The sequence below is a fragment of the Coturnix japonica genome, chromosome 14 (genome assembly GCF_054131305.1).
Source record: "Coturnix japonica strain WE chromosome 14, WE-NBRP24, whole genome shotgun sequence".
In the NCBI taxonomy this organism is placed as follows: Eukaryota; Metazoa; Chordata; class Aves; order Galliformes; family Phasianidae; genus Coturnix; species Coturnix japonica.
The window spans coordinates 18687925-18829804 of record NC_140676.1 but is presented as its reverse complement, the minus strand read 5'-3'; the positions used below and the strand labels follow the sequence as shown (position 1 = coordinate 18829804).

Sequence of the window (141880 nt, the reverse complement as noted above, 5' to 3'; positions counted from 1 at the left end):
CATAATAGCTGTGCCATCTCATCTCTAGGCTGTACTGGAAAGTCTGGCAGCAAATCTTTGATTTATAAGATGCTTGTTGCACCAAGACAGCCTCCTCGTGCCATAGCACAGATGAAGATTGTTGGTGTTGTAATAACACAAAAAGGCTGAGATGAAGAGGTGTCACAGCTACCTAGACTTAAAGATGTACACTGCCCTTTGTTCCTCCTACCATCCTCACTACGTCATTCCACACATGATGTCTCAGCCAGATTTTGGAAAGGATACACAGGAAAGATTGATCATATGCCATCTCAAAAATGAAAATTGAGGCAATAAAGACTGTGCCTGGCTATCTGGTCAGTGCCATCTCCTGCAGGCAATAGCTCTGGAGGGTGTGCATCCTCGAAGCTGAGCCCCATTAATCTGACTTCCCTTGAAAGATCCCACCTCTTACCCCCTCTGCACACCCACCACTCTTCCACAGGAAAAGAGTTTGCAGTCCTGAAACATTTGGATTGCCATGCCGTACTGAGGCAGCCTATATCGCAACCAAACAGAGGAGCCAGCGTGACAGCAGTCAAGCCCACATGGGGAGTTTGAGTGAAGGGAGGCTTACCTGGTTCCTGGAGGAAAGCGAAGGAAGCAAAGACGATGCTGAGCCTGCTGCAGCATGAGCTTTTATGCTGTGTTCCTGACGCACGTGATGACAGAAACATTCCATGGTCATGAAGCATCAAAACAGCTAGCGGTTGATGATTGCATAGACCTTGCTAGTAATTAATATCTTGCTTCTTTCACCTGAAATGTTTGGCTGCAAATTCATACTGCCTCCCATCAAAACAGTTCATGTGTATTCCTTTGTCCTCAGGCCAATTGACTGAGTTGGAGTTCTCCGTTTATGTTCTCGGGGATTTCAATTTTAATTTCCGTCATGCGGATGTCATTTGTTGCATTACTCCGTTCCTGGTGAGTATGGCCTCAATGGATTGCTGGCCAGGATCCCCTGGCGTGCTGCCCTCAAAGACAAGGATGTTGAGGAGAGCTGGCTGCTCTTCAAGGATGCCCTCCTGGGAGCACAAGAGGTCTCCATTCCCCTGAATAAGAAAGTGAGCAGGCGAGGTAGGAAACCGGACTGGCTCAGCAAGGACCTGCTGAGAGAACAGAGGGCGAAGAAAGGGGTGTACAAGCTCTGGAAACAAGGCTGTGTCACCTGGGAATAATAGAGGGATGCTGTCTGGACTTGCAGACGTGGGATCAGGGAAGCCAAGGCGCGGGCAGAACTGAACTTGGCAAGGGATGTGAAAAACAGTAAGAAAACCTTCTACAGGTACATTGGCCAGAAAAGACAGGCCAAAACGGGCGTACCTACTTTGGTAAATTTAAAAGGAGAACTGGCTTCGACAGATGAAGAGAAAGCTGAGGTTCTGAATGAGTTCTTCACCTCAGTCTTCACTGGTGGCCAGGATTCTAGTCTTTTTCACGTCCCTAAGCCCTGCATCCCCAAACCTCTACGTGGGGACCAAGGAGGTAAATCCCTCCCCACTGTAAGGGTAGAGCAAGTCCAAGAGTGCCTCCTTAGACTGAATGAGTACAAGTCTATGGGGCCAGATGGCGTGCATCCCAGGGTCCTGAAGGAGCTGGCTGAGGTAGTTGCCGAGCCGCTCCCCAACATATTTGAGGAGTCGTGGCTGTCAGGTGAGGTCCCAAATGATTGGAGGAAGGGTCACGTCACTCCCATTTACAAGAAGGGGAGCAGGGAGGACCCGGGGAACTACAGACCGGTGAGTCTCACCTCCATGCCTGGGAAGATCATGGAACAGATCCTTCTGGACAACATGCTTGATCACATAAAGAATGAGCATGTGATCCGAGACAGCCAGCACGGCTTCACCAGGGGAAGGTCATGCATAACTAATCTTGTGGCCTTCTATGATGGAGTGACGGCGTTGGTGGACGAAGGGAAGGCGACCGATGTCATTTACCTGGACCTGAGCAAGGACCTGGGGGTCCTGATAGATGAGAAACTTAACATGAGCCAGTAGTGCGCTCTGGCATCTTGGAAAGCAAATGGGATCCTGGGCTCCATCAGGAGAGGGATGGTCAGCAGGGATAGGGAGGTGATTGTCCCTCTCTACTCGGCTCTTGTGAGGCCCCATCTGTTGTACTGTGTCCAGGTGTGGAGCCCTCAGTACAAAAAAGACATAGAGATTTTGGAAAGGGTCCAGAGGAGGGCCACGAAGATGATCAGGGGGCTGGAGCACCTCCCCTATGAGGACAGGCTGAGGGAGTTGGGCTTGTTCAGCCTGGAGAAGAGAAGGTTGCAGGGTGACCTCATTGCAGCCTTTCAATACCTGAAGGGAACTTACACCCAGGAGGGGAGTAAACTCTTTGAAAGGGCTGACAATAGCAGGACACGGGAAAATGGTTTTAAGTTAAAAGAGGAAAGATTTAGGTTAAATGTTCGGGGAAAGTTCTTCTCTAGGAGAGTGGTTAGGCCCTGGAACAGGCTGCCCAGGGAGGTTGTGGATGCCCCGTCCTTGGCGGTGTTCAAGACCAGGTTGGACGGGGCCCTGGGCAACCTGATCTAGTAAATGTCTATGTTTGGTGGCCCTGCTAGGCAGGGGGGTTGGAACTACATGATCCTTGAGGTCCCTTCCAACCCAGGTCATTCTGTCATTCTGTGATTCTGTCATTCTGTGATATAGCCATCAGTCACTGTGAACATCATCCACGAAGGACACCAGTGGTTAGATCTCAAGTCCAAGCTCTCTGGAAAAATCTGTGCAACATTTCTCCCTGTGTGTCATCAGAGATGTGCTGTAGATGGTGGAGGAAGTTCTATCAAAACATCAAGGCTGCACATTATCTCTGACTCAAGTGAATATACTCTCCATTCTCCGCCATGCTTTCCATCTCTCTTTGCTGGCTGGCCAAAGGAACAGATTCTTCTTTGGAGAGGATGCTGATGTGTATAATTCTCTGTATGCAGAGCACAGTGTTATTTCCTGAGAAGTAGTGTTGCTTGGCAACAGACCATACAAGACAATGTCACTCACTGCCACGAAACAAGGAATGTCTCACTGCTCTGTTTCCAAAGAGGAAATCTGCATTTATTTTATTCTGAAGAGATACCCAGAATCTCCCTCCTCAGTGATATTCAAAAGCCATCTGGTCATGATCCTGGATAACTGATACTACATGAGCCTTCTTGAGGAAGTGGAAGTTGGACCAGTCAAACTCGAGAGACCCCTTTTAACCTCAAGGATGTTGTAATTCTGTGGAGGGAAAATAATTAAACAGAAGGTAGGATAGGATGTGGTAATCTGGTGCAGTGGTTGACCAGATTTGCCACTGGTCAGATTTATGTACAATTTGCTGCTTATCAGCTCCAGACCATATAGAGTTTATCCTTACATTTGGAGAGAAGAAATGGTACTGGAGAACTTAGTGATTTTTACTGAGAGAGTTTTTTTAAATACTCTCTTCAGTTCCTGATTCCTCAGGCAGTATATGAAGGGGTTTAAAATGGGTGTGACAATAGTATACACAGCTGACACAAATTTATTCATGTCATAAGAAGTGATTTTCTTGGGCCGAGCATACATGAAGAGAGTGGTTGAGAAGAAAATGATGACCACAGTTAAGTGGGAAGCACATGTGGAGAAGGCTTTCTTCTTACTTTCGGTGGTGGGGATGTGCAGGATTGTTGTGATAATTAATAGGTAGGAGACAACCGTGATGAAGAGGGGAACAAGCAGGATGAACAAGGCCAACACAAAGTCCACCGTCTCTGCCACTGACATATCAGTGCAGGCAAGGTTTAGCACTGGGCTGATATCACAGAAGAAATGGTTAATAACATGGGAACCACAAAACTCCAACTGAGAGATGAAGGAAATCTTGATCAAGGACACAGTGAACCCAGTGAACCAGGAGAGAGTTATTAGGCATACACACATTTGGTACGTCATGATGAAGAGATAGCGCAGTGGTTGACAGATGGCCACATAGCGATCGTACGCCATGGCAGAGAGAAGGACACATTCAGTGCACAAGAAAGAACTGAAGAAAAAGATTTGGGTCATGCATCCGGCAAAGGAAATGCTCCTGCCTTCCACAATTAAGTTTGCCAAGAGTTTGGGGACAGTGACGGAGATGTACCAGACCTCAATGAAAGACAGCTGACCAAGAAAGTAATACATGGGTTTGCAGAGTTCATGGTTTGCTTTGATCAGGGAAATGATGAGCACGTTCTCCACAATCGTTATCATGTACGTCAGCAGCAATACTATGAAAAGCAATACCTTCAAGTCCATAAGGCCTGGGAATCCTTGCAAGATAAAGATGTTGATTTGGGTGGAATTCTTCTCCTCCATTCAGTGAAGTGTAGAGCTACGCATTGTAGATTAAACAAAGACCAGGAAAAAAGAAAATGGATAAAGCAAAAAGGGGAATTTTGTGAATAGGAGTAGGAATAGGAATTTTGTGATTAAGCTTTAGATGCCTGCCTTGCTGTTTTCCTCTCTTAGTTAATGTAAACAAGTAGACCTACTGTCTTTGGCAGGACATTAAGAACATCCAAAACAGATGTTCAGTAGTAAGAAGGAGAATGTACATGGCTATTATCGGTGCAGGAATCTACGGAGAAGCCATCTAAAGTAAATTCAAATGCATGCAGCCCCAGATTCCACAGTTCATCTTCATTCCAGTTGTTATCTGAATTGTTGGTCAGTTTTTCACAGGCGTTAATGAGAAGCAGCTAACCCAACTGCTTAGTTTTTGGGATTCTCCCATCTCAGAATGGTGATCTTGAAGGTATTTGAACGTAAGAATCAATCATCCTCCATCATTATTTTTGCCTGTTGAAACAATTTGCAAAGTTAAATAACATTTAATAATATTTGCAAAAGTTAAACAATGACACAAACATTATTCTTTGCGGATATTGACCACAGGTTTGTATTTTGTCTCGTTTTCAACATAATTTACATTCATGAGAACTATAATTAGAATCCTGGTAGTTCATTGGGAAAAACAATTTTGTGGAAGAACAAATTTTGCTGATTAAAAAAAAAGCAACCATATGCATATGACAGAAGAAGCTTGACTTGAAATCTCAGTGGATGGTAGACCTGCTTCACAAAGATCTGTTGGACTTCGAAGTTCAAACCCGCAGCTGGAATCTGTATATATCCAGGGGCTGGGTAACTCTGTAGATCAGGATTCACTTCTACCTACTTTTCGGTCCATTAAATTAATATTTAATTATGATTTTTCTCCTCATTTACCAAATAGTAACATTTTTAGACTTTCAGCTAAAATGTAGACATTTTCACTTTTCAGATCAAGTGAATTGCTTTTAAAAGGACACAATAACAATTAGGCCATTAGGAGCTCCAGTGATTGCATTGTCATCATTTTATTTCCAGAAGGGTAGGAGCAGCCTCAGCATAATGCACATTACAATAATTTCTGTTAACTTATAAAGTCCGTTTGAACTTAACATTAACATCAAAACGTGGATAATATTCCTGTTTTCACTTCACAGTTTTGCTTGACTATCATCAATGTGGTATAAGCTTCTATATCAGAATGTAACTCAGATGTGTAACTGATACGCATGGAAATTACAAAACAGGATTTAGCATCTTTCTGTACATGCATTCAACAAATCAACCCATCTCCTCATTTGTGCCTGGTAGGAGTATACGTAAACTATTTCTCCAAAATGAAACCATGGTAACTGCGTGCAGTAACTTACCAGGCTTAGTCTATGTGAAATTTGGAAGCAGGGTGGAAGGAAGCCAAAACTTGAGACTTGTTATCTAAGAATCAATCAGCTGTTCATTGGATCCATCTTTTGATTCATCTCCAAGTCTTTGTGTTCCCTTGTTATTCTTGAAATCATACACGGAAGAGAAATTGGAAACGTCTTAAAATAGTCATGGTTCTACAATCTTTGTTGAATCTCTGACAGTCTAGACCAGGCTATGACTGCTTTTTGTATACAGGAGCACAGTTCTACACAGAGGCTTTTAAGACTTTGTCAGCAAGCTCTCAGACCATTACCTGAAGGATTTGGTCTCTGGAGAGATGGCAGCAAGAGTGACTTTTTTACTTCCCCTGTTGTGTTAATCACCACATTTGTTTTTGTAGGCAGTTCTAAGACACGAGTGGCCCAGTAGCTTTTTAATGAGCTGGGAAACAAAATGCTTGAATCAGTGGCAGGTCTTCGTTCAATACACAATGGCATTGTTCAAATTGCAGATGCTGTCAACCCAAAGCTGTCTGTTCTGTATTATCTCTCCCACATTCCCATGCTATTCCAGTTCTGCACCAGGATCTTACACAGCAAAAGTAGACTTTTATCAAAAGTTAATACCACCTTACAATCCAAAGAATCTGGAGATGCTACCAGATGCTACTCTAGCAAGAGTCCCCACCCCACTGCTCATAGCAGATTATGAATCTTTTCTGTCAACGGTTTATAGGCCGGTCCAGCCTGGTTCTGTGGAGGGATTTTGCAAAATCCGTGCCTCCTGAAAAGTGAAACAGGGGACCCCAAAAGTAATTAAAAACAGCGGCAATTATCTGAGGAGAAACAAACTAATTTACTGAATATGGTATTGGAATGCAAGATAACACACTATAATACAATATAATTAAAACTGAAGCTAATAAATCAAATATAATGAGAGTGAGACTGTCCAAAATGCTGAAGGCCTGACACTGATACTGAAGTGATGCGGGCAGTCGAGACGGGCAGCAGAAGAGTGCCAAGACGAAAAGCGCAATCAGGTGACCTTGCCAGGAGTTCTATCTTCTCTCTGACCACAAAGCCCCCTGGAGAACATAGTTCTTCTCCTCCAGGCAGGTACTTGGATCTGGAGTATTAACACTTTAACTCCCAGTGCACTACATGATATTATGATGTGGAATATCAGTAACCAAAAATCATAAAACCATGACATTTTCTTGTATATAAGGGGAAGCATTTGGAGACTAACGTCTCTCCTGAGTATTACCAACACAAAACTGCCTTTGATTCTTCCCTGGAAGCAACAGAGAGAGAGAGAGGTGGTGGTGACTGAAATCCTTACCTGTGACAGTATATGACAGGTGGCACATGATATATGAATCTCGTGGTTTTTTTAACCTCAACAGTGCTTCTGTCTCTGAGGTGTTCCTTTGTTGCAGATACTTCTATCATTCTATGATCTTAGGTGGGTCAAAACTTTGCTGGTTATCCTAAACGCACCAATTTGATGTTGCTTCTCCCCCACTTCTAGGACAGGCTCCGTGTCCTTGCTACTGATAACCTGTAGGTAACAAATGGAAAACTCTTGAATAAATTGTCAACTATCATTTCTGCGTATTGGTCTTATCTATCATAGTGCACTTCCAATTGGTGACAGTTGTCAAAGTCCTCCTGCTCACCTTCTCAACTGTGACCACCTCTTAGCATTGCTATAGGCTCAGCCAGTGCCTGAGTCACCACCACCTCCACACTGACTGCTCAACAGCACCATCCAAATATTGTTGCACCAAGTGCTTTTGTATCTGGCTTTTTGGACCCTTCTCAGGCCCTGGGCATCCCTTGCAGTGGTGGCAAGAAACTCTGAACAAGCCTATTCCCTCTGGTTTCCCTCCCAGTCCCTGTATTGGGTTTGTGTGGCAAGGTTTTGATAGCAGGGATGGATACTGTGAGAGGTGTCCACAAAAGCTTTCAATAATCAACGAAAGCCAGTTCTGAAAAATAGACCTGTCCCTCTCCAAGGCTCAGCCAATGAGCACTGTCAATTGTGTCTCCATTTTCCACTTTCCATAGACTTCTCTCATTTTTGCAACAGTCACAGCAAGAACTGGCATGGTAGTTGTAGGGAAGAAGCAAAGCGGGACTAAAATTCCAGCTGCCAAATATCAGTGCATCAGTGTTTGTCTCCACAGAGCTGCCCTTGCCCTTGTTTCCTTGGTAGCAGCAGTGAGGTTATCTTTGGAGTCCTCACAGAGTTATCTCTAGATCTGTCTGTGTCTTTGACAGGGGAACAGCAGGCCCTCAGGCCTTATGTCCTGAAAAAGGGGGATGGGGCTGGTGGGGGGGAGAGTGTTGTTGATGGTTTACAAACTGGTTTGGCCTGGTTCTGTGACTAATGGTGCAGGGGGACCCACAGAACCACGCTCTGGGTAAGGAGAAGAGGGATAATGGGGAAGGATAGGGAGATGGGAGATGGACCTAAAAACAAAATAGCAGTAACAATCTGCTAAATATTGTTGTAGTAGGTGTGCACGAACACTCGGGCTGTGACATGACAGGACCTCCCCTGCTCTGTGACTGGATTATATTACGCATAGCTTAAGGGGCATAGACAAAGTAGAGCCTGTATATAAACAAACACCATGAAGCAATAAACGCCATGTTTTACTGCTCACCAAATTGGTGTGTGTATGCAGTTATTGGTCCTGACCTGGTGATTGGTCAGTTACGCAAAGCAGAGCATGAGGAACGTGTAGCCCCGGTTCAACAAAATATGATATTGGAATGCAAGATAACACAATATAGTACAATGTAATTGGAATTGAGGCTTATAAATCAAATAAAATGTGAGAGAGAATACGAAACTGAACTCCTTAGTCTAAAGCTGAAGGTGAAATGGCTGGGGAGCATGAACTGCTGAGATGAGCAGCAAAAGCGAGGGCTGTCTCATGAGTTGCAAGCAGTTTTATCTTTTCCTCTGAATGGAAAATGGATAAGCAAAGTCCTCTGGGGTATGTAGTTCTTCTCTTCTGAGAACCAGGTACACATAAAATTGGCAGTCAATAGAACTGGAGCACTAACTCCTTACCTCCCAGTGCTCTTCATGATGTTATGATGTGAAATACCGATAACAAAAATTGTAAAAATGTAACAAGAGTGAAACCAGCCTCTCTGGCAAGATAAGCCAGATGGCAGTGTGATGCCAAGATGCTGAGAGGTGCAGGTGCAGCCTAGCTGTTCCATCTCTCAGTGCCTATGTAATCCTACAATTGTCTGATTTGGTCAGCGCATGCAATGTCTGAAGGCACAGACTCAGATGCATGAACAATTCATATTCTTTATTGCAGGTTCTAACATCCCTTATATCCATTTCCAAGTTCTCTCCTGTAACTTTCCATCCCCCCTCAACATGTCAACAGAACACTTAACAAGTCTACTTCATGTCTAGACCCTAACTGACCATGTAAGTGCTCATCCTATCAGAGCAACAAGTTGCTTTTGTGAACAACTTCTCCAGTCAGGGTCATCACCACAGGAAGATTTTGCACCCCACTTGCCTTCTGCTCTTGTCTCCTGGAGACAGCCTTTTTTCTCAGTGTCTTCTTCCACACCCTGTCAAATTTGTTTTTCAGTCTCAAATGTTCTTTTGAACCCCCACAAGTGCTAGTCCCATCTATTGGGCTTTAAGTGCTACCTATCCCTGGGAGTCAGTCACTGCTCAGGGCTTGTGATGAACCCAGCATAAGTGGCTGCAGTAAGTAGTTGTGGCTGAGAGGTGAAGGTTCTAACTGCACTGCTATGGGCAGGATTTCCTCCCACCAGATCAGGCTGCCCAGGGCCCCATCCTATTGTCCTGGATAACCTGCAGGGGTGGGGCACTCACTGTTTTTCTGTGTGGTAACACAGCATAACTTGGTTTACAGATGTGTCAGTGCCTGATGGTTGGGTAGCAACTCATAGGCACGGGAAAGCAGTGTTTTCCTGCTCTGTTTCCATTGTGAAGAGAACTGTCTGCCAACAGTGGCAGACATCGTGAGTTGTGGGAAGGCGTGTTCTGCCTTCCTGCCAACTCTTCCTTCTGTTGAATCCTCTTGTCTGTCTGTTCTGTTGCTCGCAGAGGGCATAGAGCAGGTGTGCAATGAGTCCTATGGGGTAAAGATAAGCACTCTGTATTCTGAATCCAGTGCTTGAGGTTGAAATCTCACTTTGACCTCTACTTCTGGACTCCCATTCAGTTTTCCACAGCAGATGCCGTCTTATGGTATACAGTTCTTTATGCACAGCAATCTTCCATATCGCCATTCTTCCTTCTCTGTGCTTGTAGACAATCGCCTTCCCCTGACGTGGTCCCTCCACATCTCTCTGGCTTAGTGAGCACAGGCCTTTGACCCTTCCTTGTTCCCTTCAGATTGATGGCTGCTTCCTTGTGAGGGAAGCCAGCAGTTGGTCACTGTATCCCACAGAAGATGAGTTGCAGACCCTGCAGTGTAAAGCCTGCTCATTGCATAGTCAAGAAGAGGAGGCTGTTCAGAGCCACATCTGGGTGTATGTAGCTGATTCCAACAAGACAGACTCTACCTGGGAAGCTGATTGCCATCTTGTCTGTCTTAAATTCAGTGAATACTGGGTGGCGTTCTGTGGATTCCCACTGATGTGCATTGCTTTTTGTCCTCTCACAAGGGTACCACTGTGAAGAGGCTGAGTCTCTTGAGCTTCTTCCACCTGTCCACCCTCCCTCTGCAGGTATTAGGCACATGGGCAGGATGCCCCCTGAGCCTTCTGCCCTCCACAGAAACCATTCCTTGCTCTTCCAGATTCTGCTGTTATAACAGATCGCAGAATCACAAAGTGGTAGAGCTTGGGAGGAGCCACAGCAGGTCATTGTCTTTCTCTTGCCTGAGGATGGACTCGCTGCTGTGTGAGAGGACAGGTTCTCCCTTCTCTGTTTCCAGAGATATGAGGCAAGCCTAGGGCAGTGGGCACTGCTTTTCTTATCAGAGCAGATGACCAATGGCAGCAGGAGTAAAACAAATCACAAGTCCCTAGCTATGTTACACAATGTCTTCAATGAGAAGGAAAATGTAGGGGTTCAGTACAGAGAGGAAGTAAAACACTTGCTTGACCTTGTGACACCAAGAGAACGATCCATCCATATCTGTGTTCTCCAAAGGTGGTGATTCTTTATTTCCATGATTTTTACATAGGAAAGAGTACACAATGACATGTCTTCTTTTCTACGGGAATGCAGTGGGAGACAGAGTCCCACACTTTCTAAAGACTTGGCAGATTACTACCACAGGTTTTCCTTGCGGAGCTGGTCCCTAATGATTGAAGGTGGAAAAGAAATCACAAATCCCCAGCTATGCTGCACAAAGATTTTAATGAGAAGAAAAAAATGTAGTGGCAGAGCATGGGGAGAAATTAAAACATTTGCAGGACTTAGCGAGGCTGAGAGAATGATCCGTCCCTTTGGGGTAACAGAGACATTTGAGAGATGATGGCTTAAATTTGGGTGTAGTATCAACACAGAGCAATTCCTAAGAATAGAGAGCACCCATATTCGCAGGGTTGGTTCCAAGCTCAACGGTAATGACAGCATGATATGAGCTAAGGGAAAGTCCATTGTAGACAGGAGTTAGTGCCATGAAGCCATTTCCTACTCTCATCACGATTGTGTGTGCTTTTGCAAAATGCTAAGGCAATATGACTTAGGGAACTGGGTCTGACTTAGGGAACTGGGTCTGTTTAGCCTTGAGAAAAGAAGGCTGAGAGGGGACTTGATCCAGGTTTATAAATACCTGAGGTGTGGGAGCCATAGTGGTGAGGCTGGTCTCTTTTCAGTGGTGCGTGGGGACAGGACTAGGGGTAACGGGATGAAACTACAACATAGGAAGTTACGCACAAATGTGCGGAAGAACTTCTTTACAGTGAGGGTGACGGAGCACTGGAACTGGCTGCCCAGGGAGGTGGTGGAGTCTCCTTCTCTGGAGATATTCAAGACCCGCCTGGACGCCGAGCTGTGCGACGTGGTGTAGGGAGCCTGCTTTGGCAGGGGGGTTGGACTCGATGATCTCTAGAGGTCCCTTTCAACCCCTACAATTCTGTGATTCTGTAATATAGGGAGATTAATTAGAAGGAGAAGGAGAGTGGATAGTCAGGCATTTATTTCTCAGGCTGAAGGGATGGAGCACACACTACCTTTCTGCAAGGTAACACAGCATAACGTGGTTTACAGATGTGTAAACTCCCAGTGATAGGGTAAGAAATCTCAGGCATGGGATTAAAAGGTCTTTCCCTGAAGAGGCTGTTCAGAGCCATGCCCTGAAGCAACACTGATTGGCCTCCAGGGTTAAGAGTTAACCACAGGAGAGTGTTCTCTTCTTGAGTGCCATCAGAGGCAGCCATTGCATGCTGTGGGACCCATGAGAAGATGTGCTGTGTCTTCCTACAAGCACAACTTTCCTCTAAAGTCTCCTGTCTGTCCATTCCATTGCTGAGAAGGCACAGAGCAAGTATGCAGCTGGTCTCATGGTGTAAAGGTGAGCACTCTGGACTCTGAATCCAGCGATCTGAGTTCAAATCTCAGTGAGACCTCTACTTTTGGGCTCCCACAGCTTTGCCCACAGCTGACATTCACCTAGGTCTGAAAGTGAACTTCTTCATGCATTCCAGTCATCCTTCCCTGCTCTCCTTCTTTCTCTGAGCTTTTAGCCACGCAATAGCCTTCCCCTGATGTGGTCCCCCCACACCTGTCTAGCTTAGTGAGCACAGGCCCTGAACCTTCTTTGTTGCCTTCTTATTGATGGCTGCTCCCTTGTGAGGGAAACCAGCAGTATGCCACTGTATCCCACAGCAGATGAGATGCAGACCCTGCAGTGCAAGGCCTGCTCACGGCATGGTCGAGAAGAGGAGGCTGTTCAGAGCCATGTCTGGGTGTATATATTTTATTCCAACAAGACAGACTCCTCAACATCCCTGGAAAGCCCATTCCCACCTTTGACCAACCTCAAAGAACACGAGGAATACTGTGTGTAGTGTTCTGTGGATTCCCACTGATGTGCATTGCTTTTTCCCCCTCACAGGGGCACCACTGAGAAGAGACTGTGTCTCTCGTGCTTCTTCATCCATTCCATCCTCCCTCTGCAGGTATTAAACACAATTTTTCTATGCACATCACACTCACTGTTATGTATACAGGCTGTATACGCGGAGTGATGAAGTTTGAAGCACAGCTGGAGGCGTGTGATCAACCAGATGCCCGCAGTTGTTTCCTGTAAGTAAATGGTTAGTGTTTTTACAGAAGTGACCCCATAGAGGGTACATCTAGCAGAGTAGAAACCACCTCACGATTTTGGATTGCAATCACAGATATTGTCATGGTTTTGTGGTGCTGCTGTCAATACCACAAAACCATGACAGATGTATGATCTGATTTATAGATGGTCCTGTGTAGAGCTAGGAGTTGATCCTTTTGGGTCCCTTCCAACTTGGAATATTGCTTGTGTATTTGATCCTGTGATCCTTCCCTGAGGTTTACTCACACTCACACTGGCCGGCTTTGCTCTGCACATTCATTTCCCTGGCCTGAGGCCTTGGATGTGCCCTACTGAGGAGGAACTGAGGGCAGTGTTCCATACCCTGATGGCTTTTGCTCCTCTATCTCACAAGGTTCCTGAGATAGCCATGTTCCTTGGTGAAACTGACCAAGTAGTGGTGCTTCTTCTAGCCTGGGAAGGGAGATCTTGGGCTGCACAGTGTAGAGGCTGTTGGAAGCCATCAAATCGTGGTACAGAAGTGAGATCAAAGGGATACTGGCGTCCGTCCCCGAAACTAACCCAGAATCAAATTGACCTGTTTTGCTCAGCACACTGATCCCACTGTCCAGAAGCCTGAATGTCCTGCTTTTGAGAAGGGAAGAGGGCAAGGAGCCAAACCCTGAAGGCTCTTTGTTGTGGGCCAGGGATGCAACATCCCATTCCACGCATTTCAAAGTACAAAGGCACATGGGATCAGCCTCCCACTGCACCTATCAGTCCCTTTGATGCGGAAGAGCTGGGGAAAACCCTGAAGTGCAGTCACACACTAGTCACGTAGCTGTGGAGTGCAGAGCTTCTGGACTCGTTCCTCCCACAGCCCTGCTTTCCTCATCAAGGTCATTTCAAAGTTCTGTGTGCCGTTCCTGAAACAAAGAGCATTGTACACATTCTGGTCCTGCTGCCATCCAAAGCCTTTCCTTTTCATGGCTGGTGCAGAGCTTGAGTTACTCACGCTGGAGTGGAAAGGGCCTTTTGGTGATGATCTACTCCAGCCCACTGTGTATTGCAGGCCCATCTAGATGAGGTTTCTAGGTGGGATACGTCACCCTTTGTTGATCTCACCCACTACATGGGTGTTTTCATCTAAGTCCTGGCCCTAAATGTACTCTACTCCTTCCATTTCCCCTGCTGATGCATTTACCTATTGCCCCCTTTTGTGAAGTAAGAGGCATGTGCCCACCAAATAGGAACTCATTCACCTGAGAAGGGGCTGATGTACTGGACACCACAACTAACGCGGGGCTCTCTCTGAAGACCTTTACATGCCCACAGGTGAGGATTCCTGTGCAGCTTCTCCTGCTCCCAAAGGGGCCATCTTCCTCCCCCAGCACTTCAGTTCCAGCTGCCAGGGGACATTAAAGCATTCCCTCTCCTCCTCAGAGCCACAGTGCCGTTTGATTTCTTTCCCAGGACATCCACGTGCAGGTGATGCTGAGAACTACCGGGGGAGATCTGTCTTCTCTGGTCAAAGGCATCAAGACCAGTCTGTCTGATCTAATCTCTCTCTGTCTCAAGTGAATATTCCCTCCGTTCTCCGCTATGCTTTCCATCTCTCTGAGCTGGCTGGGCAATGGAACAGATTCTTCTTTGGAGAGGATGTTGATGTGTATCATTCTCTGTATGCAGAGCACAGTGTTATTTCCTGAGAAGTAGTTTTGCTTGGCAACAGACCATACAAGACGATGTCACTTGCTGCTACAGGACAAGGAAAGTCTCCCTCCTCTGTTTCCAAAAAGGGAATCTGCACTTATTAGCTGCATGCGTGGGTAATGGAGGTAGGAGGAAAACAAGGCAAACAGTCTCCAGCTATTGTTGCATTAGGCATGCACGAACACTCGGGATGTAACCCGATAGGCCCTCCCCTGCTCGGTTATGCATATGTAGAAGGAGTTACGCATATGTAGAAAAGGTGTGGACGAAGTAGATAGTGGCTTATTTAAACCGCTGACACACACAATAAAATGCCATTTAGCTATTCACAATATTGGTGTGAACGTGTAGTTAAATGGACCCCGGCTGGACCAGGCCGGATTCGCGGAGGCTTAGCGCTTGAATCCTGACATGAAACGGACCACAGGTAACAAGCTATGCCACACAAAGTTTTTAATGGGAAGAAACAAAACGTCGTAATACAGACGGGAAGAAAATTGCTTACAGTCTTCAGAGGGGTACAGGCAATGATCCTTCCATTTAAGCTTTTGCTTCTTCCTCCCATCCAGCCTCTCTGTGCAGGTATTAAATACACAGATAGGATGCCCCTGGAGCCACCTGTCCTTCACACAAACAGTTCCCTGCTCTTCCTGCCTGTCCTGATAGAATACATCACAGAAGCACAGTGCGGTTGAGACTGGGAGGGACCACAGAAGGACATGTTATCTTTCTCTTGCCTGCGGATGGACTCGCTGCCATGGGAGAGGGCAGGTTCTCCCTCTACTGTTTCCCATGATAACAGGTATGCTGAGGGCAGTGCACACTGCTTTACTTATCAGAGCAGGTGACCAGTGGCATCAGGAAGAAAAGAAATCACAAGACCCAAGCAGTGCTACATAAAGTCTTTAATGAGAATGGAAAAACAAAGTGGCTCAGTACAGATGGGAAGAATATTGTTTGCATTCTTCAGAGAGGTAGAAGCAACGATCCATCCATATCTGGGATGTGTTCTTCAAATGGGTCGATCCATCGGCTTCAGCAGTTAAAAGTGCAGCGTGGGCGAGGCAGACACAGACCAAGGGAGCCCCCAGAAGAGATGGGAACGCCCGCGGTGCTGAGGGAACTGCCAACTGCAGCTGACAGAGAGGATCCCACGGCTGTGCTCTGAGGGAAGGAGGAGAGGATGGGGCCCGGCAGGGTCACCACCACAGGGGAGGCCTCGATAACCACAGTTGAGTCAGCGCAGCGGGCAACACATGGCTCACTGCAGCTGCTTGCCAGTGGGGTTGGCCCAGAGGCACCGCAGGGGGATGGGACACAGGGTCTGCAGCACGACATCTCTTGCTGAGGGAGGCAAAGCTGAAACACAGAGCAGGGAAAGAACACGGACCCTAATGTTGGTCAGGCTTTCTTTTCTACTGTTCTCTCACCCGCATCCCTTGCTCCGCTCTGGCTCTGTATTTAGTTCCATACTCAGAAGGAGACTGCAGCTGATTTTGCTAACAAACATAATAGCTGTGCCATTTCACCTCTAGGCTGTACTGGAAAGTCTGTCTGCAGCGTCTCGGCACCCCCACATCTGTCAGCAAATCTTTGATTTATAAGATGCTTGTTGCACCAGGACAGCTTCCTGTGTATCCTCATGCCATAACACAGATGAAGATTGTTGGTGTTGTAATAGTGCAAAAAGGCTGAGATGAAGAGGTGTCACAGCTACCTAGACTCAAGGATGTACACTGCCCTTCGTTCCTCCTACCATCCTCACTACATCATTCCACACATGATGTCTCAGCCAGTTTTTAGAAAGGATACACAGGAGAGGAAAGACTGATCATACATCATCTCAAAACATGAAAATCGAGGCAATAAAGACTGCACTGGGCTATCTGGTCAGTGCCATCTCCTGCAGGCAATGACTCTGGAGGGCGTGCATCCTCACAGCTGACCCCCGTTAATCTGACTTCCCTTGAAAGATCCCACCTCTTCCCACCTCTACACACCCACCACTCTTCCACAGGAAAAGAGTTTGCAGTCCTGAAACGTTTGGATTGCCATGCCATACTGAGGCAGCCTAAATCGCATTCAAACAGAGGAGCTAACGTGACAGCACTCAAGCCCACAGGAGGCTTACCTGGTTCCTGGAGGAAAGCGAAGGAAACAAAGACGATGCTGAGCCTGCTGCAGCATGAGCTTTTATGCTGTGTTCCTGACGCACGTGATGACAGAAACATTCCATGGTCATGAAGCATCAAAACAGCTAGCGGTTGGTGATTGCATAGACCTTGCTAGTAATTAATATCTTGCTTCTTTCACCTGAAATGTTTGGCTGCAGATTCATACTGCCTCCCATCAAAACAGTTCATGTGTATTCCTTTGTCCTCAGGCCAATTGACTGAGTTGGAGTTCTCCATTTAGGTTCTTGGGGATTTCAATTGAATTTCCGTCATGCGGATGTCATTTGTTGCATTACTCCGTTCCTGGTGAGCATGTCCACCAGTCACTGTGAACGTCATCCATGAAGGACACCAGTGGTTAGCTCTCAAGTGCATTCAGTGCAAGCTCTCCGTCTAAATCTGTGCTACATTTCTCCCTGTGCATCATCAGAGATGTGCTATAGATGGTGGAGGAAGTTCCATCAAAATATCGGGATGGCGTATTTGAAGATGGGAAAAGAGGCCCAGATCAACAGTGATGCAGCAGAGACAGTGAAGACCACAGAGATACTCCTTGTAGTCAACATGCGCTTACAGAAACTGCATTGTTTGTTGGTTTGCTACATACCAAAGTAATGGCGATCAAGGCCGATTCATAATAAGGGAGAGCAGAACTGGGAGCGAGACGCTCTCCTCTATAGAGATTGCTGTCAGGGATGTCTGTTCCCCTGCCACATATTCCCTGTCAACCGCTTAGCTTTACTCCTTGGGGGAACGATGGTATCCTCCTGCTCTTACCAACCAGATGTGCTCTGCCACTGGTCTCTGTGACATTCTGTGATGAAGTACACAAGAATTCACCTCTGAAATGCTCTCCATGCAGGCAATCTGAAAGTAACGCTATGAGACGTTTCTCCTTGTGGGCAATCAGAGACATGCAGGATACATGTCCAATTCATTCAGACAGAACATCAAGATTGTACAGTCTGAAATGCGAGAAAAGACCCACATGTCTATGGATGTTTTCAAGCTCAATGACATGGAAAAATTGCTTGGAGCTGGAGAAAATCCTCAAATCCTCCTGTAAGCTGCACTGAGGACTGTCAGTACATTTCCTGCACTCATCGCTCTAATGTTCATGCTTTCCAACAACTTGATCAGTAACATGGTCAGTAGAACTGAGCATGCCCACAGTAAGTATGCTGATGGCTCAAGGCTGAGTCTGGTGGTAAAAAGAGAAGGGGAAACATCTTTAAACCAAAAGAGGGGAGATCTAGGTTCTATGTCAGAAAGAAGTGTTCTGCTCTGAGGGTGGTAAGGTGCTGGACTGGGTTGGGTTGCGCCAAGAGCATGTGGAGGTAATGAAAGCCAAGAAGGGTAACTTCTGTCTCAATTGGATTGTGACTAGGATGTTTGTAGCCACGTTCCGTGGCATTCCAAAGGCTTCTCTATCAGGCAGAAGACTGCTTGTGCACTCATCATTCTTTTTATCTCTTCCTCACTACGGTGGGCCATGCAGTCATATTCAGTGTGAGAACGTGTAGAGAGACATGATATTCTCTTTTGTGGGGAGTCCACTCCATGCATTTCAAATGTCAAAGTGACAGAACATCAGCCGCCCAGAGCATCTGCCATCATGTCATCATGATGGGGAAGAGTTGGGAAAAACCCTGAACCACATACACACACGAGTCACACGGCCGTGGAAAGCTGTGGAAATGGTGTCATGGCCTCAGGCATGCCAGGGATAGCAGATCTCGAAGAGTCATTCCTCCCAAGTGCCACTCTCCTCATCACAGACATTACTGAAGGTCTTTGAACCATTCCTGAGACAAGTGGAATGTCTAGTGCTGCTTCCTTCAATAGTGCTGCCTTTGTGTGACTAGTGCAGATCCTGTGTGACTTGACTTGGCTTGGAAAGGATTTCTGGATATGATCCACTCCAACCCGGTGTATGATGAAACCTCACTCAGGTGAGATTTCTCAGCTGCTCACCAGCAAACAACTTCTTGGCACTCCCCGGTCTAAGCTTGTGTGTGTCCCGTCTTCCTGACAACACTACCTGATGGCTGAGAAGTAGTAAATGCGAGCCAGTGTCAGAAATGGGGATGAAAGCCAGACTGGAGAAGCAAGGAAAAGGCGATGATCATGTGGAGCGTATTCACAGTGCGCCCCATGGGATGATCAGAGGCCTGGTGCTCCAGCCCTGTGAGTATAATGTGACATTGCTACAGAGAGTCTGAGGAACCAGGGTTTTCTTAGCTGCAAGGCTAATGTTTCTGCAGCGCCTTCCAGTGCCTAAGAAGAGGACGGAGTTGGCAGGAGGATGTAATTGCCCTCTGCTTGCATCCTTTACAGATGCCTAGCCACTGCAGCTACTCCAGATACACTGGACCAGGCAGAGGTAGTGTTTACAGATCAGAGATAGAGCTCTTGTGATGCATCTCAAAGGTTCATGACAATCCTTCATGTGAGCAACCAGAGGAACTCTCAGCAAGTATGGGCTCTGCACTTGTCAGTGTCTAGTCATGGCACTCAAGGTACACACGTACTCTACCCATGAATCCCTTCCTTTCAGAAGGGAAATGCAGAAATGAAAAGCTTGTTGCATGATTGTTGCATGGCCTGTTTATAAGGAACCTGAATGCTTCCTTGTGTCCAGCTTTGGTCCCAGCAGGCCAGTGAGTGAATGTTTTGCATCATGAATGGCACAGTCTGATAATATGCATAACCACTCTCATCACAGAAAAGGACACAGATACACTGGTGGTATGATGAGCACAGCTGCTGTCAAAGCAGTTAACATGGATTTGGTTCCTGACCAACACAAAAAATTTCTTCTGCTAGGGGTCCTTTGCATCTCCTTGCAGGTCATCTGTCCTTGCCTCCCTTCAGCCTTGCTGCATGGCCAGGCTCCATGGCTTTAGTCATGTTAAATGAAGACTTACAGAGATGCTTATTGACCATAAAGACTTTCTTAAAGAAATCTGAAGCACTGAGCAAGTGCCCAAAGAAGTTTGGGTAACTGGTTCTTGGACTAACAAACTAACCTCCTGAGATGCCTTCCACTCAAGCTTCTTCCATGAAGCCACAAGTCTCATAAGCATCTGTGTTCTACTCTTTCCTCTGCAGCATGGTTTTTACATAAACCTCTTCCCCACTGTCCCTGGAGCTCAGTCATTCCTCAGTACTTGGCATATCCTCTGTTATCTCTCTCTGGCTCTAGCCCTGTTCCCATGCACTGACTCCTTGACAGTGGCACAGTCTTATCCTAAGGGTACATGTGGCAGAGCCCTCACTGCCAACATGCTGGATCTCACAGTGGAATGAATTGTTCCCATAGAAATGAGCCACACAGTAGCATTACAGACCAAGTGTTTGTCTTTTCATCTCCTCTATGCTGTGGAGAGAAACTAAAGGATTCAGAGGAAGAGTGTGCTGTGCCTTAAGCCCCGTGGCACACTGGCATGTGCAGAGCTACCACTCACTAACAATTTATTTGATTCCTTCCATGAAGTATATACATGCTCTCCTGTGAGCTCTGCTTTGCAGCCTGCACACCTCATGTCTTTATTCCTGGGGAAAGAGCATAAAGAGCTCAGCTCAGGAAATGCCCTTGCTCAGGCCAAGAGGGACAAGGAAGGTCCAATGACGTGACCTTGTGGTCGATCCACTGACACTTTTCATTCTTAAATTCACATTCTGCATTATTTTATATTGCTTTGGCAGTCAGCAAATGGCTTGCCTAAAATGATAATCTTTTTTGGACTCATCTGAATACCTCCCACAAGATCTCCTTCTCTTGGGGAAAACGTACTGCAAGGGGTGTTTTCAGGAAGAATGGACAGACATAGGCTGGGAAATGATCAGATATCTGGGTGTCTTGAGACTAGAGGAGAGATAACAAGGGGGCTCGCTGTCTTCCACTGTCTAATGCATGGTCTGGTGAGTGGACAGCAGCAGCTTCTGGTTGGAGATACTCAAGAGAAGACGAGACTGACGGCATACAGTACCAGGAAACTAAAAATCTCAGTGAGACTGGGTTTTTGTTTTGTTTTGTTTTGTTTTGTTTTGTTTTGTTTTGTTTTGTTTTGTTTTGTTTTCCTCAGGAACACATTGATTCTCCATCTACAGCTTTTTCAAAAGTCAGATGGGCAAAGCTCCAAGCAACTAACTCCTATCTTGGCAGTCAGCCCTGCACTCAGTTGGCGGCAGAATTACATTCCTGCACTCTGCCTTCCAATCTCTGCTTTACTTTGTTGTGCTTTATGGTTTGGGCTTGTGGGATTTTTGTGTGTGCTTATTTATTTGTTTGTTTTTGTTTTATTTTGCTTTGAACTTGTTGCAGTTTTAAGAAAAAGCCTGTGATTCCCTCTGAAAATCATAATTAGACTTTGAGATATCTAGTTCTAGGTGTGGTCTCCATGAGCCAAAGGGTCTGACTGTGCTCCATGACAACACAAAGAGCATGAGAGCTGGACACTGAACACCACTAGTTCTGCATTTCACTTGTGTGCCACTGACTGGGAAGCTTATCTGGGAAGAAATGATGGACTGAAGAGGAAAAGTCTGCTCCAACAGAACATTCCCAGCCAGTGCTGGAGTTCTGAATTCCACTACTTAATTCCCTTTACACCCAAGACCTTACCCCACATCCACAACCCTAGGGATTGCTCACCACTACTGCTTTCATCCTCACTGCCACTTCCTGGTGTTCGACTTGTGGCTCTAGGAAGGTCAGCTGAGAGAGCGAGTGGATAGTTGTGGAGTCCAGCACTACATCCCCCTCTCAAACTGAAGTGTTTCTATCTGGTGGGTACGTGCCTCTTACCTCACAAAAGCAGTCAATAGCTGAATGTTCAGGAGGAAAAGTAAGTAAAAAGCTAAGGGCAGGGTGGAAGGAAGGGATGCCACTCAGTGGGACCTCAATGGACTTGAAAGATGGGCCCAGGTGAACCTAATGAGGTTCAACACAATGAAGTGCAAGGTTTTGCACTTGAGCTGGAGGAATCCCAGGCATTTACACAGACTGGAAGGACCAGTCCTTGAGAGTGGCCCTGTGGAGAAGGACCTGGGGTCCTGGTGGATGAAAAACTCTGCATGACCCAGCAGTGTGCTCTTGCAGCTTGGAAAGCAAATGGTATCCTGGGATCCATCAGAAGAGGCGAGGTCAACAGGGACAGGGAGGTGATTGTCCTTCCCTGAGAGCTCTTTGTGCTAGGCAAGATCTAGAATGGGTGATGTGCTCATGTGAGCCTGCAACTCACAGGGGGTTGGAGTGGGGGCTGGACTCAATGATCTCTCGAGGTCCCTTCCAACCCCTACAGTTCTGTGATTCTTCAAGTGTCTGTAAAAGTCACTTCCAATCCATCATTGTGTAAGGTAGGCTGTGCACCAGCCACACAAAGACATTGCCTTGAAAGACAGCAGAAAAAGAACACGTAAAAGGACCAAGAAATATGAAAAGCTCTTTAGAAAAGGCCTTGATGAGGAAAGCAGCACTCTGGGAGGAATGACATTAGGAGCCTGAGGCCAGGACACCATTTCCACCTTCCGCAGCTTCATGACTCATGAGTGCCTGCAGTTCAGGGTTTTTCCCAACTCTTCCTCACTCTGATGACAGACAGGAGCTCTGGGAGGCTGATGCTATGTCCCTTTGAACTTTGAAAGGCATGGAATGGGCTGTTCTATGCCAAGCCCTCTAAGAAGAGCCTTCCAGGACTGTCACCCTGCTCTGGGCCCCTCCTCAAAAGAAGGTCATGCAGGACATTGGTCAGTGAAATGAATGTGCTGAGCAAAGCACATAAATGTTAGTGTGGTTCAGGTTCAGAGAAGGATGCCAGCATTAGTTTGATCACACTTCCACAGCAAGATTTGTTGATTTCCAGGAGCTTCTCCACTCTGCAATCTGAGCTCTGTTCTCTGGTTAAAAGAAGACAACGCATTTAAGACATAGAGGAGGTTGGCTGTGGACATTCCCTAATCAGGAACCAATTGAGAGAGAAGTGCCTAACTCTCCAAAATACTCTTCCTTGTTTTCATTACTTTCTCTTTGGGCATAAAAGTCATCAGCACGAGTAGCAAACATTTGAAGCACTCAGTGCTGCATACAGGAGACTTCCGTCGAGCTCAAAGCACTAATTCTATGCCAATGAGTGTGAAAAGAAAAGTGAAGATATAGGTCTATTATGTCATTTTAAGTGCAAAGCCTTAACATTCTGCCTGAACTTATCCCACTACCTCCTGCATGTCTCTGATTGTCCACAAGGATATAGCGTTACTTCCAGATTGCCTGCATAAAGAGCATTTCAGAGGATTCTCGTGCAATTCATCATTGAATTTTGCCAAGACAGCTATCCATGCTCTTCTTGTTGGTAAAAGCGTAAGGATATTCCCCAAGGAATGATGCTTCAGAGATAACAGGCAACATGTGACATGACTACAGATATAAAAATTAGCAACATTGTGAGAGAAGCATTTCACTCTCAGCTCTGTTCTTCCCTGTTATACATCTGAGTTCATAGCCTTTAATTTGGTAAAACACAAAGGAAAAAAACATAGCAGTTTGTATAAGTACAGAGTACAGCCATGCCTTTAGAATCTTTCCTGCAGCCTACTTCCCTTCAACATGCCTGCTGATCTGGGCTTCTACTTTCATTTGGGATTGTGCAGCCTTGATGTTTTGATGGAACTTTCTCCACCATCTACAGCACATCTCTGATGACGCACAGGGAGAAATGTAGCACAGATTTAGACGGAGAGCTTGCAACGAGTGCACTTGAGAGCTAACCACTGGTGTCCTTCATGGATGACGTTCACAGTGACTGGTGGACATGCTCACCAGAAATTGAGTAATACAACAAATGACATCCGCATGACGGAAATTCAATTGAAATCCCCAAGAACCTAAACGGAGAACTCCAACTCAGTCAATTGGCCTGAGGACAAAGGAATACACATGAACTGTTTTGATGGGAGGCAGTATGAATCTGCAGCCAAACATTTCAGGTGAAAGAAGCAAGATATTAATTACTAGCAAGGTCTATGCAATCATCAACCGCTAGCTGTTTTGATGCTTCATGACCATGGAATGTTTCTGTCATCACGTGCGTCAGGAACACAGCATAAAAGCTCATGCTGCAGCAGGCTCAGCATCGTCTTTGCTTCCTTCGCTTTCCTCCAGGAACCAGGTAAGCCTCCCTTCACTCAAACTCCCCATGTGGGCTTGAGTGCTGTCACGTTAGCTTCTCAGTTTGGTTGCGATATAGGCTGCCACAGTATGGCATGGCAATCCAAATGTTTCAGGACTGCAAACTCTTTTCCTGTGGAAGAGTGGTGGGTGTGTAGAGGTGGGAAGAGGTGGGATCTTTCAAGGGAAGTCAGATTAACGGGGCTCAGCTGTGAGGATGCACGCCCTCCAGAGTCATTGCCTGTAGGAGATGGCACTGACCAGATAGCCCAGTGCAGTCTTTATTGCCTTGATTTTCATGTTTTGAGATGATGTATGATCAGTTTTTCCTCTCCTGTGTATCCTTTCCAAAAACTGGCTGAGACATCATGTGTGGAATGATGTAGTGAGGATGGTAGGAGGAACGAAGGGCAGTGTACATCTTTAAGTCAAGGTAGCTGTGACACCTCTTCATCTCAGCCTTTTTGTGTTATTACAACACCAACAATCTTCATCTGTGTTATGGCACGAGCATACACAGGAAGCTGTCCTGGTGCAACAAGCATCATATAAATCAAAGATTTGCTGACAGTCTTTCCAGCCTAGAGGTGAGATGGCACAGCTATTATGTTTGTTAGCAAAATCAGCTGCAGTCTCTTTCTGAGTATGGAACTAAATACAGAGCCAGATTGGAACAAGAGATGCAGGTGAGAGAACAGGAGAAAAGAAAGCCAGACCAGCTTTAGGGTCCGTGTTCCCTCCCTGCTCTGTGTTTCAGCTTTGCCTCCCTCAGCAAGAGATGTCGTGCTGCAGACCCTGTGTCCCATCCCCCTGCGGTGCCTCTGGGCCAACCCCACTGGCAAGCAGCTGCAGTGAGCCATGTGTCGCCCGCTGCGCTGACTCGACTGTGGCTATCCAGGCCTCTCCTGTGGTGGTGACCCTGCCGGGCCCCATCCTCACCTCCTTCCCTCAGAGCACAGCCGTGGGATCCTCTCTGTCAGCTGCAGTTGGCAGTTCCCTCAGCACCGTAGGCGTTCCCATCTCTTCTGGGGGCTCCCTTGGTCTGGGGGGCTCAGGGCTGTGTCTGCCTCGCCCACGCTGCACTTTTAACTGCTGAAGCCGATGGATTGTCCCATTTGAAGAACACATCCCGGATATGGATGGATCGTTGCTTCTACCTCTCTGAAGACTGCAAACAATATTCTTACCATCTGTACTGAGCCACTTTGTTTTTTCCTTCTCAATAAAGACTTTGTGCAGCACTGCTTGGGTCTTGTCATTTCTTTTCTTCCTGATGCCACTGTTCACCTGCACTGATAAGTAAAGCAGTGTGCACTGCCCTCAGCATACCTGTTATCACGGGAAACAGTAGAGGGAGAACCTGCCCTCTCCCATGGCAGCGAGTACATCCGCAGGCAAGAGAAAGATAACATGTCCTGCTGTGGTCCCTCCCAGTCTCAACCACATTGTGCTTCTGTGATGTATTCTATCAGGAGAGGCAGGAAGAGCAGGGAGCTGCTTGCATTAAGGACAGTAGCTCAGCGAGCGTCCCGTCTGTGTTTTTAGTACCTGCACAGGGAGGGTGAATGGAAGGAAGAAGCAAAAGCCTTATATGGATGGATCATTGCCTGTATCCCTCTGAAGACTGTAATAAATTTTCTTCCCATCTGTATTGCAATGATTTGTTTCGTCTCATTAAAAACTTGGACGGATATATGGACGGATCGTTCCCTTTACCTCTCTGAAGACTGTAAGCAATTTCCTTCTTGTCTGTATTGTGACGTTTTGTTTCTTCACATTAAAAACTTTGTGTGGCATAACTGGAGACTGTTTGACTTGTTTTCCTCCTGCCTCCATTACTCACGCATGCAGCTACTAAATGCAGATTCCCTCTTATCTTTGGAAACAGAGGAGGGAGAAAGTCCCTATGCCATGACAGTGAGTGACATCGTCTTGTATTTTCTGTTGCCACTGTGTCTGCAACACTACCTCTCAGGAAATAACACTGTGCTCTGCATGATACACATCAACATCCTCTCCAAAGAAGAATCTGTTCCATTGCCCAGCCAGCTCAGAGAGATGGAAAGCATAGCGGAGAACGGAGGGAATATTCACTTGAGACAGAGAGAGATTAGATCAGACAGACTGGTCTTGATGCCTTTGACCAGAGAAGACAGATCTCCCCCGGTAGTTCTCAGCATCACCCGCACGTGGGTGTCCTGGGAAAGAAATCAAACGGCACTGTGGCTCTGAGGAGGAGAGGGAATGCTTTAATGTCCCCTGGCAGCTGGAACTGAAGTGCTGGGGGAGGAAGATGGCCCCTTTGGGAGCAGGAGAAGCTGCATAGGAATCCTCACCTGTGGGCATGTAAAGGTCTTCAGAGAGAGCCCCGTGTTAGTTGTGGTGTCGAGTACATCAGCCCCTTCTCAGGTGAATGAGTTCCTATTTGGTGGGCACATGCCTCTTACTTCACAAAAGCAGCCAATAGGTAAACGCATCAGCAGGAAAAATGGAAGGAGTAGAGTGCATTTAGGGCCAGGACTTAGATGAAAACACCCATGTAGTGGTTGAGATCAACAAAAGGAGATGTATCCCACCTAGAAACCTCATCTAGATGGGCCTGCAACACACAGTGGGTTGGAGTAGAAAATCTCCAAAGGCCCTTTCCACTCCAGCGTGAGTAACTCCAGCTCTGCACCAGCCATGAAAAGGAAAGGCTTTGGATGGCAGCAGGACCAGAATGTGTAAAACGCTCTTTGTTTCAGGAACAGCACACAGAACTTTGAAATGACCTTGATGAGGAAAGCAGGGCTGTGGGAGGAATGAGTCCAGAAGCTCTGCACTCCACAGCTACGTGACTAGTGTGTGACTGCACTTCAGGGTTTTCCCCAGCTCTTCCGCATCAAAGGGACTGATAGGTGCACTGGGTGGCTGATCCCATGTGCCTTTGTACTTTGAAATATGTGGAATGGGATGTTGCATCCCTGGCCCACAACAAAGAGCCTTCAGGGTTTGGCTCCTTGCCCTCTTCCCTTCTCAAAAGCAGGACATTCAGGCTTCTGGACAGTGGGATCAGCGTGAGATCTCACTTCTGTACCACGATTTGGTGGCTTCCAACAGCCTCTACACCGTGCAGCTTAAGCTCCCTTCCCAGGCTGGAAGAAGCACCACTACTTGGTCAGTTTCACCAAGGAACATGGCTATGGACGTCAATCTCAGGAACCTCCTGATATAAAAGAGCAAAGAGTCTTTAGGTTATGGAACACTGCCCTCAGTTCCTCTACAGTAGAGTGCATCCAAGGCCTCAGGCCAGGGAAATGAATGTGCAGAGCAAAGCCGGCCAGAGTGAGTGTGAGTAAACCTCGGGGAAGGATCATAGGATCATATACCCATGCAATATCCCAATTTGGAAGTGACCCAAAAGTCAACAAGTCCAACTCCTAGCTCTGCACAGGACCGTGTATAAATCAGATCATACATCTGAGATTGTAATCCAAAATCGTGAGATGGTGTCTACTCTGCTAGACGTACCCTCTACGGGGTCACTCCTGTAAAAACACTAACCATTTACTGACAGGAGACAACTGCGGGCATCTGGTTGGTCACTCGCCTCCAGCTGTGCCTGAAACTTCATTACTCCACGTATACAGCCTTTATACATAACGGTGAGTGTGATGTGCATAGAAAAATTGTGTTTAATACTTCCAGAGGGAGGTTGGACTGGAAGAAGAAGCACGAGAGAGACAGTCTCTTCTCAGTGGTGCCCCTGTGAGGGGACAAAAAGCAATGCGCATCAGTGGGAATCCACGGAACACCACACATAGTATTCCTCATGTTCTGTGAAGATGGTCGAAGGTGGGAATGGGCTTTCCAGGGATGTTGAGGAGTCTGTCTCGTTGGAATAAACTACATACACCCAGACATGGCTCTGAACAGCCTCCTCTTCTCGACCATGCCGTGAGCAGGCCTTGCACTGCAGGGTCTGCATCTCATCTGCTGTGGGATACAGTGGCATACTGCTGGTTTCCCTCACAAGGGAGCAGCCATCAATCAGAAGGCAACAAAGAAGGGTCCGGGCCTGTGTTCACTGAGCTAGACAGGTGTGGAGGGACCATGTCAGGGGAAGGCTGTTACATTTCTAAAAGCTCAGAGAAGGAAGGAGAGCAGGAAGGATGACTGGAATGCATGAAGAAGTTCACTTTCAGACCTAGGTGAATGTCAGCTGTGGGCAAAGCTGTGGGAGCCCAAAAGTAGAGGTCTCACTGAGATTTGAACTCAGATCGCTGGATTCAGAGTCCAGAGTGCTCACCTTTACACCATGAGACCAGCTGCATACTTGCTCTGTGCCTTCTCAGCAACAGAATGGACAGACAGGAGACTTTAGAGGAATGCTGTGCTTGCAGAAAGACACAGCACATCTTCTCATGGGTCCCACAGCATGCAATGGGTGCCTTTGATTGCACTCAAGAGGAGGACATGAAGACATCCTGAGGGACCTCAACAAACCAGAAAGGCGAGCTCCCGTGAACCTTCTAAGCTTTAACACAATGTCCTATCACTGTCTAGCTGAGTAAAAAGTTGATTCCCCTCCTGATTATTTAAAAAAAAAATAGTTATAAAACAGAGGTTATTCCCTTTTAAATACTGGAAGGCTGCAATGAGGTTCCCTCTCAGCCTTCTCTTCTCCAGGTTGAACAAGTCCCGCTCCATCTGACTGTCTCCACAGGAGTTGTGTTCCAGAGCTTGGATCATCTGCTTGACCCTTCTCTGGACTCTGCAACAGCTCCTGTACTGGGGGCCCCAGTCCTGGATGCAGTACTCCATATTAGACCTCACAAGGGCAGAGTAGAGCGGGACAATCACCTCCGTGTCCTGGCTGGCCAGCTCATCTGGTTGAGCCCAGGAAGCATATGGCCTTCAGAGCTGCAAGAGCACAATTCTGGTTCATGTACACATTTTCATCTTTAAGCCCCCCAGATCCTTCTCCACATTGCTTCTCTCAAGGAGGTCTTCTCCCAGACTGCATATACATCTGGTGTTACTCCAACCCAGATGCAGAATCTTGCACTTTGCTATGTTGAATCTTAGGTCGTTCACACGGGCTCTCCTTTCCAGTTTGCTGAGCTCCCTCAGGATGGCTTCACATCATCTTAATGTGCCAACCAAACCACCCAGCTTGGTGTGATTGGCAAACTTGCTATGGCTGCACTTAAGCCCATCATCAGTGTCACTGATAAAGATGTTTCTACACCGGTCTCAACACAGACCCCTAGGGAAAACTGCCCGTCACCAGCCTCCACCTGGACAGAGTACAGTGATGGACACCAGTGGTTAGCTCTCAAGTGCGTTCGGTGTAAGTTCTCTGGCTAAACCTGCGAGACGTTTCTCCCTGTGCATCATCAGAGATGTGCTGTAGATGGTGAAGGAAGTTCCATCAAAACATTAAGGTTGCACTAATCCCAAACGGAAAAGTTAGGCCCAGATTTACAGGACTGCAGCAGGGATGAAGACCTTAAAGGCACTGCTAGTACTCAACATATGCTTGCGAAAAAATACATTGCTTGGTTTTTGGTTTGTTTTCTGCAAAAGGAATGGCAACAAAGTCTGATTCATAACAAGGAAAAGTAGCACTGGGAGTGAGATGCTCCTCTCACAAGAGGTTGCTGACAGGGAATGTCTATAGGCACGTCACATGTTCCCTGTCATCTCTGAAGAATCACTCTGTGCTTGGTTGAGCATGTCATCACGCTTTTACCAACCAAATGCGTACTGCCAGCAGCTTCATTGAAAGTGATGAGTGAAATACAGCAGAGGTCATCTCTGAAATGCTCTCCATGCAGAGACGTGAAGGACGTAGTATGCTGCGTTCAGTCAGAATATCAGGATTGAACAGTCCCACATGAGAGAAAAGACCCATGTGTCTATAGATGTTTTCAAGCTCAATGGCATGGAAACATTGTTTGGAGCTAGAGGAAATCCCCCGGTAACCAGTGTTGAGGATAATAAGTATGTTTCCTATACTCATCATGCTAATGTTCATGCTCTCCCAACATCTTGATCAGCAACGTAGTCAATAGAATTGGGTGTGCCCTGGGCAGGTGTGCCGATGACTTTAAGCTGAGTCTGATGGTGAAAAGAGAAGCCCTTTTTAAACCAAATTTAAACCAAAAGAGGGGAGATTTAGGTTTGATGATAGATCTGCTGCTTCCATTGAAAGCACTGCCTTTGTGTGATTAGTGCAGATGCCTATGTGACTTGTTTTCTCTTGGACAGGACATGATCTGCTCCAACCTGGTAAATGATGAAAGCTCACCCAGGTGAGGTTTCGCAGCTGGAATGCCTGGGAACAACTGCTTAGCACTCCCCAGTCCAAGCCTGTGTGTGTCCCCTCTTCCCGACAACACTACTAACACTACTTGATGACTGAGGAGAAGTAAATGTGAGCCAGTGTCAGAAATGGGGAAGAAAGCCAGACTGGAGAAGCGAGGAAAGGTGACGATCATGTGGAGTGTGTTTCAGCATGCATTCCCTGGGATGATCAGAGGAGTTACAGGCATGGCTAGTCCAAAGTGAGGGAATCAATTTCTGTTTGGAATCACCAAATCTTGGTGTGTAAGCATGATCAAAGTAATATACATCCTTCCCTGAAAGAGACCCATACTCTCATTCTCCTGCTTTGCTCAGCATATTCATCTCACTGACCAAAGTCCTGCATGGCCTCCTTTTTAGGAGAGGCTCAGGGCAGGGTGCCAAACATGGAAGATTATTTCTTGAGGGTCAGCACTGAAACAGCCCACATCTTGCATTTCAAGTACAAACTAATATAGCATCAGCCTCCCAGAGCACTTATCTGTCATCATGATGTGGAAGAGTTGGGAAAAACCCTGAACTGCAGGCACATATGAGTCACGCAGCTGTGGAAAGCAGTGGAAATGGTGCCCTGCCCATGCCAGAAATAGCAGAGCTCCTCGAGTCATGCCTCCCAAAGTTTTGCTTTCCTCATCAGGGACATAACTAAAGGGCTTTGAACTTTTCCTGGAACTAGAAAGTCCAGTGCTGCTTCCTTCGAAAGCATTCCTTGTTTGACTTGTGCAGAGCCTGAGTGGCTGTTTTCTGCCTGGAAAACACTTCTGGATATGATTCATTGCAACCCGCTGTGCATAGAAATATTGCCTAGGTGAGGTTTCTCTAGTGGCACTCCAGAGCCCAGAGGAAATGAAACATCAAAACTTTGGCCAACATGGTTGCCAAGTGGCCATACATGCATACAACATGGTGCCACGTGGTATAAGGAACCTGAATGCTTCCTTCTGTCCTGCTTTGGTCCCAGCAGGCCAGTGAGCGAGTGATTTGCATCATGAATGGCTGATGGGAGACTGTCTGTCTTGAAGAGCCTGGAGACTGAAGGGGAAATGGCAAAGGGGTGCAGAGGAATAACTGAGCTCCAGTGCCAGTGGGAAAGAGGCTGGTGTGCAGCCCATGCTGCAGAGGCAGGTGACAAACAGTGCCATCTCTGAGAACTGCAACTTTGTGGAAGGAGCCTGAGTGCAGGGCATCTCAGGAGGTCGACTGCTAGTCCAAGAAAGAGTTACAAGCATGGCTAATCCAGAGTGAGGGCACACTGCTCAGAGTGGTCCTGTTGAAACCACAGTTTGATTAAGCAAGTGGGAAGATTCCTAAACTTCTTTGGATACTTGCTTTGTGCTTTTTTTGTGTAATTCTCATGGTCTTCAAGCAGCCCGCTAAGTCTTTGTTTAGCACTCTCCAGCCCAGGGAGGAGTTGACAGTGGATCATATGGATCTGGACTGAAGGAGACTGCAGGCCGTGCAGAGCCCTCACAGGAGCAGATTCTGGGCAAAACTGCAGCCCTTGGGGAAAGAACCCCATGGATGAGCATTTGACCTGGCAGTTGCTGCCACCCATGGGGCACACATTCTGCTGCACTCATTTCCTAAACGAGTGTACCTTGCTGTATGGAGACATCCTGTAGCAATTCTTGAACAATCGCAGACAGAACTTACCTCCACATGCCCCATTCCTCTGCATTGCACTGTGGGATGATAAAGAAAAGGGTAGGTGGGAAAAGAGGGGTGGTGTTTTCTGTTTCCTTTCATTTCTGGATGCGTTAGTCTTCTTTTAATTGTAGGCAACAGACTACATTAATCTGAGTCTGTTCTCCTCATAAGGGTAAATGCTGATGGATGGATCTAAGTAAATGGATCTTCTTGCTTTTGTCTCAACCCTTGTCAACGGTTTACGGGCTGATTTGACCCAGCTCCATGACAAGGAGGGCAGAGGGATTTTGCAAAATCTGTGCCTGCAGAAAATGGAAACAGGGGACCCCAAAACAATTAAAACCAGCAACAACAACCTGTTTAGAAACAAACTAATTTACTAAATATGGTATCAGAATGCAAGGTAGCACACTATAATACAATGTAATTAGAACTGAAGCTATTAAATCAAATATAATGAGAGAAAGTATCTGAAAGCTGTAGGCCTTACAGTAGTGCTGAGGTGGTGAATGCGGTCGGGATGAGCAGCAGCGAGGAGAGCTGAAGGAAAAAAGAGACATCAGGTGACCTTGCCAGGACCTCTCCGACTGCAAAGCCCCTGTGGTATGTAGTTCTTCTCTTCTGGGACAAATACCAGGAACTGGAGCACTGACACTTTAACTCCCAGCACACTACATGATGTTCTGATGTGGAATACCAGTATCCAAAAATCATAAAACCATGAAAACCCTTGAGCCCTTTTTTAGTGTAGTTTCACTGTGGGTTGCAGAAAGCACCAGCTTGTGAACAGGTGATCCTCATTGTTAATGCTTAGAGGAGGACATCTGACAGCAGTGGGTCCCCATGGATCTTCCCTGATAGGGCTTTGTTGGCTGACCTGTTCCCAGACCTTGCACACAGAGTGATGGAGGTTGTGTCCATCCTCTATTCTCCTCTGGAGAAGATGAGCAAAATGACATGTGGTGGAGTTAGTGGTATCTGGTGACTATTCTATACTGCCCAAGGTACTTAAAGGCGTGCTGGAAAGGAGGAGGGGGCTCTTCAGTGCCTTACTGAAGTCCCGTGTCTACCAGCCTAAGCAGTAAAGCTCCTGTGGAGAATGTGGTACCTGGCTGTATTGGGTGAAGTGAGAAAAGGAAAAGGGATACCTGGAGGGTACCTGATGAGAGAGTGAGGACTAAGAGGATGTGTGGTATACCCGTGCTGGTACATGGTTTGTCCCCTGGAGTAGTGCTACTGAAGAGAACAGAGCAGCAGAAGGAGATGCACAAATGCTCAGCCCCGGGCTAGAGACCTTGAAGAAGGCAGGTACATTCAGGCCATGTCCCATGCACATCCTACTAAAAGTGTCTTGTTTTTCATTTGTCTTATGTGCCTGGCTCATGTGTGAAGACAGGGTGTGTGGATGGCCCAGGGAAGCTACAGGCAGATGCCAAAACATGCAGGTCTCAGCAGGTCTCAGCTAGCTCTTGTTCTCCCCAAACAGGCTCTACCAGCTCAGCCTTCCCCACACCTTCCTTGGCCTGCTGCCAGCAGCTGAGCCTGGTCCCCACCCATGGCAGGTAAACCGGGGCTGCCCTGGGAGCCCTCACCCCCAACAGAGCTGGGTAGGGCGGGCACTGCTGCAGCACCAGGAGTTTTCTCCGGCTCCCTGCTGAGGCCTGTCCTAGCTGCTCGCTGAGAGCTGGAGGGTAGCGGCAATCATTCATTGTGGCTGGGGCTGTCCCCTTCCGTCTGCTCCGTCCCGCTCTCATTTGTCCCTTCCTTGCCCAGCAGCACTCCCCAAATGCTGTGGAGCAGCACTTGCAGCGCAGCACGGCACTCAGCTCTACCTGGGAAGGCCGGTTGTTCAGGGGGAAAGGGGCTTGTGCTAGCCAAGCTGACACCACAAACTTTCACACAAGCATGCACAGGGAGCACAGGTCTGAGATGGATGGAGAGCAGCACCAGTGGGAGCGTTCAACAGGCAGTTGAAGAAGGCTCCAATTCCAGACGGTAAACTTAAAATCTCTGAACCCAAGTCAAAACCTGTAAAATATTCTGAAGAGAACAGGAGTCTAATTCATGATTTAGAAGGGAGGAGAGCAAGCTGACAGGTGGGTGCACGCCCTGATGGACACATTTTTATGCCCATTAGTATTTTATGAAAATTGGCTATAGGGGAAGATAAGATTTGGCAAACCAACATTACAAATTACAATCCTAGAACCAGGAGCAGGGCACAAGTGGACCTAATGGGAAAGGGAACCTTCCAGGGTAACAATAGCAAATTGATTTCACAGAACTCCCAAGAAAAGGGGGTACCTCTGTATGTTGGTACATTTTTATTGTGGCCAGAGGCATTCCCTTGCAGAACTATTAAGACATGTGAGGTAACTAAAGTATTTTTGCAAGAGTTTATTCCAAGATGCTGAGGAACTACTTGGTCTGTCAAGGAAAATGCACCGCTGAAAGTTAAACTTTAAAGAAAAGATGAGTCAGTTACTAATTTGCTTTACAATGTAATTAGTAGCTTTTCTAAAACTTTATACTTCTCTGATTGCTGGGTCTGTACACAGTTACCAAAGGCAGGGACGGAAGTACCGTGATCTGGGATCCTGTCACTAAATTCATCTGCTCAGTACAAACATAAAAGCAGTCAAAGGGAGTCCATTTACTTAGGGGCAGGTGCCATATTTAATAGTGGCCACTATTAAGGAAAGTAATAGCATTCTCATTAGTGGGCATGAGTATCATACTGGAAGCAATACAATCAGCAAATGTTATTTGGGTAAGGGTTTTTGGTGGCTGTGGGGAGATGGGAGAGGTCAAACTCCCACCAGGTATAGTGAGAACTATGTGGAGCCAGGATCAAAATCCAAGGAGGGTTAAAAGGGTAAATAACCCACTGGTAAGGTATAATACAGAGTGCCATGGATTCGTGAGAGCCCTTATCCCAGTCTTAAAAGTAGTACAGCTGGAAAGGACTATAGTGAACATTTATGCAACTTTGGAAACAATTGAGAATTCTACAGCAGACGCCCTATGGGCAGTCCAAGAGGAGGTATCCTCTTTATCCAAAGTTGTATTGCAACACGGAGTGGGCAGGGATAACACCGACTGGGGAGTGGCTTTCTCTGGACTATGGGATAAACTTACTAGTTGCCAAATTTAGGATGGCTAAAACAGCTTTTCTTAGTCACCTTTGCTACTCTTGGTGCGCTCTACTTATGTAGTAAGGAGATGCTCTTTGCGTCTGTGCCAGGATACCAAAAGGGAATACGAGGTATGGGAGAGGCATGGGCTAAGACAAAAGGTGGAGAGTCTGGCTTATTTCAGGGCACATCAAGAAAGAATAAAATAATCTAGCAGGTGGAAGTCCTGCTAGATTGAAAAAAGGGGGGGAACTGAAGGATGATAGAAGGGCCCCACAGTAAGGGAGAGAAAGGGACTTCACAGAAACTGGGACAGGGGTAGTGAAAAGATAGTTTATGTAGAAGTCGTTAGAAGAATGGGGATTGCAGACACTGGGTCTGGAATAACAAGGGGGATGATGGCCATAAAGAAAAGGGTGGAACAGTCCGAGAACAGTGGGGTGATTAGATGTCCACAGCACTAGCAAGAACCAGTCTGGGGGGTGCCCCTCCCGCAGGGTTGAAAGTTTACAGCGAGGAAGACGATGAGCCTTCATCCCACAACCAGCCCCATGACTCACTAAGCACGCGCAAGGGGGGAGGGACTGCATGCAAATGGGGTCTCAGGAATGTAATGAACACATATCCAAATTCCTGCCAACTACTGATTATGTATTAGTTCAGCCTAAATCTGTAGCAGGCTTTCTTCTAACAATGTGCAAGTGAGGTGGAGCTGTCCACCTTGCACCGGGGTGTATGCACTTCACTCATTAAACATACTTGCTTCATAACTTATTTGTGGTTATGGAGTTTGATTCCACAAGTCAGTCCCGGATGTAGGGAGGAGGAAGGATTCATTCCCAATTCTGCTGTCTCCATCTCCTCCATCTGTGGTGATAACTACACAACCCTAGGAGCTGCTCAGCACCACTGTTGGTACCCTCACTAGCAAGCGCAGGAAAGTCATCAGACAGAGCCCCAAGTTAGTTGTGGTGTCCAACACATCAGCCCCTTCTCAGGTGGAAGTGTTCCTATTTGGTGGGCATGTGCCACTTACCTCACAAAAGTAGACAGTAGCTGAACCAGTCATCAGGAGAAATTAAGGGAGTCCAGTTATGGTCAGGACTTCAGGAGTAATGACTCCAGAGTTCTGTTTACCCCAGTTTTGAGTAACATGTGTGCTTGCAGTTCAGGGTTTTTCCCAAGACTTTCACAAGAAGATGACTGATAGGTGCATCCCTGGCCCACAGCAAAGAGCCTTCAGGGTTTGGCTGCCTGCCCTCTTACTCTCCGCAAAAGCAGCCCATTCAGGCCTCTGGCCAGTGGGGATAAATGTGCGGAGTAATGCAGGTCACTTTGACTGTGGGTCAGTCTCAGGGAAGGATGATGGTATCTCTTTGATCACACACAAAGCCATGCACAAGGAAAGGGGGAGGGGAAAACGGAGAAAGGGTATGGAGATGGGCCTAAAACCAGAACAGTGGCAACAATCTGAGGATGGAAGTTAATTCACTAAATGATATTGGAATGCAAGATAACACAACACCATACAATATATAATTGGAGTTGAGGCTAATCAATCAAATATAATGAGAGAGAGAGTGTCTGAAACCAAAGGCCTTGCTCTGAACTGAAGGCAAAACGACTGGGGAGCAACCCACACACTGCCAAGTAGTGAGAAGTGTCGTGACTTGACAGGAGCTTTATTTTTCCCTCTGAATGCAAAGTCCTCTGGGGTATGTAGTTCTTCTCTTCCAAGAGCGAGGTATTCAGAAAATCTGTGATCCCCGGAAGTGGGGCATTAACTCTTTAACTCCCAGTGCTTTACATGCTGTTCTGACGCAGATAAGAAAATACCAATAAGAAAAATCATAAAACCACGGCCGCACAACTGCTCTCTTTGTATGCTATATCATCTGTTTCTCCCAGTTTTGCTTCAGCTGAAAACCTGATGAGATTTTTATACCCTACCCCATCATCCAGATCATCAGCAACGACGTTAAAGAGGATGGGACCCACAGTTGAATCCTGAGATAAATCACCAGTGACTGGCCTCCAACTAGATTTTGAGCTACCGATAACTCACACTCAGGTGGCGAACCATTCAGGCAGTTTTCAATCCACCTCAATGTCTGACAACTCAAGCCATACTTCATAGAATCACAGAGTCATAGAATAGCTTGGGTTGGAAGGGACCCTGAGGATAATCCAACCCCCTGCCACTGGCAGGGACACCAGCCTTCAGATCTGGTGCTAGATTGAAAGCAGGAATCAGGTAAATAGGGGCCTTTCATGAAGATTAAGTATCCTAGCCTTTGGGGAATGTCAGAAGAAAAGGACCAGTGGGGCATGTCGACATTGCTATAGTTACAATACAGCTGGGTCTATAGTTAAGACAATACGGTAGGGTATACATAAGGAAAAGGTAGCCAAAGAAACTGGTTTTGACTGATGGAGTAGAGGAGCTGGGTCAAAGCAACCTGAGGAAGACTTCTGACTTCATCCCAACAACCTCCAGAGCGAGACCCATACTACGGACTGCGCATGCGTCAGTAGGAGTGACAGCATGTAAATGAGTTCCCGGAAAAACAATGAATATGTTAATGATTTCGTGGAAATTTGAGGAATATGTATACGCTTGCTCTATAACTTTCTAACGCTTCTGTCCATTGATGTGCACGATAGGAGGAGTGATCCCCCATGTGCCCAGCGCTGAATAAACACGAACCTGCTTTATAACCTAATTCCGGTTATAGAGTCTGATTCCGCATGTCAAGACCACATTGCCCAGGGCTCTATCCAACCTTGTCTTGAACGCCTCCAGAGATGGGACTTCCACAGCCTCTCTGGGCAGCCTTGCCTGAGCACATCACCACACCCTCTGTGAAGAACTTTTGCCAGAAATCTAATCTAAACCTTCCCTCCTTGAGCTTAAAGCCATTTCCCTGTGTCCTGTCACTACCTAGCTGAGTAAAAAGTTGATTCCCCTCCTGTCTATAATCTCCTTTTAAATACTGGAAGGCTGCAATGAGGTCCCCTCTCAGCCTTCTCTTCTCCAGGTTGAACAAGTCCAGCTCCATCTGACTGTCTCCATAGGGGAGGTGCTCTAGACCTTGGATTCTCTTCGTGGCCCTTCTCTGGACTCTCCAACAGCTCCTGTAATGTGGGCCCCAGACCTGGATGCAGTACTCCAGATTGGGACACGCAAGGGCAGAGTAGAGCGGGATAGTCACCTCCCTGTCCTGGCTGGCCACCTCATCTGATGGAGCCCAGGATACAACTGGTCTTCTGAGCTGCAAGAGCACACTTATGGCTCATGAACATATTTTCATCCACCAGGGCACCCAGGTCCTTCAACACAACACTCTGTCCAAACACTGCCCTATCCACTGCGTAGTCCACCCCTCAAATCCGTATCTCTCCAATTTAGAGATAAGGATGTGGTGGGGGACCATGACAAAGACTTTGCAGAAATCCGTGTAGATGACATCAGTTGCCTTCCCTTTTTCCATCAGAGGCATCACTCCACCACAACGCCATTACCTTAGGCATGACACTACTCACACAACCAGTCATTCAACTGACTAGCTCTTCTCCTTCTGTCCACATCCCAGACTCCCATGGAAGGAATGAGGAGAGCACCACCTATGCTCCTGATCACTTCAACACCTACCCAAGGGAAGCGATGTCCTTTCTTGGTATTTTTTTAATCTCCCGGTCACAAACCTTGTGTGGCCCAAATGAAAAACCAGGATAGGATAATAATTCCAGCAGCCCAGGGACATCCTGCTATTCAGTCGAATAGCAATAGGGCTGCCTGGTTTCTCTCCCAAGGAAACAACATGATGAAATTTTAGAAGGGACAAGTCCTCCGACCCATAAGGCATACAGAGATAAGCTTAGCCAAAACACAGGACGAGGGGAAATGGCCTCAAGTTGTGCCAAGGTAAGTTTAAGTTGGACGTTAGGAAACACTTCTTTACAGAAAGGGTACTTAAACACTGGACTAAGCTCCACAGGGAGGTGGTTGAGTCACCAGCTGTGACTGTGGATGTGTTTAAGAGCCGTTTGGATGTGGTCCTCAGAGATATGATTTAGCGGAGAGTTGTTAGAGTTAGGGTCCTATGGTTAGGCTGTGGTTGGACTTGATGATCTTCAAGGTCTTTTCCAACCTGGGTAATTCTATGATTCTATGAAAAAGCTGGAGAAGTGAAGCCTGATGAAAACAGACATCAGAGAACTGTGATCACCTGGATACAGGTGTATGTTCCTTTGGTGCGAGACCTTTCTTTCATTCTTCTGAATTCCAGCATATTATGCAGCAGTGGAATGAGGTCAGGGATCAGCATGCAGATGTGTCAGTAGCCAAGGCACAGGAAAGAATTCAGAGGCGTGAGAGTGGTAGGCCTTCCTGATTGGCCTCCAGGGATAAGAGTTAACCACAGGAGAGTGTTCCCTTGAGTGCCAACAGAGGCAGCCATTGCATGCTGTGGGACCCATGAGAAGATGTGCTGTGTCTTCCTGCAAGCTCAGCGTTCTGCTAAAGTCTCCTGTCTGTCCATTCCGTTGCTGAGAAGGCACAGAGCAAGTATGCAGCTGGTCTCATGGTGTAAAGGTGAGCACTCTGGACTCTGAATCCAGCGATCTGAGTTCAAATCTCAGTGAGACCTCTACTTTTGGGCTCCCACAGCTTTGCCCACAGCTGACATTCACCTAGGTCTGAAAGTGAACTTCTTCATGCATTCCAGTCATCCTTCCTGCTCTCCTTCCTTCTCTGAGCTTTTAGCCATGCAATAGTCTTCCCCCGGCATTGTCCCCCCACACCTGTCTAGCTTAGTGAGCACAGGCCCGGACCCTTCTTTGTTACTTTCTGATTGATGGCTGCTCCCTTGTGAGGGAAACCAGCAGTATGCCACTGTATCCCACAGCAGATGAGATGCAGACCCTGCAGTGCAAGGCCTGCTCACGGCATGGTCGAGAAGAGGAGGCTGTTCAGAGCCATGTCTGGGTGTATGTAGTTTATTCCAACGAGACAGACTCCTCAACATCCCTGGAAAGCCCATTCCCACCTTCGACCATTTTCACAGAACATGAGGAATACTGTGTGTGGTGTTCCGTGGATTCCCACTGATGCGCATTGCTTTTTGTCCCCTCACAGGGGCACCACTGAGAAGAGACTGTCTCTCTTGTGCTTCTTCTTCCAGTCCAACCTCCCTCTGGAAGTATTAAACACAATTTTTCTATGCACATCACACTCACCGTTATGTATAAAGGCTGTATACGTGGAGTAATGAAGTTTCAGGCACAGCTGGAGGCGAGTGACCAACCAGATGCCCGCAGTTGTCTCCTGTCAGTAAATGGTTAGTGTTTTTACAGGAGTGACCCCGTAGAGGGTACGTCTAGCAGAGTAGACACCATCTCACGATTTTGGATTTCAATCTCAGATGTATGATCTGATTTATACACGGTCCTGTGCAGAGCTAGGAGTTGGACTTGTTGACTTTTGGGTCACTTCCAAATTGGGATATTGCATGGGTATATGATCCTATGATCCTTCCCCGAGGTTTACTCACACTCACTCTGGCCGGCTTTGCTCTGCACATTCATTTCCTTGGCCTGAGGCCTTGGATGCACTCTACTGTAGAGGAACTGAGGGCAGTGTTCCATATCCTAAAGACTCTTTACTCTTTTATATCATGAGGTTCCTGAGATAGACGTCCATAGCCATGTTCCTTGGTGAAACTGACCAAGTAGTAATGCTTATTCCAGACTTGGAAGGGAGATCTTGGGCTGCACGGTGTAGAGGCTGTTGGAAGCCATCAAATCGTGGTACAGAAGTGAGATCAAAGGGATACCGGTGTCCGTCCTTCAAACCGACCCACACTCAAATTGACCTGTTTTGCTCAGCACACTGATCCCACTGTCCAGAGGCCTGAATGGCCTGCTTTTGAGAAGGGAAGAGGACAAGGAGCCAAACCCTGAAGGCTCTTTGTTGTGGGTCAGGGATGCAACATCCCATTCCACGCATTTCAAAGTACAAAGGCACATGGGATCAGCCACCCAGTGCACCTATCAGTCCCTTTGATGCGGAAGAGCTGGGGAAAACCCTGAAGTGCAGTCACACACTAGTCACGTAGCTGTGGAGTGCAGAGCTTCTGGACTCGTTCCTCCCACTGCCCTGCTTTCCTCATCAAGGTCATTTCAAAGTTCTGTGTGCTGTTCCTGAAACAAAGAGCATTGTACACATTCTGGTCCTGCTGCCATCCAAAGCCTTTCCTTTTCATGGCTGGTGCAGAGCTGGAGTTACTCACGCTGGAGTGGAAAGGGCCTTTTGGTGATGATCTACTCCAGCCCACTGTGTATTGCAGGCCCATCTAGATGAGGTTTCTAGGTGGGATACGTCACCCTTTGTTGATCTCACCCACTACATGGGTGTTTTCATCTAAGTCCTGGCCCTAAATGCACTCTATTCCTTCCATTTCCCCTGCTGATGCGTTTACCTATTGGCCGCTTTTGTGAAGTAAGAGGCATGTGCCCACCAAATAGGAACTCATTCACCTGACAAGAGGCTGATGTACTGGACACCACAACTAACGCGGGGCTCTCTCTGAAGACCTTTACATGCCCACAAGTGAGGATTCCTGTGCAGCTTCTCCTGCTCCCAAAGGGGCCATCTTCCTCCCCCAGCACTTCAGTTCCAGCTGCCAGGGGACATTAAAGCATTCCCTCTCCTCCTCAGAGCCACAGTGCCGTTTGATTTCTTTCCCAGGACACCCACGTGCGGGTGATGCTGAGAACTACCGGGGGAGATCTGTCTTCTCTGGTCAAAGGCATCAAGACCAGTCTGTCTGATCTAATCTCTCTCTGTCTCAAGTGAATATTCCCTCCGTTCTCCGCCATGCTTTCCATCTCTCTGAGCTGGCTGGGCAATGGAACGGATTCTTCTTTGGAGAGGATGCTGATGTGTATCATGCAGAGCACAGTGTTATTTCCTGAGAGGTAGTGTTGCAGACACAGTGGCAGCAGACCATACAAAACGATGTCACTCGCTGCCACAGTAAAAGGACTTTCTCCCTCCTCTGTTTCCAATAATAAGGGGGAATCTGCATTTAGTAGCTGCATGCGTGAGTAATGGAGGCAGGAGGAAAACAAGGCAAACAGTCTCCAGTTATGCCACACAAAGTTTTGAATGAGAAGAAACAAATCGTTGCAATACAGATGGGAAGAAAATCTATTACAGTCTTCAGAGCAGTAAAGGCAACGATCCGTCCATTTAAGGCTTTTGCTTCTTCCTTCCATCCACCCTCCCTGTGCAGGTATTAAATACACAGACGGGATGCTCGCCGAGCCATCTCTCCTTGATGGACTTGCTGCCATGGGAGAGGGCAGGTTCTCCCTACTTTTTCCCGTGATAGCAGATATGCTGAGGGCAGTGCACACTGCTTTACTTATCAGAGCAGGTGACCAGTGGCTTCAGGAAGAAAAGAAATGACAAGACCCAAGCAGTGCTGCACAAAGTCTTTATTGAGAAGGAAAAAACAAAGTGGCTCAGTACAGATGGTAAGAATTTTGTTTGCAGTCTTCAGAGAGGTAGAAGCAACGATCCATCCATGTCTGGGATGTGTTCTTCAAATGGGACAATCCATCAGCTTCAGCAGTTAAAAGTGCAGCGTGGGCGAGGCAGACACAGCCCTGAGCCCCCCAGACCAAGGGAGCCCCCAGAAGAGATGGGAACGCCCGCGGTGCTGAGGGAACTGCCAACTGCAGCTGACAGAGAGGATCCCACGGCTGTGCTCTGAGGGAAGGAGGAGAGGATGGGGCCCGGCAGGGTCACCACCACAGGGGAGGCCTCGATAACCACAGTCGAGTCAGCGCAGCGGGCGACACATGGCTCACTGCAGCTGCTTGCCAGTGGGGTTGGCCCAGAGGCACCGCAGGGGGATGGGACACAGGGTCTGCAGCACGACATCTCTTGCTGAGGGAGGCAAAGCTGAAACACAGAGCAAGGAGGGAACACGGACCCTAAAGTTGGTCAGGCTTTCTTTTCTACTGTTCTCTCACCCGCATCCCTTGCTCCACTCTGGCTCTGTATTTAGTTCCATACTCAGAAGGAGACTGCAGCTGATTTTGCTAACAAACATAATAGCTGTGCCATCTCACCTCTAGGTTGTATTGGAAAGTCTGGCAGCAAATCTTTGATTTATAAGATGCTTGTTGCACCAAGACAGCCTCCTGCGTATCCTCGTGCCATAGCACAGATGAAGATTGTTGGTGTTGTAATAACACAAAAAGGCTGAGATGAAGAGGTGTCACAGCTGCCTAGACTTAAAGATGTACACTGCCCTTTGTTCCTCCTACCATCCTCACTACGTCATTCCACACATGATGTCTCAGCCAGTTTTTGGAAAGGATACACAGGAGAGGAAAGACTGATCGTACGCCATATCAAAACATGAAAATTGAGGCAATAAAGACTGAGCCTGTCTATCTGGTCAGTGCCATCTCCTGCAGGCAATGACTCTGGAGGGCGTGCATCCTCACAGCTGACCCCCGTTAATCTGACTTCCCTTGAAAGATCCCACCTCTTCCCACCTCTACACACCCACCACTCTTCCACAGGAAAAGAGTTTGCAGTCCTGAAATGTTTGGATTGCCATGCCATACTGAGGCAGCCTAAATCGCATTCAAACAGAGGAGCTAACGTGACAGCACTCAAGCCCACATGGGGAGTCTGAGTGAAGGGAGGCTTACCTGGTTCCTGGAGGAAAGCGAAGGAAGCAAAGATGATGCTGAGCCTGCTGCAGCATGAGCTTTTATGCTGTGTTCCTGACGCACGTGATGACAGAAACATTCCATGGTCATGAAGCATCAAAACAGCTAGCGGTTGGTGATTGCATAGACCTTGCTAGTAATTAATATCTTGCTTCTTTCACCTGAAATGTTTGGCTGCAAATTCATACTGCCTCCCATCAAAACAGTTCATGTGTATTCCTTTGTCCTCAGGCCAATTGACTGAGTTGGAGTTCTCCGTTTAGGTTCTCGGGGATTTCAATTTGAATTTCCGTCATGCGGATGTCATTTGTTGCATTACTCCGTTCCTGGTGAGCATGTCCACCAGCCACTGGGAACGTCATCCATGAAGGACACCAGTGGTTAGCTCTGAAGTGCGTTCAGTGCAAACTCTCCATCTAAATCTGTGCAACATTTCTCCCTGTGCATCATCAGAGATGTGCTGTAGATGGTGGAGAAAGTTCTATCAAAACATCAAGGCTGCATAATTAAAATGAAAGAAGAAGCAGGGATGTTGAAGGGAAAGATTCTAAAGGCACTGCCTGAACTCTGCACTTATTCAAACTGCTATGTTTGTTTTCATTTGTGTTTTACCAAATTAAAGGCAATGAACACAGATGTATAACAGGGAAGGACAGAGCTGAGAGTGAAATACTTCTCTCACTAGGTTGCTAACTGTGATATCTGTAGTCATGTCACATGTTGCCTGTTATCTCTGAATCATCATTGCTTGGGGAATTTCCTCACGCTTTTACCAACAAGAAGAGTATGGGCAGCTGTCTTGGCAAAATTCAATGATGAATTGCACGAGAATTAACCTCTGAAATTCTCTCCGTGCAGGCAATCTGGAAGTAACGCTATGTCCTTGTGGGCAATCAGAGACATGCAGGAGGTAGTGGGATAAGTTCAGGCAGATTGTCAAGACTTTGCACTTAAAATGACGTAATAGACCTATATCTTCACTTTTCTTTTCACACTCATTGGCACAGAATTAGTGCTTTGTGCTCAAGGGAAGTCTCCTGTATGCAGCACTGAGTGCTTCAAATGTTTGCTACTCGTGCTGATGACTTTTATGCCCAAAGAGAAAGTAATGAAAACAAGGAAGAGTATTTTGGAGAGTCAGACACTTCTCTCTCGATTGGTTCCTGATTAGAATGTCCACAGCCATCCTCACTGGTGTATCAAATGTGTTGTCCTGCTTCTTTTAACCAGGGAACAGAGCTCAGATTGCACAGTGGAGAAGCTCCCGGAAATCAGCAAATCTTGCTGTGGAAGTGTGATCAAAGTAATGCTGGCATCCTTCTCTGAACCTGAACCACACTAACATTTTCCTGCTTTGCTCAGCACATTCATCTCGCTGACCAATGTCCTGCATGACCTTCTTTTGAGGAGGGGCCCAGAGCAGGGTGACAGTCCTGGAAGGCTCTTCTTAGAGGGCTTGGCATAGAACAGCCCATTCCATGCATTTCAAAGTTCAAAGGGACATAGCATCAGCCTCCCAGAGCTCCTGTCTGTCATCAGAGTGAGGAAGAGTTGGGAAAAACCCTGAACTGCAGGCTCTCATGAGTCATGAAGCTGTGGAAAGCAGTGGAAATGGTGTCCTGGCCTCAGGCTCCTAATGTCATTCTTCCCAGAATGCTGCTTTCCTCATCAAGGCCTTTTCTAAAGAGCTGTTCATATTTCTTGGTACTTTTACGTGTTCTTTTTCTGCTGTCCTTCAAGGCAATGTCTTTGTGTGGCTGGTGCACAGCCTACCTTTCACTGTGCTGGATTGGAATTGACTTTTACAGATGATCCACTCCAACCCCCTGTGTGTTGTAGGCTCACCTAGATGAGGTTTCTGTGTGGCACACATCACCCATTCTAGATCTTGCCTAGCACAAAGAGCTCTCAGGGAAGGACAATCACCTCCCTGTCCCTGTTGGCCACGTCTCTTCTGATGGAGTCAAGGACTGGTCCTTCCAGTCTGTATAAATGCCTGGGATTCCTCCAGCCCAAGTGCAAAACCTCGAACTTCATTGTGTTGAATTCATTAGGTTTACTTGGGCCCATCTTTCAAGTCTGTTGAGGCCCCACTGAATGGCATCGCTTCCTTCCACCCTGCCCTTAGAAACAGAAACACTTCAGTTTGAGAGGAGGATGTAGTGCTGGACTCCACAACTATCCACTCGCTCTCTCAGCTGACCTTCCTAGAGCCACAAGTCGAACACCAGGAAGTGGCAGTGAGGATGAAAGCAGTAGTGGTGAGCAATCCCTAGGGTTGTGGATGTGGGGTAAGGTCTTGGGTGTAAAGGGAATTAAGTAGTGGAATTCAGAACTCCAGCACTGGCTGGGAATGTTCTGTTGGAGCAGACTTTTCCTCTTCAGTCCATCATTTCTTCCCAGATAAGCTTCCCAGTCAGTGGCACACAAGTGAAATGCAGAACTAGTGGTGTTCAGTGTCCAGCTCTCATGCTCTTTGTGTTGTCATGGAGCACAGTCAGACCCTTTGGCTCATGGAGACCACACCTAGAACTAGATATCTCAAAGTCTAATTATGATTTTCAGAGGGAATCATAGGCTTTTTCTTAAAACTGCAACAAGTTCAAAGCAAAATAAAACAAAAACAAACAAATAAATAAGCACACACAAAAATCCCATAAGCCCAAACCATAAAGCACAACAAAGTAAAGCAGAGATTGGAAGGCAGAGTGCAGGAATGTAATTCAGCCTCCAGCTGAGTGCAGGGCTGACTGCCAAGATAGGGGTTAGTTGCTTGGAGCTTTGCCCATCTGACTTTTGAAAAAGCTGTAGATTGAGAATCAATGTGCCCTTGAGGAAAAAAAAAAACAAAACAAAAAACCTAAACTAAATAAAACTAAACAAAATAAAAGAAGCTGTGGTAGAAGTGCTGCTCTGCTACACAGAGGCTCGAATCCCGGGGGCTGGACTCGACGATCTCTAAGGTCCCTTCCAACCCGCACAAGACTATGATACTATGATACTATGAAAAAACAGTCTCACTGAGATTTTTAGTTTCCTGGTACTGTATGTCTTCAGTCTCGTCTTCTCTTGAGTATCTCCAACCAGAAGCTGCTGCTGTCCACTCACCAGACCATGCATTAGACAGTGGAAGACAGTGAGCCCCCTTGTTATCTCTCCTCTAGTCTCAAGACACCCAGATATCTGATCATTTCCCAGCCTATGTCTGTCCATTCTTCCTGAAAACACCCCTTGCAGTACGTTTTCCCCAAGAGAAGGAGATCCTGTGGGAGGTATTCAGGTGAGTCCAAAAAAGATTATCATTTTAGGCAAGCCATTTGCTGACTGCCAAAGCAATATAAAATAATGCTGAATGTGAGTTTAAGAATGAAAAGTGTCAGTGATGACAATGACGACCACAAGGTCACGTCATTGGACCTTCCTTGTCCCTCTTGGCCTGAGCAAGGGCATTTCCTGAGCTGAGCTCTTTATGCTCTTTCCCCAGGAATAAAGACATGAGGTGTGCAGGCTGCAAAGCAGAGCTCACAGGAGAGCATGTATATACTTCATGGAAGGAATCAAATAAATTGTTAGTGAGTGGTAGCTCTGCACATGCCAGTGTGCCATGGGGCTTGAGGCACAGCGTACTCTTCCTCTGAATCCTTTCGTTTCTCTCCACAGCATAGAGGAGATGAAAAGACAAACACTTGGTCTGTAGTGCTACTGTGTGGCTCATTTCTATGGGAACAATTCATTCCACTGTGAGATCCAGCATGTTGGCAGTGAGGGCTCTGCCACATGTACCCTTAGGATAAGACTGTGCCACTGTCAAGGAGTCAGTGCATGGGAACAGGGCTAGAGCCAGAGAGAGATAACAGAGGATATGCCAAGTACTGAGGAATGACTGAGCTCCAGGGACAGTGGGGAAGAGGTTTATGTAAAAACCGTGCTGCAGAGGAAAGAGTAGAACACAGATGCTTATGAGACTTGTGGCTTCATGGAAGGAGCTTGAGTGGAAGGCATCTCAGGAGGTTAGTTTGTTAGTCCAAGAACCAGTTACCCAAACTTCTTTGGGCACTTGCTCAGTGCTTCAGATTTCTTTAAGAAAGTCTTTATGGTCAATAAGCATCTCTGTAAGTCTTCATTTAACATGGCTAAAGCCATGGAGCCTGGCCATGCAGCAAGGCTGAAGGGAGGCAAGGACAGATGACCTGCAAGGAGATGCAAAGGACCCCTAGCAGAAGAAATTTTTTGTGTTGGTCAGGAACCAAATCCATGTTAACTGCTTTGACAGCAGCTGTGCTCATCATACCACCAGTGTATCTGTGTCCTTTTCTGTGATGAGAGTGGTTATGCATATTATCAGACTGTGCCATTCATGATGCAAAACATTCACTCACTGGCCTGCTGGGACCAAAGCTGGACACAAGGAAGCATTCAGGTTCCTTATAAACAGGCCATGCAACAATCATGCAACAAGCTTTTCATTTCTGCATTTCCCTTCTGAAAGGAAGGGATTCATGGGTAGAGTACGTGTGTACCTTGAGTGCCATGACTAGACACTGACAAGTGCAGAGCCCATACTTGCTGAGAGTTCCTCTGGTTGCTCACATGAAGGATTGTCATGAACCTTTGAGATGCATCACAAGAGCTCTATCTCTGATCTGTAAACACTACCTCTGCCTGGTCCAGTGTATCTGGAGTAGCTGCAGTGGCTAGGCATCTGTAAAGGATGCAAGCAGAGGGCAATTACATCCTCCTGCCAACTCCGTCCTCTTCTTAGGCACTGGAAGGCGCTGCAGAAACATTAGCCTTGCAGCTAAGAAAACCCTGGTTCCTCAGACTCTCTGTAGCAATGTCACATTATACTCACAGGGCTGGAGCACCAGGCCTCTGATCATCCCATGGGGCGCACTGTGAATACGCTCCACATGATCATCGCCTTTTCCTTGCTTCTCCAGTCTGGCTTTCATCCCCATTTCTGACACTGGCTCGCATTTACTACTTCTCAGCCATCAGGTAGTGTTGTCAGGAAGACGGGACACACACAAGCTTAGACCGGGGAGTGCCAAGAAGTTGTTTGCTGGTGAGCAGCTGAGAAATCTCACCTGAGTGAGGTTTCATCATACACCGGGTTGGAGTGGATCATATCCAGAAATCCTTTCCAAGCCAAGTCAAGTCACACAGGATCTGCACTAGTCACACAAAGGCAGCACTATTGAAGGAAGCAGCACTAGACATTCCACTTGTCTCAGGAATGGTTCAAAGACCTTCAGTAATGTCTGTGATGAGGAGAGTGGCACTTGGGAGGAATGACTCTTCGAGATCTGCTATCCCTGGCATGCCTGAGGCCATGACACCATTTCCACAGCTTTCCACGGCCGTGTGACTCGTGTGTGTATGTGGTTCAGGGTTTTTCCCAACTCTTCCCCATCATGATGACATGATGGCAGATGCTCTGGGCGGCTGATGTTCTGTCACTTTGACATTTGAAATGCATGGAGTGGACTCCCCACAAAAGAGAATATCATGTCTCTCTACACGTTCTCACACTGAATATGACTGCATGGCCCACCGTAGTGAGGAAGAGATAAAAAGAATGATGAGTGCACAAGCAGTCTTCTGCCTGATAGAGAAGCCTTTGGAATGCCACGGAACGTGGCTACAAACATCCTAGTCACAATCCAATTGAGACAGAAGTTACCCTTCTTGGCTTTCATTACCTCCACATGCTCTTGGCGCAACCCAACCCAGTCCAGCACCTTACCACCCTCAGAGCAGAACACTTCTTTCTGACATAGAACCTAGATCTCCCCTCTTTTGGTTTAAAGATGTTTCCCCTTCTCTTTTTACCACCAGACTCAGCCTTGAGCCATCAGCATACTTACTGTGGGCATGCTCAGTTCTACTGACCATGTTACTGATCAAGTTGTTGGAAAGCATGAACATTAGAGCGATGAGTGCAGGAAATGTACTGACAGTCCTCAGTGCAGCTTACAGGAGGATTTGAGGATTTTCTCCAGCTCCAAGCAATTTTTCCATGTCATTGAGCTTGAAAACATCCATAGACATGTGGGTCTTTTCTCGCATTTCAGACTGTACAATCTTGATGTTCTGTCTGAATGAATTGGACATGTATCCTGCATGTCTCTGATTGCCCACAAGGAGAAACGTCTCATAGCGTTACTTTCAGATTGCCTGCATGGAGAGCATTTCAGAGGTGAATTCTTGTGTACTTCATCACAGAATGTCACAGAGACCAGTGGCAGAGCACATCTGGTTGGTAAGAGCAGGAGGATACCATCGTTCCCCCAAGGAGTGAAGCTAAGCAGTTGACAGGGAATATGTGGCAGGGGAACAGACATCCCTGACAGCAATCTCTATAGAGGAGAGCGTCTCGCTCCCAGTTCTGCTCTCCCTTATTATGAATCGGCCTTGATCGCCATTACTTTGGTATGTAGCAAACCAACAAACAATGCAGTTTCTGTAAGCGCATGTTGACTACAAGGAGTATCTCTGTGGTCTTCACTGTCTCTGCTGCATCACTGTTGATCTGGGCCTCTTTTACCATCTTCAAATACGCCATCCCGATATTTTGATGGAACTTCCTCCACCATCTATAGCACATCTCTGATGATGCACAGGGAGAAATGTAGCACAGATTTAGACGGAGAGCTTGCACTGAATGCACTTGAGAGCTAACCACTGGTGTCCTTCATGGATGACGTTCCCAGTGACTGGTGGACATGCACACCAGGAACGGAGTAATGCAACAAATGACATCCGCATGACGGAAATTCAAATTGAAATCCCCGAGAACCTAAACGGAGAACTCCAACTCAGTCAATTGGCCTGAGGACAAAGGAATACACATGAACTGTTTTGATGGGAGGCAGTATGAATTTGCAGCCAAACATTTCAGGTGAAAGAAGCAAGATATTAATTACTAGCAAGGTCTATGCAATCACCAACTGCTAGCTGTTTTGATGCTTCATGACCATGGAATGTTTCTGTCATCACGTGCGTCAGGAACACAGCATAAAAGCTCATGCTGCAGCAGGCTCAGCATCATCTTTGCTTCCTTCGCTTTCCTCCAGGAATCAGGTAAGCCTCCCTTCACTCAGACTCCCCATGTGGGCTTGAGTGCTGTCACGTTAGCTCCTCTGTTTGAATGCGATTTAGGCTGCCTCAGTATGGCATGGCAATCCAAACATTTCAGGACTGCAAACTCTTTTCCTGTGGAAGAGTGGTGGGTGTGTAGAGGTGGGAAGAGGTGGGATCTTTCAAGGGAAGTCAGATTAACGGGGGTCAGCTGTGAGGATGCACGCCCTCCAGAGTCATTGCCTGCAGGAGATGGCACTGACCAGATAGACAGGCTCAGTCTTTATTGCCTCAATTTTCATGTTTTGATATGGCGTACGATCAGTCTTTCCTCTCCTGTGTATCCTTTCCAAAAACTGGCTGAGACATCATGTGTGGAATGACGTAGTGAGGATGGTAGGAGGAACAAAGGGCAGTGTACATCTTTAAGTCTAGGCAGCTGTGACACCTCTTCATCTCAGCCTTTTTGTGTTATTACAACACCAACAATCTTCATCTGTGCTATGGCACGAGGATACGCAGGAGGCTGTCTTGGTGCAACAAGCATCTTATAAATCAAAGATTTGCTGCCAGACTTTCCAATACAACCTAGAGGTGAGATGGCACAGCTATTATGTTTGTTAGCAAAATCAGCTGCAGTCTCCTTCTGAGTATGGAACTAAATACAGAGCCAGAGCGGAGCAAGGGATGCGGGTGAGAGAACAGTAGAAAAGAAAGCCTGACCAACTTTAGGGTCCGTGTTCCCTCCTTGCTCTGTGTTTCAGCTTTGCCTCCCTCAGCAAGAGATGTCGTGCTGCAGACCCTGTGTCCCATCCCCCTGCGGTGCCTCTGGGCCAACCCCACTGGCAAGCAGCTGCAGTGAGCCATGTGTCGCCCGCTGCGCTGACTCGACAGTGGTTATCGAGGCCTCCCCTGTGGTGGTGACCCTGCCGGGCCCCATCCTCTCCTCCTTCCCTCAGAGCACAGCCGTGGGATCCTCTCTGTCAGCTGCAGTTGGCAGTTCCCTCAGCACCGCGGGCGTTCCCATCTCTTCTGGGGGCTCCCTTGGTCTGGGGGGCTCAGGGCTGTGTCTGCCTCGCCCACGCTGCACTTTTAACTGCTGAAGCTGATGGATTGTCCCATTTGAAGAACACATCCCGGATATGGATGGATCGTTGCTTCTACCTCTCTGAAGACTGCAAACAAAATTCTTACCATCTGTACTGAGCCACTTTGTTTTTTCCTTCTCAATAAAGACTTTGTGCAGCACTGCTTGGGTCTTGTCATTTCTTTTCTTCCTGAAGCCACTGGTCACCTGCTCTGATAAGTAAAGCAGTGTGCACTGCCCTCAGCATACCTGCTATCACGGGAAAAAGTAGGGAGAACCTGCCCTCTCCCATGGCAGCAAGTCCATCAAGGAGAGATGGCTCGGCGAGCATCCCGTCTGTGTATTTAATACCTGCACAGGGAGGGTGGATGGAAGGAAGAAGCAAAAGCCTTAAATGGACAGATCGTTGCCTTTACTGCTCTGAAGACTGTAATAGATTTTCTTCCCATCTGTATTGCAACGATTTGTTTCTTCTCATTCAAAACTTTGTGTGGCATAACTGGAGACTGTTTGCCTTGTTTTCCTCCTGCCTCCATTACTCACGCATGCAGCTACTAAATGCAGATTCCCCCTTATTATTGGAAACAGAGGAGGGAGAAAGTCCTTTTACTGTGGCAGCGAGTGACATCGTTTTGTATGGTCTGCTGCCACTGTGTCTGCAACACTACCTCTCAGGAAATAACACTGTGCTCTGCATGATACACATCAGCATCCTCTCCAAAGAAGAATCCGTTCCATTGCCCAGCCAGCTCAGAGAGATGGAAAGCATAGCGGAGAACGGAGGGAATATTCACTTGAGACAGAGAGAGATTAGATCAGACAGACTGGTCTTGATGCCTTTGACCAGAGAAGACAGATCTCCCCCGGTAGTTCTCAGCATCACCCGCACGTGGGTGTCCTGGGAAAGAAATCAAACGGCACTGTGGCTCTGAGGAGGAGAGGGAATGCTTTAATGTCCCCTGGCAGCTGGAACTGAAGTGCTGGGGGAGGAAGATGGCCCCTTTGGGAGCAGGAGAAGCTGCACAGGAATCCTCACCTGTGGGCATGTAAAGGTCTTCAGAGAGAGCCCCGCGTTAGTTGTGGTGTCCAGTACATCAGCCTCTTGTCAGGTGAATGAGTTCCTATTTGGTGGGCACATGCCTCTTACTTCACAAAAGCGGCCAATAGGTAAACGCATCAGCAGGGGAAATGGAAGGAATAGAGTGCATTTAGGGCCAGGACTTAGATGAAAACACCCATGTAGTGGGTGAGATCAACAAAGGGTGACGTATCCCACCTAGAAACCTCATCTAGATGGGCCTGCAACACACAGTGGGTTGGAGTAGATCATCTCCAAAGGCCCTTTCCACTCCAGCGTGAGTAACTCCAGCTCTGCACCAGCCATGAAAAGGAAAGGCTTTGGATGGCAGCAGGACCAGAATGTGTACAATGCTCTTTGTTTCAGGAACAGCACACAGAACTTTGAAATGACCTTGATGAGGAAAGCAGGGCAGTGGGAGGAACGAGTCCAGAAGCTCTGCACTCCACAGCTACGTGACTAGTGTGTGACTGCACTTCAGGGTTTTCCCCAGCTCTTCCGCATCAAAGGGACTGATAGGTGCACTGGGTGGCTGATCCCATGTGCCTTTGTACTTTGAAATGCGTGGAATGGGATGTTGCATCCCTGGCCCACAACAAAGAGCCTTCAGGGTTTGGCTCCTTGTCCTCTTCCCTTCTCAAAAGCAGGACATTCAGGCCTCTGGACAGTGGGATCAGTGTGCTGAGCAAAACAGGTCAATTTGAGTGTGGGTCGGTTTCGAGGACGGACACCGGTATCCCTTTGATCTCACTTCTGTACCACGATTTGATGGCTTCCAACAGCCTCTACATCGCGCAGCCCAAGATCTCCCTTCCAAGTCTGGAATAAGCATTACTACTTGGTCAGTTTCACCAAGGAACATGGCTATGGACGTCTATCTCAGGAACCTCATGATATAAAAGAGTAAAGAGTCTTTAGGATATGGAACACTGCCCTCAGTTCCTCTACAGTAGAGTGCATCCAAGGCCTCAGGCCAAGGAAATGAATGTGCAGAGCAAAGCCGGCCAGTCTGAGTGTGAGTAAACCTCGGGGAAGGATCATAGGATCATATACCCATGCAATATCCCAATTTGGAAGTGACCCAAAAGTCAACAAGTCCAACTCCTAGCTCTGCACAGGACCGTGTATAAATCAGATCATACATCTGAGATTGAAATCCAAAATCGTGAGATGGTGTCTACTCTGCTAGACGTACCCTCTACGGGGTCACTCCTGTAAAAACACTAACCATTTACTGACAGGAGACAACTGCGGGCATCTGGTTGGTCACTCGCCTCCAGCTGTGCCTGAAACTTCATTACTCCACGTATACAGCCTTTATACATAACGGTGAGTGTGATGTGCATAGAAAAATTGTGTTTAATACTTCCAGAGGGAGGTTGGACTGGAAGAAGAAGCACAAGAGAGACAGTCTCTTCTCAGTGGTGCCCCTGTGAGGGGACAAAAAGCAATGCGCATCAGTGGGAATCCACGGAACACCACACACAGTATTCCTCATGTTCTGTGAAAATGGTCGAAGGTGGGAATGGGCTTTCCAGGGATGTTGAGGAGTCTGTCTCGTTGGAATAAACTACATACACCCAGACATGGCTCTGAACAGCCTCCTCTTCTCGACCATGCCGTGAGCAGGCCTTGCACTGCAGGGTCTGCATCTCATCTGCTGTGGGATACAGTGGCATACTGCTGGTTTCCCTCACAAGGGAGCAGCCATCAATCAGAAAGTAACAAAGAAGGGTCCGGGCCTGTGCTCACTAAGCTAGACAGGTGTGGGGGGACAATGCCGGGGGAAGACTATTGCATGGCTAAAAGCTCAGAGAAGGAAGGAGAGCAGGAAGGATGACTGGAATGCATGAAGAAGTTCACTTTCAGACCTAGGTGAATGTCAGCTGTGGGCAAAGCTGTGGGAGCCCAAAAGTAGAGGTCTCACTGAGATTTGAACTCAGATCGCTGGATTCAGAGTCCAGAGTGCTCACCTTTACACCATGAGACCAGCTGCATACTTGCTCTGTGCCTTCTCAGCAACGGAATGGACAGACAGGAGACTTTAGCAGAACGCTGAGCTTGCAGGAAGACACAGCACATCTTCTCATGGGTCCCACAGCATGCAATGGCTGCCTCTGTTGGCACTCAAGGGAACACTCTCCTGTGGTTAACTCTTATCCCTGGAGGCCAATCAGGAAGGCCTACCACTCTCACGCCTCTGAATTCTTTCCTGTGCCTTGGCTACTGACACATCTGCATGCTGATCCCTGACCTCATTCCACTGCTGCATAATATGCTGGAATTCAGAAGAATGAAAGAAAGGTCTCGCACCAAAGGAACATACACCTGTATCCAGGTGATCACAGTTCTCTGATGTCTGTTTTCATCAGGCTTCACTTCTCCAGCTTTTTCATAGAATCATAGAATTACCCAGGTTGGAAAAGACCTTGAAGATCATCAAGTCCAACCACAGCCTAACCATAGGACCCTAACTCTAACAACTCTCCGCTAAATCATATCTCTGAGGACCACATCCAAACGGCTCTTAAACACATCCACAGTCACAGCTGGTGACTCAACCACCTCCCTGTGGAGCTTAGTCCAGTGTTTAAGTACCCTTTCTGTAAAGAAGTGTTTCCTAACGTCCAACTTAAACTTACCTTGGCACAACTTGAGGCCATTTCCCCTCGTCCTGTGTTTTGGCTAAGCTTATCTCTGTATGCCTTATGGGTCGGAGGACTTGTCCCTTCTAAAATTTCATCATGTTGTTTCCTTGGGAGAGAAACCAGGCAGCCCTATTGCTATTCGACTGAATAGCAGGATGTCCCTGGGCTGCTGGAATTATTATCCTATCCTGGTTTTTCATTTGGGCCACACAAGGTTTGTGACCGGGAGATTAAAAAAATACCAAGAAAGGACATCGCTTCCCTTGGGTAGGTGTTGAAGTGATCAGGAGCATAGGTGGTGCTCTCCTCATTCCTTCCATGGGAGTCTGGGATGTGGACAGAAGGAGAAGAGCTAGTCAGTTGAATGACTGGTTGTGTGAGTAGTGTCATGCCTAAGGTAATGGCGTTGTGGTGGAGTGATGCCTCTGATGGAAAAAGGGAAGGCAACTGATGTCATCTACACGGATTTCTGCAAAGTCTTTGTCATGGTCCCCCACCACATCCTTATCTCTAAATTGGAGAGATACGGATTTGAGGGGTGGACTACGCAGTGGATAGGGCAGTGTTTGGACAGAGTGTTGTGTTGAAGGACCTGGGTGCCCTGGTGGATGAAAATATGTTCATGAGCCATAAGTGTGCTCTTGCAGCTCAGAAGACCAGTTGTATCCTGGGCTCCATCAGATGAGGTGGCCAGCCAGGACAGGGAGGTGACTATCCCGCTCTACTCTGCCCTTGCGTGTCCCAATCTGGAGTACTGCATCCAGGTCTGGGGCCCACATTACAGGAGCTGTTGGAGAGTCCAGAGAAGGGCCACGAAGAGAATCCAAGGTCTAGAGCACCTCCCCTATGGAGACAGTCAGATGGAGCTGGACTTGTTCAACCTGGAGAAGAGAAGGCTGAGAGGGGACCTCATTGCAGCCTTCCAGTATTTAAAAGGAGATTATAGACAGGAGGGGAATCAACTTTTTACTCAGCTAGGTAGTGACAGGACACAGGGAAATGGCTTTAAGCTCAAGGAGGGAAGGTTTAGATTAGATTTCTGGCAAAAGTTCTTCACAGAGGGTGTGGTGATGTGCTCAGGCAAGGCTGCCCAGAGAGGCTGTGGAAGTCCCATCTCTGGAGGCGTTCAAGACAAGGTTGGATAGAGCCCTGGGCAATGTGGTCTTGACATGCGGAATCAGACTCTATAACCGGAATTAGGTTATAAAGCAGGTTCGTGTTTATTCAGCGCTGGGCACATGGGGGATCACTCCTCCTATCGTGCACATCAATGGACAGAAGCGTTAGAAAGTTATAGAGCAAGCGTATACATATTCCTCAAATTTCCACGAAATCATTAACATATTCATTGTTTTTCCGGGAACTCATTTACATGCTGTCACTCCTACTGACGCATGCGCAGTCCGTAGTATGGGTCTCGCTCTGGAGGTTGTTGGGATGAAGTCAGAAGTCTTCCTCAGGTTGCTTTGACCCAGCTCCTCTACTCCATCAGTCAAAACCAGTTTCTTTGGCTACCTTTTCCTTATGTATACCCTACCGTATTGTCTTAACTATAGACCCAGCTGTATTGTAACTATAGCAATGTCGACATGCCCCACTGGTCCTTTTCTTCTGACATTCCCCAAAGGCTAGGATACTTAATCTTCATGAAAGGCCCCTATTTACCTGATTCCTGCTTTCAATCTAGCACCAGATCTGAAGGCTGGTGTCCCTGCCAGTGGCAGGGGGTTGGATTATCCTCAGGGTCCCTTCCAACCCAAGCTATTCTATGACTCTGTGATTCTATGAAGTATGGCTTGAGTTGTCAGACATTGAGGTGGATTGAAAACTGCCTGAATGGTTCGCCACCTGAGTGTGAGTTATCGGTAGCTCAAAATCTAGTTGGAGGCCAGTCACTGGTGATTTATCTCAGGATTCAACTGTGGGTCCCATCCTCTTTAACGTCGTTGCTGATGATCTGGATGATGGGGTAGGGTATAAAAATCTCATCAGGTTTTCAGCTGAAGCAAAACTGGGAGAAACAGATGATATAGCATACAAAGAGAGCAGTTGTGCGGCCGTGGTTTTATGATTTTTCTTATTGGTATTTTCTTATCTGCGTCAGAACAGCATGTAAAGCACTGGGAGTTAAAGAGTTAATGCCCCACTTCCGGGGATCACAGATTTTCTGAATACCTCGCTCTTGGAAGAGAAGAACTACATACCCCAGAGGACTTTGCATTCAGAGGGAAAAATAAAGCTCCTGTCAAGTCACGACACTTCTCACTACTTGGCAGTGTGTGGGTTGCTCCCCAGTCGTTTTGCCTTCAGTTCAGAGCAAGGCCTTTGGTTTCAGACACTCTCTCTCTCATTATATTTGATTGATTAGCCTCAACTCCAATTATATATTGTATGGTGTTGTGTTATCTTGCATTCCAATATCATTTAGTGAATTAACTTCCATCCTCAGATTGTTGCCACTGTTCTGGTTTTAGGCCCATCTCCATACCCTTTCTCCGTTTTCCCCTCCCCCTTTCCTTGTGCATGGCTTTGTGTGTGATCAAAGAGATACCATCATCCTTCCCTGAGACTGACCCACAGTCAAAGTGACCTGCATTACTCCGCACATTTATCCCCACTGGCCAGAGGCCTGAATGGGCTGCTTTTGCGGAGAGTAAGAGGGCAGGCAGCCAAACCCTGAAGGCTCTTTGCTGTGGGCCAGGGATGCACCTATCAGTCATCTTCTTGTGAAAGTCTTGGGAAAAACCCTGAACTGCAAGCACACATGTTACTCAAAACTGGGGTAAACAGAACTCTGGAGTCATTACTCCTGAAGTCCTGACCATAACTGGACTCCCTTAATTTCTCCTGATGACTGGTTCAGCTACTGTCTACTTTTGTGAGGTAAGTGGCACATGCCCACCAAATAGGAACACTTCCACCTGAGAAGGGGCTGATGTGTTGGACACCACAACTAACTTGGGGCTCTGTCTGATGACTTTCCTGCGCTTGCTAGTGAGGGTACCAACAGTGGTGCTGAGCAGCTCCTAGGGTTGTGTAGTTATCACCACAGATGGAGGAGATGGAGACAGCAGAATTGGGAATGAATCCTTCCTCCTCCCTACATCCGGGACTGACTTGTGGAATCAAACTCCATAACCACAAATAAGTTATGAAGCAAGTATGTTTAATGAGTGAAGTGCATACACCCCGGTGCAAGGTGGACAGCTCCACCTCACTTGCACATTGTTAGAAGAAAGCCTGCTACAGATTTAGGCTGAACTAATACATAATCAGTAGTTGGCAGGAATTTGGATATGTGTTCATTACATTCCTGAGACCCCATTTGCATGCAGTCCCTCCCCCCTTGCGCGTGCTTAGTGAGTCATGGGGCTGGTTGTGGGATGAAGGCTCATCGTCTTCCTCGCTGTAAACTTTCAACCCTGCGGGAGGGGCACCCCCCAGACTGGTTCTTGCTAGTGCTGTGGACATCTAATCACCCCACTGTTCTCGGACTGTTCCACCCTTTTCTTTATGGCCATCATCCCCCTTGTTATTCCAGACCCAGTGTCTGCAATCCCCATTCTTCTAACGACTTCTACATAAACTATCTTTTCACTACCCCTGTCCCAGTTTCTGTGAAGTCCCTTTCTCTCCCTTACTGTGGGGCCCTTCTATCATCCTTCAGTTCCCCCCCTTTTTTCAATCTAGCAGGACTTCCACCTGCTAGATTATTTTATTCTTTCTTGATGTGCCCTGAAATAAGCCAGACTCTCCACCTTTTGTCTTAGCCCATGCCTCTCCCATACCTCGTATTCCCTTTTGGTATCCTGGCACAGACGCAAAGAGCATCTCCTTACTACATAAGTAGAGCGCACCAAGAGTAGCAAAGGTGACTAAGAAAAGCTGTTTTAGCCATCCTAAATTTGGCAACTAGTAAGTTTATCCCATAGTCCAGAGAAAGCCACTCCCCAGTCGGTGTTATCCCTGCCCACTCCGTGTTGCAATACAACTTTGGATAAAGAGGATACCTCCTCTTGGACTGCCCATAGGGCGTCTGCTGTAGAATTCTCAATTGTTTCCAAAGTTGCATAAATGTTCACTATAGTCCTTTCCAGCTGTACTACTTTTAAGACTGGGATAAGGGCTCTCACGAATCCATGGCACTCTGTATTATACCTTACCAGTGGGTTATTTACCCTTTTAACCCTCCTTGGATTTTGATCCTGGCTCCACATAGTTCTCACTATACCTGGTGGGAGTTTGACCTCTCCCATCTCCCCACAGCCACCAAAAACCCTTACCCAAATAACATTTGCTGATTGTATTGCTTCCAGTATGATACTCATGCCCACTAATGAGAATGCTATTACTTTCCTTAATAGTGGCCACTATTAAATATGGCACCTGCCCCTAAGTAAATGGACTCCCTTTGACTGCTTTTATGTTTGTACTGAGCAGATGAATTTAGTGACAGGATCCCAGATCACGGTACTTCCGTCCCTGCCTTTGGTAACTGTGTACAGACCCAGCAATCAGAGAAGTATAAAGTTTTAGAAAAGCTACTAATTACATTGTAAAGCAAATTAGTAACTGACTCATCTTTTCTTTAAAGTTTAACTTTCAGCGGTGCATTTTCCTTGACAGACCAAGTAGTTCCTCAGCATCTTGGAATAAACTCTTGCAAAAATACTTTAGTTACCTCACATGTCTTAATAGTTCTGCAAGGGAATGCCTCTGGCCACAATAAAAATGTACCAACATACAGAGGTACCCCCTTTTCTTGGGAGTTCTGTGAAATCAATTTGCTATTGTTACCCTGGAAGGTTCCCTTTCCCATTAGGTCCACTTGTGCCCTGCTCCTGGTTCTAGGATTGTAATTTGTAATGTTGGTTTGCCAAATCTTATCTTCCCCTATAGCCAATTTTCATAAAATACTAATGGGCATAAAAATGTGTCCATCAGGGCGTGCACCCACCTGTCAGCTTGCTCTCCTCCCTTCTAAATCATGAATTAGACTCCTGTTCTCTTCAGAATATTTTACAGGTTTTGACTTGGGTTCAGAGATTTTAAGTTTACCGTCTGGAATTGGAGCCTTCTTCAACTGCCTGTTGAACGCTCCCACTGGTGCTGCTCTCCATCCATCTCAGACCTGCGCTCCCTGTGCATGCTTGTGTGAAAGTTTGTGGTGTCAGCTTGGCTAGCACAAGCCCCTTTCCCCCTGAACAACCGGCCTTCCCAGGTAGAGCTGAGTGCCGTGCTGCGCTGCAAGTGCTGCTCCACAGCATTTGGGGAGTGCTGCTGGGCAAGGAAGGGACAAATGAGAGCGGGACGGAGCAGACGGAAGGGGACAGCCCCAGCCACAATGAATGATTGCCGCTACCCTCCAGCTCTCAGCGAGCAGCTAGGACAGGCCTCAGCAGGGAGCCGGAGAAAACTCCTGGTGCTGCAGCAGTGCCCGCCCTACCCAGCTCTGTTGGGGGTGAGGGCTCCCAGGGCAGCCCCGGTTTACCTGCCATGGGTGGGGACCAGGCTCAGCTGCTGGCAGCAGGCCAAGGAAGGTGTGGGGAAGGCTGAGCTGGTAGAGCCTGTTTGGGGAGAACAAGAGCTAGCTGAGACCTGCTGAGACCTGCATGTTTTGGCATCTGCCTGTAGCTTCCCTGGGCCATCCACACACCCTGTCTTCACACATGAGCCAGGCACATAAGACAAATGAAAAACAAGACACTTTTAGTAGGATGTGCATGGGACATGGCCTGAATGTACCTGCCTTCTTCAAGGTCTCTAGCCCGGGGCTGAGCATTTGTGCATCTCCTTCTGCTGCTCTGTTCTCTTCAGTAGCACTACTCCAGGGGACAAACCATGTACCAGCACGGGTATACCACACATCCTCTTAGTCCTCACTCTCTCATCAGGTACCCTCCAGGTATCCCTTTTCCTTTTCTCACTTCACCCAATACAGCCAGGTACCACATTCTCCACAGGAGCTTTACTGCTTAGGCTGGTAGACACGGGACTTCAGTAAGGCACTGAAGAGCCCCCTCCTCCTTTCCAGCACGCCTTTAAGTACCTTGGGCAGTATAGAATAGTCACCAGATACCACTAACTCCACCACATGTCATTTTGCTCATCTTCTCCAGAGGAGAATAGAGGATGGACACAACCTCCATCACTCTGTGTGCAAGGTCTGGGAACAGGTCAGCCAACAAAGCCCTATCAGGGAAGATCCATGGGGACCCACTGCTGTCAGATGTCCTCCTCTAAGCATTAACAATGAGGATCACCTGTTCACAAGCTGGTGCTTTCTGCAACCCACAGTGAAACTACACTAAAAAAGGGCTCAAGGGTTTTCATGGTTTTATGATTTTTGGATACTGGTATTCCACATCAGAACATCATGTAGTGTGCTGGGAGTTAAAGTGTCAGTGCTCCAGTTCCTGGTATTTGTCCCAGAAGAGAAGAACTACATACCACAGGGGCTTTGCAGTCGGAGAGGTCCTGGCAAGGTCACCTGATGTCTCTTTTTTCCTTCAGCTCTCCTCGCTGCTGCTCATCCCGACCGCATTCACCACCTCAGCACTACTGTAAGGCCTACAGCTTTCAGATACTTTCTCTCATTATATTTGATTTAATAGCTTCAGTTCTAATTACATTGTATTATAGTGTGCTACCTTGCATTCTGATACCATATTTAGTAAATTAGTTTGTTTCTAAACAGGTTGTTGTTGCTGGTTTTAATTGTTTTGGGGTCCCCTGTTTCCATTTTCTGCAGGCACAGATTTTGCAAAATCCCTCTGCCCTCCTTGTCATGGAGCTGGGTCAAATCAGCCCGTAAACCGTTGACAAGGGTTGAGACAAAAGCAAGAAGATCCATTTACTTAGATCCATCCATCAGCATTTACCCTTATGAGGAGAACAGACTCAGATTAATGTAGTCTGTTGCCTACAATTAAAAGAAGACTAACGCATCCAGAAATGAAAGGAAACAGAAAACACCACCCCTCTTTTCCCACCTACCCTTTTCTTTATCATCCCACAGTGCAATGCAGAGGAATGGGGCATGTGGAGGTAAGTTCTGTCTGCGATTGTTCAAGAATTGCTACAGGATGTCTCCATACAGCAAGGTACACTCGTTTAGGAAATGAGTGCAGCAGAATGTGTGCCCCATGGGTGGCAGCAACTGCCAGGTCAAATGCTCATCCATGGGGTTCTTTCCCCAAGGGCTGCAGTTTTGCCCAGAATCTGCTCCTGTGAGGGCTCTGCACGGCCTGCAGTCTCCTTCAGTCCAGATCCATATGATCCACTGTCAACTCCTCCCTGGGCTGGAGAGTGCTAAACAAAGACTTAGCGGGCTGCTTGAAGACCATGAGAATTACACAAAAAAAGCACAAAGCAAGTATCCAAAGAAGTTTAGGAATCTTCCCACTTGCTTAATCAAACTGTGGTTTCAACAGGACCACTCTGAGCAGTGTGCCCTCACTCTGGATTAGCCATGCTTGTAACTCTTTCTTGGACTAGCAGTCGACCTCCTGAGATGCCCTGCACTCAGGCTCCTTCCACAAAGTTGCAGTTCTCAGAGATGGCACTGTTTGTCACCTGCCTCTGCAGCATGGGCTGCACACCAGCCTCTTTCCCACTGGCACTGGAGCTCAGTTATTCCTCTGCACCCCTTTGCCATTTCCCCTTCAGTCTCCAGGCTCTTCAAGACAGACAGTCTCCCATCAGCCATTCATGATGCAAATCACTCGCTCACTGGCCTGCTGGGACCAAAGCAGGACAGAAGGAAGCATTCAGGTTCCTTATACCACGTGGCACCATGTTGTATGCATGTATGGCCACTTGGCAACCATGTTGGCCAAAGTTTTGATGTTTCATTTCCTCTGGGCTCTGGAGTGCCACTAGAGAAACCTCACCTAGGCAATATTTCTATGCACAGCGGGTTGCAATGAATCATATCCAGAAGTGTTTTCCAGGCAGAAAACAGCCACTCAGGCTCTGCACAAGTCAAACAAGGAATGCTTTCGAAGGAAGCAGCACTGGACTTTCTAGTTCCAGGAAAAGTTCAAAGCCCTTTAGTTATGTCCCTGATGAGGAAAGCAAAACTTTGGGAGGCATGACTCGAGGAGCTCTGCTATTTCTGGCATGGGCAGGGCACCATTTCCACTGCTTTCCACAGCTGCGTGACTCATATGTGCCTGCAGTTCAGGGTTTTTCCCAACTCTTCCACATCATGATGACAGATAAGTGCTCTGGGAGGCTGATGCTATATTAGTTTGTACTTGAAATGCAAGATGTGGGCTGTTTCAGTGCTGACCCTCAAGAAATAATCTTCCATGTTTGGCACCCTGCCCTGAGCCTCTCCTAAAAAGGAGGCCATGCAGGACTTTGGTCAGTGAGATGAATATGCTGAGCAAAGCAGGAGAATGAGAGTATGGGTCTCTTTCAGGGAAGGATGTATATTACTTTGATCATGCTTACACACCAAGATTTGGTGATTCCAAACAGAAATTGATTCCCTCACTTTGGACTAGCCATGCCTGTAACTCCTCTGATCATCCCAGGGAATGCATGCTGAAACACACTCCACATGATCGTCACCTTTCCTCGCTTCTCCAGTCTGGCTTTCTTCCCCATTTCTGACACTGGCTCACATTTACTTCTCCTCAGTCATCAAGTAGTGTTAGTAGTGTTGTCGGGAAGAGGGGACACACACAGGCTTGGACTGGGGAGTGCTAAGCAGTTGTTCCCAGGCATTCCAGCTGCGAAACCTCACCTGGGTGAGCTTTCATCATTTACCGGGTTGGAGCAGATCATGTCCTGTCCAAGAGAAAACAAGTCACATAGGCATCTGCACTAATCACACAAAGGCAGTGCTTTCAATGGAAGCAGCAGATCTATCATCAAACCTAAATCTCCCCTCTTTTGGTTTAAATTTGGTTTAAAAAGGGCTTCTCTTTTCACCATCAGACTCAGCTTAAAGTCATCGGCACACCTGCCCAGGGCACACCCAATTCTATTGACTACGTTGCTGATCAAGATGTTGGGAGAGCATGAACATTAGCATGATGAGTATAGGAAACATACTTATTATCCTCAACACTGGTTACCGGGGGATTTCCTCTAGCTCCAAACAATGTTTCCATGCCATTGAGCTTGAAAACATCTATAGACACATGGGTCTTTTCTCTCATGTGGGACTGTTCAATCCTGATATTCTGACTGAACGCAGCATACTACGTCCTTCACGTCTCTGCATGGAGAGCATTTCAGAGATGACCTCTGCTGTATTTCACTCATCACTTTCAATGAAGCTGCTGGCAGTACGCATTTGGTTGGTAAAAGCGTGATGACATGCTCAACCAAGCACAGAGTGATTCTTCAGAGATGACAGGGAACATGTGACGTGCCTATAGACATTCCCTGTCAGCAACCTCTTGTGAGAGGAGCATCTCACTCCCAGTGCTACTTTTCCTTGTTATGAATCAGACTTTGTTGCCATTCCTTTTGCAGAAAACAAACCAAAAACCAAGCAATGTATTTTTTCGCAAGCATATGTTGAGTACTAGCAGTGCCTTTAAGGTCTTCATCCCTGCTGCAGTCCTGTAAATCTGGGCCTAACTTTTCCGTTTGGGATTAGTGCAACCTTAATGTTTTGATGGAACTTCCTTCACCATCTACAGCACATCTCTGATGATGCACAGGGAGAAACGTCTCGCAGGTTTAGCCAGAGAACTTACACCGAACGCACTTGAGAGCTAACCACTGGTGTCCATCACTGTACTCTGTCCAGGTGGAGGCTGGTGACGGGCAGTTTTCCCTAGGGGTCTGTGTTGAGACCGGTGTAGAAACATCTTTATCAGTGACACTGATGATGGGCTTAAGTGCAGCCATAGCAAGTTTGCCAATCACACCAAGCTGGGTGGTTTGGTTGGCACATTAAGATGATGTGAAGCCATCCTGAGGGAGCTCAGCAAACTGGAAAGGAGAGCCCGTGTGAACGACCTAAGATTCAACATAGCAAAGTGCAAGATTCTGCATCTGGGTTGGAGTAACACCAGATGTATATGCAGTCTGGGAGAAGACCTCCTTGAGAGAAGCAATGTGGAGAAGGATCTGGGGGGCTTAAAGATGAAAATGTGTACATGAACCAGAATTGTGCTCTTGCAGCTCTGAAGGCCATATGCTTCCTGGGCTCAACCAGATGAGCTGGCCAGCCAGGACACGGAGGTGATTGTCCCGCTCTACTCTGCCCTTGTGAGGTCTAATATGGAGTACTGCATCCAGGACTGGGGCCCCCAGTACAGGAGCTGTTGCAGAGTCCAGAGAAGGGTCAAGCAGATGATCCAAGCTCTGGAACACAACTCCTGTGGAGACAGTCAGATGGAGCGGGACTTGTTCAACCTGGAGAAGAGAAGGCTGAGAGGGAACCTCATTGCAGCCTTCCAGTATTTAAAAGGGAATAACCTCTGTTTTATAACTATTTTTTTTTTAAATAATCAGGAGGGGAATCAACTTTTTACTCAGCTAGACAGTGATAGGACATTGTGTTAAAGCTTAGAAGGTTCACGGGAGCTCGCCTTTCTGGTTTGTTGAGGTCCCTCAGGATGTCTTCATGTCCTCCTCTTGAGTGCCATCAAAGGCACCCATTGCATGCTGTGGGACCCATGAGAAGATGTGCTGTGTCTTTCTGCAAGCACAGCATTCCTCTAAAGTCTCCTGTCTGTCCATTCTGTTGCTGAGAAGGCACAGAGCAAGTATGCAGCTGGTCTCATGGTGTAAAGGTGAGCACTCTGGACTCTGAATCCAGCGATCTGAGTTCAAATCTCAGTGAGACCTCTACTTTTGGGCTCCCACAGCTTTGCCCACAGCTGACATTCACCTAGGTCTGAAAGTGAACTTCTTCATGCATTCCAGTCATCCTTCCTGCTCTCCTTCCTTCTCTGAGCTTTTAGAAATGTAACAGCCTTCCCCTGACATGGTCCCTCCACACCTGTCTAGCTCAGTGAACACAGGCCCGGACCCTTCTTTGTTGCCTTCTGATTGATGGCTGCTCCCTTGTGAGGGAAACCAGCAGTATGCCACTGTATCCCACAGCAGATGAGATGCAGACCCTGCAGTGCAAGGCCTGCTCACGGCATGGTCGAGAAGAGGAGGCTGTTCAGAGCCATGTCTGGGTGTATGTAGTTTATTCCAACGAGACAGACTCCTCAACATCCCTGGAAAGCCCATTCCCACCTTCGACCATCTTCACAGAACATGAGGAATACTATGTGTGGTGTTCCGTGGATTCCCACTGATGCGCATTGCTTTTTGTCCCCTCACAGGGGCACCACTGAGAAGAGACTGTCTCTCTTGTGCTTCTTCTTCCAGTCCAACCTCCCTCTGGAAGTATTAAACACAATTTTTCTATGCACATCACACTCACCGTTATGTATAAAGGCTGTATACGTGGAGTAATGAAGTTTCAGGCACAGCTGGAGGCGAGTGACCAACCAGATGCCCGCAGTTGTCTCCTGTCAGTAAATGGTTAGTGTTTTTACAGGAGTGACCCCGTAGAGGGTACGTCTAGCAGAGTAGACACCATCTCACGATTTTGGATTACAATCTCAGATGTATGATCTGATTTATACACGGTCCTGTGCAGAGCTAGGAGTTGGACTTGTTGACTTTTGGGTCACTTCCAAATTGGGATATTGCATGGGTATATGATCCTATGATCCTTCCCCGAGGTTTACTCACACTCACTCTGGCCGGCTTTGCTCTGCACATTCATTTCCCCGGCCTGAGGCCTTGGATGCACTCTACTGTAGAGGAACTGAGGGCAGTGTTCCATAACCTAAAGACTCTTTGCTCTTTTATATCAGGAGGTTCCTGAGATTGACGTCCATAGCCATGTTCCTTGGTGAAACTGACCAAGTAGTGGTGCTTCTTCCAGCCTGGGAAGGGAGCTTAAGCTGCACGGTGTAGAGGCTGTTGGAAGCCACCAAATCGTGGTACAGAAGTGAGATCTCACGCTGATCCCACTGTCCAGAGGCCTGAATGGCCTGCTTTTGAGAAGGGAAGAGGGCAAGGAGCCAAACCCTGAAGGCTCTTTGTTGTGGGCCAGGGATGCAACATCCCATTCCACGCATTTCAAAGTACAAAGGCACATGGGATCAGCCACCCAGTGCACCTATCAGTCACCATGATGCGGAAGAGCTGGGGAAAACCCTGAAGTGCAGTCACACACTAGTCACGTAGCTGTGGAGTGCAGAGCTTCTGGACTCGTTCCTCCCACTGCCCTGATTTCCTCATCAAGGTCATTTCAAAGTTCTGTGTGCCGTTCCTGAAACAAATAGCATTTTACACATTCTGGTCCTGCTGCCATCCAAAGCCTTTCCTTTTCATGGCTGGTGCAGAGCTTGAGTTACTCACGCTGGAGTGGAAAGGGCCTTTTCGTGATGATCTACTCCAACCCACTGTGTGTTGCAGGCCCATCTAGATGAGGTTTCTAGGTGGGATACGTCACCCTTTGTTGATCTCACCCACTACATGGGTGTTTTCATCTAAGTCCTGGCCCTAAATGCACTCTATTCCTTCCATTTCCCCTGCTGATGCGTTTACCTATTGGCCGCTTTTGTGAAGTAAGAGGCATGTGCCCACCAAATAGGAACTCATTCACCTGAGAAGGGGCTGATGTACTCGACACCACAACTAACGCAGGGCTCTCTCTGAAGACCTTTACATGCCCACAAGTGAGGATTCCTGTGCAGCTTCTCCTGCTCCCAAAGGGGCCATCTTCCTCCCCCAGCACTTCAGTTCCAGCTGCCAGGGGACATTAAAGCATTCCCTCTCCTCCTCAGAGCCACAGTGCCGTTTGATTTCTTTCCCAGGACACCCACGTGCGGGTGATGCTGAGAACTACCGGGGGAGATCTGTCTTCTCTGGTCAAAGGCATCAAGACCAGTCTGTCTGATCTAATCTCTCTCTGTCTCAAGTGAATATTCCCTCCGTTCTCCGCCATGCTTTCCATCTCTCTGAGCTGGCTGGGCAATGGAACAGATTCTTCTTTGGAGAGGATGCTGATGTGTATCATGCAGAGCACAGTGTTATTTCCTGAGAAGTAGTGTTGCAGACACAGTGGCAGCAGACCATACAAAACGATGTCACTCGCTGCCACAGTAAAAGGACTTTCTCCCTCCTCTGTTTCCAATAATAAGGGGGAATCTGCATTAATGAGCTGCATGCGTAAGTAATGGAGGCAGGAGGAAAACAAGGCAAACAGTCTCCAGTTATGCCACACAAAGTTTTGAATGAGAAGAAACAAATCGTTGCAATACAGATGGGAAGAAAATCTATTACAGTCTTCAGAGCAGTAAAGGCAACGATCCGTCCATTTAAGGCTTTTGCTTCTTCCTTCCATCCACCCTCCCTGTGCAGGTATTAAATACACAGACGGGATGCTCGCCGAGCCATCTCTCCTTGATGGACTTGCTGCCATGGGAGGGGGCAGGTTCTCCCTACTTTTTCCCGTGATAGCAGGTATGCTGAGGGCAGTGCACACTGCTTTACTTATCAGAGCAGGTGACCAGTGGCTTCAGGAAGAAAAGAAATGACAAGACCCAAGAAGTGCTGCACAAAGTCTTTATTGAGAAGGAAAAAACAAAGTGGCTCAGTACAGATGGTAAGAATTTTGTTTGCAGTCTTCAGAGAGGTAGAAGCAACGATCCATCCATGTCTGGGATGTGTTCTTCAAATGGGACAATCCATCAGCTTCAGCAGTTAAAAGTGCAGCGTGGGCGAGGCAGACACAGCCCTGAGCCCCCCAGACCAAGGGAGCCCCCAGAAGAGATGGGAACGCCCGCGGTGCTGAGGGAACTGCCAACTGCAGCTGACAGAGAGGATCCCACGGCTGTGCTCTGAGGGAAGGAGGAGAGGATGGGGCCCGGCAGGGTCACCACCACAGGGGAGGCCTCGATAACCACAGTCGAGTCAGCGCAGCGGGCGACACATGGCTCACTGCAGCTGCTTGCCAGTGGGGTTGGCCCAGAGGCACCGCAGGGGGATGGGACACAGGGTCTGCAGCACGACATCTCTTGCTGAGGGAGGCAAAGCTGAAACACAGAGCAAGGAGGGAACACGGACCCTAAAGTTGGTCAGGCTTTCTTTTCTACTGTTCTCTCACCCGCATCCCTTGCTCCGCTCTGGCTCTGTATTTAGTTCCATACTCAGAAGGAGACTGCAGCTGATTTTGCTAACAAACATAATAGCTGTGCCATCTCACCTCTAGGTTGTACTGGAAAGTCTGGCAGCAAATCTTTGATTTATAAGATGCTTGTTGCACCAAGACAGCCTCCTGCGTATCCTCGTGCCATAGCACAGATGAAGATTGTTGGTGTTGTAATAACACAAAAAGGCTGAGATGAAGAGGTGTCACAGCTGCCTAGACTTAAAGATGTACACTGCCCTTTGTTCCTCCTACCATCCTCACTACGTCATTCCACACATGATGTCTCAGCCAGTTTTTGGAAAGGATACACAGGAGAGGAAAGACTGATCGTACGCCATATCAAAACATGAAAATTGAGGCAATAAAGACTGAGCCTGTCTATCTGGTCAGTGCCATCTCCTGCAGGCAATGACTCTGGAGGGCGTGCATCCTCACAGCTGACCCCCGTTAATCTGACTTCCCTTGAAAGATCCCACCTCTTCCCACCTCTACACACCCACCACTCTTCCACAGGAAAAGAGTTTGCAGTCCTGAAATGTTTGGATTGCCATGCCATACTGAGGCAGCCTAAATCGCATTCAAACAGAGGAGCTAACGTGACAGCACTCAAGCCCACATGGGGAGTCTGAGTGAAGGGAGGCTTACCTGGTTCCTGGAGGAAAGCGAAGGAAGCAAAGACGATGCTGAGCCTGCTGCAGCATGAGCTTTTATGCTGTGTTCCTGACGCACGTGATGACAGAAACATTCCATGGTCATGAAGCATCAAAACAGCTAGCGGTTGGTGATTGCATAGACCTTGCTAGTAATTAATATCTTGCTTCTTTCACCTGAAATGTTTGGCTGCAAATTCATACTGCCTCCCATCAAAACAGTTCATGTGTATTCCTTTGTCCTCAGGCCAATTGACTGAGTTGGAGTTCTCCGTTTAGGTTCTCGGGGATTTCAATTTGAATTTCCGTCATGCGGATGTCATTTGTTGCATTACTCCGTTCCTGGTGTGCATGTCCACCAGTCACTGGGAACGTCATCCATGAAGGACACCAGTGGTTAGCTCTCAAGTGCATTCAGTGCAAGCTCTCCGTCTAAATCTGTGCTACATTTCTCCCTGTGCATCATCAGAGATGTGCTATAGATGGTGGAGGAAGTTCCATCAAAATATCGGGATGGCGTATTTGAAGATGGTAAAAGAGGCCCAGATCAACAGTGATGCAGCAGAGACAGTGAAGACCACAGAGATACTCCTTGTAGTCAACATGCGCTTACAGAAACTGCATTGTTTGTTGGTTTGCTACATACCAAAGTAATGGCGATCAAGGCCGATTCATAATAAGGGAGAGCAGAACTGGGAGCGAGACGCTCTCCTCTATAGAGATTGCTGTCAGGGATGTCTGTTCCCCTGCCACATATTCCCTGTCAACTGCTTAGCTTCACTCCTTGGGGGAACGATGGTATCCTCCTGCTCTTACCAACCAGATGTGCTCTGCCACTGGTCTCTGTGACATTCTGTGATGAAGTACACAAGAATTCACCTCTGAAATGCTCTCCATGCAGGCAATCTGAAAGTAACGCTATGAGACGTTTCTCCTTGTGGGCAATCAGAGACATGCAGGATACATGTCCAATTCATTCAGACAGAACATCAAGATTGTACAGTCTGAAATGCGAGAAAAGACCCACATGTCTATGGATGTTTTCAAGCTCAATGACATGGAAAAATTGCTTGGAACTGGAGAAAATCCTCAAATCCTCCTGTAAGCTGCACTGAGGACTGTCAGTACATTTCCTGCACTCATCGCTCTAATGTTCATGCTTTCCAACAACTTGATCAGTAACATGGTCAGTAGAACTGAGCATGCCCACAGTAAGTATGCTGATGGCTCAAGGCTGAGTCTGGTGGTAAAAAGAGAAGGGGAAACATCTTTAAACCAAAAGAGGGGAGATCTAGGTTCTATGTCAGAAAGAAGTGTTCTGCTCTGAGGGTGGTAAGGTGCTGGACCGGGTTGGGTTGCGCCAAGAGCATGTGGAGGTAATGAAAGCCAAGAAGGGTAACTTCTGTCTCAAGTGGATTGTGACTAGGATGTTTGTAGCCACGTTCCGTGGCATTCCAAAGGCTTCTCTATCAGGCAGAAGACTGCTTGTGCACTCATCATTCTTTTTATCTCTTCCTCACTACGGTGGGCCATGCAGTCATATTCAGTGTGAGAACGTGTAGAGAGACATGATATTCTCTTTTGTGGGGAGTCCACCCCATGCATTTCAAATGTCAAAGTGACAGAACATCAGCCGCCCAGAGCATCTGCCATCATGTCATCATGATGGGGAAGAGTTGGGAAAAACCCTGAGCCACATACACACACGAGTCACACGGCCGTGGAAAGCTGTGGAAATGGTGTCATGGCCTCAGGCATGCCAGGGATAGCAGATCTCGAAGAGTCATTCCTCCCAAGTGCCACTCTCCTCATCACAGACATTACTGAAGGTCTTTGAACCATTCCTGAGACAAGTGGAATGTCTAGTGCTGCTTCCTTCAATAGTGCTGCCTTTGTGTGACTAGTGCAGATCCTGTGTGACTTGACTTGGCTTGGAAAGGATTTCTGGATATGATCCACTCCAACCCGGTGTATGATGAAACCTCACTCAGGTGAGATTTCTCAGCTGCTCACCAGCAAACAACTTCTTGGCACTCCCCGGTCTAAGCTTGTGTGTGTCCCGTCTTCCTGACAACACTACCTGATGGCTGAGAAGTAGTAAATGCGAGCCAGTGTCAGAAATGGGGATGAAAGCCAGACTGGAGAAGCAAGGAAAAGGCGATGATCATGTGGAGCGTATTCACAGTGCGCCCCATGGGATGATCAGAGGCCTGGTGCTCCAGCCCTGTGAGTATAATGTGACATTGCTACAGAGAGTCTGAGGAACCAGGGTTTTCTTAGCTGCAAGGCTAATGTTTCTGCAGCGCCTTCCAGTGCCTAAGAAGAGGACGGAGTTGGCAGGAGGATGTAATTGCCCTCTGCTTGCATCCTTTACAGATGCCTAGCCACTGCAGCTACTCCAGATACATTGGACCAGGCAGAGGTAGTGTTTACAGATCAGAGATAGAGCTCTTGTGATGCATCTCAAAGGTTCATGACAATCCTTCATGTGAGCAACCAGAGGAACTCTCAGCAAGTATGGGCTCTGCACTTGTCAGTGTCTAGTCATGGCACTCAAGGTACACACGTACTCTACCCATGAATCCCTTCCTTTCAGAAGGGAAATGCAGAAATGAAAAGCTTGTTGCATGATTGTTGCATGGCCTGTTTATAAGGAACCTGAATGCTTCCTTGTGTCCAGCTTTGGTCCCAGCAGGCCAGTGAGTGAATGTTTTGCATCATGAATGGCACAGTCTGATAATATGCATAACCACTCTCATCACAGAAAAGGACACAGATACACTGGTGGAATGATGAGCACAGCTGCTGTCAAAGCAGTTAACATGGATTTGGTTCCTGACCAACACAAAAAATTTCTTCTGCTAGGGGTCCTTTGCATCTCCTTGCAGGTCATCTGTCCTTGCCTCCCTTCAGCCTTGCTGCATGGCCAGGCTCCATGGCTTTAGCCATGTTAAATGAAGACTTACAGAGATGCTTATTGACCATAAAGACTTTCTTAAAGAAATCTGAAGCACTGAGCAAGTGCCCAAAGAAGTTTGGGTAACTGGTTCTTGGACTAACAAACTAACCTCCTGAGATGCCTTCCACTCAAGCTCCTTCCATGAAGCCACAAGTCTCATAAGCATCTGTGTTCTACTCTTTCCTCTGCAGCACGGTTTTTACATAAACCTCTTCCCCACTGTCCCTGGAGCTCAGTCATTCCTCAGTACTTGGCATATCCTCTGTTATCTCTCTCTGGCTCTAGCCCTGTTCCCATGCACTGACTCCTTGACAGTGGCACAGTCTTATCCTAAGGGTACATGTGGCAGAGCCCTCACTGCCAACATGCTGGATCTCACAGTGGAATGAATTGTTCCCATAGAAATGAGCCACACAGTAGCACTACAGACCAAGTGTTTGTCTTTTCATCTCCTCTATGCTGTGGAGAGAAACGAAAGGATTCAGAGGAAGAGTACGCTGTGCCTCAAGCCCCATGGCACACTGGCATGTGCAGAGCTACCACTCACTAACAATTTATTTGATTCCTTCCATGAAGTATATACATGCTCTCCTGTGAGCTCTGCTTTGCAGCCTGCACACCTCATGTCTTTATTCCTGGGGAAAGAGCATAAAGAGCTCAGCTCAGGAAATGCCCTTGCTCAGGCCAAGAGGGACAAGGAAGGTCCAATGACGTGACCTTGTGGTCGTCATTGTCATCACTGACACTTTTCATTCTTAAACTCACATTCAGCATTATTTTATATTGCTTTGGCAGTCAGCAAATGGCTTGCCTAAAATGATAATCTTTTTTGGACTCACCTGAATACCTCCCACAGGATCTCCTTCTCTTGGGGAAAACGTACTGCAAGGGGTGTTTTCAGGAAGAATGGACAGACATAGGCTGGGAAATGATCAGATATCTGGGTGTCTTGAGACTAGAGGAGAGATAACAAGGGGGCTCACTGTCTTCCACTGTCTAATGCATGGTCTGGTGAGTGGACAGCAGCAGCTTCTGGTTGGAGATACTCAAGAGAAGACGAGACTGAAGACATACAGTACCAGGAAACTAAAAATCTCAGTGAGACTGTTTTTTCATAGTATCATAGTCTTGTGCGGGTTGGAAGGGACCTTAGAGATCGTCGAGTCCAGCCCCCGGGATTCGAGCCTCTGTGTAGCAGAGCAGCACTTCTACCACAGCTTCTTTTATTTTGTTTAGTTTTATTTAGTTTAGGTTTTTTGTTTTGTTTTTTTTTTTCCTCAAGGGCACATTGATTCTCAATCTACAGCTTTTTCAAAAGTCAGATGGGCAAAGCTCCAAGCAGCTAACCCCTATCTTGGCAGTCAGCCCTGCACTCAGCTGGAGGCTGAATTACATTCCTGCACTCTGCCTTCCAATCTCTGCTTTACTTTGTTGTGCTTTATGGTTTGGGCTTATGGGATTTTTGTGTGTGCTTATTTATTTGTTTGTTTTTGTTTTATTTTGCTTTGAACTTGTTGCAGTTTTAAGAAAAAGCCTATGATTCCCTCTGAAAATCATAATTAGACTTTGAGATATCTAGTTCTAGGTGTGGTCTCCATGAGCCAAAGGGTCTGACTGTGCTCCATGACAACACAAAGAGCATGAGAGCTGGACACTGAACACCACTAGTTCTGCATTTCACTTGTGTGCCACTGACTGGGAAGCTTATCTGGGAAGAAATGATGGACTGAAGAGGAAAAGTCTGCTCCAACAGAACATTCCCAGCCAGTGCTGGAGTTCTGAATTCCACTACTTAATTCCCTTTATTTACACCCAAGACCTTACCCCACATCCACAACCCTAGGGATTGCTCACCACTACTGCTTTCATCCTCACTGCCACTTCCTGGTGTTCGACTTGTGGCTCTAGGAAGGTCAGCTGAGAGAGCGAGTGGATAGTTGTGGAGTCCAGCACTACATCCTCCTCTCAAACTGAAGTGTTTCTGTTTCTAAGGGCAGGGTGGAAGGAAGCGATGCCATTCAGTGGGGCCTCAACAGACTTGAAAGATGGGCCCAAGTAAACCTAATGAATTCAACACAATGAAGTTCGAGGTTTTGCACTTGGGCTGGAGGAATCCCAGGCATTTATACAGACTGGAAGGACCAGTCCTTGACTCCATCAGAAGAGACGTGGCCAACAGGGACAGGGAGGTGACTGTCCTTCCCTGAGAGCTCTTTGTGCTAGGCAAGATCTAGAATGGGTGATGTGTGCCACACAGAAACCTCATCTAGGTGAGCCTACAACACACAGGGGGTTGGAGTGGATCATCTGTAAAAGTCAATTCCAATCCAGCACAGTGAAAGGTAGGCTGTGCACCAGCCACACAAAGACATTGCCTTGAAGGACAGCAGAAAAAGAACACGTAAAAGTACCAAGAAATATGAACAGCTCTTTAGAAAAGGCCTTGATGAGGAAAGCAGCATTCTGGGAAGAATGACATTAGGAGCCTGAGGCCAGGACACCATTTCCACTGCTTTCCACAGCTTCATGACTCATGAGAGCCTGCAGTTCAGGGTTTTTCCCAACTCTTCCTCACTCTGATGACAGACAGGAGCTCTGGGAGGCTGATGCTATGTCCCTTTGAACTTTGAAATGCATGGAATGGGCTGTTCTATGCCAAGCCCTCTAAGAAGAGCCTTCCAGGACTGTCACCCTGCTCTGGGCCCCTCCTCAAAAGAAGGTCATGCAGGACATTGGTCAGCGAGATGAATGTGCTGAGCAAAGCAGGAAAATGTTAGTGTGGTTCAGGTTCAGAGAAGGATGCCAGCATTACTTTGATCACACTTCCACAGCAAGATTTGCTGATTTCCGGGAGCTTCTCCACTGTGCAATCTGAGCTCTGTTCCCTGGTTAAAAGAAGCAGGACAACACATTTGATACACCAGTGAGGATGGCTGTGGACATTCTAATCAGGAACCAATCGAGAGGGAAGTGTCTGACTCTCCAAAATACTCTTCCTTGTTTTCATTACTTTCTCTTTGGGCATAAAAGTCATCAGCACGAGTAGCAAACATTTGAAGCACTCAGTGCTGCATACAGGAGACTTCCCTCGAGCTCAAAGCACTAATTCTATGCCAATGAGTGTGAAAAGAAAAGTGAAGATATAGGTCTATTACGTCATTTTAAGTGCAAAGCCTTAACATTCTGCCTGAACTTATCCCACTACCTCCTGCATGTCTCTGATTGTCCACAAGGACATAGCGTTACTTCCAGATTGCCTGCACGGAGAGAATTTCAGAGGTTAATTCTCATGAAATTCATCATTGAATTTTGCCAAGACAGCTGCCCATGCTCTTCTCGTTGGTAAAAGTGTGAGGAAATTCCCCAAGGAATGATGCTTAAGAGATACCAGGCAACATGTGACATGACTACAGATATCACAGTTAGCAACCTCGTGAGAGAAGTATTTCACTCTCAGCTCTGTCCTTCCCTGTTATACATCTGTGTTCATTGCCTTTAATTTGGTAAAACACAAATGAAAACAAACATAGCAGTTTGAATAAGTGCAGAGTACAGGCAGTGCCTTTAGAATCTTTCCCTTCAACATCCCTGCTTCTTCTTTCATTTTAATTGTGCAGCCTTGATGTTTTGATGGAACTTTCTCCACCATCTACAGCACATCTCTGATGACGCACAGGGAGAAATGTTGCACAGATTTAGATGGAGAGCTTGCACTGAACGCACTTCAGAGCTAACCACTGGTGTCCTTCATGGATGACGTTCCCAGTGGCTGGTGGACATGCTCACCAGGAACGGAGTAATGCAACAAATGACATCCGCATGACGGAAATTCAAATTGAAATCCCCGAGAACCTAAACGGAGAACTCCAACTCAGTCAATTGGCCTGAGGACAAAGGAATACACATGAACGGTTTTGATGGGAGGCAGTATGATTCTGCAGCCAAACATTTCAGGTGAAAGAAGCAAGATATTAATTACTAGCAAGGTCTATGCAATCATCAACCGCTAGCTGTTTTGATGCTTCATGACCATGGAATGTTTCTGTCATCACGTGCGTCAGGAACACAGCATAAAAGCTCATGCTGCAGCAGGCTCAGCATCGTCTTTGCTTCCTTCGCTTTCCTCTAGGAACCAGGTAAGCCTCCCTTCACTCGAACTCCCCCTGTGGGCTTGAGTGCTGTCACGTTGGTTCCTCAGTTTGGTTGCGATATAGGCTGCCTCAGTATGGCATGGCAATCCAAACATTTCAGGACTGCAAACTCTTTTCCTGTGGAAGAGTGGTGGGTGTGTAGAGGGGGTAAGAGGTGGGATGTTTCATGAGAAGTCAGATTAACAGGTATCAGCTGTGAGGATGCACGCCCTCCAGAGTTACTGCCTGCAGGAGATGGCATAGAGCAGATAGACAGGCGCAGTCTTTATTGCCTCAATTTTCGTTTTTTGAGATGGCTTATGATCAGTCTTTCCTCTCCTGTGTATCCTTTCCAAAAACTGGCTGAGACATCATGTGTGGAATGACGTAGTGAGGATGGTAGGAGGAACAAAGGGCAGTGTACATCTTTAAGTCAAGGTAGCTGTGACACCTCTTCATCTCAGCCTTTTTGTGTTATTACAACACCAACAATCTTCATCTGTGCTATGGCATGAGGATACGCAGGAGGCTGTCTTGGTGCAACAAGCATCTTATAAATCAAAGATTTGCTGCCAGACTTTCCAGTACAACCTAGAGGTGAGATGGCACAGCTATTATGTTTGTTAGCAAAATCAGCTGCAGTCTCTTTCTGAGCATGGAACTAAATACAGAGCCAGAGTGGAACAAGGGATGCAGGTGAGAGAACAGGAGAAAAGAAGGCCAGACGAACTTTAGGGTCTGTGTTCCCTCCCTGCTCTGTGTTTCAGCTTTGCCTCCCTCAGCAAGAGATGTCGTGCTGCAGACCCTGTGTCCCATCCCCCTGCGGTGCCTCTGGGCCAACCCCACTGGCAAGCAGCTGCAGTGAGCCATGTGTCGCCCGCTGCGCTGACTCGACTGTGGTTATCGAGGCCTCCCCTGTGGTGGTGACCCTGCCGGGCCCCATCCTCACCTCCTTCCCTCAGAGCACAGCCGTGGGATCCTCTCTGTCAGCTGCAGTTGGCAGTTCCCTCAGCACCGCGGGCGTTCCCATCTCTTCTGGGGGCTCACTTGGTCTGGGGGGCTCAGGGCTGTGTCTGCCTCGCCCACGCTGCACTTTTAACTGCTGAAGCTGATGGATTGTCCCATTTGAAGAACACATCCCGGATATGGATGGATCGTTGCTTCTACCTCTCTGAAGACTGCAAACAATATTCTTACCATCTGTACTGAGCCACTTTGTATTTTCCTTCTCAATAAAGACTTTGTGCAGCACCGCTTGGGTCTTGTCATTTCTTTTCTTCCTGATGCCACTGGTCACCTGCTCTGATAAGTAAAGCAGTGTGCACTGCCCTCAGCATACCTGTTATCACGGGAAACAGTAGAGGGAGAACCTGCCCTCTCCCATGGCAGCGAGTCCATCCGCAGGCAAGAGAAAGATAATATGTCCTGCTGTGGTTCCTCCTAGTCTCAACCACACTGTGCTTCTGTTATGTATTCTATCAGGAGAGGCAGGAAGAGCATGGAGTGGCTTGCATGAAGGACGGATGGCTCAGCGAGCATCCCGTCTGTGTATTTAATACCTGCACAGGGAGGGTGGATGGAAGGAAGAAGCAAAAGCCATAAATGGACGGATCGTTGCCTTTACTGCTCTGAAGACTTTAAGCAATTTTCTTCCCATCTGTATTGCAACGATTTGTTTCTTCTCATTCAAAACTTTGTGTGGCATAACTGGAGACTGTTTGCCTTGTTTTCCTCCTTCCTCCATTACTCACGCATGCAGCTAATTAATGCAGATTCCCTCTTATCAATGGATACAGAGGAGGGAGAAAGTCCTTTTACTGTGGCAGCGAGTGACATCGTTTTGTATGGTCTGCTGCCACTGTGTCTGCAACACTACTTCTCAGGAAATAACACTGTGCTCTGCATGATACACATCAGCATCCTCTCCAAAGAAGAATCTGTTCCATTGCCCAGCCAGCTCAGAGAGATGGAAAGCATGGCGGAGAACGGAGGGAATATTCACTTGAGACAGAGAGAGATTAGATCAGACAGACTGGTCTTGATGCCTTTGACCAGAGAAGACAGATCTCCCCCGGTAGTTCTCTGCATCACCTGCACGTGGGTGTCCTGGGAAAGAAATCAAACGGCACTGTGGCTCTGAGGAGGAGAGGGAATGCTTTAATATCCCCTGGCAGCTGGAACTGAAGTGCTGGGGGAGGAAGATGGCACCTTTGGGAGCAGGAGAAGCTGCATAGGAATCCTCACCTGTGGGCATGTAAAGGTCTTCAGAGAGAGCCCCGCGTTAGTTGTGGTGTCTAGTACATCAGCCTCTTCTCAGGTAAATGAGTTCCTATTTGGTGGGCACATGCCTCTTACTTCACAAAAGCGGCCAATAGGTAAATGCATCAGCAGGGGAAATGGAAGGAATAGAGTGCATTTAGGGCCAGGACTTAGATGAAAACAGCCATGTAATGGATGAGATCAACAAAGGGTGACGTATCCCACCTAGAAACCTCATCTAGATGGGCCTGCAATACACAGTGGGCTGGAGTAGATCATCACGAAAAAGCCCTTTCCACTCCAGCGTGAGTAACTCAAGCTCTGCACCAGCCATGAAAAGGAAAGGCTTTGGATGGCAGCAGGACCAGAATGTCACGGAGTTCTCTCTAGAGCTCACTCCGGGACAGTGGGCACAAACCCGGGGCAGCAGGAACAAAAGCCCCCCCCCCCTTTTCTCTAGCGGCAATGCGGCGCGGCCCGGCGCGGCCCGGCCACGTGCGTTTAGGGAGATGGGGAAGGGAAGGGAGATTGCGATTAGGTCTAACAAAAAAATGAGGGAGGAAAAAGGTGATCTGAGAACGAATGGCAGTTTAATAACCTAATAACACTAAACAACAACAAGAGAGTTTCAACAAAGAGAGTACCAAGTCCCCAATCTCACCGATGGAGCTGTGGAAGGCAGGAAGCTCTGACCACACTGTCTCCTCGCAGGGAGCCGGACCAGCAACGCCGTCCCCTTCCTCACTTCCCTTCCGGTGCCCCACCCCACATGCTCATTAAGGCAGTTCACAGAAAAAAAACTTGTCCCCTTTACTCCCATTATTAGCATGGTGTTCTGATGTGGAATACCAACACCAACCAAATTGCAAAACCATAACATTCCACCCCTTATTACACATCATCACATCATGCCTAACTTTTATCAACATATAAACAGAACAGTAGTTAACATGCATTACATATGTACATACAGATATATATATATATATATACACACATGGAATCACAGGCTGCACTCCCCCAGCATCAAATTTCCCTGTGGCACACACTGAACATCCCCATCCTTCTGCATCACCCACCAGGTGCACCCAGGTCCCTGTGCAAAGACAGTTCCACGAGGGGCCTCCCCTTTCCAGAGGCTGGAAGGACCCAAACCGCTTTTCCCAGCATATTCTTTACATGCACCACAGGAACCTTGTCTCCCTCTACGGTACGCAGGGAGTTGGACTGTGTACGGCCGTCTCGGTTGGCTGATCCTCGGGTGTTTACCAGCCAGGTGGCTTCTGCTAGATGTTTCTCCCAGTTCTTAAATGTTCCACCACCCATCGCTTTCAGCGTGGTTTTCAGCAAACCGTTGTGGCGCTCGATCTTACCAGCGGCTGGTGCGTGATAGGGGATGTGATAGATCCACTCTATGGCAACGCCCATCTTGCCATTTCACCCCTAGAAACTGGATTTCTTGGGCAGGGCCCTTCACTTTGTCTCGCTTAATAGCGAAACCAGCAGACAGGAGGATTTGGATTATCCGTTCTCCTTTTTTTAAAAACCTCCGTCGCTGTATCACCCCACACAACGATATCATCTATATACTGCAGGTGCTCTGGAGCACCGCCCTGTTCCAACGTGGCTTGGATCAGCCCATGGCAGATGGTCGGGCTGTGTTTCCACCCCTGGGGCAAACGATTCCAAGTGTACTGAACACCCCTCCAAGTAAAGGCAAACTGTGGCCTACACTCTGTGGCCAAAGGGACAGAGAAGAATGCATTGGCAATATCAATGGTGGCATACCATTTTGCCTCTTTCGATTCCAGTTCATACTGGAGTTCCAACATGTCTGGCACTGCAGCACTCAATGGGGGTGTGACCTCATTAAGGCCACGATAGTCCACTGTTAGCCTCCATTCTCCACTGGCTTTGCGCACTGGCCATATGGGGCTATTGAAGGGTGAATGGGTCTTACTAATTACTCCCTGACTTTCTAGTTGTTGAATGAGCTTATGGATAGGGAGCAAGGAATCCCTATTAGTACGGTACTGTCGTCTGTGTACTGTTCTCGTGGCAATTGGCACCCGTTGTTCTTCCACCCGCAGTAACCCCACAGCAGACGGGTCCTCTGATAGGCCAGGCAAATCAGACAGCTGCTTAATATTGTCTGTTTCTATAGCAGCTATTCCAAAAGCCCATCTGTATCCTTTGGGGTCCTTGAAATGTCCCCTTCTTAGGTAATCTATTCCAAGTATGCAAGAAGCCCCCTGGCCAGTCACTATACGATGTTTCTGCCAGTCTCTACCAGTGAGGCTTATCTCGGCCTCCAATACAGACAGTTCCTGCGAACCCCCAGTCACCCCATGTATATGTATCCGTTCTGTCCCTTCGAAACCTGAGGGTATCAGAGTGCACTGTGCACCGGTATCCACCAGTGCTTTATATTTTTGTGGTTCTGATGTGCCAGGCCACCGAATCCACACAGTCCAATACACTCTATTATCCCTCTCCCACCCCTGGCTGAGGGCAGGGCCCCTCTATTGGTTGTCTGAGGCGGTAGAGGCAACCTCAGTAGTGGCTGACCTCTTTTGTAATTTTCTTACCCGTGCTCGCAGTACAAAATTGGGTTCGTCATGCCACTTCTTCATATCCTCTCCATGGTCACACAGGTAGTTCCACATGGCACCACATGACATAGGCTCACTGCGGTCCTTCACTCGGACAGGTGTGCATTTGCGTCTGACAGCTGAGACTGCCACAGGTTCACTGTGGTTCCTTGCCGCAGACCAGCTCTTCTGCATGTTGTCCTGTCTTCTCTCCATTTGGTCCATTCTATCCACCATTTTACAGATGGCTGCGATGGTGGTACGGTGTGGCAGTAGTGAGTATTCGATATTTTGCAGTGAAAGGATGAGCTCAAAAATTTCAGGTCTCCTATCCAGCTCATCATACCTGTTAGAGTTCGTTAATAGTACACTGGAATACTTCCCTGGTGCTGACCGTATGAGTTTCTTGCATATTTCCGGAGTACCGCTCACCTTTTCTGGGTCATGGCCATCCTCTGGGTCCCCAGGGACAAACGTGGGATCGAACAGCATTTCTGCCACAGCCATTTCTCTCAGGTACTGGATACCTTCCTCAGCTGTTTTTTTCCAGTACAGGCTCCAAATCACTTTTGAGAAGACAGGTTGCCTTTACAGCTGATAGAATCCTCTCCCAGAGATTGGCGACTCCATCGAGACATCTGCTGATCCCTCTATCAATAGATGAGTCTCGAGCAATGTTTCCTAATTGACGAGCCTCATCACAGCTTAGGGACATGCAGGAGGCCCCATTGTCCCAACACCGGAGCAGCCAAGTGACAAGGCGTTCACCTGGGAGTCGGGCAAACTCCTTTCTTGCACTTTGGATTTCAGTAATTTTCAGAGGTTTACGAGTAGAGGAAGCAGTGACTTTTCCCTCATCATCACTATCTTCTCCGCGTCTGTTAGTCTTCTGGGTTGCCTTTCTCGGTGGTTTTGGGGAGGGTACCTCACCAGGATCTTCCTCTACTTCCTCTATCCGTTCCAGACGTGAGGGCACACGTTCCCATCTCTGGCCTTCATCGTCACTATCTTCTCCATGTCTGTTACTCTTCTGAGTTGCCTTCCTTGGTGGTTTTGGGGAGGGTCCCACGCCCGGATCTTCCTCTACTTCCTCCATCTGTTCCAGACGTGAGGACACACGTTCCCATCTCTGGCCTTCCACTGGGGCGACTGACACTGATGCTGGTGTTTCCTGTGGTCGGCTGGGATTAACTTGTTGCCTTCCCCTTAGGATTTGGATCTCATTCTCGAGACTCTCTATCTTTTTCATAAGCCATTCGTTCTGAGATCCCCCTGATCTCCCACACTCACTCAGGGGTTCTATTAATTTCCCAAGGTCCCTCTGGTGTTCAGAGGTGAGATTACCTGATACTGGGGGTTCCGATGCTTCTGGCCCTTTTCCTGAGTCTCTCTGCACTATTCTTTGCAAGTCTCTCTGCAATTTATAGTAAACTACTACAATTAGAGAGACTAACAACACAGTATTCCAATTGACACCCCAGTCATACTTAAGGAATTCAGAGCATTCGTGAGCCAGTTCAAGCGCAGTGACTGTGACGTTCGTTAGTCTGGAAGGGAGCCAGGCAGATATCTCTATCCCTGCCAGCCATCGGCTTAATAAATCTACCCCTACCCCCAACATCAGGAAGTCCCTAAGCCAGGACCACAGGAACCTAGGGACTATCAGTCCTACATACAGGGCTGCTGAAAAAAACCACCTAATTACTGCCCAAAACATTGCCCTGAGCGTTGCCCGCATTCTCCACCAAAAATGTCACGGAGTTCTCTCTAGAGCTCACTCCGGGACAGTGGGCACAAACCCGGGGCAGCAGGAACAAAAGCCCCCCCCCCCTTTTCTCTAGCGGCAATGCGGCACGGCCCGGCGAGGCCCGGCCACGTGCGTTTAGGGAGACGGGGAAGGGAAGGGAGACTGCGATTAGGTCTAACAAAAAAATGAGGGAGGAAAAAGGTGATCTGAGAACGAATGGCAGTTTAATAACCTAATAACACTAAACAACAACAAGAGAGTTTCAACAAAGAGAGTACCAAGTCCCCAATCTCACCGATGGAGCTGTGGAAGGCAGGAAGCTCTGACCACACTGTCTCCTCGCAAGGAGCCGGTCCAGCAACGCCGTCCCCTTCCTCACTTCCCTTCCGGTGCCCACCCCACATGCTCATTAAGGCAGTTCACAGAAAAAAAACTTGTCCCCTTTACTCCCATTATTAGCATGGTGTTCTGATGTGGAATACCAACACCAACCAAATTCCAAAACCATAACAATGTGTAAAACGCTCTTTGTTTCAGGAACAGCACACAGAACTTTGAAATGACCTTGATGAGGAAAGCAGGGCTGTGGGAGGAACTAGTCCAGAAGCTCTGCACTCCACAGCTACGTGACTAGTGTGTGACTGCACTTCAGGGTATTCCCCAGCTCTTCCGCAACAAAGGGACTGATAGGTGCACTAGGAGGTTGATTCCATGTGCCTTTGAACTTTGAAATATGTGGAATGGGATGTTGCATCCCTGGCCCACAACAAAGAGCCTTCAGGGTTTGGCTCCTTGCCCTCTTCCCTTCTCAAAAGCAGGACATTCAGGCCTCTGGACAGTGGGATCAGTGTGCTGAGCAAAACAGGTCAATTTGATTCTGGGTCAGTTTCGGGGACGGACGCCAGTATCCCTTTGATCTCACTTCTGTACCACGTTTTGATGGCTTCCAACAGCCTCTACACTGCGCAGCCCAAGATCTCCCTTCCCAGGCTAGAAGAAGCACCACTACTTGGTCAGTTTCACCAAGGAACATGGCTATCTCAGGAACCTTGTGAGATAGAGGAGCAAAAGCCATCAGGGTATGGAACACTGCCCTCAGTTCCTCCTCAGTAGGGCACATCCAAGGCCTCAGGCCAGGGAAATGAATGTGCAGAGCAAAGCCGGCCAGTGTGAGTGTGAGTAAACCTCAGGGAAGGATCACAGGATCAAATACACAAGCAATATTCCAAGTTGGAAGGGACCCAAAAGGATCAACTCCTAGCTCTACACAGGACCATCTATAAATCAGATCATACATCTGTCATGGTTTTGTGGTATTGACAGCAGCACCACAAAACCATGACAACATCTGTGATTGCAATCCAAAATCGTGAGATGGTTTCTACTCTGCTAGATGTACCCTCTATGGGGTCACTTCTGTAAAAACACTAACCATTTACTTACAGGAAACAACTGCGGGCATCTGGTTGATCACACGCCTCCAGCTGTGCTTGAAACTTCATCACTCCGCGTATACAGCCTGTATACATAACAGTGAGTGTGATGTGCATAGAAAAATTGTGTTTAATACCTGCAGAGGGAGGATGGAATGGATGAAGAAGCACGAGAGACACAGTCTCTTCTCAGTGGTGCCCCTGTGAGGGGGAAAAAGCAATGCACATCAGTGGGAATCCACAGAACACTACACACAGTATTCCTCGTGTTCTTTGAGGTTGGTCAAAGATGGGAATGGGCTTTCCAGGGATGTTGAGGAGTCTGTCTTGTTGGAATAAAATATATACACCCAGACATGGCTCTGAACAGCCTCCTCTTCTCGACCATGCCGTGAGCAGGCCTTGCACTGCAGGGTCTGCATCTCATCTGCTGTGGGATACAGTGGCATACTGCTGGTTTCCCTCACAAGGGAGCAGCCATCAATAAGAAGACAACAAAGAAGGTTCAGGGCCTGTGCTCACTAAGCTAGACAGGTGTGGGGGGACCACATCAGGGGAAGGCTATTGCGTGGCTAAAAGCTCAGAGAAAGAAGGAGAGCAGGGAAGGATGACTGGAATGCATGAAGAAGTTCACTTTCAGACCTAGGTGAATGTCAGCTGTGGGCAAAGCTGTGGGAGCCCAAAAGTAGAGGTCTCACTGAGATTTGAACTCAGATCGCTGGATTCAGAGTCCAGAGTGCTCACCTTTACACCATGAGACCAGCTGCATACTTGCTCTGTGCCTTCTCAGCAATGGAATGGACAGACAGGAGACTTTAGAGGAAAGTTGTGCTTGTAGGAAGACACAGCACATCTTCTCATGGGTCCCACAGCATGCAATGGCTGCCTCTGATGGCACTCAAGAAGAGAACACTCTCCTGTGGTTAACTCTTAACCCTGGAGGCCAATCAGTGTTGCTTCAGGGCATGGCTCTGAACAGCCTCTTCAGGGAAAGACCTTTTAATCCCATGCCTGAGATTTCTTACCCTATCACTGGGAGTTTACACATCTGTAAACCACGTTATGCTGTGTTACCTTGCAGAAAGGTAGTGTGTGCTCCATCCCTTCAGCCTGAGAAATAAATGCCTGACTATCCACTCTCCTTCTCCTTCTAATTAATCTCCCTATATTACAGAATCACAGAATTGTAGGGGTTGAAAGGGACCTCTAGAGATCATCGAGTCCAACCCCCCTGCCAAAGCAGGCTCCCTACACCACGTCGCACAGCTCGGCGTCCAGGCGGGTCTTGAATATCTCCAGAGAAGGAGACTCCACCACCTCCCTGGGCAGCCAGTTCCAGTGCTCCGTCACCCTCACTGTAAAGAAGTTCTTCCGCACATTTGTGCGTAACTTCCTATGTTGTAGTTTCATCCCGTTACCCCTAGTCCTGTCCCCACGCACCACTGAAAAGAGACCAGCCTCACCACTATGGCTCCCACACCTCAGGTATTTATAAACCTGGATCAAGTCCCCTCTCAGCCTTCTTTTCTCAAGGCTAAACAGACCCAGTTCCCTAAGTCAGACCCAGTTCCCTAAGTCATATTGCCTTAGCATTTTGCAAAAGCACACACAATCGTGATGAGAGTAGGAAATGGCTTCATGGCACTAACTCCTGTCTACAATGGACTTTCCCTTAGCTCATATCATGCTGTCATTACCGTTGAGCTTGGAACCAACCCTGCGAATATGGGTGCTCTCTATTCTTAGGAATTGCTCTGTGTTGATACTACACCCAAATTTAAGCCATCATCTCTCAAATGTCTCTGTTACCCCAAAGGGACGGATCATTCTCTCAGCCTCGCTAAGTCCTGCAAATGTTTTAATTTCTCCCCATGCTCTGCCACTACATTTTTTTCTTCTCATTAAAATCTTTGTGCAGCATAGCTGGGGATTTGTGATTTCTTTTCCACCTTCAATCATTAGGGACCAGCTCCGCAAGGAAAACCTGTGGTAGTAATCTGCCAAGTCTTTAGAAAGTGTGGGACTCTGTCTCCCACTGCATTCCCGTAGAAAAGAAGACATGTCATTGTGTACTCTTTCCTATGTAAAAATCATGGAAATAAAGAATCACCACCTTTGGAGAACACAGATATGGATGGATCGTTCTCTTGGTGTCACAAGGTCAAGCAAGTGTTTTACTTCCTCTCTGTACTGAACCCCTACATTTTCCTTCTCATTGAAGACATTGTGTAACATAGCTAGGGACTTGTGATTTGTTTTACTCCTGCTGCCATTGGTCATCTGCTCTGATAAGAAAAGCAGTGCCCACTGCCCTAGGCTTGCCTCATATCTCTGGAAACAGAGAAGGGAGAACCTGTCCTCTCACACAGCAGCGAGTCCATCCTCAGGCAAGAGAAAGACAATGACCTGCTGTGGCTCCTCCCAAGCTCTACCACTTTGTGATTCTGCGATCTGTTATAACAGCAGAATCTGGAAGAGCAAGGAATGGTTTCTGTGGAGGGCAGAAGGCTCAGGGGGCATCCTGCCCATGTGCCTAATACCTGCAGAGGGAGGGTGGACAGGTGGAAGAAGCTCAAGAGACTCAGCCTCTTCACAGTGGTACCCTTGTGAGAGGACAAAAAGCAATGCACATCAGTGGGAATCCACAGAACGCCACCCAGTATTCACTGAATTTAAGACAGACAAGATGGCAATCAGCTTCCCAGGTAGAGTCTGTCTTGTTGGAATCAGCTACATACACCCAGATGTGGCTCTGAACAGCCTCCTCTTCTTGACTATGCAATGAGCAGGCTTTACACTGCAGGGTCTGCAACTCATCTTCTGTGGGATACAGTGACCAACTGCTGGCTTCCCTCACAAGGAAGCAGCCATCAATCTGAAGGGAACAAGGAAGGGTCAAAGGCCTGTGCTCACTAAGCCAGAGAGATGTGGAGGGACCACGTCAGGGGAAGGCGATTGTCTACAAGCACAGAGAAGGAAGAATGGCGATATGGAAGATTGCTGTGCATAAAGAACTGTATACCATAAGACGGCATCTGCTGTGGAAAACTGAATGGGAGTCCAGAAGTAGAGGTCAAAGTGAGATTTCAACCTCAAGCACTGGATTCAGAATACAGAGTGCTTATCTTTACCCCATAGGACTCATTGCACACCTGCTCTATGCCCTCTGCGAGCAACAGAACAGACAGACAAGAGGATTCAACAGAAGGAAGAGTTGGCAGGAAGGCAGAACACGCCTTCCCACAACTCACGATGTCTGCCACTGTTGGCAGACAGTTCTCTTCACAATGGAAACAGAGCAGGAAAACACTGCTTTCCCGTGCCTATGAGTTGCTACCCAACCATCAGGCACTGACACATCTGTAAACCAAGTTATGCTGTGTTACCACACAGAAAAACAGTGAGTGCCCCACCCCTGCAGGTTATCCAGGACAATAGGATGGGGCCCTGGGCAGCCTGATCTGGTGGGAGGAAATCCTGCCCATAGCAGTGCAGTTAGAACCTTCACCTCTCAGCCACAACTACTTACTGCAGCCACTTATGCTGGGTTCATCACAAGCCCTGAGCAGTGACTGACTCCCAGGGATAGGTAGCACTTAAAGCCCAATAGATGGGACTAGCACTTGTGGGGGTTCAAAAGAACATTTGAGACTGAAAAACAAATTTGACAGGGTGTGGAAGAAGACACTGAGAAAAAAGGCTGTCTCCAGGAGACAAGAGCAGAAGGCAAGTGGGGTGCAAAATCTTCCTGTGGTGATGACCCTGACTGGAGAAGTTGTTCACAAAAGCAACTTGTTGCTCTGATAGGATGAGCACTTACATGGTCAGTTAGGGTCTAGACATGAAGTAGACTTGTTAAGTGTTCTGTTGACATGTTGAGGGGGGATGGAAAGTTACAGGAGAGAACTTGGAAATGGATATAAGGGATGTTAGAACCTGCAATAAAGAATATGAATTGTTCATGCATCTGAGTCTGTGCCTTCAGACATTGCATGCGCTGACCAAATCAGACAATTGTAGGATTACATAGGCACTGAGAGATGGAACAGCTAGGCTGCACCTGCACCTCTCAGCATCTTGGCATCACACTGCCATCTGGCTTATCTTGCCAGAGAGGCTGGTTTCACTCTTGTTACATTTTTACAATTTTTGTTATCGGTATTTCACATCATAACATCATGAAGAGCACTGGGAGGTAAGGAGTTAGTGCTCCAGTTCTATTGACTGCCAATTTTATGTGTACCTGGTTCTCAGAAGAGAAGAACTACATACCCCAGAGGACTTTGCTTATCCATTTTCCATTCAGAGGAAAAGATAAAACTGCTTGCAACTCATGAGACAGCCCTCGCTTTTGCTGCTCATCTCAGCAGTTCATGCTCCCCAGCCATTTCACCTTCAGCTTTAGACTAAGGAGTTCAGTTTCGTATTCTCTCTCACATTTTATTTGATTTATAAGCCTCAATTCCAATTACATTGTACTATATTGTGTTATCTTGCATTCCAATATCATATTTTGTTGAACCGGGGCTACACGTTCCTCATGCTCTGCTTTGCGTAACTGACCAATCACCAGGTCAGGACCAATAACTGCATACACACACCAATTTGGTGAGCAGTAAAACATGGCGTTTATTGCTTCATGGTGTTTGTTTATATACAGGCTCTACTTTGTCTATGCCCCTTAAGCTATGCGTAATATAATCCAGTCACAGAGCAGGGGAGGTCCTGTCATGTCACAGCCCGAGTGTTCGTGCACACCTACTACAACAATATTTAGCAGATTGTTACTGCTATTTTGTTTTTAGGTCCATCTCCCATCTCCCTATCCTTCCCCATTATCCCTCTTCTCCTTACCCAGAGCGTGGTTCTGTGGGTCCCCCTGCACCATTAGTCACAGAACCAGGCCAAACCAGTTTGTAAACCATCAACAACACTCTCCCCCCCACCAGCCCCATCCCCCTTTTTCAGGACATAAGGCCTGAGGGCCTGCTGTTCCCCTGTCAAAGACACAGACAGATCTAGAGATAACTCTGTGAGGACTCCAAAGATAACCTCACTGCTGCTACCAAGGAAACAAGGGCAAGGGCAGCTCTGTGGAGACAAACACTGATGCACTGATATTTGGCAGCTGGAATTTTAGTCCCGCTTTGCTTCTTCCCTACAACTACCATGCCAGTTCTTGCTGTGACTGTTGCAAAAATGAGAGAAGTCTATGGAAAGTGGAAAATGGAGACACAATTGACAGTGCTCATTGGCTGAGCCTTGGAGAGGGACAGGTCTATTTTTCAGAACTGGCTTTCGTTGATTATTGAAAGCTTTTGTGGACACCTCTCACAGTATCCATCCCTGCTATCAAAGCCTTGCCACACAAACCCAATACAGGGACTGGGAGGGAAACCAGAGGGAATAGGCTTGTTCAGAGTTTCTTGCCACCACTGCAAGGGATGCCCAGGGCCTGAGAAGGGTCCAAAAAGCCAGATACAAAAGCACTTGGTGCAACAATATTTGGATGGTGCTGTTGAGCAGTCAGTGTGGAGGTGGTGGTGACTCAGGCACTGGCTGAGCCTATAGCAATGCTAAGAGGTGGTCACAGTTGAGAAGGTGAGCAGGAGGACTGTGACAACTGTCACCAATTGGAAGTGCACTATGATAGATAAGACCAATATGCAGAAATGATAGTTGACAATTTATTCAAGAGTTTTCCATTTGTTACCTACAGGTTATCAGTAGCAAGGACACGGAGCCTGTCCTAGAAGTGGGGGAGAAGCAACATCAAATTGGTGCGTTTAGGATAACCAGCAAAGTTTTGACCCACCTAAGATCATAGAATGATAGAAGTATCTGCAACAAAGGAACACCTCAGAGACAGAAGCACTGTTGAGGTTAAAAAAACCACGAGATTCATATATCATGTGCCACCTGTCATATACTGTCACAGGTAAGGATTTCAGTCACCACCACCTCTCTCTCTCTCTGTTGCTTCCAGGGAAGAATCAAAGGCAGTTTTGTGTTGGTAATACTCAGGAGAGACGTTAGTCTCCAAATGCTTCCCCTTATATACAAGAAAATGTCATGGTTTTATGATTTTTGGTTACTGATATTCCACATCATAATATCATGTAGTGCACTGGGAGTTAAAGTGTTAATACTCCAGATCCAAGTACCTGCCTGGAGGAGAAGAACTATGTTCTCCAGGGGGCTTTGTGGTCAGAGAGAAGATAGAACTCCTGGCAAGGTCACCTGATTGCGCTTTTCGTCTTGGCACTCTTCTGCTGCCCGTCTCGACTGCCCACATCACTTCAGTATCAGTGTCAGGCCTTCAGCATTTTGGACAGTCTCACTCTCATTATATTTGATTTATTAGCTTCAGTTTTAATTATATTGTATTATAGTGTGTTATCTTGCATTCCAATACCATATTCAGTAAATTAGTTTGTTTCTCCTCAGATAATTGCCGCTGTTTTTAATTACTTTTGGGGTCCCCTGTTTCACTTTTCAGGAGGCACGGATTTTGCAAAATCCCTCCACAGAACCAGGCTGGACCGGCCTATAAACCGTTGACAGAAAAGATTCATAATCTGCTATGAGCAGTGGGGTGGGGACTCTTGCTAGAGTAGCATCTGGTAGCATCTCCAGATTCTTTGGATTGTAAGGTGGTATTAACTTTTGATAAAAGTCTACTTTTGCTGTGTAAGATCCTGGTGCAGAACTGGAATAGCATGGGAATGTGGGAGAGATAATACAGAACAGACAGCTTTGGGTTGACAGCATCTGCAATTTGAACAATGCCATTGTGTATTGAACGAAGACCTGCCACTGATTCAAGCATTTTGTTTCCCAGCTCATTAAAAAGCTACTGGGCCACTCGTGTCTTAGAACTGCCTACAAAAACAAATGTGGTGATTAACACAACAGGGGAAGTAAAAAAGTCACTCTTGCTGCCATCTCTCCAGAGACCAAATCCTTCAGGTAATGGTCTGAGAGCTTGCTGACAAAGTCTTAAAAGCCTCTGTGTAGAACTGTGCTCCTGTATACAAAAAGCAGTCATAGCCTGGTCTAGACTGTCAGAGATTCAACAAAGATTGTAGAACCATGACTATTTTAAGACGTTTCCAATTTCTCTTCCGTGTATGATTTCAAGAATAACAAGGGAACACAAAGACTTGGAGATGAATCAAAAGATGGATCCAATGAACAGCTGATTGATTCTTAGATAACAAGTCTCAAGTTTTGGCTTCCTTCCACCCTGCTTCCAAATTTCACATAGACTAAGCCTGGTAAGTTACTGCACGCAGTTACCATGGTTTCATTTTGGAGAAATAGTTTACGTATACTCCTACCAGGCACAAATGAGGAGATGGGTTGATTTGTTGAATGCATGTACAGAAAGATGCTAAATCCTGTTTTGTAATTTCCATGCGTATCAGTTACACATCTGAGTTACATTCTGATATAGAAGCTTATACCACATTGATGATAGTCAAGCAAAACTGTGAAGTGAAAACAGGAATATTATCCACGTTTTGATGTTAATGTTAAGTTCAAACGGACTTTATAAGTTAACAGAAATTATTGTAATGTGCATTATGCTGAGGCTGCTCCTACCCTTCTGGAAATAAAATGATGACAATGCAATCACTGGAGCTCCTAATGGCCTAATTGTTATTGTGTCCTTTTAAAAGCAATTCACTTGATCTGAAAAGTGAAAATGTCTACATTTTAGCTGAAAGTCTAAAAATGTTACTATTTGGTAAATGAGGAGAAAAATCATAATTAAATATTAATTTAATGGACCGAAAAGTAGGTAGAAGTGAATCCTGATCTACAGAGTTACCCAGCCCCTGGATATATACAGATTCCAGCTGCGGGTTTGAACTTCGAAGTCCAACAGATCTTTGTGAAGCAGGTCTACCATCCACTGAGATTTCAAGTCAAGCTTCTTCTGTCATATGCATATGGTTGCTTTTTTTTTAATCAGCAAAATTTGTTCTTCCACAAAATTGCTTTTCCCAATGAACTACCAGGATTCTAATTATAGTTCTCATGAAAGTAAATTATGATGAAAACGAGACAAAATACAAACCTGTGGTCAATATCCGCAAAGAATAATGTTTGTGTCATTGTTCAACTTTTGCAAATATTATTAAATGTTATTTAACTTTGCAAATTGTTTCAACAGGCAAAAATAATGATGGAGGATGATCGATTCTTACGTTCAAATACCTTCAAGATCACCATTCTGAGATGGGAGAATCCCAAAAACTAAGCAGTTGGGTTAGCTGCTTCTCATTAACGCCTGTGAAAAACTGACCAACAATTCAGATAACAACTGGAATGAAGATGAACTGTGGAATCTGGGGCTGCATGCATTTGAATTTACTTTAGATGGCTTCTCCGTAGATTCCTGCACCGATAATAGCCATGTACATTCTCCTTCTTACTACTGAACATCTGTTTTGGATGTTCTTAATGTCCTGCCAAAGACAGTAGGTCTACTTGTTTACATTAACTAAGAGAGGAAAACAGCAAGGCAGGCATCTAAAGCTTAATCACAAAATTCCTATTCCTACTCCTATTCGCAAAATTCCCCTTTTTGCTTTATCCATTTTCTTTTTTCCTGGTCTTTGTTTAATCTACAATGCTTAGCTCTACACTTCACTGAATGGAGGAGAAGAATTCCACCCAAATCAACATCTTTATCTTGCAAGGATTCCCAGGCCTTATGGACTTGAAGGTATTGCTTTTCATAGTATTGCTGCTGACGTACATGATAACGATTGTGGAGAACGTGCTCATCATTTCCCTGATCAAAGCAAACCATGAACTCTGCAAACCCATGTATTACTTTCTTGGTCAGCTGTCTTTCATTGAGGTCTGGTACATCTCCGTCACTGTCCCCAAACTCTTGGCAAACTTAATTGTGGAAGGCAGGAGCATTTCCTTTGCCGGATGCATGACCCAAATCTTTTTCTTCAGTTCTTTCTTGTGCACTGAATGTGTCCTTCTCTCTGCCATGGCGTACGATCGCTATGTGGCCATCTGTCAACCACTGCGCTATCTCTTCATCATGACGTACCAAATGTGTGTACGCCTAATAACTCTCTCCTGGTTCACTGGGTTCACTGTGTCCTTGATCAAGATTTCCTTCATCTCTCAGTTGGAGTTTTGTGGTTCCCATGTTATTAACCATTTCTTCTGTGATATCAGCCCAGTGCTAAACCTTGCCTGCACTGATATGTCAGTGGCAGAGACGGTGGACTTTGTGTTGGCCTTGTTCATCCTGCTCGTTCCCCTCTTCGTCATGGTTGTCTCCTACCTATTAATTATCACAACAATCCTGCACATCCCCACCACCAAAAGTAAGAAGAAAGCCTTCTCCACATGTGCTTCCCACTTAACTGTGGTCATCATTTTCTTCTCAACCACTCTCTTCATGTATGCTCGGCCCAAGAAAATCACTTCTTATGACATGAATAAATTTGTGTCAGCTGTGTATACTATTGTCACACCCATTTTAAACCCCTTCATATACTGCCTGAGGAATCAGGAACTGAAGAGAGTATTTAAAAAAACTCTCTCAGTAAAAATCACTAAGTTCTCCAGTACCATTTCTTCTCTCCAAATGTAAGGATAAACTCTATATGGTCTGGAGCTGATAAGCAGCACATTGTGCATAAATCTGACCAGTGGCAAGTCTGGTCAACCACTGCACCAGATTACCACATCCTATCCTACCTTCTGTTTAATTATTTTCCCTCCACAGAATTACAACATCCTTGAGGTTAAAAGGGGTCTCTCGAGTTTGACTGGTCCAACTTCCGCTTCCTCAAGAAGGCTCATGTAGTATCAGTTATCCAGGATCATGACCAGATGGCTTTTGAATATCACTGAGGAGGGAGATTCTGGGTATCTCTTCAGCAATCCGTCATTGCTCTGTCACCCACACAGTAATGAAGTGTTTCCTGACAGACCCTTCTTTGTTTCAGTTGATGCCTGTTGCCTAACCTCCTGTCTCTGGGCATTGCTAGAAAAAGCCTGGTACCAACTTCTTTGCACAATGTTCTGCCTTGAGATAGGTTGTCTATTTCCTGGTATATGTTTTTCCTTTTGATCTGTGCATATACATATGTAAGTAGTGTGGTAGTGAACATAAGGCCACTGTTTATGACAAGAGGCATGAAAAACAGACTCTGGACTGAAGGACTTGTAGGGGACAAAAACTGGAGCTACCAGTGGGAAAATGAGTCACTGGAGAGACTGTGAGTCCAATCTCCAGCTACCAAATACATGGGAATGTCTCTGCAAGTCAGAGAAAAGATCAGTGGCTTGGGAGACCATAACTGCAGAGACCCAAGGTCTAGACTGCTTACAAAGGGTATTTTCTCTTAGTAAAGATAGGCATTCACACTGTCTGTGTTATGTGGAAGCTTGTAAACAGAGTGTCCTTCTGTCCATGATGATCTGTTTGTGGCTCTGTGTGTATGTGTGTGTGTGTATATGCAGGCACCCACTGGGAATTCATGGTCATGTTCACTACCAGCAAGGAAGGGAGGCGCAGATAAACAGCAATCATTCCACTCACCTGCCCAGGTCTGCAGGAACTGCCTAGTTCTCTTAGTGCACTGGAATGAGCTACTCCTAACACACACTGGACCACAGCTCTCAGAATCTCTTGAAATACAACAAAGTTGAAGTTGGCTTTGTCAGACACAACAGATAAAGCAACAGCCTTTGACTACAGTGCAACAATACTGTCATTAGAAGTGCAATAGTCACAAGCTCTGTTAGGTGACATAACATCAGATAATTTTGTTCTAAGTACTCCTACTTAGAAAGTGACTTTTTTTCCAAACATTTTAGTGTGCCCATGACATAGCATCAGCAAAAAGCAAACTGAATGTGAATTTCAGGTAGGTGCAAACTGTTCCACAAAAAAAGCCTAGCTCATTCTAAACCTACATTTTCTATCTCTGTTCTTATCCACTCCATTCCTACTACAGCCTAATAAATTCTTAGATACTCATTATGAATCTCACTCACATTTTTTTAATTTTTTTTTAACGAATTCTCAAACACTCTTCGTTTCTCCATGTTACACACAGGGACACAGGACACAGATGCTGGATGACATATAGTAGAAAACTGAAAATCACCTTCCTCTTTTGTATTGAAATGAGTATTATAAAAAAAGCATTCACATTTTTTTGGTTGTACTCAGTGTTTGCATACAAGATGAAACCCGAAAGAAATCCAATATAATCAGTGGCAGTTTAATCCTCTGGGCACCTGAGTATCACACAGTCATTCACTCACTCTGCCCACAGGAGGACTGGGGAGAGAACTGGAAAAAGAGAAACTCGTGGGTTGAAATGAAGACAGTTTAATAGCACTGAAAATGATGGGTAAATAATAATAACAAAAGAATATACAGAAGAAGTGATACACAATGCAATTTTTCTATCCCCACAGCGGGGTGGTGGAGTGGAGTGTTTCAGCAGTGGTAATGTTAACAGTGGGTCACTTCTGCTGATGCACTTTTACAAGGAGGACAGCATACAGGCTCTTGATTGTCGTTGTCAAGAATGAATAGCTAATAGTGGTGACTATGAAAAACATTCATAGCTGAGAATTTACTCTATCAAATAGTGTTAACATGCTCGTTCTATTTGTTGCACTTGTCACAAGAAGAAGCAGGAGGCTTCTTTACTTTCAGAGCAACCTACCTGTCTTTCAGTGGGCAACAGCCATTTTGCACACCAAGTTGGAAAGAGAGATAACTGTCGTGTTTGGACCACAAAGAAAGCATATATAGCCTGGTGTTACGTTTGGAATTGCTTTCATTGTTGTCTAAACATGTGCTGTACATGCTCACCTCTGTTTTTACATTTACATTTAAAAACGGATTCATTAGTAAGGCTCCCCTTACACTCAATGAAAGGATGACTCAAAAGGGTTGACTTGAGTCAAATGTAGACAACATCTTTCCCAGTCTAGGCAAGCAACATGCTTGCTTACTTGGGATATCCAGTGTTTGGATGGAAGGAGATTCATCCAGCTTCCTAAATAAAGCTATCAGGTAATAGTTCAATTCCTTATTTTATCCAGAACAACTACACGGGCTGTCTGCTATTGCTTGGGTTCTGCAAGAGATACACATACTTCTCTGGAGGTTAGAGATCAGATTGGTTACAACAGGACATCTAAAATGACAGAAGAAACATCAAGATCTTGACTATCTTCCAGTGTAGATCTCAGCAATAAACTCTTAATTTCTATGTGAGATAATGAGTATTCTTCAGTTTCTTGTAAAACAGAATCTTTTTGATCTCTTCTCTTGTAAATATGTCAAGTGCAGTAACCACGTTTTGAGTCTTGTCCTTGCCACTTTCCACCAGAAAAAAGTTTTCTCCCTAACTTCTTGTTCAAAATAGATCTCACCTCCTGATTCCAAAGAGTGTAGATCAAGTGGTTAAGAGCTGGGGTGATGGCACTGTACATGATAGACCCTTGTATGTCCCTTTTAGTGGAAGTGGATGAAGATGGAGATGTATGATTAGGAACAATGGTATGTACAATAGTGTCACAACAGTAAGATGATAGGCACAGGTGGAGAAGGGTTTCCATCTGCATTCCTGGGACCTGACCCAGAGGTCAGAGAATAGGAAGATGATGATGTAGAGATAGGAGAGGACAATGAGAATGAATGGGCCTACAGCAATTGACAACACTGAGGAAAGTCATGTTGAGGCTGGTACTGCTGCAGGCCAAGTGGCTTGACATTGCAGAAAAAGTGATGAACATGGCTGTGCCCATGGAAACTCCATTGAGAAATCATGACTGAATGCACTGTGGCGTGTGCAAAACCAATAGACCAGCTGGCCATAGCTAGTAGCAGACAGGTCCTTGGGCTTATGACAAGGGTGTAGCACAGTGGGTTGCAAATGGCTATGTAGCAATCATAGGCCATGGTGGCCAGGAGCACAGCTTCAGTACTGCCCAGGAACTGGAAGAAGTATTGCTGGGCCAAGTATCTGCCAAAAGAAATGGGCTGACACCCAAAGAGAAAAACAGTCAGCATCTTGGAAACAGTAACTGTAGAGTAGAAAACGTCCAGGAAGGAAAGGTTCCCCAGGAAGAAATATGCTGGTGAACCTGAAGGCAAAAGGTCAGAGAGCTAGGACAAATGGACACACACCAATATGGTTAAATATAGCAGCGTCCATTTACTGCCCGAAAAGCCGTACTTTTATAGCAGACAGACAAGGGCGTTCAAAAATCACACACACTAATTGGAGGAAAGCTACTGCAATAACAACCCTAAAGCCCCCCTTCGAAGCCGCGAGCCATTCATTCTTTTCCTAGAGGTGTCCTTGATTCTCATGCTGTTTAACCTGCTCCATAGCTGCTGCTCTGTGAAGTTCTTATCTTGATCCATGGCTGCTGCACTGTAAAATTCTTCTTGTATTACAACAGAAATACATTGGTGTGTGGAAAGATATCGCTGTGGTCACAATGACACTATTTTCCAGAACACTAGTCAAGTAGAATAACAGGAAGGAGATGAAGAGAAAGTACTGTAGCCCTTGGATGTCAGTGAGGCCCCAAAAGAATGAACTTGCTCACCTCTATGTGGTTCAGCATTGCTAAAACAAGAAAGATCAAAGGCAAAATTCAAGGTTTTACAGTGTGAGGAATACTGGTATTACAATATTCCTTTTTTTTTTTTTTTTTTTTTTTTTTTTTTCCTGTCCTCTTTTAATACAAAAAATGCAGAAAAGAGGAGAACATAGCACATGCAATCCAGTATAAAATCAAGTGGAAACATGAGAAATTAAAAACAAAAGTAACTATATTTTGTTATTTCTGTCTAGAACAAAGAATGAAAAAGTTGCAGAAAGTAAGTATTAAAGTGTATTAAAGCCTTCCATCTGTGCAGAGTGGAAGAATATGTAAGATATGAAACACTGCTTCTCATTTTTGATATGAAACACTGCTTACTCATTTTTGGCCACACTTCTAGTTGTGACCATTCAATCATTCCCTTATCCACCCTTCAAACTCAGGTCTCTCCAATTTAGAGATAAGAATGTGAGGTGGGACAGTATAAAAGGCCCTGCAGAAGTCCAGGTAGACAAGATCAGTTCCCCTCTCTTTGTCCACCAGTACTGTCACTCCATAGAAAGCCCCCAGGTTGACAGGCACAGTGTCAGGTGCAGTTGTGCTACCTGATACAGATCACCTCATCTTGCATTCGTTTTTCCATAGCTTCCAGGAGAGAAGCTCAATGAGTGTTCTTTCCTCCCTTTTTTTAAAGTGGTTGTGATGGGGACTTCACCATACAGACATGACTGTTTGAATATGATGGAGTGTCTACATCAGACCGGAGCCTGAGCTGCATGTCATCTTGCCCCGTAGACTTATACACATTCAGCTTCGTCAGGTAGTCTTGAACTTCCTCCTTCCTTACAGCGGGAGGGAGTTTGTACCCCTGACCCTCACCTAGAGGTTAAAGGATGCAAGAGACATGGGAAGCCTGACTGCCAGTGAAGACTGAAGAAAATAATTCACTGAGTACCTAAGCCTTTTCCATGTCCACTGTTGTCATTTTTCCCTTCCCATTTATCAAAGAGGGTACAGTCACCTGGGCCTTGCTCTTCTGACCAGTGTTATTTTTCATACCCTTAGCAAGTTTGGTTCCAGCAGTGTCTTGGCTGTTCTGATTCCATCTCTACATGTCTAGATGGCCTAAATGGCATCCCTCTCTTCTTCCCAGGCCACATGTCCCTGCTTCCACAGTCTATGCACAGTTCTTGTTCAGCCATGCTGGTTTCCTGCTTCCTCTGCTTGATCTCCTTATGCTGGCAGATGGAGATCTCTGAACATGCTCTCAGAAATGTGTCCTTAAAGAGCTGACAGCACTGTTCCATTCCTTTGCGGTCAGGAAGTATTCACTAGTATTCAATCCAAATTTCTCATGCTTTGACTTGTACACATCACCACTCATTGTATTACTGTGCTCCCCAGAGAAGCATTTACCTCCACTTTGTCTACACCCATGCCACACAGAGTAGTCTCAGTAAGCAACAGGATTTCCTGTGAATCTCCTTTCCAAAGGATGAACAAACCCAGTCTCCCAGACTCTCCTTTGTCCTCACATGTCAGATAGATCACTCCTCAACCATGCTGTCACCGTGATCTTCCAGTGCACCCACTCCACTAAGCAATGTCCTTCCAGTACTGAGTAGTTCGAATTTGACTGATCCAAGTGGGATCTCAGAAGCAGAATGATCCCTCCTCCACCAGCTGTTGCCTGTGCTCTAGTCAATGCAGCCTCAGATGCACTTGGCCTTTTTCACATGAAGGGTGCGCTACTGACACACATCTGTTTGACACCTAGCTCCTGATAGGAACAGTTACAGATGTAACCTGACTATAATGAGAAGATATTACCATAAAATGACTGCTATCAACTGTCAGTTGAAAATGTTTTCAGATCGAGAACTCTGCCTTGTTACCAGGCCTGGGAACTTTGTCTTTGCTTGGAATGTGGCTCGGGAACCAGTGATATGCTAGAGGAGTGCAGGTGGCACCTTTGAAGAGAAGCTGGACAATTCAGAATTGGAGAAATTCTAAAGATACCATCAGTAAGGTCAAAACAAGAAAAAGAAGAATAACTTCACACCTGAGGTGGTGAAGAAGTCTGGAAGGAAAAAAAAAAAAAAAAAAAAAAAAAGGCAATCAGCATGAGAAATAAAATTTTGTTTTAAGAAAATGAAAAAAAGTAAGACACATAGATATTGGATGTCTCAAGAGAAAGATGGAAAGGAACAGCATCTACTGCAAATTTGATATGGCGTTGTCCTACAGCCTCTTACATCTCAATTATATTTTTTTTAAAAATAGAGCTTCTTTCTCTGAGAAACTTGACATGCTGCATGCTACTACTTTTAAACAGGTTCACTGGCACTCCTAACTTCAACAACTTGACTTTTGGAGCAGATACTCCTGGAAGCTATACTAAGGACCATGGAAGAGGGCAAGGTGGTATAGGATAGATAACTAGCATGGCTTCAACAAAGGCAGGTACTGCCTGACCAACCCTGTTGCTTTTTTAGCATAACTGTGTCTGTGGAAAAGTGAAGAGCCACTGATTTAATCTAGCTGACCTTCAGTAAAGCCTTTGACATGGTGTCCCATAACATCCTTCTCTCCAAAGTGGGAAGATAAGAATTTAGCAGATGGACTGTTTGATGGATAAGGAACACATTGCAAGACCATACCCAGAGAGCAGAAGATAAGGAAGACCTCAGGGCATCCTTCTGGTGTTTAAAGAGAGGTTACCAAAAACAAACAAAAAAAAATGGACACTGACTTGTTACACAGTCTCATAGTGGTAGAATCATAAAATCACTGAATGGTTTGGATTGGAAAGGTCCCTTAAGATCATCTAGTTGCAACTCCCCTGCTATAGGCAGGGACACCTCCCACCAGACCAGAATGCTGGCAGCCCCATCCAGCCTGACCTTGAATGCCTTGAGAGAGGGGGCATCCACAACCTCTTTGGGCAACCTGTTCCAGTGTCCCAGCACCGTCACAGTAAATAATTTCTTCCTAAAGTCTAATCTAAGTCTACTCTCTTCTGCTTTAAAGCTCTTTCCCATCATCCTGGTGCTACACGCCCTAATAAGAAGTTCCTTCCCAGCTTTCCTGTTGGCCCTCTGCAGGTCCTGGAAGGCTGCTATAAGATCCTCCTGGAGCCTTCTCTTCTCTGGACTGAAGAGACAAAGCTCTCTCAGCCTGTCCTCCAGCACTCTGATAATCTTTGTGGCCTTCCTCTGGACCCACTCCAGCAGTTCAGTGTTCTTCTTGTGTTGCAGGCACCAGAACTCAACACAGTACTCCATCTGGGTCTCACAAGAGCAGAGTAAAGGGGCAGAATCACCTCCCTCAACCTGCTTGTCGTGCTTCTCTTGATGCAACCCAAAATACAGTTGATGGAGTCCCTGGAGGCATTCAAGATACATTCAGATGTTGTAATGAGGAACATGGTTTAGTGGAGAAGTATTGGTGGTAGGTGAATGTTTGGGCTGGATCATATTGGAGGTTTTTTTCCAACCTTGGTAATTCTATGATTCTATGATCAGTGCCCTCTGTCCTTTCTTCTTATTCAACTAATTTCCTAAATAATTTCCATTTAAGATATTCTCTATTCAGACTGTGTGTGTTTGTGAGACTCACTGATAAGCTTCAAGCTGTAACTGTAGGATCAGATACTGGAGAGACAGAGGATTGTCTGAAGTCAGCAGCTGACCTTTGTCCCAAAAGGAACATAGCTGAATCTTGGTATACTTGGTGCCCATCAGGACCACCAGGGCCTTTTCTGACAGGTTGCTTTCCATCAGAGCAGCCCCCAGCATATCCTGATGCTTGGGGTTGTTCTTTGCCTGCTGTTCTCCTTACTGAAGTTCAATATTCCTGTAGGCTTTTCATCCCTCATACATCTGGAAATGGGATTTCAAGTCTAGCTTCTCCCTCACCTTCACAGAGATCAATATCATGCTGACTGACCTTCCACAAGTCCTCCTCCTTACCCTTTTTGAACCTAGGAGTTACATGATCCTCCTCCACAATCTGAGCATTTCTTCCAACCACCGCAACAGATCAAGGATTTTCCAGAGCAACTGATGTCATCTACCTAAACTTGTACAAACCATTTGACACTGTTCTATGTGACATCCTTGACTCTAAAAGAGACATGTGGATTTGCCAAATGGACTACTTATTCAGTGGATCAGGATGGTTGCACTCAAAGTTTTGTGAACAATTCAATGTCCACAGGAAGAGCACTGATGACTGGTGCTCCGTAGGTGGTCAGTATTGAGACTGAACTATTCAACTTTGTCAACTACCTTTGTCAGCAACGTGGACACTGGAATTGAGCACACCCCCAGCAAGTTGCCTACACAGCCTCATGAAGTTCAATGAGGCCAAGTGGAAGGTTCTATACACAGGACAGGGCAATTCCAAACACGAATGCAACCTGGCAAAGACTGGATTCAGAACAACGCTCAGGAGAGGATCCAGCACTCCTGGAGGATAAAAAGCTTGACATGAACTGGCAACATGCACTTGAAATCCAAAAGTCAAACATATCCTGGGCTTCATCGAAAGAAGTGTAGCTAGCAATCTGAGGAGAAGACTCTCCCCCTCTACTCTGATCTTATGAGATGCCAACTGGAGTACTGCTTCCTGGTCAGGGAACTGCAGCATAAGAAAGATCTGTTGAAGTAAGTTCAGAGGAGGACAACAAAGATCATCAGAGAACCAGAGCACTTCTCCTATGAAGAAAGGCCAAGAAATTTGGGATTGTTTAACTTAGAGAAAAGAAGGCCCCAAAAAGCCCAAAGAGTGACTTTTCAGAACTTACAGGGGGTCAACAGAAATGATGAAGACAGACTCTATCAGGGAGAGTAGCAATCAGGATAGATTTGGATTAGACATAAGAAAGAAATACTTTACTATAAAGGCTTGTGAGGCACTGGAACAAACTATCCAGAGAAGCTGTGGTTTCTGCATCCCCAGAAGCATTCAAGGCCATCTTCAATAGAGGCTCTGTGTAAACTGGTCTCATGGAAGGTGTCCCTGCCCAGGGCACCGGACTCAGAACTACATCATCCTTAAGGTTCTTTCCAACCCAATACATTCTAGCAATCGATGAAGAGTGGCCATGCAAGTACATGTGCCAGCACTCTTAGCACTCATGGGCTCATTCTGGCAGGGTTCATGGACTTATATAAATCCAGGTAGTTTAAGTGCTCCCTGGCCTGATCCTTTTCCACCAAATATCTCTCTTCTTTCCTCCAGAATCTGCCCCTGGTCTTTGGAGCCTGGGATTCCCAGAGACTGGTCTTGCTAGTATAGACCAAGTCAAAGAAGACCTTGGCTGTCTCAACATTTTCCATGTCCTGTGTCACCCGGAACTATTCAGCAGTGGATCCACATTTTCCCTAGCTGCCCTTTCATCCTTTCTGCATGTAGCAAGAATTGTTGCCTTCTGTATCTCTTGCTGATTCAATTCTGGTTGGATTTTGGCTTTTCAGACTGCATTTCTGCATGCTCAGACAGAGCACGAGTATTTGAAAGATAACCATTTCTAATCATCCCATGAACTTTCATCATGTAAACTGCTAGCCAGATGCTCTAGGAAATTAACTTTGTGGCCAGTCATGGAAGCCATACCCACACACATGCATGCACACACATATCACAAACTGGGGGAAGAGACAAGCAGAGGCTAAGAACCCTTGGAGCTCAGGAGATAATGTAGGAGAGGTTCCTCACAACCTTTGCAAAGGAAGCTGAGTTATCTCAAAAGCAAAAGAAACCAGAAGATATATTTGCTTTAGCTCCCTGTCTCAGGTAACAGCTACAATCAGTAGCCTGTTTGTTGCTACCTTAGAGAAATGCAGACCTAGAACAGGACAAAATTAACTTCAAGTATATCTTACTGCAACAAATGCATGAACATTTCAATATTCACATGTGACCAGTTAGCTGCAGATATGTGAATTCAGGATGCTGAGGCAAAGGAGAGAGAAAATTACACAGGCTGATCAAAACTTCAGGATAAAAATTATTGAGTATTATTTCACAGTTTAGAAATGGAAAAGAATGCTTAATCAGATAACACAGGAGATTTCAGAGCCTACAGTGTTTGAAGCTTGTTCTTTAGCAGGTATTTCAATAGCTTTTAATCTCCTTACAGCATTCCCATAAATACATACATCTGTGTCATGTCACTTACTGTCTTGCTATCAAATTCCAACACTCAGTTCACAGAGTTTCCTTCCCTTGCAAACAACATATAATTTATGACTGTTTCAGCATTTTCTTCTTTGGGGTTTGTCTTGGCTCTTTCAAACTGCATAGAAATATCTTAACTATTATGTACTCTTTATGTATGCATGGTAGGGGGTACAGAGAGGTCAGGGAAAGCTGTCTTTAAATCCATATCACTTGCTTCAGAAGAGTAAAACAAATTTTTTTCTGAGTAAAAGGGGGAAAAAAATAAAGGTTAATATACACTTTGCTTCACGAAGTTGATTAATTGCAGATAAAATAATTAGGTGTGACGTTGCTGGCTGCAGTGGCTTACAAGATCTGCAAGAGAAGAAGCAGAAAATGGGGGGAGACACTCTGGATTCTTGAACCTGCTTCTCAAAGAGCTCATGTGGTTTGGGTCCAAATACAGTGGGTACAGTTCATGGATTCCTCTCTTATCTGAGAAAGTTCAAGGAGGGGACATCCTCCTGCCACCATTCCCAGACAGACTCCCACACAACAGTGAGATTCAGAGTGACTCAGTTAGGGAAAGGAAACGTAGAACTATGAAGCCATTTTCATTAAAACATATGAAAAATAATTATGCTGAATCCTTCAGAAATCACTTTGTTTGAAAATATTTTGTGTGCTTGACAGTTTTGACTATTAAACTCTAGAACTGACAATATCTGAGACCTCTGAAGAATTAAAGTGCGTCATGAAAGCCACAAACTGCTGACAAAAAGATTCACTATTGGAATGTGGATTAAACAGGTGACGCACATTTGATATTGGTGAGAGTTAGCAACTATGTTTGATAATATGAGTATATATTGGAAAGCTTTTTTTTCCCCTAATGTGTCTGGTGCCTATAAAACTGGTCTGAGATATCTGGAAAGATTGTGTTTGAGAAATACAGATGGAATAGAAGTGGTTCTACAATTTAATAATATGTTCAGCAATCGGGTAATTGCTATGTAGACTTGGAAGTTTCCCCAGTGTATTGTTGAGCAAACTGCCTAAAGCACATTTTAACATCCATTTTCTCAGTGTTTTCCATAACTCAGAAACTCATACGGCCCCTTTTTTCTACCTTCTGGGAATACAAGCTTGGCAATATTACTTAGATATCCTAATCAGGTAAGTTTTCTTGGCTCTTCATGTTAATCACATAAGACACCATCAGCACTACAGAAACAAGCCAGGAGAAACACCACAACAGGGAGCTCTGAGATGAGTACGGTGCAGGACAACCAAATGCCAACACTACGCTGCTAAGTACACACACTTTGCTGAAGTTACAGCCTACTCTGCATTCACTAGCAACCAAGCTACACAAAGCCCATCTCAAAGCATGAGTGATACATCCACCAGTGATACTGGAGTCCATAGAGAGAACCCTCAGAATACTGAAGCTAAGCTATGGAGACTGTAAAAGCTTCATAGCAGTTTTCCATTACAGAGAAAGAGAAAAGCCTATTGTATTTTGTAGAGGTCACACATGCAACCAGGCAAATCCTGGAAAACATATAAACAGAACCAAGTGAAAACGGACCAGCTGTCTGTTGCATTAGGCGTGCACGAACACTCGGGATGTAACGCGATAGGCTCTCCCCTGCTCGGTTATGCATATGTAGAAGGAGTTATGCATATGTAGAAGGGGTGTAGACGAATTAGATAGCGGCTTATTTAAACCGCTGACACACACAATAAAACGCCATTTAGCTATTCACCATATTGGTGTGAACGTGTAATTAAATGGGCCCTGGCTGGACCAGGCCGGATTCGCAGAGGCTTAGCGCCTGAATCCTGACGTGAAACAAACCACAGGTAACAAGTGGTGCCCCGTGTGAGGACGTTAGGATTCAAGGTGTTGGAAATCCTTCTGCATGCCCGTCGGATAAAGAGAGTCTGTGAGGTTGGTGGCAGGCTACCGGCGGTAGGACCGCAGTTGCGGGGCCGAACGAACTTCATCTCGGATCAACTATGGAGCAAGTCGTAAAGGTATTGCTTCAATTTTGTAAAGACCATGGTGGCAAGCGTGTTCCTTCTAAGAAGGACATCGCGGCCGTCATTAGTTGCCTAGAAAAGGAGAGGGAGCTTTCCTCTCCTCGGGAGATTTTGGACCAAAATAAGTGGGACTCTTTAACTTTTTCACTCTGTGAACGTGCAATGAATGAGCAGAAAGATGCTGAGCTCAAAACGTGGGGGTTGGTGCTTGGGGCGCTGAAAGTGGCTTGGAAAGAAGGGAAGACTGATGCTCAGGTTGGGGCTGCTGTGGGAATTGGGTCGGGAGGCCTTTTCTCTTGCAGATGTGAGGATTTGAAAGACAAAGACAAGGTGGAGCGCGCCATCCACGCCATCCCGACCGCAGCCATCACTCCGGCTGAACAACAACCAGATGGCCCTGTCCAGCAGCATTCCACACATTCCACATCCTTATCTCTTGACCAGCAGAAGCCTTCCTCTGAGGCCCCATCACAGTATCCAAAGCAACCTGCATTCCTTCGCCCATCCTTGGGGGTGGGGAAGGGGAGTGAGCAGGGGCGGGAGGCTGGGTCCCTTCCTCGAGATGGAATGGGTTGTGGGTGTGGCTCCGCCCCGGGGGGCAGGGTGGATAGGCACAACCAAGATAGAAGCCAATCCACATCAGCGGGGGTGGAGGCGGAGGCGTTCCTAGTCATCATAACTTTTCCCCAAGAGGGTGGGCTACTGGTCCGCCTTTACCTGGGGGGAGGGAGAAGGGAGAAGAAGAGCGACCAAGTCACGGATTGGTCAAAGATAAGGGAGGCATTCCTTTTTGATGTTAACTGGGGGTCTGGTCAGGGGGCCCTGGGCTCGAGTGGAGTCTCTGAAGCTGAAACAAGACCAGCTGACGAGAGAGCCACGGCAGTCGGAGTCGGTTAAACTGCAGACAACTTTGAGAAGTCTTTATTCATCTATGCTTTTGTTTGTTGTGGTTGTGGATTGTGATTGATATCAGTCCTTGGATGTGTTAAAACTACATAATTTGGTTATGGCTTGAAGATTGGTGGTTTAAGTAACTTGTAACGTATCTTGGAATTTGGAAAGTTTTGTGTGTGCACCTCTTGGGGAAATGAGGAAGTGATCTTTTGACGTTTGTGCTTCTCCAAGAAGTTTATTGCTTTTGAAAAACCTAGAAGTGTTTGCAGGCCTTTTTTCAGGTCATCCTGGATTTCTGGTACTTCCTTCACAGTGATAATCATTCCTTTCTTTCACCTCTTTTTGTCAAACTGATTATGATTTGCATGTAACTCCTCCATAGTGTTTCCAAATGAAATGAGCCAAGGGACCTATCTAATATCTGTTAGTTGTGGTCACAAAAGAAATCTATCATAAAGACCTTCGCACTGATGTTTTTCAGTGTCAGCTCCAGCCCAGTGGTATCAGTGAAAACTATATTACTTGAGAGAAAAAAAGAAGGAGTAGAGATGGCACTTCCAGCAGGAAGGCTTGCTAAAATGACATATGTATTGAACTTTTAAATCAAGGATGTGATGATGGGCAACAACCAGTAGCCCTCACTTCATTTCAGTTAACAAGGAAAGAGTGAAAAGTCGTGGAAAAAATATGATAATATTAAAGAATTTGGAATCAGGTTAATGGGAAGGCCCATTCCTGCTGGCAACTTGGAGGAGAGGAAGAATGCTTAGGATAAACTGTATTGGTTATTGTCACTGTCGTCGTGATTGTTAGATGTTTATGGTATGTGAAAGTATAAATGCAAATGGTAAATGGAAATGTTAATGCTATAGGGATGTGTAAACATTAATGCTATATGGAAGTGGAATTATTAATGTTATGTGCAACTGTAATTGAGGGTACAAATAGTGGAATTGTGAAAAACAAAAAACAGGAAAAAGGTTACAGAAGAACACTGAGTTAAAATATTGAATGTGATCTGCTCTAGCCAGAGAAGTTTAAGTGCCAGCAAGAGAACACAAACCCCCGCGCTGCCCCTCCTCACTGCCTACCCCCCCCCACCCTCCCCACTGCCTACCCCCCCCCCACCCTCCACCGCTTGTGAAAGTAAACAAATCGTTACTTCTGAATGGGGACAAAAGCAAAACATTCTGAGTGTTTGTGCCCCTAGTTTAGTGTTAATCACTACCCCTGCTGGGATCTGAATTACAAAGTAAGTGATAATTTGGTGTGGGTAGTAGAGACCCGAGATAGGGATAAGAATGCAGCACCAATTGCATTCAGAGTAACACAGACAGCTCAGCTGATTGAGCTTTGGGCATACATGAACCCATGGTCTCTTGCCACTCACTCCAAAACGCCTCAGGTTTGGCGGGTCTTGCCAGTGCTCTTTATAGTATCTGCTCACACCCATGCCAGGTGCACAAGCTAGAAATCCCGTGATCATGCCAAGATGGTCTGTCTGGCAGGAATTGTTACAATCTTTCGGTTTTCTCCCTCTTTGTCTGCAGAACTGTTTGCACCTCTGAAGGTCTCTTGCTAGTCCGAGCAAGAATGTCTTCATTTTCTCCCAGTAATATACTCATTTAGGGAACTAGGGTAGGGGACTAGGACAAATCTGTTGATGGAGCTTGGAAATTGTATGGAGGGGGAATTGTGGTGGTGGAGTTGGGAGGAACGGTGACAGCTGTACTAGAGCAGGTCCTGAAGATCCAAGAATGAGTTTTGCCCCTAGTGGGCTGAACGCAGTGTGCACACAGCAGTGCAAAGATATTTGTTTTCTGGCAGATACAGGTGCATCTCACTCTGTACTGCATCAAGAATTACTACCCATAGATGATTTTTGTAACTATAGTAGGATTAGGTCAACAAGAAAAGCTTACCAATTAAATAAATAAATAAATAAATAAATAAAAAGAAGGAAGTTAAGGGTAAAGCAAGTAACAATAGAAATAAGTATAGCTGTAAATAACTTTCTCTGAGTAGTCTGTATTGTAGAGAGATCTAATATAGTGGTTTGTTAGCAAGAATTAAAACAGGAGAGAATCTGAGATGGGTGAGAAAGGCAAAGTGCACTTTGAAGCAGGGGATGCCCTGCAGGCACTGCCTATCACATTCACCACTATTGTATTCCTTCTGTCTCCTTTTGGTGGTTTATCACCTCATAGTTGTTGATAAGTAATAATACATTAGCTTTGAAATTTCCATTTATAGAATTGTCTAAATTGAAAGCTGGAATCAGTGTGTATATGTCAACTCAAAAAATTATGACCTTACATGTAACCTTATGTTTAGTGCATTGTTAGTCAAGGTTTTGATTGAGTGATGATGATTATGTTAACATTTAAGTCCCCTGCAGCTCAGCGACACTGGGCCACTGCCATCGTGGTCCTTGGTGTGCCGCGACATATCAAGACAGACAATGGCTCGTGCTTCATCTCGCAATCTACCCAAGAATGGCTTGAGCATTGGGGAATATCTCATTTGACAGGAATCCCTGGGAATTCCCAGGGGCAAGCAATTGTGGAAAGGGCCAACCATCTCCTGAAGGACAAGATACGTGTCCTTGGGGAGGGGGAGGGTCACAGAGGTAGGATCTTGGTAGCCCAGCAGGCGGCACAGCACATTATGCAATCAATCATTTTGAACAAAGAGGTTATGCCGCAGTAAAGGATAGAGAATCAGGAAAAAATTTTATGGGTCTCGTCGAGAAAAATAAAACCTGATGCAGTGATCACCCAAAAGGGCGGTCTGGGAGAAACGGAAAACTAATCGAAAGCCAAGAACTTTTCTTTCAGGCATATTGTTTTACAGAATAGAGCTGCAATAGATTTCCTGCTGCTGGCTCAAGGGCACAGGTGCAAGGACTTTGAAGGGTTGCTTACAACGTATGACGGAAAGAGTGCTTAACGAGAGAATGGAGTCCTAGCGGATATACAAGAAGCTTTGCGCAGAGGGATGAACTATATAATATAACCAAAGATGCCTTGCACATACTGTTTAGAACACCACTAACATTGTTAGACATTGCACCACTTATCTCTGCATGTTTTGTAACCTGTATACCTCACTTTATAGTTAATATGTAACAAAGTTTAAATTGTATAAGGACTAACACTTTTATATATTAGGATTAGGATCGGTGCTTGCGTTGTAACGGGGCATGGTTTTGTTAAGCATGGGGGGAGATGTTGCATTAGGCGTGCACGAACACTCGGGATGTAGGCCCTCCCCTGCTCGGTTATGCATATGTAGAAGGAGTTATGCATATGTAGAAGGGGTGTAGACAAAGTAGATAGCAGCTTATTTAAACCGCTAACACACACAATAAAACGCCATTTAGCTATTCACCATATTGGTGTGAATGTGTAGTTAAATGGGCCCCGGCTGGACCAGGCCGGATTCGCGGAGGCTTAGCGCCTGAATCCTGACGTGAAACGGACACCACAGGTAACAGCTGTCTAAGGATTTCTGGCAATGGTTTGTTCCACAGTGGATTGATATGAGGCATTAATGAATCTGGCCATTAAAAAAACGTTGCTGGTACTGCAACATGAATGAAGTGGAAAAGAACATAAAACTCCCACTAAGATCTATGAAACCATTACAGATAATGCAAGGTCTGTTCACCTTTTCTCAAAAACTGCTTATAGATACTGTATATAACAGACTAATATTGAGTTATATGGAATTCCCATGCAAAAAGCTGCCAGCCTGTAGAGAGTGTTTTTTACAGCTAGTTAACTGAGAAGGGTTGTAAACACGGTGCAGTTAAACAAGCAGCCATACCACCTGCAAGGACAGCAAGAACAACAGGATGCCCTGTGATGGTGAGAAACTAGCCATGGTTTTGTGAACTCAGCAAGGGAGTAACTTTCAGGATGATAACAAGTTGCAAAGATACTTGGGGATGGTATGTAATTGGGAACCAATGATGAGCTCCGCTTTTGCAATATGTATGAGCTAATTATCCGCATTATAAAGGTACACGCAGCCAAGGAATAAATGAGATTAGCTGATCATATGTCAATGACAGGTGTGGTCGTTTGCTTTTCTCCGGCCGTCCTACAACACCAGCCAAGCAAGCAAAAGGCTGTAAATATCTGTCAATTGCTTCAGAGGAAAGAACTCTCCACCACCACCCTACAAAAAAACAGGATCATTTAATAGTCTAGAATTATAAAGTTAAGATTTCATTTAAAAACAGATATTAAACCATACGTCACCTACACAAATCTTTTCCATTCCCTTCTCAACTTCGAGTCATGCAAAAAGGGTGTGTCAGATGGAGACACGATGGAGCTCATTTAATGGACATTTTATGGAAGACCAAACTATGCAATCTAGAGGTGCAAATATGTTAGATCTAATAATTGTTTTATTTACATTCCTTCTAGAATCAGACAAGTAAATGGCTTTAATTCAATGCCTGTACTAATGGTACATGAGCAAAGTCCTCTGTCCTGCAGCACACCCTGAAAAAAAGCCCAACAAGAAATAATCCAGGACTTTGTATCATTCTAATTTTTAATATCTTTGCAAGTTTCAAGGTAATTATGTATTAGTATAATGAAAAAATTCAGGTATGCACTGACTGAGGACATAGTACTATAAACGTCTTCAAATGACCAAAATTCACAGGTCACTAAAAAATGCAGTCTTCAGTTCCTCACCACTGCTGCTTTCTTTCCACTAAAAGCAGCAATTCTGTGGCCACATGGCAAGTCAGCTCAGTTTGCTAATCCAGCTGAGAAGAAACCACTCATTTCCACCCAGTAAAATCCATCAGTAAAATACTGCCACTCACCATAGGGTTTCACATGAAAAAGAAAACTACATTATATGCGAATTTGAGGTGAGAGGGCATGAGAAAAGACAAAAACATCAGTGTGTCCTTGGTTGACAATGCTCTAGAAGACTGCTAAACAGAACACAGCTCCATCACCTCTGCAAACAGCTGCTCTCAGTCCTAAAATATGAGTATTCACACTCATTTGTTAAGAAGGTATAAATACGTGCACATAAAATGTAAGAAAGATTAAGTAAATATAAAGTCAGATTGTTAAAAATACACATTTTAAACTGTGAGCACTACTTCCAAGTTCTGTCTCTACATTATTCTGGAAGTTCTGATGTTCAGCTGGCCCACCCAGCTTTGACATTTGCTACAATTTCTGAATCAAGTTTTCTAACAGCACAGCTCTGTGGGCTATCTTGTAGCAGATACTTCAAACAATCATTTTAATGTTACGTAAAAGCAGGTATCAAAGTGTTTTTCAACACAGGGGATGAGAATGGTAAAGAATATGAAAACTGCCTGGATCAAATTTTAACGCAAACTGCATTTATGCATTACACAAAAAGCTTCTTCTGACATGACATCTCTCAATATGACCCCAAATTTTCAAGTAAAATGCATCCTTTCTGTTGCTGCATGTTGACAAAGTTCCTCAGTCTCATTTGAAAGAAAGGATTAATTTAACGCATGCTGATGCCCTATGGTTTGGCATTGCAGTTCATTTATTTCTGCCTCCATTTGACTTCTGACATATGAAATTTGTTCAAAAAACTTGCCAAGCATTCTGCGAAACTGCTCCTTTTATTTTTAAATAAGTAGTTCCTAAAAATAATAGGATTGTTAAAATCCCTCCCTTCATGCGGTCTTTCCAGAGCCACTAAAATAGCAGCTCTCATAAAACAATACAAAAGCTCATCAATCTGGTGAAAATTGAAAAAAACTTGCCTACTTCAGAAAAACAAAGGTTGAACTCAATCATCAACTTGCAGCTAACCCCCTACTTTTACTTAATGCAGAATAAATCAAATGCAGCAGTGTTAACTTAGAGTGTAGAGAGGAACATCAGACTTGGAAAACCACATTCAAATGCTGACCTCTTTGCTAAAGCCAACAGAGGGTATAAATATGTCAGTACTGAGATAACACCTCCCCCTGCAAAACTGTCCAGCAGCTGGTGCATGTGTTTGGCTGCTATCAGTAAGACCAGTCTGAAGTCATTATATAAACAAGGCAATTTGTTATCATGAACCTAGATCAGGTGTGTCACACAACGCTATTGGGGTCTTAAAGATCCCTACTCTTACAAACCTACAATTAGATTAGGTCTCAGTATTGCTTTTTCCAAGAAAAATAATTTCTACCTCTTATGTTTTTCAGAGAAAATGCTGACAATGTGCTCAAGCACAAATATCCTAAATGCACTCTTAAAAAGCCCCTCTAAATCAGGCAGTATGATTTAAAAGAAAAAACAAAAAACAATAACAATAAAGTCTACAAACCAGCAAACATGAATACTCAGTACACAGACAGAATCTCTTCCAGAAATGCCTATCATTAACAACATCCTGGCTGGGAGGTAGATGGGTTATAACCCTTGGGAGCCACTTTGCTTCCCTTGCATCTATTTAGTAGCTAAACTTATGTAAGAGGAAGCTGCATACATGGCTCTACTTTCTCAAGAGAAAGGGGGAAAAGCAGACATGTATGTAATATTACCACCCAGATTATCTAAATTCTAAGAGAAATGCAGAAGAACACAACCTGGAAACTCAAGACACACAAAAGCAAAGACCATGTGGGTCCTTCAGTACTCAGGAATACTTTGGTGTCTCTAATGTGACTCCTCCAGTGCTCCAGATTTGTCTTCTTAACCATGGATGTCAACCACCCCCCAAAAAAATCAAGTTCAGATCCAGATTTCCAGCCAAGCCCATAAAATGTCCTGGAACAAGGAGCACAGCAAAGATGCAGGCAGGTCCACACAGAGCCAGATCAGGTCCACCAGGACTTATTAGTTCAGACACCACCAAAAGCAGCTGTACTGCAATACTGGTTCTAGAAACAGCAGAGATGTATTAGCATGGCATAGCACTTCAAATAATAAACTAAGTTAGTGCTGAGAAGAATCTACTGTGGGCCAAATCTAGAGCCTGAATAGCCACAGCATAGTTAATCTGCAACTGGAAAAAGTGCCCAGAGAGCTGATTTTATTTTAAGCACAGCTCTACCTCTACATGTATGCCCAATTTTTACATCCTCACCAAGTTTTACACCCTGATCAGCTCACTCTGTATGACCAACCCTTTAATCTACCCTTTTCCTGATTGTTTATTGCTTTCTCTTGATGATTCACATCCACAGAATCAGAGAGTGGCTGAGGTTGGAAAGGATCATTAAGATCATCCAGTTCCAACCCGCTGCTACAGGCAAGGACACTCCCACAAAAAACTCTACCATGCTGATGCCCCTCAGCAGGAGGATTTACTTATCATCATTTTGACAGCTGAGGCAGCATATGTGGAACAGGTGATCCTAGCTAACAAAGCAGGTTTCTCACCACAGCCTTCAGAGCAGCAAAGGAAGGATTCAAGGATTGCATAGCAGAAATTAGCATGGAGCATCTCAGATGCTTCCAAACCAGTTCACAGCTACGGGAAATGAAGGGAAAACATTTTCTTTCAAATGGATTAACTCCAAGAAGTAATTTGTTCTTTACTATAAGGGTGGTGAGGCAGTGGCACAGGTTGCCCTGATAGGTGGTGGATGCCCCATGCCTGCAGACACCCGAGATCGGGCTGGATGGGGCTCTGAGCACCTGATGGAGCTGCAGGTGTTCCTGCTCACTGCAGGGCAGTTGGACCAGATGGGCTTTAAGCATTCCTTCCAACACAAACGGTTCTGTGAAGTGAGACACATCCTATACCTACAGGAAGTCCAGGATGACATTGTTGATTGAAACATAGAATCCATGATGTGTTAACTTTATAGGGATGTACTTATAAATAATATAAATAGATAATAGATTACATATATATATAAAGCTTTAGTATCATACCCAGGTTCGGTTGCTGCTGAGAGCTGGGCCCGCTCCCAGGGCCAGGCCGGGCCGCGGGGCCGGGCGGAGCCGCCGCCATGATGGGGGGGCTGGGACAGGGTCTGCAGTAGCAGGGGCTGTTCCGTACCACGTGACGTAAGGCGGGCGTCATAACGCTTCGTGGAGGGCAGACGTTGTTCGGCGGTTGTGGAGCCCGCGCTGGATGGCGCTGTGCGGTCGTCGGTGGGCGGTGAGTAGTTGCGTTTTAACTATGGGTACAGCTGCTCTCACGTTTCGGTTGCCATTTTCCTCAGCGGTGCTGAGCAGCTGCAGGGCTGTGCTGCAGCGTGAAGCCCAGTGGGGCCCAACCCAGAACCGTCAAGTCCTTGTACCAAGAGTGGGAAGGGAAGGGCCCTTTGGGGGCTGTCTTGGCCAGCTCCCCTGATGAAGTTGTTCAAGGGCCCTGACCCCTGAGGGACACAACTTGTCATTCAAATCCTTTTCAATGTAGAGAAAAGTGTTCCATCTTTTGTGCCCTATTGCTCTTTCTCCCCTGGTTCCTCATTGGCTGAGTATTTTAGGTTCGCAATCTTCCTGATGCTCAACTAAACATGTGAATACTGAATAAGCATTAATTTTTGCTAGCTAAGTATATCTCACCGATGAGTTAAGTTTGCACAGGTGCTCATTCAGTACTTGGTTGTTGTTTCTGGACATCTGCTCATCCTTGCCTAGAGATAAGCTTGGAAGGAGGTTAGAGGGGAGCGTCTTGATGCCTGCCTGTTCCATCCCAGCCTACCCACAGAGCAAGGCTACGCAGCCTTGTGTAAAGGCCCTGACTTCTGTGATGTTTGTTAAGTCTGTTTTACTTTTGCTGAGGGTCTTTTATCCAAACAGAATAGCCGTACAATATTTTTGCAAGCAATAATGAATCCCATCATTCAGCGACTGTATTTCTAAACTGTGCTACTAACAGAGATGGTATTTCTACTTGTAAACATCAGCCGTTTTTAAGGAGAAGTTACGAAATCCAAATACGTGGTACTCTACTTCTTCAGCTCCATCTCCCCTTTTCAATATCTAATAGAGAAACAGCATTCCGTTCTTACATCACTGATGCACTTAAATCACAAAGGGACAAGTTTGGTCGGGCAGGGCCTACGCTTTGTGAAGTCATGCTGGTTATCCTGTACTGTCTTCCTCCCTTCCGTGTGCCTTAGCACAGCATTGAGGTGCAGACGTGTAAGTTCCTTGAGTCACTGTATGATAACGATTGAGTCACAGCCTGAAACACGGACAGAACACCAGGGAAAAGGACCCGGTCCACCTCTGATAGGCCCCATTTCAGGGCAGACTGGAGATGGGTTACTTGTGGATTTTTTTTCCCCTATGAGCGTAGATCTTTGGAGATGGTAGGGCAATCATTTTAAATATTCCTTCCTGTTGTGTTAGTACCTTAGTCATAACTCGTCGTAGATGACCATGATATCAGGTTGATCTTCCTGATGGTTACAGGAACTTGATGGTACACGAGGAACTTCACCTGACAGCCATGACTTCTCCAGACTCTTTCCAGTCCCTTGAGTAGTCAACTCCTTGATCCTCAAGTGCCTGAAATATATGGCCAAAAATGCAATCCCTCAATGACATGTACTCCTAGACTCCTATTTCCGAGATAAACGGGCATAATGCAGTTAATAATCAAACACCATCACGTACAGGAAAAGGGAGCACGGCGGAGGACGGGAGCACGGCAGAGGATGGGACCGGTGGCGGAGGATGGGAGCACAGCGCGGTGAGGATGGAGGTAGCCCGTTGAGGGGACGGGAACAGGAGGTGGGAGCGCGGCGGGGGACGCTCTCTTTGACTAAGGGAGAGGTGGGAGCGCGGCGGGGAACCCGCGACGGACGACGCGCGGTATGACTAAGGGGGAGGTGGGAGCGCGACGGGGGACGCTCGCCTTGACTAAGGGTGGGGTGGGAGCGCGGCGAGGGACCCGCGGCGGGGGATGCTCGCCTTGATTAAGGGGGAGGTGGAAGCGCGGCGGGGGACGCTCGTCTTGGCTAAACCGGAGGTGGGAGCGCGACGGGGGACGCGACATAGGACGCGCGATATAACTAAGGGGAAGGTGGGAGCGCGACGGGGGATGCTCGCCTTGATTAAGGGGGAGGTGGGATCGCGGCGGGCGACCCGCGATAGAGGACGCGCGATATGACTAAGGGGGAGGTGGGAGCACGGCGTGGGACGCTAGCCTTGACTAAGTGGGAGGTGGGAGCGCGACGGGGTACCCGCGACGGGGGACGCGCGCCTTGACTAAAGGGGAGGTGGGAGCGCGGCGGGGGACGCTCATCATGGCTAAACCGGAGGTGGGAGCGCGGCGGGGGACCCGTGACGGGGGACGCGGGATATAACTAAGGGGGAGGTGGGAGCGCGGCGTGGGACCCGCGACATAGGACGCGCGATAGAACTAAGGGGGAGGTGGGAGCGCGGCGAGGGACCCGTGACGGGGAACGCTCGCCTTGACTAAGAGGGAGGTGGGAGCACGGCGGGGGACGCTCGCCTTGACTAAGAGGGAGGTGGGAGCGCGACGCGGGATGCTCGCCTTGACTAAGGGGGAGATGGGAGCGCGGCGTGCGACCCGGGACGGGGGACTCTCGCCTTGACTAAGAGGGAGGTGGGAATACGGCGGGGGACCCGCGACGGGAGACGCTCGCCTTGACTAAGAGGGAGGTGGGAGCGCGGCGAGGGACCCGGGACGGGGAACGCGCGACTTGATTAAGGGGGAGGTGGGAGCGCGACGGGGGACGCTCGCCTTGATGAAGGGGGAGGAGGGAACGAGGCGTGGGACCCGCGACGGCGGACGCGCGCCCTGATTAAGGGGGAGGTGAGATGGCTGCGGGGGACCCGCGACAGAGGACGCGCGATATCACTAAGAGGGAGGTGGGAGCGCGGCGGGGGACCCGCGACGGGGGACTCTCGCTTTGACTAAGGGGGAGGTGGGAGCGAGCCGGGGGACGCTCGACTTGACTAAGGTGGATTTGGGAACACGGCGGGGGACCCGCAGCGGGGGACTCTCGCCTTGATTAAGGGGGAGGTGGGAACACGGCGGGGGACCCGCGGCGGGGGACTCTCGCCTTGACTAAGGGGGAGGTGGGAGCGCGACGGGGGACCCGGGACAGGGAACGCGCGCCTTGATTAAGGGGGAGGTGGGAGCGCGACGGGGGACGCTCTCCTTGACTAAGGGGGAGGTGGGGGCGCGGCGAGGGACCCGGTACGGGGAACGCTCGCCTTGACTAAGAGGGAGGTGAGACCGCGATGGGGGACGCTCGCCTTGATTAAGGGGGAGGTGGGATCGCGGCGGGGGACCCGCGACAGAGGACGCGCGATATCACTAAGAGGGAGGTGGGAGCGCGGCGTGGGACTCCGCGCCGGCGGAGGTTAGTTTTAGTGCGCCGGCGGAGGTTAGATTTAGTGCGCCGGCGGAGGTTAGATTTAGTGCGCCGGCGGAGGTTAGATTTAGTGCGCCGGCGGAGGTTAGATTTAGTGCGCCAGCCGAGGTTAGATTTAGTGCGCCAGCCGAGGTTAGTTTTAGTGCGCCAGCCGAGGTTAGTTTTAGTGCGCCAGCCGAGGTTAGATTTAGTGCGCCAGCCGAGGTTAGATTTAGTGCGCCAGCCGAGGTTAGGTTTTAGAGGGACGCGCGCCTTGGCTAGGGGGTAGATGGGAGCTCGCCGGGGGACGCGCGCCTTTGCTAATGGGGAAGTTGGAGCGCGCCGGGGGACTTTACTGCCGTATATGGATACAAACTTTTCATCTTCGTTCTGTTTCTTTTTTTGATTAATAAATACTTGTTAAACTTATTTTGTTTCTCCTTTGTGGTTCTTTATGTTATTCCGCTCACAAGTTTTTTGTTGTTGTAATGGTATAAACACTGAGGTCAACTTTTTTAGTAGCAAGTTTTTAGCTGGGATCTCAGTTATAATTAGTATTTTTTGATTTTTTTTTCTTCATCGTAATCTTTTATTTTTTGTTTCTCTGTTATGATGGGGTTGGGTATTTACAGGGTTACGATGTACTTCCACTTTAGTTTGGTTCAATATATCTTTATGTTTTACTGGTTTAAGTAGGGTGGTCATGCATAAACCAAGTACGACTTGGTGGCCACTTTCTGCTTCCCTTTGGAAGGCATTTGCTCACGTCCCAGAAAGCATGGCTCATCACATTTAACTGTTTCTCCATAAGATGGATTCAACCGCTTTGTCCTTTTTTCTTTCTCTCAGATTCTGTTGGCAGGTACAACACTACAAGGTGTGGGGTTCCCATTTGCCCAGCTGTGGTCACCAGGAAGTCTTTGAGCCCTGCTCTACCAGAGCTGTAGCAGCATGTTATCAGTATGATTTTCATTCAGGATCCAAAAGATGTCATTATACATACCTCTAGAAAGTACATTCATAGAGATGAACACTAAATCTGATTTCGTAGATATGAATCCAGATCTCTTCATAGAGTTTCTTCCCAAACTTCTCTGCCTTCTCTTCTAGGTTTGGAATTACTAGAGGTATTTGGTTGGGTTTTTTTTTTTGTTTGCTTGTTTTGTTTCTTGTTGGTTTTTGTTGTTGTTGTTGTTGTTTTGTTTTGTTTGTTTCTTTTCTGTTTGGTTTTTTTTTTGTTTGTTTTCCCACCGTGTATCTGCATTGTATGCAAATAGACTGTTCAACTACTGGCTGGGAATTTGGCTACTGGTGCACGTTCTGTGGCCATTTGCCCAGAACGGACAGCCTGGACAGAACTGTTGCTCCAGCACCAAGTGAGTGGACAGTCATGATGCAGAAATCCTTGACAAAATATCATATTTTTCTGACAACATAATTTTTATAGGATGGAACAAAGGGTGTTTTCCAACTGGGGGAGGTGGGAGGGGGCGGGGCAGTAATCAAGTGTACTGAACTTATTGTTTCAGGTTTTCAATTGATTCTGAGCCAGTGGTTTCAGCTCTCATGGCATTAAAGCTTTCATTAGGCAACAGTTTTTTATTTGTCTTCTGAATTCCCATGGAGGACGATTCGTAATAGTGATTAGGTATTTGGTGACTTTACCTTGTTGCATTGTGTTAATCACAAGGTTAAAAACTTGCTACATTTTGAGGTTACTTTGAAATCAGGCTGAAAATCTTGGTCTTCTCAGCTGAGTTATACATTGGCTTATTAAATGTTGTGTCTTCATTCAAATGAGTAAAAGTATTAATTTGTGAGTGCTGCAGGGAGATTAGAATGCTAATATACATAAAAAATGGATTTCAGCCAAGTACTTAGTCAAGGGAAAGTCTAGAATGCTAAGAATCCTTGTTACTTGAAACAACATCAGTGGTATTTTGTAACCTTCAAAATGGAGATCGTTAGAAAAAATAATTGCGAAGGTATATGTGTCATCCACTGCTTTATTTAGACAAAGAACCTATGTGAGACGCTATACCGAAAATTCTGTGCAGATCAACAAGTGTTGTCTTTGACATAGCCCTTATCAAGAACTTGGTACCAGAAATGAAGAGTTGGCAATAAAGTATCCGCTTTACTGGATTTGGGAGGCAACCAAACTGATTACAAAAACTGAAAATTGATTTTAAATGGGAAAGAGTAGGATTAATCCTAAAGCGAGCTGAATTTTTTTCCATCTCTTTAAAAATGGCTAGTGGAGACTGACCTGCCTACAGTTCAAAACAGACTTTTTCTCATCTGTCTGCTGGAGGGAACAATGCAGGCGTGTTTCATTTCCTTAGGAAATGGCCAAGAGCCAGAGAAAGATTAAAAATGTAAGCAAGAATCAGTGCAGTGGTTGTTCCTGTAAGAGTTAGACAGTTGGCCTGCAATATCAGTAAATCCTCCCACAGAAGATATGTTCCTGTACTACAGGATTTGTGTATGGTGCAGAAAGGATGGACTTGGCTGTTACTCCTGCACAGGTGCACATGGAATGCATTTGGTATGTGAAAGAGTAAGTAAAAGCAACTGACATACTTGAAGAAATGTTTTATGAGCAGAAGAACTAATGAGCAAAAATAAATCCTAAGAGGAGCAAATTACTTCTTCCGGGTTTCTCTCTTGGTTCTTCAGCTCCCCGCCATAACAGTCCCAACTTCCCTGCCCTGTCCTCTGTCGTGTGTAGGGCCCTTTGGCCACTGCTGGGCAGACAGTATGATAGCTGAGCTCCACGTGTCCCATCTCAGCGGGGACAAATGATCTCAGGAGCTCCATCCTCCAGGAGATCTTCCTTGTTCTGTAGACAGTGAAGATGTAATCAAGGCTGCCTAACCTAAGGATCTAACTGAGGTTCAATTTAAGGAAGCTGGTGAGCCGCTCTGCTTGCAGTGCTTCTGTCCTTCTCCACAAACAACACTGTCTTTATCTCTAAGACTAGGCATCTGCATTTGGTGGACGAGGTCTGCCTTTAGGGAATTCCAGTGATCTACCTCTGCTGTCCTTGGGAGGGAAACCTTGCTCTAGGAGAGCTTCTTCTCCAGTTGTCCAAATTTGTTGTTCAAATTAGGAACCTAAGATAAGATTCCTATTCGAACCTTATGCTTCCTAATCTGATTGAAACTGCCCATAAGGCTTAGGAGAACTGAAGAGGAGGAATGCCCGGTTGCAGAATTATGGGGAGCCAGGCAGAAAAATTAGGGGAATGTGTTTATTTAATATAGTTATTTATCCACTTTAGTATTACCACAGGTAATGAAAAATACAGCAAAAAAATACAGCCCAAAACTTATGTCTGCTTCAAAGAAGTTGAATTCAAGAAACATAGAAAAGCTCGTTGTAAGATTTCATTTCAGGTATGGGAAATAATTCTGCTGCACGTGTTGGAAGGGAATTGAACAGACTGAAAATATTTGGAACATGAACTTCTATAGAAAAGCTCTGCAGGAACATTTGAACCATTTGATGGTTTCTTAATATTCCCGAGTCCTCTGAATCTACCTGGGCTGTTGATTGATGTGATTCTTCAGTCTTTCTCCCAAATATGTTTTAAATGTTTGTGTAATACTCAGGTTCAGCAGGGATCTGTTTAATGATTTAACTCCACTAACTCAAGACTTTGGCAAAGGAGAGGAAAAAAGAGAGAGCAGTACGTCCAGTGAGTGAGAAAGAACAGATGAACTGCAAGGAACACTGGAAATTTCCTTCCCTGGAGAGTGCATCAGCTGCTGTGCCCAGCACAAATCCGTACTCATCAGCCGTGAGGCATCTCTGGTCAGAAGCTGGATCCAACTTCCAAATGCCAAAGAAAATGGGTGGGGGTGAACGGAGCTCTTTGCTTTCAATAAAAAGCTTATTATTAAAATTATTAAAGCTTAGTCATTGTAGTTTTGATGGGGTCAAACAAAGGGTATGTGTGGGAGGGCAGGGGAAGAGAGAGCCTAAGTGGCAAACGGTGGGGAGAATCTTGGTTCCTGATTTAGAAGGAGTGAACAAGCGCAAGTCTCTGGGTAAGGCCTCTGGGACATAACAATGATAGTCAGTCTTTCAAATGTTGGTGCAAATATCAATCAATTAATGACAAAGGATGGTTCGTGTTCTCTCATTCATGCTTCCCTGTCAGCAAAGTATGTTTTCAGAAACTATCCTGGTAAATAAGACGTGGCTCTCCTCTGGCAGAGCCCCCATCTGCCTCTGTCAGTGGCATCCCTATAATGACAGCACTACACTGATATTAATGCTTCCCATGCTAGGGATTTGCCCATCTCCAGCTGCTAAAAAGAGTTGTTGCAGGATGGGAATTACAGAGTAACAGAGTGAAGGGGAAAAAAAAAAAAAAAAAGAAGAAGAAGAAGAAGAAAGACCGCATTTAATTTCAGTCCTCAGAAATGCAATTTTCTATGGAAGTAGAACCCCTGCTGTCTGCCTGACTTGCATCCTGATCCTGTGTGTGCCCAGCTGAACTAGTGTATGTTATACAGTCCCATTTTGACTCCACAGAGGAGGGCAGGAGGAGCAAAATTGATGCTTTCAGTCTGTAAGGCATTTTAAAGTTAATCAGGTCCTCTGGGTCTGATCTAATTTGTGTAAGATTGCTGTTGATGATTAGAAGAGCTATTTCAGATTTTGGTCAATAGCCTGTTACGTGGACCCAGTGGAAAGATTCCAGTAGCAGTCTGTTAGTTTTTCCCTGTCACATTCAGGTTACAGACCCTTCACAGATGTTGTAAATAGACATCAATACTAAAAGGGAATATTACACAACTTAAAATCGTAAGTGCCAACACAGACGTTTTGTTAAAAACGTCTATCACATAAAAGCAAACATTTAAGGCCATTATATTTCACAGAATCACATTTATCAATTATCAAGGTTGGAAAAGACCTAGAAGATCATCTAGTCCAACCATTACCAATACTTCCCAGCTAAATCATATTCCTCAACAATTTATAACAATTTATAACAGTTGTTTTCATTTTTAATATGTAAAATACATTTTTCTTCTCTTATTATTGACTTGAATATTTTTTCTTAGAATTTAATACTAATTTTTTTCCAACATTATTTATGTTCTTGACCATGTAAATGATGATGTGGACTTCGAACGAGAAGAAATAAATCTCGGTGGTTGGAAATCTAATAGATACTTGTGCAATGAATGAACCAACTGAGAATCCAACACAGCCTTCTCCAAAAAATATAGTTATCAGATATTATAGAGACAAGTACAAAGCTGGATGTCCACTCAATTATGTCCAGTTATTTCATTCTGTTCTGCATTTAATTTATCAGGTGAAAAGGATAACTGAAATATAATTCTCCTGTTCTGGGCCTTTCTGTTGTATTACAGTTGATGCAGCTGTTGTCATGGCAGGAAGGGTAAGGTCCCATCCATGCCCCATTTGCCCCTGCTTGCAACTCCTGTCTCTCTCATTGACTTGGAGCTAAAGCAGAGGAGCTAAGTAGTGAGGCAGGATATGTGAATTCATTCAGTTGTCACAACTGGGAAGGCTTTGCTGAGCTCAGAACAAGTGTATTGGTCTGATGCAAAGAAAGAAAAACTATTTCCTTTATTTTCTCTGTTCTGAAAACCACTTAAACATATTCTCAGTTTGAAGTCCACACATCTTTTCATCGAAACAATGAGATGAAGCAGTTTCTTGGTGTAAGACCCCATATATTTTGGCACAGTTAAAGAATAGTTGGGATACTGGTGGTCGTGTGGCACGGTTCTGCTGCACCCTTTACAGATGGAACCGGCCTGGGGAATGGATGAACCAACTCAGGCTCACACAGAAGTGTCCTGAAAAACATGAATACTGGTTTCTGGTTCAACTCAAGCACAAAGCAGGCTTAACAAAGGGATTAAAAGATGCTCTGCAGTTTAGAACTGGGTAAACCAGGTCCATAGGCTCACAGAGATGTTGGTTAGAAGAGATGTCTGGAGACTGCATGGTCGCTTGGTCCAAACCTCCTTTGAAGTGCCATTGGCACTGCAGCAGCATTTAGTCTCAAGTAATAGTGAAATCTCTGAACCATCAGTGTCAAGGCAGATTCTTGCAGAGCAAGTAGCCCCTGTGTGCGTGACCTGTAAGGGGTCCTGCACTGGGAAATACAATGCCTGCAATATGTCCGTTCCTCTGTTTACTGCTCATCTTATTTTTCGTGTGTATCTCAGTTCAGCATGCATCGTTTGCTGTGCTCTGCTTTAGCTTCAGAGATCGCTTCTCAGCCAGCCTGTGTGCTCTCAGTTCCCTTATTTCCTTTGCTTGGCTCTGTCAGCACAGCTACTGTTGCAGTCAGCATCAGGAGTTCTGGTAACATTGTTTATCTCTGTCCTTTATGAGCTTGGAAGTGCATGAATTCAGGCATTGCTTTCTCTCTCTTTCTAACCAAATGCTCAATTAAAATAAATAGAATTAAAGAAGTAGAATAAAGTTTCTAGTTTTCAGAATGAAAAAAGGAGTGTAACTTCAGAGGTACGGTGCAGTCTGTGTCAAAGATTGGGAGGACGGTAAGAAAAAGAGAGTAATAAAGATTTAAAACTAGCAAGGTGGACATGTGTGGACTAGGCAATCTGCGGAGGTCCCTATCAACCCCTGTGATTCTAGCATTCCTTCATATTCTGGTTTATTTTGATTACCCTTCCATCTAGTGGTGTTTAGTGGTATCATTTCTCTTTCTATGTTTGGAGGATTTCACTTTTTGGTTGTAGTTTCTGTGTTTCCACACATGCTTATCTCTTTTTACTTTTCACAGCTTAACAAGCAGATGCAAAGCTGTGCTAGTGCTAGTCTCCCCATAAATTCAACCATCCTTCAGGCATTTCCACAAAGATATCTGAAAAGCTGTCAGAGAAATCACAAACATATGCAGGTAGACATTGCCTTTTAAAGATACCTAGCCTGATCACTGTAGTCATTTTTCCATCCGGAAGGGAAGTGTAGACTAGTGCTTGTTTTTAGCTGCCTACCCACTGCATTTCCCTTATTACAATGTTTTTGCTGGCAAAACATGAGTTTTCATAGAATCATAGAACCACTTGAGTTGGAAGGGACCCCATGAATCACCAAGTTCCAACCCCACTGCCACAGGCAGAGCCACCAACCTCCAGATCTGGTACTAGAACAGGTTATCCAGGGCCCCATCCAACCTGGTCTTGAACACCTACAGGGATGGAGCATCCACAGCCTTCCGGAACGGCCGCTTCTAGCCCCTCACCACTCTCTCTGTAAAGAATTTTCCCCTGACATCCAGCCTAACCCTTCCCTCCTTGAGCTTAAAATGTTGTTTCTGCTTTGAGATAGCATTCACCGAAAGAAATTCAATGAATTCTTGGTCATGATTAAATGAATATTAAATAAATTTCATTTGGCCGCTGTCTGTTTCCTAGAGAGTACATGTATGAACATAAGAAATGACAGTGCCAAGAGGCATTTATTCATTAGCCTCTTTCTGCCTGACCCTGAAGACTAAGTAGTCTGAACCTTGACTAACAAACCATAGTATTAAATGCAAGGTAGAAAGTTGATATTAAAAAGCAGGACCTGGATCAATCTCACTTCTTTGTGATAACAGTTAAGAAAACAGTCAAACGATAGGGAAAAAATAAAAATAAAAAAAAGAACAGTAGAGTAGCATCTTCAGAGACTGAAATGGCTGGCATTCAGGTAGGCTGTCTGGCACTGAATGCAGGTCATAGTGAGTTCTAGACTTAAACTTAAATAAACTTAGACTTAAATACTGAGTTCTAGACATGTATAGTGCAGTGGGAGCACTGACTACACAGAATGGTGATCATCCTAGAAATCTTTCACTCCAAAATAATCAAACTACATGCTGACAAGATACTAATTCCAACCAAAGCGTGAAGAAAAAGAATAGCTGTTTATGTACATTCAAGGTGGAAACAGTTGGACTCCGAACCTTGTGAAATGGAAGTCTGTTGAACTGTATTTCAACATTCCTGACCTTTCAGGTAAGAAACAATACTGGTCCGAAAACTGCGGTAGTTGGCCCAGGAATGAGACACGCTTTCCACAGTTTGAGTTGTCAGAAGTTAAGTATCAGGGTTTTGAATTAATACGACTTTAATAGGAAATTTCATATTAAACATGTGGAAAGAAATGTTCAGTCTCAAAAAGACATGCCATTGTAAGTATTCCAGATTTAAGTTACTAGATGGGTGTCTTCACGTAGCCTACACTGCTATAGTGCCTACTAATCTCTCTGTAGTGCCTGCAGGTGGTAAGTAACATCAGAGAGGAAGTGCTGACTTCTGAACTAACATCTAAATTCCTATTCTTACCAGTGGAAAGAAACAGACAATGTCGGTAAATGAATTTGCTCATACAGAGTAGACTTAGAAAACATGCTGAATGAATTAACAGTCCAAAGCGCTCTCTTCTCTCTGTAGACTAGAAATGGAGACAAAAACCGATGGCGTGAATAAAGCGTGATTGTGAAGCCAGGGATACTTTTCTCTGGTATATTAGAGAAGCCTAGTAAAGAGGCATACTCAGACTTTTGAGTTGAATGTCTCATTGCAACTCTACACATTCCATTTGAAAATTCACAGATAACAAATGTATTTATGTTGACTGAAGCAGACATTGGTGGCACGGCGGTAGATTGAACTTTCCCACCAATAGTCCATTATGTTTTCTTGCCATGTAACAGATGGCAGCAGAGGGGCACTCTGACAGAATGGTGTCTGACATGGTGTCTTAGTTTTAGCTGGGATGGATTTTTCTTCAGAGTCCCTGGAATGATGTTATGTTTTGGTTCTAGGAAAAAAAATGGTGTTAATAACACGCCAATTCTAAGTAGTGTTGTACTGAGCCAAGGCCGTCCTCAATGAAGGGACTAAGGAGCTGGAAGGGAATGGAGTTAGGACAGCTGACTTAAACAGGCCAAAGGGGTATTCCATACTATACGACATCACGTGGTTTTGAAAAGAGTGAAAGTTCATCTGGCTCTTGTGCTGCTCAGCGGCTCAAGAAAGACAGGGAACTACTCAAGAGCGTACAGCAGAAGGCTACAAAGATTATTAGGGGCCTATAGCATCTCCCTTATGAGGAAAGGCTGAGTTTGGACTGGAGAAGAGAAGACTGAGAGGGATCTTATGAACATTGACTGATAGTCATAGTTACTATCAACATAGTCACATATCAAGAGCCATAGATATGCATACACATGCACATGTGCATTAACTTATTGTTACCAGCACAAGAACAGGCTGATGGCCACTGTCCCAGAGATTTAGAAGACAAACATTATGTGTTATCAGAAGTATTAAAGTATACATATCAATTGTAAATCTCAGAGATATGAAACAAATATTAGATACATACTGATGTCTGTGCCCTCAAACATAACAAAACTAACCAAGGCCAACATATGCTCAACAGCTGAGTTGATGGAAGGCTGAAAAAGATAATTTCCTGAAGTCGGAGCATATACATTCATAACGCTGAGATTACACTAATCTTGATTTGTTTTATTTAAATTTTCCTGGGTTGTTTTTTTTTCCCCCATGCCTGAAGTGAGACAGGATATAAATGCCAAAGACCACACTGCACCACGTGTTTTCAGGAAGTCCCTGCTGAAATCACAGGGCAGTCCTGCTTTCAAAGTGACTGTGAGTTGCCCTAGCATGTGCTTGGATTGCAGCATTTGCTGATGGATCTCGTAAAACTCTCTTTGGTACTTGTTTGAACGAAGACAGAAAGAGGCTTCCAGCTGTCCCACCATGACCTGTACAAGAGTGATGGAAGAGCAGTGCAGGATCGGTTGCTGCATTTGAAACTTTTCTAGAAGGAAAGCCTCCCATATGGCGAAAAGGTTCTCTGTAAATAACAATAACAGCTTGGCTTCCGGTCCTGAAAATGCATCCTGTGATGCATGGTAGGCTGTTGTACACTGCCAAGCTTCACAAGGCTCAAGAAGACAGGAATCCAGCCCTGCAAGCACCAGCTGCAGTGTCAAGGTCAAGCCCAGAGGCATCACCTGCACTTGTTCCAGACATCCTGTTTCCTCCTTGACTGCGATGTGCGCAGGATCTCCTGTGATGGAAATGTTATATCAAACATTGCTGCACATTTGCAAAACCGAGTTGTCAAGCTCACATTTTCAAAGCACCAATCTATCCTAATTCAGGCACGTGGTAAGCAAGCTCATTTTCAGAGGTACTGAGTACTTTACATCAGTTTACATCTGGAATGGATGTTCCAGATGCCTTCTTTGCTTTGCTTTGCTTTTTCTTTCTTTGCTTTTCCTTTTCTTTTTTCTTTTCATTTCCCCTCTCCTCTCCTATCACACCTCTGCTCTCCTCTCCTCTCTCCTTCTTTTTTCTTCTCCTCTCTCATCTCCTCTATTTATGACCATCTTGCACAGTCTCTGGATGCATATTGGCTCTGAAATCTATAGTGCTTTTTTTTTTTTTTTTTTTTTTTTTCCTCAGAAACTTCCACTTAAAAATGTTTTTCTCAAGTACTTCAAAATGCCCCAAAACTGAAATTCTTGGATGGGACTGAATAATGTTTTAAAATGACATCGGTTTGGAATGAAAATAATGCAATGATTTATACAGATTAAATATTTTAAGCTTTCTGTTGTTACTCACGCACATTTGTGGTATACTGTCTTTATAAACCAATGACATACGATATCATTATAAATAAAAGATATACTAATTGGGGATTTCTGTCAGGAGCTGATGGTACTAAAATCGTGTTTGCTTAAGGATTAAATATTTTCCCTTCGGGCTTGCCAATGATTTTAAACCTTCCTGATACCTGCCAGGGAAAAAAGAAGAAGATAAAAGGCCTCAGTTGAAAACACTGGACAGCTCTGAAGTGCTGTGGTGATATCGTTGCAAGTACTCCAATCTCAATTTTACACACGTGGCTATTCTCATTTGGGTCCATATGACTCATCACTACAGAAAGCTGAATGCATGCAATATGGGACTGCATCCTACCAGAGGACAATCATCTTACGTGCTTCAGAGCCATTTGAGATGCATTCAAACCTCACCTGCATGCCGTCCATTCATTCAGTTTTGCTTGGGCTGCTTCCAATAATCCAAATGTCTACACTGAAAAGGCAAAACAACAGATAAATACCCAAACTGAAAAGGCTAATAAAATTGTATAAGGAAACATGAATCATGCTTCATTGCACATTAAAATGAGCTCATTTAAATGACAAATGGTATATTCTTAGCATACTTGAACAGAGCATAAACCGCTGATGAAGTATCTGCGTTCTGACCCACCAAAACAAATCACAGTCCTTCCTCATTATGTGACCAAAAGTACTCTCTCTCTGATGTGTCTAAAACACAACATTTATCACCCACAGTTCAGGTAACGGGATCATCTTATCACACATGCGATGGGATCATCTTGTCGCACTCCCGGTCTCATTCTGTGACAGGAATAATTGCCATTTTGGTCACATGAAACACACGTGCTGGCATATACAAACAAAAACATCCAGGCGTGCAGTCCTTTTGTCTACCAGAATCAGTTTGCTTGCCTCAGAAAATGTTCTCCCTGTATGTAAATATTCTTGAATTCAAGAATATTTAAGAGCTTGTTCATTCCAACACTGAAATCCTGGTGACCTCAGAGGGTTTTTGTGCAACTCAAGGGAACACACAAAGCCCTAGCATAGAGATGGCATGGCCAGAAAGAACATGCACAGTAACGTAAACATTATAAATCTACAAAGCTCTAAAAACTATGTTTGAATTTGTAACTGAAGTACCAAATCGTTTTTTTTCCGTTTCGGTAAAAAGCTGAAAATTAATTGTTTGAAATATTCCTCCAGGCCAGTATTTATCTTAAACAAACATGAGATTCACACTGTCAAACTTCAGACATCTGCCTTCAGGCTGATCATTTAGTTTCCTTTTCTAGATAACGGAAGGGAACAAAATAGCATTCAGATGTGGTGCTTTGTAAGTTCATCTCTGCTTTAGCCCGCCTGTCTAGGGCTAGATATCCAAATGGCAGATACTTCAGATCAGCAGGTAAGCACTAAATCATAGAATGGCTTAGGTTGGAAGGGAACTTTAAAATCATTCAGCCTCAACCTTCCTGCTGCAGACAGGGCTGCCCCCCAGTAGCTCAGGATGCCCAGGGCCACATCCAACCTGGCCTTGAATGCCTCCAGGGATGGGGTACCCACAGCTTCAATGCGCAACCTCTGTCAGTGCCTCGCTATCTTCTGAGTAGAGATTTCTTTTCCTAACGTGTTACTAATTTTCCCCATATTGTTTGTTTGTTTTTAAGAGTTTAACACCGTTTATTTTCAGAGAATGACTTTAATTTAGGTAAGGAGGGAGCTCTCAGTCAGCTCATTACCCTCCAGGCTGGAGTTTTACATGCACGGACCAAGCCCTGAATCTGTATCTCTGAAAATGTCAAGTACTTTCCAACAAACAAACAACACACACACACACACACACACACACAAAAATAAAATTAGAAAATGATTTTCCTTATGTCAGCATCATAATCCACACACATCTTAAGGCACACGGTTTGCATGTTTGGTGAAGGAAAGTACTGATTAGACTTGAGGAGATAAGAATTTAACCTTTCTTGTGTAAAAGCACTATTGACTGTGATCTACAAGAAAAATCAAACTCACATAGCTGTATAAACAAGTCTCCGGTTTCAGTGAATGGCAGAAATACAACGAATGGAAGGAATGAAAAGATAGCTGACTATCCACATGAAATTGCTTTTGAGGATATCAAATGACAGTGATGTGAGTGAACAGGGCACATTTGCAACTCTTGCTCATGCTAATAGGGTTGCCCTGATAGGTGGTGGATGCCCCATGCCTGCAGACACCCGAGATCGGGCTGGATGTGGCTCTGAGCACCTGATGGAGCTGCAGGTGTTCCTGCTCACTGCAGGGCAGTTGGACCAGATGGGCTTTAAGCATTCCTTCCAACACAAACGGTTCTGTGAAGTGAGACACATCCTATACCTACAGGAAGTCCAGGATGACATTGTTGATTGAAACATAGAATCCATGATGTGTTAACTTTATAGGGATGTACTTATAAATAATATAAATAGATAATAGATTACATATATATATAAAGCTTTAGTATCATACCCAGGTTCGGTTGCTGCTGAGAGCTGGGCCCGCTCCCAGGGCCAGGCCGGGCCGCGGGGCCGGGCGGAGCCGCCGCCATGATGGGGGGGCTGGGACAGGGTCTGCAGTAGCAGGGGCTGTTCCGTACCACGTGACGTAAGGCGGGCGTCATAACGCTTCGTGGAGGGCAGACGTTGTTCGGCGGTTGTGGAGCCCGCGCTGGATGGCGCTGTGCGGTCGTCGGTGGGCGGTGAGTAGTTGCGTTTTAACTATGGGTACAGCTGCTCTCACGTTTCGGTTGCCATTTTCCTCAGCGGTGCTGAGCAGCTGCAGGGCTGTGCTGCAGCGTGAAGCCCAGTGGGGCCCAACCCAGAACCGTCAAGTCCTTGTACCAAGAGTGGGAAGGGAAGGGCCCTTTGGGGGCTGTCTTGGCCAGCTCCCCTGATGAAGTTGTTCAAGGGCCCTGACCCCTGAGGGACACAACTTGTCATTCAAATCCTTTTCAATGTAGAGAAAAGTGTTCCATCTTTTGTGCCCTATTGCTCTTTCTCCCCTGGTTCCTCATTGGCTGAGTATTTTAGGTTCGCAATCTTCCTGATGCTCAACTAAACATGTGAATACTGAATAAGCATTAATTTTTGCTAGCTAAGTATATCTCACCGATGAGTTAAGTTTGCACAGGTGCTCATTCAGTACTTGGTTGTTGTTTCTGGACATCTGCTCATCCTTGCCTAGAGATAAGCTTGGAAGGAGGTTAGAGGGGAGCGTCTTGATGCCTGCCTGTTCCATCCCAGCCTACCCACAGAGCAAGGCTACGCAGCCTTGTGTAAAGGCCCTGACTTCTGTGATGTTTGTTAAGTCTGTTTTACTTTTGCTGAGGGTCTTTTATCCAAACAGAATAGCCGTACAATATTTTTGCAAGCAATAATGAATCCCATCATTCAGCGACTGTATTTCTAAACTGTGCTACTAACAGAGATGGTATTTCTACTTGTAAACATCAGCCGTTTTTAAGGAGAAGTTACGAAATCCAAATACGTGGTACTCTACTTCTTCAGCTCCATCTCCCCTTTTCAATATCTAATAGAGAAACAGCATTCCGTTCTTACATCACTGATGCACTTAAATCACAAAGGGACAAGTTTGGTCGGGCAGGGCCTACGCTTTGTGAAGTCATGCTGGTTATCCTGTACTGTCTTCCTCCCTTCCGTGTGCCTTAGCACAGCATTGAGGTGCAGACGTGTAAGTTCCTTGAGTCACTGTATGATAACGATTGAGTCACAGCCTGAAACACGGACAGAACACCAGGGAAAAGGACCCGGTCCACCTCTGATAGGCCCCATTTCAGGGCAGACTGGAGATGGGTTACTTGTGGATTTTTTTTCCCCTATGAGCGTAGATCTTTGGAGATGGTAGGGCAATCATTTTAAATATTCCTTCCTGTTGTGTTAGTACCTTAGTCATAACTCGTCGTAGATGACCATGATATCAGGTTGATCTTCCTGATGGTTACAGGAACTTGATGGCACACGAGGAACTTCACCTGACAGCCATGACTTCTCCAGACTCTTTCCAGTCCCTTGAGTAGTCAACTCCTTGATCCTCAAGTGCCTGAAATATATGGCCAAAAATGCAATCCCTCAATGACATGTACTCCTAGACTCCTATTTCCGAGATAAACGGGCATAATGCAGTTAATAATCAAACACCATCACGTACAGGAAAAGGGAGCACGGCGGAGGACGGGAGCACGGCAGAGGATGGGACCGGTGGCGGAGGATGGGAGCACAGCGCGGTGAGGATGGAGGTAGCCCGTTGAGGGGACGGGAACAGGAGGTGGGAGCGCGGCGGGGGACGCTCTCTTTGACTAAGGGAGAGGTGGGAGCGCGGCGGGGAACCCGCGACGGACGACGCGCGGTATGACTAAGGGGGAGGTGGGAGCGCGACGGGGGACGCTCGCCTTGACTAAGGGTGGGGTGGGAGCGCGGCGAGGGACCCGCGGCGGGGGATGCTCGCCTTGATTAAGGGGGAGGTGGAAGCGCGGCGGGGGACGCTCGTCTTGGCTAAACCGGAGGTGGGAGCGCGACGGGGGACGCGACATAGGACGCGCGATATAACTAAGGGGAAGGTGGGAGCGCGACGGGGGATGCTCGCCTTGATTAAGGGGGAGGTGGGATCGCGGCGGGCGACCCGCGATAGAGGACGCGCGATATGACTAAGGGGGAGGTGGGAGCACGGCGTGGGACGCTAGCCTTGACTAAGTGGGAGGTGGGAGCGCGACGGGGTACCCGCGACGGGGGACGCGCGCCTTGACTAAAGGGGAGGTGGGAGCGCGGCGGGGGACGCTCATCATGGCTAAACCGGAGGTGGGAGCGCGGCGGGGGACCCGTGACGGGGGACGCGGGATATAACTAAGGGGGAGGTGGGAGCGCGGCGTGGGACCCGCGACATAGGACGCGCGATAGGACTAAGGGGGAGGTGGGAGCGCGGCGAGGGACCCGTGACGGGGAACGCTCGCCTTGACTAAGAGGGAGGTGGGAGCACGGCGGGGGACGCTCGCCTTGACTAAGAGGGAGGTGGGAGCGCGACGCGGGATGCTCGCCTTGACTAAGGGGGAGATGGGAGCGCGGCGTGCGACCCGGGACGGGGGACTCTCGCCTTGACTAAGAGGGAGGTGGGAATACGGCGGGGGACCCGCGACGGGAGACGCTCGCCTTGACTAAGAGGGAGGTGGGAGCGCGGCGAGGGACCCGGGACGGGGAACGCGCGACTTGATTAAGGGGGAGGTGGGAGCGCGACGGGGGACGCTCGCCTTGATGAAGGGGGAGGAGGGAGCGAGGCGTGGGACCCGCGACGGCGGACGCGCGCCCTGATTAAGGGGGAGGTGAGATGGCGGCGGGGGACCCGCGACAGAGGACGCGCGATATCACTAAGAGGGAGGTGGGAGCGCGGCTTGGGACCCGCGACGGGGGACTCTCGCTTTGACTAAGGGGGAGGTGGGAGCGCGCCGGGGGACTCCGCGCCGGCGGAGGTTAGATTTAGTGCGCCGGCGGAGGTTAGATTTAGTGCGCCAGCCGAGGTTAGATTTAGTGCGCCAGCCGAGGTTAGATTTAGTGCGCCAGCCGAGGTTAGATTTAGTGCGCCGGCGGAGGTTAGTTTTAGTGCGCCAGCCGAGGTTAGTTTTAGTGCGCCAGCCGAGGTTAGTTTTAGTGCGCCAGCCGAGGTTAGTTTTAGTGCGCCAGCCGAGGTTAGATTTAGTGCGCCAGCCGAGGTTAGATTTAGTGCGCCGGCGGAGGTTAGATTTAGTGCGCCAGCCGAGGTTAGATTTAGTGCGCCGGCGGAGGTTAGTTTTAGTGCGCCAGCCGAGGTTAGATTTAGTGCGCCAGCCGAGGTTAGATTTAGTGCGCCGGCGGAGGTTAGGTTTTAGTGCGCCCGCGGAGGTTAGGTTTTAGTGCGCCAGCCGAGGTTAGTTTTAGTGCGCCAGCCGAGGTTAGTTTTAGTGCGCCAGCCGAGGTTAGATTTAGTGCGCCAGCCGAGGTTAGTTTTAGTGCGCCAGCCGAGGTTAGGTTTTAGAGGGACGCGCGCCTTGGCTAGGGGGTAGATGGGAGCTCGCCGGGGGACGCGCGCCTTTGCTAATGGGGAAGTTGGAGCGCGCCGGGGGACTTTACTGCCGTATATGGATACAAACTTTTCATCTTCGTTCTGTTTCTTTTTTTGATTAATAAATACTTGTTAAACTTATTTTGTTTCTCCTTTGTGGTTCTTTATGTTATTCCGCTCACAAGTTTTTTGTTGTTGTAATGGTATAAACACTGAGGTCAACTTTTTTAGTAGCAAGTTTTTAGCTGGGATCTCGGTTATAATTAGTATTTTTTGATTTTTTTTTCTTCATCGTAATCTTTTATTTTTTGTTTCTCTGTTATGATGGGGTTGGGTATTTACAGGGTTACGATGTACTTCCACTTTAGTTTGGTTCAATATATCTTTATGTTTTACTGGTTTAAGTAGGGTGGTCATGCATAAACCAAGTACGACTTGGTGGCCACTTTCTGCTTCCCTTTGGAAGGCATTTGCTCACGTCCCAGAAAGCATGGCTCATCACATTTAACTGTTTCTCCATAAGATGGATTCAACCGCTTTGTCCTTTTTTCTTTCTCTCAGATTCTGTTGGCAGGTACAACACTACAAGGTGTGGGGTTCCCATTTGCCCAGCTGTGGTCACCAGGAAGTCTTTGAGCCCTGCTCTACCAGAGCTGTAGCAGCATGTTATCAGTATGATTTTCATTCAGGATCCAAAAGATGTCATTATACATACCTCTAGAAAGTACATTCATAGAGATGAACACTAAATCTGATTTCGTAGATATGAATCCAGATCTCTTCATAGAGTTTCTTCCCAAACTTCTCTGCCTTCTCTTCTAGGTTTGGAATTACTAGAGGTATTTGGTTGGGTTTTTTTTTTTGTTTGCTTGTTTTGTTTCTTGTTGGTTTTTGTTGTTGTTGTTGTTGTTTTGTTTTGTTTGTTTCTTTTCTGTTTGGTTTTTTTTTGTTTGTTTTCCCACCGTGTATCTGCATTGTATGCAAATAGACTGTTCAACTACTGGCTGGGAATTTGGCTACTGGTGCACGTTCTGTGGCCATTTGCCCAGAACGGACAGCCTGGACAGAACTGTTGCTCCAGCACCAAGTGAGTGGACAGTCATGATGCAGAAATCCTTGACAAAATACCATATTTTTCTGACAACATAATTTTTATAGGATGGAACAAAGGGTGTTTTCCAACTGGGGGAGGTGGGAGGGGCGGGGCAGTAATCAAGTGTACTGAACTTATTGTTTCAGGTTTTCAATTGATTCTGAGCCAGTGGTTTCAGCTCTCATGGCATTAAAGCTTTCATTAGGCAACAGTTTTTTATTTGTCTTCTGAATTCCCATGGAGGACGATTCGTAATAGTGATTAGGTATTTGGTGACTTTACCTTGTTGCATTGTGTTAATCACAAGGTTAAAAACTTGCTACATTTTGAGGTTACTTTGAAATCAGGCTGAAAATCTTGGTCTTCTCAGCTGAGTTATACATTGGCTTATTAAATGTTGTGTCTTCATTCAAATGAGTAAAAGTATTAATTTGTGAGTGCTGCAGGGAGATTAGAATGCTAATATACATAAAAAATGGATTTCAGCCAAGTACTTAGTCAAGGGAAAGTCTAGAATGCTAAGAATCCTTGTTACTTGAAACAACATCAGTGGTATTTTGTAACCTTCAAAATGGAGATCGTTAGAAAAAATAATTGCGAAGGTGTATGTGTCATCCACTGCTTTATTTAGACAAAGAACCTATGTGAGACGCTATACCGAAAATTCTGTGCAGATCAACAAGTGTTGTCTTTGACATAGCCCTTATCAAGAACTTGGTACCAGAAATGAAGAGTTGGCAATAAAGTATCCGCTTTACTGGATTTGGGAGGCAACCAAACTGATTACAAAAACTGAAAATTGATTTTAAATGGGAAAGAGTAGGATTAATCCTAAAGCGAGCTGAATTTTTTTCCATCTCTTTAAAAATGGCTAGTGGAGACTGACCTGCCTACAGTTCAAAACAGACTTTTTCTCATCTGTCTGCTGGAGGGAACAATGCAGGCGTGTTTCATTTCCTTAGGAAATGGCCAAGAGCCAGAGAAAGATTAAAAATGTAAGCAAGAATCAGTGCAGTGGTTGTTCCTGTAAGAGTTAGACAGTTGGCCTGCAATATCAGTAAATCCTCCCACAGAAGATATGTTCCTGTACTACAGGATTTGTGTATGGTGCAGAAAGGATGGACTTGGCTGTTACTCCTGCACAGGTGCACATGGAATGCATTTGGTATGTGAAAGAGTAAGTAAAAGCAACTGACATACTTGAAGAAATGTTTTATGAGCAGAAGAACTAATGAGCAAAAATAAATCCTAAGAGGAGCAAATTACTTCTTCCGGGTTTCTCTCTTGGTTCTTCAGCTCCCCGCCATAACAGTCCCAACTTCCCTGCCCTGTCCTCTGTCGTGTGTAGGGCCCTTTGGCCACTGCTGGGCAGACAGTATGATAGCTGAGCTCCACGTGTCCCATCTCAGCGGGGACAAATGATCTCAGGAGCTCCATCCTCCAGGAGATCTTCCTTGTTCTGTAGACAGTGAAGATGTAATCAAGGCTGCCTAACCTAAGGATCTAACTGAGGTTCAATTTAAGGAAGCTGGTGAGCCGCTCTGCTTGCAGTGCTTCTGTCCTTCTCCACAAACAACACTGTCTTTATCTCTAAGACTAGGCATCTGCATTTGGTGGACGAGGTCTGCCTTTAGGGAATTCCAGTGATCTACCTCTGCTGTCCTTGGGAGGGAAACCTTGCTCTAGGAGAGCTTCTTCTCCAGTTGTCCAAATTTGTTGTTCAAATTAGGAACCTAAGATAAGATTCCTATTCGAACCTTATGCTTCCTAATCTGATTGAAACTGCCCATAAGGCTTAGGAGAACTGAAGAGGAGGAATGCCCGGTTGCAGAATTATGGGGAGCCAGGCAGAAAAATTAGGGGAATGTGTTTATTTAATATAGTTATTTATCCACTTTAGTATTACCACAGGTAATGAAAAATACAGCAAAAAAATACAGCCCAAAACTTATGTCTGCTTCAAAGAAGTTGAATTCAAGAAACATAGAAAAGCTCGTTGTAAGATTTCATTTCAGGTATGGGAAATAATTCTGCTGCACGTGTTGGAAGGGAATTGAACAGACTGAAAATATTTGGAACATGAACTTCTATAGAAAAGCTCTGCAGGAACATTTGAACCATTTGATGGTTTCTTAATATTCCCGAGTCCTCTGAATCTACCTGGGCTGTTGATTGATGTGATTCTTCAGTCTTTCTCCCAAATATGTTTTAAATGTTTGTGTAATACTCAGGTTCAGCAGGGATCTGTTTAATGATTTAACTCCACTAACTCAAGACTTTGGCAAAGGAGAGGAAAAAAGAGAGAGCAGTACGTCCAGTGAGTGAGAAAGAACAGATGAACTGCAAGGAACACTGGAAATTTCCTTCCCTGGAGAGTGCATCAGCTGCTGTGCCCAGCACAAATCCGTACTCATCAGCCGTGAGGCATCTCTGGTCAGAAGCTGGATCCAACTTCCAAATGCCAAAGAAAATGGGTGGGGGTGAACGGAGCTCTTTGCTTTCAATAAAAAGCTTATTATTAAAATTATTAAAGCTTAGTCATTGTAGTTTTGATGGGGTCAAACAAAGGGTATGTGTGGGAGGGCAGGGGAAGAGAGAGCCTAAGTGGCAAACGGTGGGGAGAATCTTGGTTCCTGATTTAGAAGGAGTGAACAAGCGCAAGTCTCTGGGTAAGGCCTCTGGGACATAACAATGATAGTCAGTCTTTCAAATGTTGGTGCAAATATCAATCAATTAATGACAAAGGATGGTTCGTGTTCTCTCATTCATGCTTCCCTGTCAGCAAAGTATGTTTTCAGAAACTATCCTGGTAAATAAGACGTGGCTCTCCTCTGGCAGAGCCCCCATCTGCCTCTGTCAGTGGCATCCCTATAATGACAGCACTACACTGATATTAATGCTTCCCATGCTAGGGATTTGCCCATCTCCAGCTGCTAAAAAGAGTTGTTGCAGGATGGGAATTACAGAGTAACAGAGTGAAGGGGAAAAAAAAAAAAAAAAAGAAGAAGAAGAAAGACCGCATTTAATTTCAGTCCTCAGAAATGCAATTTTCCATGGAAGTAGAACCCCTGCTGTCTGCCTGACTTGCATCCTGATCCTGTGTGTGCCCAGCTGAACTAGTGTATGTTATACAGTCCCATTTTGACTCCACAGAGGAGGGCAGGAGGAGCAAAATTGATGCTTTCAGTCTGTAAGGCATTTTAAAGTTAATCAGGTCCTCTGGGTCTGATCTAATTTGTGTAAGATTGCTGTTGATGATTAGAAGAGCTATTTCAGATTTTGGTCAATAGCCTGTTACGTGGACCCAGTGGAAAGATTCCAGTAGCAGTCTGTTAGTTTTTCCCTGTCACATTCAGGTTACAGACCCTTCACAGATGTTGTAAATAGACATCAATACTAAAAGGGAATATTACACAACTTAAAATCGTAAGTGCCAACACAGACGTTTTGTTAAAAACGTCTATCACATAAAAGCAAACATTTAAGGCCCTTATATTTCACAGAATCACATTTATCAATTATCAAGGTTGGAAAAGACCTAGAAGATCATCTAGTCCAACCATTACCAATACTTCCCAGCTAAATCATATTCCTCAACAATTTATAACAATTTATAACAGTTGTTTTCATTTTTAATATGTAAAATACATTTTTCTTCTCTTATTATTGACTTGAATATTTTTTCTTAGAATTTAATACTAATTTTTTTCCAACATTATTTATGTTCTTGACCATGTAAATGATGATGTGGACTTCGAACGAGAAGAAATAAATCTCAGTGGTTGGAAATCTAATAGATACTTGTGCAATGAATGAACCAACTGAGAATCCAACACAGCCTTCTCCAAAAAATATAGTTATCAGATATTATAGAGACAAGTACAAAGCTGGATGTCCACTCAATTATGTCCAGTTATTTCATTCTGTTCTGCATTTAATTTATCAGGTGAAAAGGATAACTGAAATATAATTCTCCTGTTCTGGGCCTTTCTGTTGTATTACAGTTGATGCAGCTGTTGTCATGGCAGGAAGGGTAAGGTCCCATCCATGCCCCATTTGCCCCTGCTTGCAACTCCTGTCTCTCTCATTGACTTGGAGCTAAAGCAGAGGAGCTAAGTAGTGAGGCAGGATATGTGAATTCATTCAGTTGTCACAACTGGGAAGGCTTTGCTGAGCTCAGAACAAGTGTATTGGTCTGATGCAAAGAAAGAAAAACTATTTCCTTTATT

At 46.1% G+C, this 141880-nt stretch overlaps 3 protein-coding genes, 2 long non-coding RNA genes, 6 other non-coding genes and 1 pseudogene across 12 annotated transcripts; 6 read left to right on the top strand and 6 right to left on the bottom strand.

Annotated features, from left to right (window-relative positions):
* Positions 1 to 3362: 3362 nt before the first annotated feature.
* Positions 3363 to 4358, bottom strand: LOC146758522 (olfactory receptor 6B1-like). The gene has a single exon (XM_085515054.1). The coding sequence runs from the start codon at positions 4356 to 4358 to the stop codon at positions 3393 to 3395; it is 966 nt and encodes a 321-aa protein (XP_085371180.1). The 3' UTR covers positions 3363 to 3392.
* A 7901-nt stretch (positions 4359 to 12259) lies between these two features.
* On the top strand, positions 12260 to 12331 carry TRNAQ-CUG (transfer RNA glutamine (anticodon CUG)). Its single transcript has one exon. It is a non-coding gene; the product is annotated as a tRNA-Gln (tRNA).
* Positions 12332 to 28278: 15947 nt separating this feature from the next.
* Positions 28279 to 28350, bottom strand: TRNAQ-CUG (transfer RNA glutamine (anticodon CUG)). Its single transcript has one exon. It is a non-coding gene; the product is annotated as a tRNA-Gln (tRNA).
* Positions 28351 to 39751: 11401 nt separating this feature from the next.
* Positions 39752 to 39823, top strand: TRNAQ-CUG (transfer RNA glutamine (anticodon CUG)). The gene has a single exon. It is a non-coding gene; the product is annotated as a tRNA-Gln (tRNA).
* A 15265-nt stretch (positions 39824 to 55088) lies between these two features.
* TRNAQ-CUG (transfer RNA glutamine (anticodon CUG)) lies at positions 55089 to 55160 on the bottom strand. Its single transcript has one exon. It is a non-coding gene; the product is annotated as a tRNA-Gln (tRNA).
* Positions 55161 to 66561: 11401 nt separating this feature from the next.
* Positions 66562 to 66633, top strand: TRNAQ-CUG (transfer RNA glutamine (anticodon CUG)). Its single transcript has one exon. It is a non-coding gene; the product is annotated as a tRNA-Gln (tRNA).
* A 19831-nt stretch (positions 66634 to 86464) lies between these two features.
* TRNAQ-CUG (transfer RNA glutamine (anticodon CUG)) lies at positions 86465 to 86536 on the bottom strand. The gene has a single exon. It is a non-coding gene; the product is annotated as a tRNA-Gln (tRNA).
* Positions 86537 to 94304: 7768 nt separating this feature from the next.
* On the top strand, positions 94305 to 95576 carry LOC107318674 (olfactory receptor 6B1-like). The gene has a single exon (XM_015872794.3). The coding sequence runs from the start codon at positions 94438 to 94440 to the stop codon at positions 95401 to 95403; it is 966 nt and encodes a 321-aa protein (XP_015728280.1). The 5' UTR covers positions 94305 to 94437; the 3' UTR covers positions 95404 to 95576.
* Positions 95577 to 98082: 2506 nt separating this feature from the next.
* Positions 98083 to 99416, bottom strand: LOC107318456 (olfactory receptor 12D2-like; annotated as a pseudogene).
* Positions 99417 to 107178: 7762 nt separating this feature from the next.
* On the top strand, positions 107179 to 123714 carry LOC146758516 (uncharacterized). Its single transcript, XM_085516068.1, has 2 exons — positions 107179 to 116621; positions 123414 to 123714. The coding sequence occupies exon 1, from the start codon at positions 107583 to 107585 to the stop codon at positions 108501 to 108503; it is 921 nt and encodes a 306-aa protein (XP_085372194.1). The 5' UTR covers positions 107179 to 107582; the 3' UTR covers positions 108504 to 116621; positions 123414 to 123714.
* Positions 123715 to 129320: 5606 nt separating this feature from the next.
* LOC146758515 (uncharacterized) lies at positions 129321 to 133093 on the bottom strand. The gene is made up of 3 exons (XR_014934523.1): positions 132980 to 133093; positions 130880 to 130940; positions 129321 to 129906 (listed from the first exon to the last, which is right to left on the bottom strand). It is a non-coding gene; the product is annotated as an uncharacterized LOC146758515 (long non-coding RNA).
* A 2270-nt stretch (positions 133094 to 135363) lies between these two features.
* On the top strand, positions 135364 to 140183 carry LOC146758514 (uncharacterized). 2 transcript variants are annotated; one of them, XR_014934525.1, is made up of 2 exons: positions 135364 to 136378; positions 136477 to 140183. It is a non-coding gene; the product is annotated as an uncharacterized LOC146758514 (long non-coding RNA). The 2 variants fall into 2 exon arrangements; XR_014934524.1 differs by having other exon boundaries at positions 136429 to 140183.
* The last annotated feature ends 1697 nt before the right edge of the window (positions 140184 to 141880 follow it).

What these genes read in the sequence shown, in the direction of transcription:
- LOC146758522 (XM_085515054.1), bottom strand. Translation starts at nt 4,358, where the DNA reads ATGGAGGAGAAGAATTCCACCCAAATCAACATCTTTATCTTGCAAGGA.
- LOC107318674 (XM_015872794.3), top strand. Translation starts at nt 94,438, where the DNA reads ATGGAGGAGAAGAATTCCACCCAAATCAACATCTTTATCTTGCAAGGA.
- LOC146758516 (XM_085516068.1), top strand. Translation starts at nt 107,583, where the DNA reads ATGGAGCAAGTCGTAAAGGTATTGCTTCAATTTTGTAAAGACCATGGT.